This window comes from Panthera pardus, unplaced genomic scaffold, assembly GCF_024362965.1.
Source record: "Panthera pardus isolate Hobbes unplaced genomic scaffold, ASM2436296v1 HiC_scaffold_6, whole genome shotgun sequence".
Classification (NCBI taxonomy): Eukaryota; Metazoa; Chordata; class Mammalia; order Carnivora; family Felidae; genus Panthera; species Panthera pardus.
This window is the reverse complement of record NW_026526991.1, coordinates 98,329,425-98,452,300: the sequence shown is the minus strand read 5'-3', so window position 1 is coordinate 98,452,300 and position 122,876 is coordinate 98,329,425. Positions and strand designations below refer to the sequence as shown.

The 122,876-nt window shown below is 39.4% G+C and overlaps 1 protein-coding gene across 6 annotated transcripts; it reads left to right on the top strand.

The window, feature by feature from the left end:
• Positions 1 to 31,652: 31,652 nt before the first annotated feature.
• On the top strand, positions 31,653 to 102,383 carry RIMKLB (ribosomal modification protein rimK like family member B). Of its 6 annotated transcripts, none has more exons than XM_053894677.1 (10): positions 31,653 to 31,714; positions 48,503 to 48,734; positions 83,216 to 83,446; positions 85,329 to 85,415; positions 86,486 to 86,689; positions 90,702 to 94,575; positions 95,085 to 95,297; positions 97,474 to 97,551; positions 98,000 to 98,163; positions 102,200 to 102,383. In XM_053894677.1, exons 2-6 carry the CDS (start codon positions 48,560 to 48,562, stop codon positions 91,163 to 91,165), a joined length of 1,161 nt encoding a protein of 386 aa, XP_053750652.1. In that variant the 5' UTR covers positions 31,653 to 31,714; positions 48,503 to 48,559; the 3' UTR covers positions 91,166 to 94,575; positions 95,085 to 95,297; positions 97,474 to 97,551; positions 98,000 to 98,163; positions 102,200 to 102,383. The 6 variants fall into 6 exon arrangements, with proteins under 6 accessions (XP_053750652.1, XP_053750651.1, XP_019320115.1 ...); XM_053894676.1 differs by lacking the exon at positions 31,653 to 31,714 and adding an exon at positions 32,197 to 32,543 and having other exon boundaries at positions 48,507 to 48,734; XM_019464570.2 differs by lacking the exon at positions 31,653 to 31,714 and adding an exon at positions 32,197 to 32,543.
• Positions 102,384 to 122,876: the final 20,493 nt, after the last annotated feature.

Here is a 122,876-nt window from a genome sequence, read left to right as displayed (position 1 = left end):
ACCCCAGGGGAAGAACTCCCTGGGCAGCAGTCCACGATCCCATCCAATGCAAGCTGATCGCCTGTGGATGGAGCGAACAGGAAAGTCCTCTATGGAATAGCCTGGCAGGTGCAGAGGCCACTTAATACAGGCAAGCTCATGTTTGAGTCACATAGGAAAATTTTCGTTTTCGAAAAGGGTCTCCAGTCAATGGCAGATGGGGGAAGTACAAAGGAAGAGAAGGGAGGCAGACAAGCGAAACGGCGCACCGGTTCTATTCATCTGTTTATTGGCCTGTAAAGAATACACCCATTAGCTGAAGGCCTCTGGGCAAATGTACAGAAAAGTTATTACTACAGTCCAATCCAACTAAATTAAATCCAGGGCCTAAACGCAAAAAAAGAAGAAAAAAAAAAAAAAAAGCCAAAACGAAATCCCATAAAAGGAAAGCAAGAAGGGAGGAGGGTTATACGAGGTGGGGAGGGAGGAAAGGCAGAGAGCAATGTGTGCGGAGGAATGAAGCAATAAACTAGTAACAGCCCAACTTAAACGATGGACTCAGTGCAGGAGTTAGAAGCTAGGAAACGTGCATCCTCAGACAACTTCCCACTCATTAATAACCCATACTTGCTGTAACACCTCATGCCTCTGCGCTTTGCACTTTCTGTTCCTTCCTTTATGAAATATCCTTTCCCAATCCCAGTCAGTAAATGCTCATGTGTACATCAAAGCCCAGGTTAGACTCTGCCTCTTCCCAGAAACCTTTTCTGGTCTCCTCTTCTTCTGAAAATTTTTTTTTTTTTTTTTTTTTTTTTTTTTTTTTTTTACAGTAAGCTATGCATCCAAACGTGGGGCTTGAACTCATGACCAAGAGATTAAGAGTTGCACGCTCTACAGACTGAGCCAGCCAGGCACCCCCTGCCTCTCAAGAGCTTATCATTCTCTCTACTGAGCTACCTTTGTATTTATTTCCAGTTCCTTGATTGCAGAGGTGAAGTCTTACTCATCCCTGGCAGGTAGAATGATTAGCATGTAAGAAGCAAACTTTGGGGACACCTGGGTGGCTCAGTCCGTTAACCAGACTCTTGATTTTGGCTCAGGTCATGATTTCCCGTGTCGTGGGAGCCAGCTCCATGTTGGGCTCTGTGCTGACAGCTCACAGCCTGCTTGGGGTTCTCTCTCTCTCTCCCCCTTTCTCTCTGCCCCTCCCCCTCAATCACTGAGCTCTCTCTTTCAAAATACATACATACATACATACATACATACATACATACATACATACATAACGTTATTTTAAAAAGTCAAAATTTGGGGCGACTGGGTGGCTCAGTCGGTTGAGTGTCCGACTTCGGCTCAGTTCATGATCTCACAGCTTGTGAGTTCAAGCCCCGCGTCGGGCTCTGTGCTGACAGCTCAGAGCCTGGAGCGTGTTTCAGATTCTGTGTCTTCCTCTCTCTCTGACCCTCCCCCATTCATGCTCTGTCTCTCTCTGTCTCATAAATAAATGTTAAAAAAATTTTTTTTAAATAAATTTAAATAAAATCAAAATTTGGTCATTTGAATTGGATTGAGATGAAGACTTAAAATAGTAAAATTGCTAGTTCTATGTAAAACATTTCAAAAAATGAGTCAAATGCCAATATGTAGAGAGGATAGAATTCTAGAGAAGTAACTAGTTAGAGAATTCACAAGGAGTATAGCAAGTGGAACAAATAGCCAATGTATTGAAGTGATCAGAGGCAAATAGAGCAAACAGAAATAGGCCTATAAATTGGGCAACAGCTACTCTAGAAACAAAGGAATTTTGGCAGGGAGGCTGTAAAATCAGTGTATGGAAAACATGTCGTTTTCCTTCAGTGCCGTTAACTCATAATAAAACGTTTAACTTATATCTGCAATAGCGCGTCTGTCCCATCGCTCTGGTTGATGTAAATTTTCTGATGATACTGGTGGTCTTGCATTGTAGGCCATGCTGTCTTGACCATGCAAATGTGAAATGATGTAGAATGCTTGATCCAGGTTCAGGATTCTGTTAAGTTTCCATCTTCCCATTCTACCCATCGGAAAACAAATAAAACAGGGGTGCCTGGGTGGCTCAGTCAGTTAAGCATCCGAGCCTCGTTTTTGGCTCAAGTCATGATCACACAGTTTGTGTGAGCCCCATGTCGGGATCTGCTCTATGAAGCCTGCTTGGAATTCTCTCTCCCTCTCTCTCTCTGCCCCTTCCCCCTCCCCTCCTCAAAAAATAAATAAACGTTAAAAAATAAAAAAAGTCTGGACTATGCAAATATCGGAAGAAAACAGGAAAGTTCAACGTATGTAATTATTAATAATTGCTAATATAATTATTAAGTTTGGTAGACTTATGATTTATATGTATATATATTCTAGATAATATGTGCTAGGCAGCCTGGCCTGCAGGATGGCCTCCAGTGATGATTCCTCCCTTCTATTCTTTTCCCCCTTGAGTGTGGGTTGGATGGAAGGACCAGTAGCGAATAGAACGCAGCAAAGGCTCAGTAGTACCTTCCAGATGAGATTACAAAGACTCTGGCTTCTAACATTAGTGTTCCCTTTTGATCTCTGGCTTGCTTATTTGCTCTGAACAAAGCCAGCTGCCATGCTGTGAGCTACTCTATAGAAATGCTCTTGTGAAAGAAGGGATATCTCTAGCCAATAGTCAGCAGCCCCAGAACTCTAAGAGCCATATAAATGAACTTGGAAGTAGATCTTCCCTCAATTGGACCTTGAAGATTGCAGCTCCAGCCAACGCCTTGACTACAGCCTTGGGAGATTCTGAGCCAGAGGTACGCAACTAAGCTGTTCTTGTATTCCTAACCAACACCAGCTTTGGGAAAATAAATGTTTGCTGTTTTAAGCTGCTACATAGATCATTGATATGTCCTATACTATAATACATAACCATCTTATCTAACATATGAATATAATATTTAGATATTTCTCCCTGTATATAGTATATAATAATGTATTATAATGTTGATACAATTGTGTGAAAGACTAAATTAGCCATTATTACGCATTCGCCATTTTTTAAATATTTTTTTAACTGTTTATTATTTTTTAAAAAAATTTTTTTAACGTTTATTTATTTTTGAGACAGGGAGAGACAGCATGAACGGGGGAGAGTCAGAGAGAGAGGGAGACGCAGAATCTGAAACAGGCTCCGGGCTCTGAGCTGTCAGCACAGAGCCTGACGCGGGGCTCGAACTCACGGACCGCGAGATCGTGACCTGAGCCGAAGTCGGATGCCCAACCGACTGAGCCACCCAGGCGCCCCTTAACTGTTCATTTTTGAGAAAGAGAGAGATAGAGCCTGAGCAGGGAGGGGCACAGAGAGACAGAGACTGAATCTGAAGCAGGGTCCGGGCTCTGAGCTGTCAGCACAGAGCCCGACGCAGGATTCAAACTCACAAACCCGCAAGATCATCATGACCTGAAGTCAGACACTTAACCAATTGAACCACGCAGGCGCCCCTGCATTAGCCATTATTATACACTAGTTAGTAGTAATGGCTAATGTTTATGGAACATTTACCATATGCTAGGTGCTGTGCTAAAAAGTATGATTATACTTCTTTTGAAATTAACACATTCATAAGAAAGCATAGAGAAAGGAGAGAGACGAAAAGAAACAACAGATAACAGAGGGGACAGAAGAAAAGGAAGAGACGTAGTAAGAAGGAAAACAGGGGAGAAACAGGGTCCAAGAGACAGAACTCATGTGGAAACCACAGAATTATCCTTTAATATTCACTACTAATGATTCATATAATTTAGTACTATAATTTACTTGAAATGTAGGCCATGAAAAAAGAAAGAAACAATTTGAGGCACCTGGCTTAGTCAGTAGAGCATGTGACTCTTGATCTCAGGGTTGTAGATTTGAGCCCCTTGCTGGGTATAGAGATTACTTATGAATAAAATCTTAAGGGGTGCCTGGGTGGCTCAGTCGGCTGTGTCTGACTCTCGATTTTGGCTCAGGTCATGATGTCACGGTTCATGACATCCAGCCCCATATCGTGCTCCATGCTGACAGCACAAAGCCTGTTTGGGATTCCTTCTCTTCTCCCCTCCCCCCCCCCTCAAAATAAGTAAACTTTAAAAAAAATCTTAAAAAATAATTAAGAAAAATAAAATGTATTTATTCATTTAACAAACAGGGAGAACTTTCTATACTCCAGCCATTCTGTTATAGACATTTGAAATATACTAGAAATAAAATGGATAATATTTTGCTATTACACTGCTTACAATTTTGAAGGAAAGCTATGGAAGTTCCTTCTTCGCAGATAGAATTTTTTTAGTGATTTAGGTTCATATATTTCTAGAAACAGAATGATGGATTGGATGGCCGTTAATGTTGGAACTGAATCTACTCACAGGAAAATTGGAATTCGCTTATTGTTCAGCGGGGTCACCCACACCTTAAAAAAAATTTTTTTTTAATGTTTGTTTACTTTTGAGGCAGAGAGACAGAGCATGAGCTGGGGAGAGTCAGAGAGAGAGGGAGACACAGAATCTGAAGCAGGCTCCAGGCTCTGAACTGTCAGCACAGAGCCCGATGCGGGGCTCGAACCCACGAACCTCGAGATCACCACCTGAGCCAAAGTCTGATGCTCAACGGACTGAGCCACCTAGGCACCCCACCCACCCTTTTTCTTAAACTGTAACTTTTAAGTAGGCTCCACACCCAGTGTGGGGCTTGAACCCACAACCCTGAGATCAAGAGTCACAGGCTTGGGGCGCCTGGGTGGCTCAGTCCGTTAGGCATCCGACTTCGGCTCAGGTCATGATCTCGCCATCTGTGGGTTCGAGCCCCGCGTCGGGCTCTGTGCTGACAGCTCAGAGCCTGGAGCCTGTTTCAGATTCTGTGTCTCCCTCTTTCTCTGACCCTCCCCTGTTCACGCTCTCTCTCTGTCTCAAAAATAAATAAATGTTAAAAAAAAAAAATTAAAAAAAAAAAAAAGAGTCACAGGCCTTACAGCCTGAGCCAGCCAGGTGTCCTGCAGCTTTCCTAGACTAAGAGTGAAAGAGGCTCTGTGAACCATCCTGAGGGTGGTTCATTGCTGCTCTTTCAAACACTGCATACTGATCCAGTGAGCATGAACCGTTCATACCTTTCCACTTAAAGATCCTTCTCCCCAGTTCCCTTCAAAGTATGGTTTAATAAACCATGCCAAACTTAGTGATTGAAAGCAACAATTCATTGTTTTCCCTGATTTTATATGGTCATCAGGTGGTAAGTCTGCTTTCCATGGTGTTGGCCAGAAAGATCCAGAATGGCCTCGATCCAACGGCCAGCGGATGCTAGCTGCCCACAGGAGTCTGTGACAGGGTTGTGGGCAACAGTTCTCTTCCTTGTAGTGTTGACGCCTGACTCATCTGGGTTGCAAAAGCGTAGCCATGTGTTGAGAAGGAGAATTCTGAGAAACGAAGAAAAAAGTGGAGCTCTCTTAAGGGTCAGCCTGGGAAATTACTTGCTCTCCCTCTCCCACGTTCTATTGGTGAAAACAAATCTACAGGGTCAGTTCCAATTTTAAGGAAGGGGCAACAGATTCCACCTTTTCATGGGAGGATTGGCAAACAATGTGTAGCCATCTCTGATCTATCACAGTGCCTCTGAGGTTACAGAGAATCTTTTCAACAGCCCAGGTAGGTGCCCAACGGGAAACATTTATATTTTGCTCTTTCCTGGAAAGCTAATTCACTTGTCTTCACAATGCTAAGGAAGGCCACCCACCCCCCCCAAGGTCCTCTTTGATGCTCAGTATTGTAGATGAACTGCATTCTCATTTTCTTGATTTCTGTACCACTAGGCCCTGCTGACCTGTCCTCTCTGTTGAGATATTCTCTTCCCTTGGCATCTATGACACCACGTCTCTTTGTTTTTCTCTGCTCCCTTCAGTGTTCTTTTACATTTCTTTTTCTTCTGTTCTCTGGTAGTTTTCAGGGTTCTTGCCCCGGCCATCCCTCTTACTACACTGAATCCCTCATGAGTCCCATTCGCTCCTGTCTTTATTTTCCATCATTCGGCTGATGTTCCCAGATCCACACCCGAGTCTAATCTACTTGTCTCCTGAGCTCTGCATCTGAATGTGCAACAGCACATCTCTGTTTGGAGGTCCCACAGGCACCCTGAGTCCGTCAGGCTTTAATGGAATCATTTAAGCAGCAAGAGACAAAGCTGAGGAATAGACTGTAGGCTGAGCTTTTAGGAGTGACTACCAAGAGACTCCACTGCTCCTTCTGCCATTCGAAGGCTCCCTCCCAGGTGACCTCCTTCACTCTGACTCCTCCCCACCCACTCTTTGTTTTCAAAATCCTGTTGATCTTACTTTCTTAATCTTTCAGAACTATCCGTTCTGTCCATTATTTCCATCACCACTTCAGTTCAGCCCAGCCCTTACCCTCAGTTGGAGTGTCCCTCCCCACCACCGCCCTTAGTCATAACCCAAAGCGCCAAGAGTAGAATTTCTAGCGCTGGTCAGATTAAGTCACTTTTTGGCGTAAAGACTTTCAAGATTCCTCATCTTCAGTATACGGATAGAAATTCTTAGTATGCATACATGACTATTCATTTTTTAAAATCTCTCATCACCACTGCTCCAATCCACCCATGCTAGTGACTTCCTGCCTTGCTTTCCACCCGTACTGAATTACTTGCACTTCTGAAAAACTACATTCGATTTGCCAACCTCCACCGTAATCCTTACTTTCCCAAGATCTTTATGTTCAGCTGGCTGGTTTCTCCTCATCCTTTATAACTCAGGTTGGGTATTATCTCCTTTGGATTGTTTTCCCGAGTGTCTCCGCTACAATGAGTGGCTCCATGTGGACAGAGGAGTGTTACTGTTGTATGCCCCAAACCAAGCACAGAGACTCAGTTTCTGCGCATCGGAAAGAAGTGTGGAGTGTGAAGGGGAGAGGCTGTATTTCCTAAAACTGGTCACAAGGGGGCAGCAAATAGCTTCTTTAGACTTGCACTTCTGTTGGTTTTTCTGGCATCGCATTTACTATTACAACTGACTGTTGGTGTTCTTCTAGCACAACTCGAGCTATGCCTGATGGGAAGGAAGATTCCTAATGAATCAGAACTGTACTTCATGTATATTCTGGTTGGTTTCTCAACGCCAGGCACTTCACTAAGTACTAGTAATTAAAAAAGATGATTCGTTGGGGGGAGGCAGGGCAGGGCAGTGCCTGAGTGGCTCAGTTAGTGGAGCTTCTGGCTCTTGATTTTGGCTCAGGTTGTGGTCCCAGGGTTGTGTGATCGAGCCCCGCCTTGGGTTCTGTGCTGAGTGTGGAGCCTGCTTGAGATTATCTCTCTGTCCCTCCCTCTGTCCTCTCCTGCTTGCAATCTCTCTCTAAAAATAAAAATAAAATTTTTAAAAAGATGAATCAGGGACACCTGGCCAGCTCAGTCAGTAGAGCATGTGACTCTTGACCTTAGGGTCATGAGTTCAAGTCCCATGTTGGGTGTAGAAATTACATACTAACAACAACAACAACAAAAGATAAATCACAGTTCCTACATTCAAGGAATCAATAATTTAGTGGGAAAGAGAAGTGATCCTGAACTTTCTTTATACCCTGACATATGAAGAAACAAGTGATTTGATCCAAGCGATACTGATTTTCATCAGTAGCAATGTCTGCTTCAGATGCCAGACCGATTAAAGCACTTGACTGGCCCAGTCGGTAGAGCACACAACTCTTTTTTTTTTTAACGTTTATTTATTTTTGAGACAGAGAGAGACAGAGCATGAACAGGGGAGGGGCAGAGAGAGGGAGACACGGAATCTGAAGCAGGCTCCAGGCTCTGAGCTGTCAGCACAGAGCCCGACGCGGGGCTCAAACTCATGGACTGTGAGATCATGACCTGAGCCGAAGTCGGCTGCTTAAACGACTGAGCCACCCAGGCGCCCCATAGAGCACACAACTCTTGATCTCCAGGGTCGTGAGTTCAAGTCCCATTGGACTTAGTGCTTACTTTATTATTTTTTTAAAGATATTATTTTTAAGTAAAGTCTACACCCCGTGTGGGGCTTGAACTTATAGCCCAAAGATCAACAGTCCCATGTTCCACAGACTGAGCCAGCCAGATGCCCCAGGGCCTAGAGATTACTTAAAAAAAAAAAAAAAAAAAAAAAAAAAGTGGAATGGTTAGTTACACTGGGTGCAAATAAGATAGAGTCTCTTAAATGACAGGCATGTTTTTGAAGAGCATGATCCCCATGAACCCAGCTAATTCCAGCCCCAGTAATTCTAGGATGGCCAGAGAAACATGCTCCAACTTGAGCCCACTGCTTTTCTCTTCCTTCTCTTCCTTCCTTCCCTTCCTTTTCCTCCCTTCCTTCCCTGTCTTCCCTCCTTCCCTTGCTTTCCTTCCTTCCTTCCTTCTCTTTCTTTCTCTCTCTCTCTCCCAGATGAGCAGTTTTATGTTCACAACAAAATTGAGTGAAAGGTACAGAGAATTCCTATATTACCGCCCCCCCCGCCGACCCATACACCTACGTCCTCCACCACTACCAAAGTGGTGCATTTGTTACAACTGATGAATCTACATGGACACATCATCACCCAAAGTCCAGAGTTAACCTTAGGGTTCACTCTTACTGTTTTAAATTCTGTGGGTTTTGACAAATGTATCAGGGTATGTATCCACCATTAGAATATCATTCTATTTCACTACCCTATAAATGGTCTATTTTTCTCCTAAAGTAAGCTGTACATCCAACGTGGCTTGAACTTATGACCCTGAGGTCACGCTTTACCAACTGAGCCCCCCCAGGTGTCCCTAAAATACTCTGCCTATTTATCCCACCCTCCCCTTTAAACTCTGTCAACTGACCTTTACTGCCTTATAGTTATGTCATTTTCAGAATATATATGGTTGGAATCATAAAGGATGTAGCCATTTCAGATTGGCTTCTCTCACTTAGTAATATACCTTTAAGGTTCTTTCATGCTTTTTTTGTGATAGCGCTTTTCTTTCTAGTGCTGTGCAATAATCCGTGTTCCAGATGTAAGCAATTTCATGACCTGTTCACCTACTGAGGTCTCTTCCAAGTTTGGGCAATTATGAACGAAGCTGCTCTGAGCATCCGTGTGCAGTGTTTTGTGTGGACGTAAGCTTTTCCTTTGGGTAAATACCAAGGAGCTTAATTAATTGATCAGATGGCATGAGTGTATTTACTTTTTTGTTTTAATGTTTGTTTATTTCTGAGACAGAGACAGAGCATGATCGGGGGAGGGGCAGAGAGAAAGGGAGACACAGAATCCGAAGCAGGCTCCAGGCTCCGAGCTGTCAGCACAGGACCTGACGCGGGGCTCGAACTCACGGACCGCGAGATCATGACATGAGCCAAAGTCGGTGGCGCAACTGACTGAGCCACCCAGGCGCCCCACATGTATTTACTTTTATAAAGAACCAGTAAACTGTCTTCCAGAGTGACTGTACCATTTTGCATTCCCTCCAGCAATGAACAAGAGTTCTTGTTGCTCTAAATCCTTGTAGTGACATCTCATTGTGTTTAATTCACATTTCTGTAATGACACATGGCGTGGAGAGTTTTTCATATTTCTATTTAGCACCTGGTGCCTCCACTGATAGGGTGCATGGTCGGGGTTTTTGCCTATTTTTAAATCAGGTTCTTCATTTTCTTATTGCTGAATTTTAAGAGTTTATATACTTTGGATCACAGTCCTTTATCAGACATGCCTTCAACAAATACTTTCTCCCATCTGTGGCTTGTCTTCTTTGTCTCTTGATATTGTCTTCTGCTGCGCAAAAGATCGGGATTTTAATGAGGTCCAGCTTATAATTTCTTTCATGGATCATGACTTTGATGTTATATCTAAAAAAGTCATCTACGTGCCCATAGTCATCTTTTATCTTCTAAGGGTTTCACAGTTTTGGGTTTTAGGTCTATGATACATTTGAGTTTATTTTTGAGAAGGCTGTGAGCTCATATATATATATATATTTTTTTTTTTTTTAATTTAATGTGGAGGTCCTACTGTTCCACATGATTTGTTGAAAAGAGTGTCTTTGATCCATTGTATTCCCTTTGCTCCTTTGCCAAAGATCAGCTGACCATATCTATGTGGGTCTATTTCTGAGCTCTCCCTTCTGTTCCTTTGATGTATTTGTCTATTCTTTTGCCAGTGCTGCACTGTCTTGATTACTGTAGCTTTATAGTTCGTTTTAAAGTCAAGTGGTGTCGGTCTTCCAACTTTGTGTTTCTCTTTGGATAGTGTATGGGCTGTTTTGGGTCTCTTGTCTCTGCCTATAAACTTTAGACTCAGTTTGTCGATACCCACATAACAACTTGCCGGGAGAGATTGCATTGAGTCTATATACCAAGTTGGAAAGAACTGACATCTTGATAACATTGAGTCTTCCTGCCCACAAACATAGAATATCGCATCCATTTAGTTCTTTGATTTTTTTTTTCAGAGTTTTGTAATTCTTCCCCTTATGTTTTCTCAGATTTATATAGAAGTATTTCATCCCTCTACCCCTCCCCTGCTCACGCTCTGTCTGTCTCTGTCTCAAAAATAAACATTAAAAAAGTTTTTTTTTATATACGTATTTCACCTTTTGGGGTGCTGTGACAGTCTAAGTACTATATGTATTTATTTATTTTATTTATTTTTATTTTTTTATTATATGAAATTTATTGTCAAATTAGTTTCCATACAATGTAATATATGTATTTAGTCTCCCCTCCTCACCTATGGTTCCTAAAACACTTGGAATCGATCAGCGTCTTTTTGTTTTTTATTAAAAAAAAATTTTTTTAACGTTTATTTATTTTTGAGACAGGGAGAGACAGAGCATGAACGGGGGAGGGTCAGAGAGAGGGAGACACAGAATCTGAAACAGGCTCCGGGCTCTGAGCTGTCAGCACAGAGCCCGACGTGGGGCTCGAACTCACGGACCGCAAGATCATGACCTGAGCTGAAGTTGGCTGCTTAACCGACTGAGCCACCCAGGCTCCCCGATCAGCGTCTTTTTGTATGCTCACGAGATGCCTGGTGGTGGGGGGCTGCCAGGATAGCCTCGGATCGGGTGCTGGTTGCCAGGGCAAGTAACCACGCGATCCGAGTGCTGGAACTAAGCAGCTACCCCCATGTAATGAAACCTCCGTACAAAACCTAAGCAAAGCGATTTGAAGAGCTTCTGTGTTAGCAAGCACATTCAAGTGCTGAGCGGGCAGTGTGGCCTGAGGCGACATGGAAGCCATGTGCACCCACCTCATTCATACCTTGCCCTGTGCATCCTACCATTTGGCTGCTCCGGAGCTGTGGCTTTTATAATAAATGGCTAATAGTGAGTAAAACCCTTGCTTGAGTTCTGTGAGCCATTCTAGCCAAGTTATTGAAGGCAACGAGGGACCTGTGATTTACAGCTGTTAGACAAGAGTACGGGAGGCAGGAGTTGCGATTGATGTCTGAGATGGGAGTGGTCTTATGGAACTGAGCCCCTGACTTGTAGGATCTGACGCGACCTCCAGGGAGATCGGGTCAGAATTGAATTGAACTGTAGGGGGCCCAGCTGGTGTATGAGAATTCATGAAGGAGGGAAATCACCCCACCCAGTTGGTATCAGAAGTATTGGGAGGAGAGAAGACACAGAAGCTTTTCTGTTCAGGTGCTAATGTAAATGGTATTCTGGTTTCAATTTCAAATCCCACTTGTTCAGGGTGCCTGGGTGGCACAGTCTGTTAAGCAGGCGATTCTTGATCATGATCTAATGGTTCATGAGTTTGAGCCCTGCGTTGGGATCCATGCTGACAGTGCAGAGCCTGCCTGGGATTCTCTCTGTCTCTCTCCCTCTCTCTGCTCCTCCCCTGCTTGTGCTCTCTCTCTCTCTCTCTCTCAAAATAAATAAACCACAAAAAAATTTTTAATGAATAAATTAAAAACGATTGAATTTTGTATAATTTTTGTATTCTGCAAACTTGCTGTAGTCCCCCGTTAGTTTGAGGAGGGTTGTTTTTTTTTTTTTCCTGGTCATTTCTTTATGATTTTCTACATTGATGACCACATCATCTACAAATGAAGACAGCTTTATTTCTTCCTTCTCAATCTGTTCACCTCATCTTTCCTTTTTTTTTTTTTTTTTAATTGCATTAGCTAGACTTCCAGTATGATGTAGAAAAGCAGGGACGAGATGAAATATCCTTGCCTTGTTCATGATCATAGTGAGAAACTGTCCAGTATATCGCTATTAAGTATGATGTTAGTGATAGATTTCAACAGGTCTGGCTTGCAGCGGGTCAGTGGGATCCCAGTGGGGATGGAGTAGTGTCCCCTCACCCAGGGATGCCAAGGAAGTCACTCATCCAGTGGGATGTCCCATTGCAAATTGCAGTAGATAATTCCTTTCTCAGGCACGATGAGGCTTGGTGTTCTCAGTAGTGTAGCACTTGATCCATGGTAAGAGTCACAACGATGGCCTTTTTTTGGGCACCTTCCATACCTTCACAGCATTGGGTGCCTTGGCAGAGGTCCCCAGTCTGGCATATGGGTCCACAAGACTTACTGATTGATAATCCAAATGTATTAAAGCTTAGGACAGGGATGCCTGACTGGTTCAGTTAGTAGAGCATGCCATTCTTGATCTTGGTATTGTGAGTTCAAACCCCAGGCTGAGTGTCCAGATCACTTGGAAAAAGAAAAAAAAAAAAGAATAGGACAGTACTTTAGTCCTCCCAGTCAAGGTTACAACCTGTTCCAATTTATTTATTTTCTTAAATATCTTTTAATTTTTTATTTAACTGTAGCTGTCATACCATGTTCATTTTTTTAATGTTTAGTTATTTCTGAGAGAGACAGAGAGAGAGCGTGAGCGGGGAGGGGGGGGTGCGGGGGCAGAGCGAGGGGGAGACACAGAATCCGAAGCAGGCTCCAGGCTCGAGCGGTCAGCAGAGAGCCCGATGCGGGGCTCAAACTCACGAACCGCGAGATCATGACCTGACCTGAAGTCGGATGCTCAGCTGACGGAGCCACCCCCGTGCCCCACCTGTTTGCAATTTAATCTGATATTTTCATACTCCATCTTTCATTTGTATGAACCCTGCTGTATGAACCTTGCTGCTTGTAGGTTACAGTATCGATGGAACCTCCATTCAAATGTCATGATCTTTTGCCCCGTCTTAACATGTCATGCCCTTTACAATGTGACTCTCGATCACTGTCCGAGAAGAGTGTCCATACACGGCCCTCCGCTTCTGTAATTCCCCTAATGGGGGCAGCCTGGTGTGTGTATCGACAAGGGGAAGCATGGGTTAGTTCTGATGCAGTGTCCACACAAACTAGGGCATATTTAAAACCCTCAATCAGAGTGAGGGGGCCCATATAATCAATTTGTCAATCCCTCACCATTTGGGAACACCAGTGGGTGGCCTCAGACCTTTGGGTGGTTGCCTTGAGCCGTATATACAACACAGGTGACATGCTGTTACTGCATTAACCAATCAATCAATATACCGTATCTACTAAAGGGTTAGGTGCTAGGGCTCATACCCAAGCCAGGACATCTGTTTCCTTCCTGATGGCCAGAGGTATCAATGCCTTATGAGCCAGGACATGGAAGGCAGCAAAGACTGCCTCAGGCTTGTGCAGGCAAATAAGGATATCCCTCCGCACTTGACCCCACAAAGCCTCACTCATGAATCATTTTACTCCGTGGCTGCTGGGGTTCATTCCTTCCTGAGAGGCTCCACCTGGAAGAGTGATGTGAACACTGCTAGGACCTCTTTCCCTTTAGGGACATATCAAATGTTTGCCCCCTTCCAGAGCTTGGATCGACATCCTAGGGGCACTCTCCCCTTCTGCTGACTCTGCCACAGTATCTGACCCAGACCTTCCAAAAGTCGCAGATACATCATATTCCAAGGGTAGCCCTGCTCGGGAGATGTCTCGAGATGTAATCTGCTTCCCCACTATTTTCGCCTTGTCAATGCAGCTTGCTGCTCTGGGTCCCAATCCCACATAAGCCCTTTCTTTACCAGGTGGCATAAGGGATGGACGTACCAGGTGGGGAGTAAAATCCTCTGACCGACCGCCCATTCCTACAAAGGCTTGCACCTCCTTTACTTTCCGAGGCATGCATCTTATAAAACACAGTTTCTAGGACAACATGCATTCACCTAACTAAATGACACCCAAAACTTTATGGTAGAGCCTGGGCCTTGAATTTTCTGTGGATTCACTGCTCATCTTTGCCCTAGCAGACGGTACAGCAAAGCTTGAGGAATGTCCTCGAGCAGAGGCAAAGTCTTCCCGTGTTAACAGTGTATCCTCAACGTCATGGTCCATTTTGCTAATGTCAGGAAGGAGTACAGGAACAATTTTTGGGCTATCATCCTACAACATATAGTGGGACTCTGCAGGTAGCCTTGGGAAGCATTTAAAAGGTACATTATGGGGGGGTGCCTGGGTGGCTCAGTCGGTTGAGCGCCGACTTCGGCTCAGGTCACGATCTCGCGGTCCGTGAGTTCGAGCCCTGCATCGGGCCCCTGTGCTGACAGCTCAGAGCCCGGAGCCTGTTTCAGATTCTGTGTCTCCCTTTCTCTGACCCTCCTCCGTTCATGCTCTGTCTCAAAAATAAATAAACGTTAAAAAAAAAAAAAAAAGGTACATCATGGGGGCCACTGGGTGTCTCAGTCGGTTAGGTGTCCAACTTTTGGTTTTGGCTTAGGTCGTGATCTTCAGGCTTTGTGGGTTTGAGCCCTGCGTCGGGCTCTGTGCTGGCAGCATGGGATTCTCTGTCTCTCTCCCTGTGTCTGTGCCCTTCCCTCACTCCTGATGTCTCTGTCTCTGTCTAAATAAATAAATAAACTTTTTTTTTTTTTAAGGTGCATTATGGCACTGAATAATGTATGCAGATGTTGAATCACTATATTGTATGCCTGAAATTGATATAACACTATTAACTATACTGGAATTAAAATAAACAAACAAGTAAAAAAAAAAAAAGGTTCATTATGTCCTTCCCAAATGAAGGCAAATTGATATTAGTTATCAGAAACCTGTACTTGTCAAAGTCTCTTCCATGAATCTCCTTGAAGATGAAGCACATTTGCAAGAACACGTTTGCCAAAGCATTGGAGTAAAACCATAACTATCTACAAATCACAAAAGATTTTAAAATGGCATGGTAGAAAAAGAAATGTTTTCGGGGCACCTGGGTGGCTCAGTCGGTTAAGCGTCCGACTTCGGCTCAGGTCATGATCTCACGTTTCATGAATTCAAGCCCCGCATCAGGCTCTGTGCTGACAGCTCAGAGCCTGGAGCCTGCCTCGGATTCTGGGTTCTCCCTCTCTCTGCCCCTCCCCTGCTTGTGCTCTTTCTCTGTCTCTCAAAAAATGAATAAGTGTTAAGAAAAATTGAAAAGAAAAAGAAAAAGAAATGTTTTCAAAAATAATAAATAAAATAGCCATGGTTAAAGATTTGATAAGAGTTAATTATAATGCAATTAACAAGAGAATTTGGTTATTTCTGTGACATGCATTTAAAAATTATGACTTGTTACGGGACCTGGTCTGGATCACCCGGCAGAAGAACCAAGTGCCAGTCGGAGATCTTGGAAGGCAGGAGGTTTATTTCACACTGGTGGGCTCAGAGGATGTCATTCTCCGGAGGTCTGAGTCCCAAGCATAAGCAGAGGGGACAATTTATAGTATGTTACTTCTGCATTCCACATTAACAGTAATTTGGCAGGCGGGACAAGGGGGTGGGAAGAAAAACCCAGAAGAGCGGGGGGAGTCATTGGGCAAGGACTGGAGTTCCCCTACCAGTCCTGTCGGCCTTCTTTTGGGAGATTTTTCCCTATCAACTGATTGGATCGCCTGTGTGGCTCAGTCGGTTAAGTGTCCAGCTCTTGGTGTCAGCTCAGGTCATGATCTCACAGTTTGTGAGTTTGAGTCCCACATCAGGCTCTCTGTTGATAGGTTGGGGCCTGCTTGGGGAGTCTTTCACTCTCTCTGCTCCTCCCCCACTTTCTCTCTCTCTCTAAAATAAAACAAAAAAAAATTTTTTTAATTGTGACTCATAACATGCCAACACATCAGATTTTTAGGAATTTTATATAAAAATACCTTAAAGTTTAGCATAATTTTTTTCCATGCTTCCCATGAAGTATAACATACCCAAAAAACTTACATAGTTGGGGTGCCAAGTTGGTTCAGTTGGTAGAGCCTATGACTCTTTATCTCAGGGTTGTGAATTCAAAGCCCCACATTTGGTGTAGAGATTGCTTAAAATAAAAATTGCACAGTTGTAAAAATCCTAGTTCTTTTAATAGAGAAGACTCCATTTTCTTAGGAAATCAAAGAGCTGCTAAATACAAACACAGAATCTTTGTTTTCTTGGCAGATTACATTAAAGTTTTATGTATTATATAAAGAAGAAGCTTTGTTTAGAGTTTATTAGATCAAAAATCTAAGAAAATGTCCTTTTAGAACGCTTGGCTGGTTCAGTTCGTGGACCATGACACTCTTGATCTCAGGGGCAGGAGTTCAAGCCTGATGTTGGGTGTAGACATTACTTTAAAAAAATCGTGAAAAGTCCTTTTAACAGAGAGGAAATCAAATTCTAATTTTGTACCAGTGTACTTTTAATATCCCTTTTCAAATTTAAAAAAAAAAGTGTTTTTTTTTAAATATGTATTTATTTTTGAGTGAGAGAGAGAGAGACACACACACACACACACACACACACACACACAGAGCGGGGAGCAAGGGAGGGTCAGAGAGGGAGACAGAATCTGTAGCAGACTCCAGGACGCCGGGCTCCAACTCTCCAGCCATGAGATCATGACCTGAGCTGAAGTCATAAGCTTAGCTGACCGAGCCATCCAGATGTCCCAAGCCTTGCGTCTTTCATAAATCCATTTTGGCAAATACCCTCCAGAGTTCAAAAAAAAAAAAAAAAAATCACATAGACACAACATACATCAACACAGATAAATTGTTAATTTTTTAAAATGTTTATTTATTTTTGAGACAGAGACAGAGCGCTAGGGGGGGGAGGGGTAGAGAGACAGAGGGAGACACAGAATAAGAAGCAGGCTCCAGGCTCTGAGCTGTCAGCACCGAGCAGGGGCTTGAACTCATAAATGGTGAGATCGTGACCTGAGCCAAAGTCACACGCTCAACCGAATGAGCCACCCACGCGCCCCTAGACACACCACGAATTTAGTACTCTGCGAAAAGACCATGTGAGGACATAGTAAGAAGGACGGTGGGGCTCAAACCCACACTGTGAGATCATGACCTGAGCCGAAGTCTGACTGAGCCACTCAGGCGCCCCAACGCAGATGGCTTTTACTTCACTCACATGGCTAAAGCTTCTTAATGCTATTTGCTGCGATCTTCCGGAGGCCACAGGCTAGATTTGGGGCCAGGGAACTTATACAGCACTGTATCTCATTTTATTTAATAATTTATTTTTATAGCACTGTATTTTACAAAGCTTCTTCCCCCCTCCTGTTTTGTCTTCAGTCTCTGTGTTTTGGTTATCTCCTGGGTGTTTACATTTCAAAGACATGATAAGATTTACAATTTCAAGAGACAGAGAAAGAATGTAAGTTTGTGCCCTAGGCATTTTCGAATAATTGCTACTTAAATTCTTTTTGTTTTAAGGGTTGACAGCCTGGGGCATTTCATCCCTTCCCCACCCCCACCCCCTCACCGCCACAGCATCTTCTGCAGCTGTCATCACTTTCCCAGGGATTCCACCTCTTAGCATCCCAGCCAGGCCTTGTCAAAGGGCGCTCAGACCTTATTCTGTGCCCTCCTGGCCTTTGTAAATGGCACTAAGGTTACCAAATTATTACTCTGCCCTCCCACCTTGTCAGCCATGCCCGAAGCTAGCAGAGCAGTGGACAGCTTCGTGCCTTTCTCTCACCAGAACCCGTCTTCCAACTCTAACTCGAGCTGCAGTCTCTAGTTGGGTACTGGGGGGGGCAGCTAAACGGCCTCCAGGAGGGGGCCAGTCCATTGCAGGAGACTATATTCCCCCTCTTTGTTGCAGCCTACGAGGCGGTTCCTTAAATAAGCACATCAAACCAGCCATTGTTTTCAGGGTGTCATCGCACTCACATGGCGATCTACAAACATCTAACATAGAAGCCACCTCTCCCAATGACACGGAAGTCAATGGCCGGTGTGGGATTTCCTACCCAGATGCGTCTTTCCCAAGGCGCATTTTTTTCTTTTTTTTGGTCTCCTGGCTGGTGCACCAATTGTTGGTTTAAAAATTGGAGAAGCCGAAGAGGTAGTCCTTTCCAGATCAGTAAGTGGCAGGTTTTATAAGCAAAAGAACGTACTTCTAAGGCTTGTCTGGGGTGGCCTCAGGATGAGTAGATCTGTGCACCCATTTGCCAAATCTTAGATGTTTGTATAGAGGTCTTAACTGGGTTTAGTCACATCTACTGTCCAGATGGTCTTAACACATTTGGATCTCAAGGCTGTGTTCTTGGGGCAGCTTCTGGGAATAAGAGAAGGCAAGCAGAATGCACATTACAAAGACAAGGTGAGGAAGAGGGCCCTCCAACTGTCCAGGTCCAGGTTGCCAGAAGTGAGCTCATTGGGTACCTACACCTGGTAGCTCATTGCTCCTAGGGGTTATCAGGGGCCTCCTTTGGTTTCCTCTTCTAACACTATAACTATTAACAGATAAGGTGAAGCATATTAAAATTTTTAAGAGTTTATTTTGTTTTATTTTTGTGAGGGAGAGGGCACGAGTGAGCAAGGGGCAGAGAGGGTGGGGGGAGAGAGAGAGACAGAGAAGGGGAGCTCAAGCTCACCCAAAGCGAGGCTCAAACTCACGAACCATGAGAACCGTGAGAACCTGAGCCAAAGCCTGATGCTTAACTGACAGAGCCAGCCAGGTGCCCCAAGAGTTTATTTGAACAAAAGTTTTTTGAATTGGGACAGCACCAAACCGGAAGTGGTTAGGAGTACTCTACCCACAGAACCCCTAGGAGGGGCGCACCTGTGTGGCTCAGTCGGTTTAAGCCTCCAACTTCCGCTCAGGTCTGATCTCGTCGCTTGTGAGTTCGAGACCCGCATCGGACTCTGTGCTGCTGGTAGGTCAGAACCTGGAGCCCACGTCAGCTTCTGCGTCTCTTTTCTCTCTGTCTGACCCTCTCACACTCACACTCTCTCTCTCAAAAATAAATAAATACTAAAAAAAAAAAGAAAGAAAGAAACTCTGGGAGAGAATTTTCTAGAGAAAAGGCAAAAAGCAAGGAAATTAATTGCTTAATCACTTAAAGTTTATTTGTTTCGGATTGGCTGTCCTTAGCTTTCAATTTTGTAATCTTAAGACATTTGCAGGCTGATTTTGGTTTGCTTATGGAGAGCCTCAGTCCAATGACTCCCTTGTTTAGTGAATTTGACACATTTTATACAGATTTAGGAAGGGCTCCAGGGAAGAATTGTGAGAAAATGGGTGGTTATCAAACTTTAGCGCATCAAAAGTATTCAGTGCTCGTGAAAGATGCTTGTGTTCCTTCTTTGGGGATTTCAATTTGGTATATACGTGGTGGGGGTAAGAATCTTCACTTAGCAACTCATGGAGGTCTTACTGTGAGCTCAAGTCCCACGTTGGGCTCCACACTGGGTGTGAAGCGTACTTAAATAAGTAAGTAAGCAAGCAAGCAAGTAAATAAATAAATAAATAAACAAATAAATAAATAAATAAATGCAGTCCTTCTTACTTTATCCAAATATTTCTCAGACTCCAGTGTTTTCCAGAATCCTCTGAGGATATGACTGCTAGATAAGACATAGGATGGTCAAATTAATTTGAATTTCAGATAGGTAGCAGATAAATTTTTAGTGCATCTCAAATAAGGCAATATTTGTGACATCTTAAAAAAAATTTTTTAGTGTTTAATTGAGAGAGAGAGAGAGAGAGAGAGAGAGAGTATGAGCGAGGGGAGGGACAGGGAGAAATGGAGACACAGAATCCCAAGAAGGATCTGGGCTCTGAGCTGTCAGCACAGTGCCCACCCTAAGCAGGGCTCCAACTCACGAGCTGTGAGATCATGACCTAAACCAAAGTCAGAAGCCCAACCGACTGAGCCACCCAGGTACCCCTATTTGTGACAAATCTCATCAGTTGTTTTAACTGAAATGCAAATGTCCTTTTTCTCCAACCATCACCGAATATTTTCTTCCTTTTTATTTTTTTATTTCTTTTTAATTTGAGAGAGAGCGCACGAGTGAGGTAGAGGGGAGAGTGATAGGAGGGTGGGGAGAATCTCAAGCAGATTCCATGCTCAGCATGGAGCCCAACACAGGTCTCCATCCCACGACCTTGGGATCGTGACCTGAGCCAAAATCAAGAGTCAGGTGCTCCATGGACTGAGCCACCCACGCATTTCCATCACTGAATACTTTCACATTGGTTGTTTGAATCTTCCTTGAGTCAGATACATGTGATGGCTGTCTCTTTTGTCTTTTTAGGAAATTTCAAAATATATAATCTCATGAGGAGATTCTCTTTATCACTGATTCCCTTTTTAACCTTTCCTAATCTCTCCTACCTCTAGGGTTACCTCTGTTACTTACTGGGTAACAAGAAGCTTGAGAAACTTAGAACTAAACTGCCGTACTTTTTATCTTGTTTCTTTCTTTCTCCTTTTACTTTCCCACCTGCTCCATTTTCTCTCTCCTCCTCTGCTCTCCCGTTTCCTTCTTAAGTCTGTTTCTCTGCTTTTGTCCCAGTTGTCTTTCTTGAAATTTCTACCAGGGCTTTCCCTTTTCCACTTTGTTCCCTCTTTTCTGTTTTACTCGTCCTCTTTTTCTTTCCTTCCTGCCCTCTCCCCAAGGCTTCCATGTCAAAGTTAAGCTCAGTAGGGTTAAAAAAAAAAAAAAAAAAAATTAAGCTTCGTAGAAACAAGTCAGGGCACTAGGAACCAGTCTGCAGTGTTGTTCCAGAAGGAGATTCTGTTCTGCCGGTCCCTTTGCTGGAGCAAGTTCTCAGTCAGGAGAAAGGAGGGCTTCAAGAAACAATTGCTTTGCCTGAGGATCTGATGGGAGGGTGATGGATAGCACTGCAGTTACGACTTGAAGAACTGCAGGAAAAGGAGGGGAACCACTGCCCGGCAGCGTGAGGGGAGGGGGTGGCTGGGAGAAAGAGCCAGTCAGGAAGAGCTTATGAAAGGGGAGGAGAATGTACTGGCTGCGTATGCCGCGTGCAAGAGACCTTTCTGCAGATATTGTGTCTTTGTGAGCTGACTGCAGAGGCCATGTGCATGCCGAATGTATGTGAATGTATGTGTTGCTGATTTCAGATCATGGGTCTGTGTGAACTGCTGACTGCAAGAAACAGGGATGTGTTGTTGAAAGGATTTTGCAGTCAGAGTGCTTGTTTGTGGTTCTGTGGTATGTGTGACTGACTTTTTGCCAAATGCACCGTTCTGATTCCAGCTCTGAAAGTTTAGTGGAAGTCTGGCTTACTAAGCCAAGACACAACAAAGTTAGAAGGAAATTTGGGGGCAATGTGAGATGGACATGAAGAGAGCAGCAAGAGAAAAGAAAAAAGGAGATTTGAAGAAAAGGCAGAATGACAAAGCAGAAGATTGAACAATAGAAATTCCCTCCTTAGAAAAGACAGAACTTTGATAGGAGGGAGGAAAGAAAAGTAACATTCTTCCAGGTATAGGCATTATGTATCCCTAATTCTTCCTGTACCTTGGTGAGATAGTTCCTAGTTTTTCTCTTGTTTCTTTCTAGACACGGTGTATCATGACATGTATGTTACAGGTATATTTTGGCTATACCAGGGGCTATTTTAAAACTTAACAGTTAAGCAAACGGGAGCATTAACAGTTCTTAAAAGAGAAAAAAGAGGGTTTGTTTTGTTCTTGTTGTTAGATAGGAAAGCTATTGGACATAATGGAAGGACATTCAGTCTTGATCAGAGATTAATTGAACAGGATTAGAGAATTACCGTTGTGGTGATTAGAATAATAATGTGAAGTGCATGACACATTCCAAAAGCAGGGGTGTTGAAACACTCTATTGCCTCATTCCAAAGACGGTTATTGTTATTAATACAGTTGTTAACAAAATTTAATAGGGACGTACACCTGGAATGAAATATTTAAGTTAGGCTTAAGAACTTCTAGATCTAGGATAAACACAGATGCATCCTAACTTTGAACTTGGATGTGGACTGGGAGGGAAGTTTCAGTTGGGAGCATCCCAGTTTTGCTTTGTTGCCAAAACACTACATATTTTTGATGATTTCAAACTGCAGCCACTGTAATGTCTTTCTCAGCTCTTTACTCTCGTCATTCTTTAAACCTAAGTAGTTGGAAATTATCATAATTACATTTCCAATGATACTTTTGCTCTGTTCATTAATGTCTTTTGTTTCCTTCAGCCATCTTATCCTCCTTTTCTTCCTACTAGTTGTTTTTTTCAATCTGCCTCTCTCCTTCGTTATTTCCTCCTCTCCATCATGTTTCCCTGGATTTGATTAAAATTCTCCTTCACTTCTTTCCTCACCTGTCTCTCCTTTGTCAAAATAATTATTTTTCAGGCTCGTCTTTCTCCTCATTCCTTTCTCTGGTGTCTTTGTCTCCAGCAGAGGGGGTCTGATGGTGATGGGAGGTAGGGATGAGGCCTGGGAGAAGGCAGGCTGGGAGGGGGAGGAGGAAGTGGTGTTTCAGCTGTTTCTGCCATCAGCCTATGAAAGGCCGATTTAAGCTCGCCTCTGTAAATTCCTCGCCTCCCATCCCACAGCCTTCCCCTTCAAAGAGTCTCTCTACTTTCCCACCTTAAATTCCACCTCCCTTTCTCCCCACCACATTTCTCGGGTGACATCACTTTCTGCCAGCTGTGACTGTGAGGGACACTGACCTACTTTTGCCCTCTCTGTTAGGCACTAAACCCTGGTTTCTCTGCTAAACTCTGGATTTCTGCTAACCACTTTTTGCCCCTGTGTGTCACTTGATCCTTTTTTTAAACCTCAAAACATTTCATGGTCTCCTATGAGGCTGTAGTTTTTAGTATTTAAACTTTGAGAAAAAGCATAATTATGAAAAAGCTTCTATGACTTCAGGAAATTCACTTATGATTTATATGGATGAGTGCTTTGTTAATCGAAACATAATCTCTCCATGGCTGAAGAATAACATGTATTAGTCATTTTTGAAGAATCTTCATAGGTATGCTTGGCTAATGGATTCTTTTGTGCCAAGTTCTTTGTTGTTTTTTTTTAAGAGGGAGATGAGGGGGCAAGTGAGTGAAGGGCAGAGAGAGAGAGAGAATCCTATGAGGGGTTGGAGGAGAGAAAGAGAGAGAAAGAGAGAGAGAGAGAGAGAGTTTCTCTTTTCTAGTGGGGCTCACCCGAAGTGGGACTTGAACTCACAAACTGAGATGATGATATGAGCCAAAGTCTGATGCTACTGAGCCACACAGGTGCCCTGTGACAAATTCTAATATATGTATTTACAAATGTTTTGCATATGACATTGGAGACATAAGCGAAAGTAGCAGGCATTGATCTATAAATAAAACTTTACATACGGTTGTCCCTGCATATCCACAGGGGATACATTCCAAGACTCCCAGTGGATGCCTGAAACCACAGATAATATTGAGGCCTATATATAAATTATGTTTTTTCCTATACATACACACCCATGATAGCATTTAATTTGCAAACTATGCACAGTAAGAGAGAGAAAACTAATAATAAAATATGCCAATTACAACAATATACTGTAATAAAAATTATGTGAATATGGTCTCTCTGGCTCAGTTGGTCGAGCATCCGATTTTGGCTCGGGTCATGATCCTGCAGTTTGTGGGTTCAAGCCCCGCACAGGGCTCTGTGCTGACCGCTCAGAGCCTGGGGTCTGCTTTGGATTCTGTATCTCCCTCTCTCTGTGCCCCTCCCCCACTCATACTGTATTAAGAAGTAGGGAGAAACTGCAGAAAAAACACATTTTTATAGCTTTTGGAGGGGCTAGAGTAAATGATCAGAAACATGTACTTTGATGATGCTTGGATTGAAATTCTGGTTCTGCCACTTGCTAGCTGTGTGAGTTTGGACAAGTTACTCAGCCTCTCTGTGCCTCAGTTTGCTCATTTGTAAAAAAAAAAGATCCTGAGGTCCTTTAGGGTTATTATGAAGATTACACTGTTTCATATACATACAAAGGTTCTGAGAACATTGCATGTTCTAAGCTATTTTAGGTTTATTATGAGACTAGGGACAGATATATAACTATATACGTTTCAAGTATTTTTGTGGTAATTTTCTCTTGCGTACATTTTCATTCACCATTTCTGTACTCAGCAAGTCAGTGTTATAGATCTTCTATCTTAGTCTAAGTCGTCTACTCTGGCTGTCCACAGAAGTTCTGGGACCCGAGCAAGAGGGATCGAAACGTGTGTATTAGAGATTTGTCTGGTGATTCCATTGTGTCACTCAGTATAGATTTCTCCTTTTCCTTTTTTCTTCCGCTTACTTTCTTTTCTAACTTTATTATGCTGTTATGAGAAAACTTAAATTGAAAAGCACTTAGAGAAAAAAGCAAGGAGTTTGGGAATTCAGGTGGAGTTGATGGAAGCAAGGTTAAGTAAAAGCAAAGATGAGTTAAAAAAAAAAATAACTCAGTGATCAATGCAGGTTTGAAAAGCCAGGAGAGCAAAAGTGATTTAAAAAGGAAATGAGGAGCACCCAGGTGGCTCAGTCGGTTAAGTGTCCAATTCTTGATTTTGAGTCAGGTCTTGATCTCACGGTTTGTGGGTTCAAGCCCTGCGTTGGGCTCTGTGCTAATAGAGCTGGGCTCTCCCTGTCTCTCTGCCCCGCCCATGCATGCTTCCGCAAGGGCTTGGTCTCTCTCAAAAGTAAACTCTAAAAATATGAAAGAAAAAGAAGAAAGAGGGGCGCCTGGGTGGCTCAGTCGGTTAAGCGGCCGACTTCGGCTCAGGTAATGATCTCACGGTCCGTGAGTTCGAGCCCCGTGTCGGGCTGTGTGCTGATAGCTCGAAGCCTGTTTCAGATTCTGCGTCTCCCTCTCTCTGACCCTCCCCCGTTCATGCTCTGTCTCTCTCTGTCTCAAAAATAAATAAGCGTTAAAAAAAATTAAAAAAAAAAAAAAGAAAAAGAAGAAAGAAAAAGAAATGAATATGGCAGGTAACAATTGGGACAGAATAGATATAAATAGCACTGCTTCTTTGCACTGAGGATAACTACAAGAACTTAGACTCATGAACAGGGCTCCAGAGTCTAACTTTGTCTTTTTATTAAAGTTTTTAAAAGTGTTATGTATTTGAGAGAGAGTGCAAGAGGGGGAGAGCGGCAGATGGCGAGAGAGTCTTAAGCAGGTTCCATGTTGAGTGCAGAGCCTTACATGGTGCTTGACCCCACGACCCTGACATCATGACCTGAGCTGAAATCAAGAGCCAGACGCTCAGTTAATTAACTGAGCCACCCAGGTGCCCTGGTATAACTTTTTCAATACTAGGTTGTTAGAATGCTTTTAGAATTTTTATTCAATATGTAAATGTTTAATACTAATTCAAGGTGCTGCTGGTGACATAAATTGTGACAGATCCACAGAGCTCTTGTGTGGCATTGGTCTGGTTGAAATGTTTACTAATTCATTCATGTTTCCCTGAACCAAGGGAGGGTGGTTCTTGTTTTATTTTTTCCCTTATTACCTGATGTTTCCTCTATTTTGTAGAAAAGAACACACTGCCTTTCACATTTACTTTTCCCTTTATTCTTACCAGATTGATATGCTTTTAAAAAAAAAAATTCTTGTTTTTGTTAGTTTTAAGTTTATGATTTTTAGGAGAGAGAGTGAGAGCAGGGGAGGGGCAAAGAGTAAGAAGGAGACACAGAATCCGAAGCAGGCTCCAGGCTCTGAGCTGTCAGCACAGAGCCCGACATGGGGCTCGAACCCATAAACCATGAGATAATGACCTACGCTGAAGTTGGACCATTACCGGACTGAGCCACCCAGGTGCCCTCAAAATTTCCTTTTTTTTTTTTAGTTTTAAGTAATCTCTACGTCTAATGCGGGGCTCAAACTCACAGCCCTGAGAGCCAGACAGGCACCACCCACATTAAGATACTTTTTTTTTTTTTTTAATGTTTTTTTATTTATTTTTGAGACAGAGAGAGACAGAGCATGAGCAGGGGAGGGGCAGAGAGAGAGAGGAAGACACAGAATCTGAAACAGGCTCCAGGCTCTGAGCTGTCAGCATAGACCCTGGGGCTCGAACTCACTGACCGTGAGATCATGACCTGAGCCGAAGTCGGATGCTCAACCGACCGAGCCACCCAGGCACCCCACTTTTTTTTTTTTTTAAGTTAGGTATTTATTTTGAGAGCAAGTGTGAGTGGGGGAGGGACAGAGAGCCAGGGGAGAGCGAGAATTTCAAGCAGGCTCTGCACCATGCCGGGCTCGATGCCTGGTTTGAACTCATGAAATGTGAGATCATGACCTGAGCTGAATTTGGATTCTTAACCGACTGAGCCATCCTGGTGCCCTCAGACTGATATACTTTTAAGATATTCCAGTGAACATGGGGTACCTGGGTGGAGTCGGTTGGGTGTCTGACTTCAGCTCAGGTCATGATCTCACAGCTAGTGAGTTTGAGCATTGCCCCGGGCTCTGTGCTGACAGCTCAGAGCCTGGAGCCTGCTTCGGATTCTTTGTCTCCCTCCTTCCCTCTCTCTCTCTACCCTCCTCCGCTTATGCTCTGTCTCTCTCTGTCTCAAAAATAAATAAACATTAAAAAAAAATTTTTTTTAAAGATATTCCAGGGGCGCCTGGGTGGCTCAGTCGGTTGAGCGTCTGACTTCAGCTCAGGTCATGATCTCATGGTCTGTGAGTTCGAGCCCCACGTCGGGCTCTGTGCTGACAGCTCAGAGCCCGGAGCCTGTTTCAGATCTGTGTCTCCCTCTCTCTCTGACCCTCCCTGCTCATGCTCTGTCTCTCTCTGTCTCAAAAATAAATAAACATTAAAAAAAAATTAAAAAAAAAAAAGATATTCCAGTGAACAGAGAATCAGGAGACTCAGAAATTGCCACCAATGATTTCATCTTGTTGCCTCAATTTTCCCTTCTGTCAGAGGGGTCTAGAAATAAATAGTTTCTTAACCTTACAAAGTTGCTGGTAGTTAAAATGAGTTTGTAAATGTTAAGGCTTTAGGGCAGGGCGTCTGGCTGACTCGGTGGGTGGAGCGTGTGACCCTTGATCTCAGGGTTGTGAGGTTGAACCCAACGTTGGATGTGGAGGTTAAAAATGTGGAAGGTTTTATTTTAAAAAAACCGTTTAATGTTTATTTTTTTCTGAGAGAGAGACAGAGACAGAGTGCCAGCGGGGGAGGGCAGAGAGACAGGGAGACACAGAATCCGAAGCAGACTCCAGGCTCTGAGCTGTCAGCACAGAGCCCCTCGCGGGGCTCAAACTCGCAGACAGCGAGATCATGACTTGAGCTGAAGTGGACACCCAACCAACTGAGCCACCCAGGCGCCCTTTTAAATAAAGGATATTTTACAAATGATTTTTCTCTAAGACATTATTCTCAAAGTCTCATGGGTCTAAGAATTATTTGGGATGTGAATTCAAAATGCAGACTCAGGGGTGATTGTCTATGCTTTGAGTTTGGCTCAAAAATACAGATATCCAGGCTGATTCAGAAGGTCAGACGTGAGGGCCAAGGAGTCTGCAATGTGAACACGCATTCCAAGTTATTCCTGAGTGGTAGAGAAAATGAAATATTCCAAACAGCCAGATACAATTAAGGAGGGGGAACCCTCCATTACTTCTCGAAGTCTTATTTTTCTTTACGCCCTTTCCTCCTGATTGAGGCAAGGTACGGTCTTCACTCCTTTTCCCCCACCTCCCATCCTCCTTTGTGTCTGGCATTGACATTTTCTTCGCGTAGTTGAAGAGGCGCTCAGTTTAATGTGTAGAAATGGAGTGGCGGAAAGGGAGGAGGGATGTGGGTGGGGAAAGGCTAGATCAGTATTTAGCTATTCTAACTGTGGAGACTGTTGTTGTCGGGCTGGTTCTAGCCGGCTGGTTCAGGGAGAGGAAGCCGTGGGGACAGCTAGAGCCTGGGCAGCTGCCCCTGCAGTTCTGTATTTGCTAGTGTAGGTTCTGATGTGACACAGACTACCTTTTCTCCACCCACATGAATTTTACAGGAATCACATCAGATATGCCGTGAGGACTACTATTTTAAGTACTGATAACAGTCCTGGATTCATTCCTGTTTACAGTTCTCCTCTTTGCTACTCGGAGGACTTTAATTTCAATCCAATCCCAGCTTGTTTTCTTGTCTCAACCCAGGAAGGAAAGATTTGCGCCAGATGGCGTCTATGCGGTACTTAAAGATTTTTGCTTGATGTGCATTCTAGAAAATATGTAAGTAATGTTTTTCTGGATGGTGGAGATAGACACCAAAGCAACACAAGTTGAATCAGAGACAGGGAATTAGTGGCACCTGGACAACTTTGTTAGGGGAGATTTTGTTTTCATCACCTCCTCACATTTTATGTGCCTTCCCCCTAGTATCTTCATATTGTCTACCAAGAACTTTTATAAGTGTTTCTTGCTGGGTACCTGGGTGGCTCAGTCAGTTGAGCATCCCACTTTGGCTCAGGTCACAACTTTGGTCTGCAAGTTTGAGATTGAGTTCGAGCCCAGCACGGGGCTGTCTGTTGTCAGCTCAGAACCCACTTCTGATCCTCTGTCCCCCTCTCTTTCTGCCCCTCTCCCCGCTCATGCTCTCTTTCTCAAAAATAAAAATATTTAAAAAAAGTGCTTCTTGCTGCAAATCTCGCTATCACATTCTAACCAGCTAATCCATTGATTCATTGAAATGTGTCTAGATAATGTGTACTGTCATATATAGTTAATTCTAATATCTCTGTTGTCTAAACCTTGGTTCAGCTTAGCTGCGTGTTAGAATTCCCCGGAGAGCCTTAAAAAATATTGGTGCCTGGATCCCAGTAACAGTTTGTACTATGACACATAGCTAAACATTGCATAACTTCTCTTTGATATTTGACTATTTTGGTATAGCCTACACACACACACACACACACACACACACACACGTATAAAAACATTTTATTTTTAAATACACTCTACACCCAACATGGGGCTCAAACTAACAACCCTGAGATTCAGAGTCACTTGGTCTACTCACTGAGCCAGCCAGCCAGCTGCCCCAATAACCAATATTTTCTGAGGACTTACTATGTAGTAGATCATATTTGAGTTACCTCAATCTCTATTTTGTGGATGAGATAACTGAGGCTTACAGAGGTTAAGCACCAATCACATGCCACTAGGAAATAAAGCTTAGATTTTAAATCAGATTTACCTGACTCCAGAGATGCTAGGTTGCTTATTATGTCTTCTCAAGGGATTCAACTGACCCCAGAGCATACTGAAGAATATTAATTTAATGGTTAAAAATGAGTGGTGCATGATTAAACCAAGATAAGCTTTAAGTAGTACTTAAAGTACTTTTTTTTAAAGTTTATTTTGAGAGTGAGAGTGGGAGGGGCAGAGAGAGATGGAGAGAGAGAGACAATCCCAAGCAGACTCTACACAGACAGCACTGAACCTGACGTGGGGCTCGAACTCACAAACTGTGAGATCATGACCTGAGCCGAAACCAAGACTCAGATATTTAACTGACCGAGCCACCCAGGTGCTCCAAAATACTTTGTTTTGTAACGTAAACTCTACCCACAACGTAAGGGTCAAGCTTAGGTCCCCAAGATCACATGCTCTATTGACTGAGCCAGCCAGGTGCCCCCAAATACTTTCAAGAATATATTGTTACCCAAAGGAGATGTGAGTCCATACCTGTCTAAATAACAACCATAAAAGCACAAAGATTATGACTGAGTCCAAGAATCTGAACCTTTCTGGACCTTGCTTTCCATTATGGAAATGCTAAAAATAATTTAAATAAAGTGAATTTGATCATTTATGTAAATATTATATACTGACAATTTAAGCCATATCCTTGGCTTTGCATTTAAGAATATACTTCTGTCTTTTGTTTGTTTCTGACTACCTTAAGTGGAAACCAAAACGTTGCATACATTATGAATTTCTTTGGATGTGTCTGGCGTATAATGACAGTGCATGAAATACATAGCATTGTTTTTTTTTTTTTTTTTTTTAAGTGGCCAGTGAATTACTAGTCTAATATTCCCTACCCACAGTTTCAGCAATACATCCTTTTCCTGCGTGCTGCATGGTTACCTTGAATTAGGTTTCTTAACAGGACGGAAGAATAGGATAGGTAGTACTGATAATCAGTGGGGCCAGTCATACAACCTTTTCCCTCTGTCAATCACCCTGTGTATCTTTTGCCAGATTCTCATTGTGTTAGCATCTCTGTGATCAAGGTTCTCTTGATCACAAAATGCTTCTCTTCTTTGTCTTTAGGTTGAATATACTTTGCTTCAGGAGACTGAATATCAGGGTGGAAATAAAGAGCAACATCTTAGTTCTGTAGACTCCCCCCTCCCCTTTTTTTGAAGGTAGTAATAGCACATTTATTCCTGTAAACGTGTCCTTTGTGAGAACTGTTCCCTCCTAGGTTACTCTCAGTGGCAAAACAGCAGCAAACACAATAGCACTTGCTTTGTGCCAGGCGTTAAGTCTTATCAGCTAATTCACTCCTTATACCAACTCAATGAAGTAACTATTTTTGTATATTCTACAAAATACTTTTATAGTTAACTTTTGTAGTCAGGCAGATTAAGATAGAGAAGTTAGGGTACTTCAGAAGATTTAAGTAAGGGGAACTAGAACTCTGAGCAAGTCCAGAAGTTAACCACCCTATGTTTTGCTATATCTCTTAAAGGACTAAGTGAATGAAATCAGCAAAAAAGGCAAACTAAAATGGTTGGGAAAGGATTGCTGAAAAGAATTTGTTGACTTAGGCGACTCAGAATGGAATGTGATTCGTAAGAAGGCAAACTGGTTAGTTAGGACATCATTGTATCCCTCATGTGGGATCTCTAGGGGTAATAAATGACTATGGTTATTTTGGAAATGAATCCGCCAGGTACAGTCGAACGGTGATGTTACCTTTCGTTTCATTCTTTATGATCTAGAAAAATTAACACAGGACTAACGTAGCTGAACATATTCAGATTCATTCTTACAGCAACCTTGGAATATATTCTTAGCTTTTCATAACAAAGGCTTGGGGGGAAGTTATGAAACTAATTTGCCCCAAGGTTTATACTGGTTTCCAAGTAGCAGAGCGGGCTGTACCACACTACCCTGCCTATATGTTTAAGCCTGCATAAAGCCCTGAGCATGTATGATGTACTGTAGTTTACAAATTTGTCTTACAACGTACAGAGGCAACGTCTTCATTCCGTACACGCATAAGGACCTTATAGGTATTGATCTTTGTTCCCAATTTTTGCCTTTGGGAGGGGAGAGACCACGGCTTGCGGGGACACCAGGCGGAGGGCGCCGGAAAGGCTGCGCGGGAGGTGGGCTGGGCTGGGCTGGGCAGGGCAGGAGACAGAGGCGTGGACACGCACAACCACACAGTGCCCCAAGAGGCTTGGTGGGCTGGCGTCAGGGTTCAAAGTGTGCATGAATGGGGCCAGAGGAGGGAATGTGAGGGCAGGGAGGGTGTACAACGGAAGGAATCAATCTCGCGGTTTCGAGGTGGGAACAAACCTTGTCTCCCCCCCCCCCCCCCCCCCACCCCCGGCGTTTCCCTTCCTTAGTAAGGACGGTTTGGGGGCGGGTGGGGAAAGCGCGTCCTCGAAGCGCTCTCGCGCTCTCATTTACCTCTCGGCACTCGCGCTCCATCGCCCCTCTACCACCCGAGAGGCTGACGATGGCTGCGAGTGGGGACGCGGAGCCTGGAGGGCGGGTCTCGACGCAGGTGTTGGATGGATCCGCTAGGCCGGGCTCGGCTGGCTGGCTGGCTGGCCCGGCCCCTCGCCCCGCGGCCACCGCCCCCCGCCCGCCGCGCCGCCGCGCCTGGGGGGCGGGGCCGGGGCGCGCGAGGGTCCTCTGCACGCGGGCGGGCGGCGCGCGGCGCCTCGGTCTGGGGGAGCGCGGGGCGGTCTCCGCCGGCGTCGCGCGCGCTGTGTGTGAGCGGGGTTGCGCGCGCGCGCGCGCACTACAGGCGAGTGAGGGAGCGAGGAGCGGCCGGGTGTGAGAGTGTGTTTGGGGGTGGGGGCGAGTGTGTGTGTGTGTGTGTGGGAGTGTGTGTGGGAGTGTGTGTGGGAGTGCGTGGGAGTGGGGGTGAGGGACAGCCAGACCGACCGCGAGGCTGTGAGAAAGTGGGCGAGTGTGCGAGGGTGCCCGGCCTGGCTGCGGGAGCCGCGGTGGCGGAGGAGAAAGGAGGCGGCTCCCGGCATCCCGACCCCCTCCCCCTCCTCTCCTTCTCGGACTTCCAGCCAGCCTGCCCGGCAGCTCGCGGTTCCCTCGGAGGCCCCAGCCCGGCTCCGCTGGCCGAGAGCGAGGGAGGAGCCGCCGGAGCCAGGTGAGCGGTGCGATCGCTTCCCTCCCCCGGTGTAGTGGCGTGAGGCGGAGGCGCGCCCGCCGCCGCCCCCCCCCCCGCGCCCCTCCCCCAAATGGGCGACTGCGGCCTTAGGGACTCGGCGACGAGCTGGGGCTCGGCCGGGCGGGGCGCGCCGGGGGCCGGGGGGCTTGTGAAGCCCGGGGGGGGGTCGCTCCGCCGCGGGGGGGGGGGGGCGGTGGGGAGCCCCGGCCCGGTCGGCGTGCTGGGAGGGGGCCGAGGTCGCCGGGTGCGTGTGACGGGTGAGAACTGCCGGGGACAGGCGGCGTCCTCGGGCGTGAAGTGTGCTTCCCCCTGTTTGTGAGGGGGGTGTGGTAACCCTGGGAGTGCTCGTTGGAGTAGAACACGCGTTGTGCCAACCTGTCCTCCAGCGTGTGGTGATCGCTCCTGCCCCTGCTTCCGTCAGACACATTCCTGTGGTGTGACCGAGGGAGGAGGATGTGGTGTTCGTCCTACACTTAGTATGGTTTAGATCCCATGGTTTCCTCCTTACGTGTGAAATTTTAGAGAGTGTGACAGTCCTACCTCCTTTGCCTTTGGCAGTGCTCTGAGTAAGAATGGGGTGACAAATAATTGCTTGGCTCGTTCGATTTTTCTTTTTTTTAAGGCATTTGACCATGATGCAAATCTTGCCCCCCTCCCTTTAAAAAAAACCCCAAACTAGTTAGATAATAACTTCACATTTGCCTTACTAATGTGTCCTTATCTCAGATGGCGGATTTGTAATCCCAGTATTTTACCCCACTTGTAGGTGTGAATAGAGAGGGGGCGGTAATTGCATTCTATGAGTGAGGTTATGCTACCCGTGTTGACTGTAACTTCCGATGTGAATTCTTTTAGCATGCTGTTATTTTCCCATTAATTACATAAATTGTTCTCACATCTTTGGGGAGTTGGATTAAATTCTAAATCTGAACGGAAAGTACGTGAGGCAGCCTAATATGGAAGATACTCTTTTTTTGTGGGCTTGGTGTTTGTTGTATGTACCGAAGTTCTTAATTATTAAATGTAACCTTTTAAAATTTAAATGCTATGTAAATTTCGTTAGGTCTTTAACACCATTGGGCCGTTGAAAGGTCATTTTTTTTTTTTCTGTTTCTTACAAAGAATTCACTGTCAGAATACTATAAGATATTCATTTGGAATAAAACACTCTGAAATTCCAGTCATGGAGATTGAACATTTATTTTCTAACTTTTAGAATGACAACCTCTAATTTTCAAAAATGACAGTCATAGTTAAATTTCTCTTCTAATGGTTGCTGTGTGTTATTTGGTCAGTATGTCAAAGGGGAGGAGGCCTATTTTTCTTTGGAGGTGATCTTTTGTTTATTCCTTTCTATCTTGGTTAGTGCAATGACTTTCCTTCTTTCATGTCAAAGATTTGGTTGTTAGTTTGGCAAGATGGCTGTTGATGTTTTCATCTTTCTCTGTCTCCTTTTTTTTTCCTCTTGTTTTCTCTTACCCCCACCAGGTGCCAGAGTCTGCTTGTTGGGGAGGGGGGACACTCTGATTCTGACCACAGGGAGCCAAGAGCATCAAATACATTCATGTAGAATCTTCCACTCATTGAAGGTCCATTTTTCTGTTCCCTCCTTTCCCCCTGCAGGGGGGAAGGAGTTGAATGACTAACCTTTAGACTTTGGGCTACCAGCTAAAATTCCACTTAGTTGCTGGTGGATAGCTTTTAATTTTTTTTTCATTTTCTTAGATTCATTGAGTGGCAACCAGAAATTTCTCTTTTTTTTTCTTTTCCTTCTCATTCAGTTCCTTTTCTCTCTCCACAAGGAAATCACTAGCAACGTTTTATAAATCCTCTACCCCTTCTTAGCTGTATTATGAAGGCATACACTAAAGAGAACATGTTTTTACATAGGACCAATGAATGCCAGCCAGACTTCAGGCATTAGTGTGTTGGGGTACAGGATGAACCATGGCTAAAAAAAACCACCTCCCAATTCTTGTTTTCCTCAGTTTGTATCCACCTGGGATTACTGGGGTAGGTTACTAGATTGATTTCTCAGAACTTCTCCCCTGTCTATGACCTGAAAGAACATAACACTGGAAGGATTTGGGGGAAGGGGAAAGAACAGGGCCAGTTGATCCACAGTTTGAGAAGTAGCTTTTATCATCTTTCTCTGGGGGGCGGGCATAGAGACTTAAACTGCATGAAAGTGGGTGGAGGAACGTAGGAACAACACGACAAGAGTGACAGAAAACCAAGCATAAGTTAGGAAGGGGGAGTTTGTATGTTGCTTACACCGTTTTGGGGGTTACTTAGTGATGTGGATTTGTAGAGAGTTTATGGCAGGTTAGGTTACAAAGAGTAATCTCTGCAAGTGGGATTAAGTCATAGGCATATGGGGAAAGAGCTTTGAAATTATAATCTAATGTTATTTTAATGTCTGGGCATAGATTGTGATAGGAAGAATAAAAATATGTTAATGTTAACTGTACTGGCATACACAGTTGTTTCAAGAGAGGTTGAGTAGGAGAGATTAGGTACAGATATTGGGGAAACTGCCTTTCATTATTTGGGAATCTTCCTTTTTGTCGTATTAGGGGCTGTTAAGAAATAATAACATACTACCCCCCAAAATATCTGTACATGATGTGTTTTAGATTTGTGTGCAATATGTGAATGTGTACATATTAGATTTGCAGAAAAGGACTGACTTTCTGACTTCATGATGTCATGCCATGCTGTTTTTTCAATGTTTTCTTTTCCAGTGTGTTTTTCCTTTCAAAATTGGCTTGGAGGACAAAAGCTACAGAGCTAGCTAGCTCTACTCCCTTAGAGCCTGGTCTGCATGGAACCCATCTGCTTATTTATTTATATTTTTTAACTGCTTTTACTGAAATTACAGGTTTTTTTTCCTTCTGACTTTTATTGTTAGCAAAGGTAATTATTTCAGGATGAGATGTATAATGGTGATGGAAAGTAGCATTAGGCTTGGGTTTTTAGTGTTTTCTTTCCCCCCAAATGTTTGTTTATTTTTGAGAGGGAGATGGTGCATGGGGTGGGGGCAGGATAAGAAGGGGACAGAGGATTTGAAGCAGGCTCTAAGCTAACAGCCGGATGTGGGGCTTGAACTCATGAACTGTGAGATCATGTCCTGAGCCAAAGTCAGACGTTCAACCAACTGAGTAACCCAAGCGCCCCATTGGGTTGTTTATTTATATGTGAAATTGAAAAGATAAATTATGAATTTTTGACAGCTATGTTTAGATCTTATGGGGTATGCATTTGCCTGCTATTAAATATTGAAAATGTTTTTTGATCCTGCCTTATGATTCAATGTAACAGACCCCTTTATTTTATTTTATTTTATTTTTAATTTTTTTTTAACGTTTATTTATTTTTGAGACAGAGAGAGACAGAGCATGAACAGGGGAGGAGCAGAGAGAGAGGGAGACACAGAATCTGAAACAGGCTCCAGGCTCTGAGCTGTCAGCACAGAGCCTGTCACGGGGCTCGAACTCACGGACCGTGAGATCATGACCTGAGCCGAAGTCGGACGCTTAACCGACCGAGCCACCCAGGCGCCCCTAACAGACCCCTTTAAAATAACTCCTTGGGGCGCCTGGGTGGCTCGGTCGGTTAAGTGGCCGACTTCGGCTCAGGTCATGATCTCACGGTCTGTGAGTTCGAGCCCCGCGTCGGGCTCTGTGCTGACAGCTCAGAGCCTGGAGCCTGTTTCAGATTCTGTGTCTCCCTCTTTCTGACCCTCCCTCGTTCATGCTCTGTCTCTCTCGGTCTCAAAAATAAATAAACGTTAAAAAAATTAAAAAAATAAAATAAAATAACTCCTAACCCCTAATGCTTAACATTTAGCTGTCATATATGAGGTTTTATGTTGCTTGCTGGAGATAATAGAGAATAAAATAAGGATTCTGTCTTCATGGAGTTCACAGTCTAATTTCATTGATCCTTGTTTTTTTCATGTGGCAGTCTGTTCTCCCATCAGTGTCCGGAGGAGTCTGCTAGATTATTGTAAAATGTGTATCGATTTATGAATTGATAAAGTAACAAATTTGTGTAAACATCGATATGCCAAATTAATTTTTACTTCCTTTCTTTCAAAAGTGGCAGCATATCACCAAGTTGTGACCAAGAAAAAAAAAATTTACAATTGTGGTATCACTATACTGTACACCTGAAACTAATACAACACCATATGTTAACTGGAATTAAAATGAAAACAAAATTTCAAACCTACCCCTTACTTAAATGTTTTGCTCTGTTCAGCTCCTTTTCATTTCTTTCTCTCTCCCCTCTCCCTCCCTCCCTCCCTCCCCTCCCACCTCCTCCATCCCCCCAACCTTTCCTGTTACTAGCTCTTGACTTCATGTTCTTAGGAATATAGAAATAAGGTCTCCAAATAGAATATGGATTTGCAATATTAGGTCACACTAGTTCTCTCTTACTGCTCCACTTTCCCGTACTTGGCAGCATTTTAGACTTTGATAGTTTATCAGAAAACTACATTTTGGAAATATCTTGCAGGTTTGTCCAAACAGGAACTTTGAAATTTTTCCTGATTCATTGTGGTTTTTAATTGTTAGCTTATTCCTTTGACATGTGAATTAGTTAGCCATGTTTGTAAAACCTTCAACTTAAATATAGTAATATCTTCCCAACTCATTTTTCAAGGTAATGTCCAGAAAGAAAATTTAGAAGCAAGGCCCAACATTTAACATGTTAAACATGATGAACTTTTTTTAAAAATAAAGATCTTATTTATTTATTTTGAGAGAGAGAGCGAGAGAGAGAGATAGTACATGAGCAGAGAGAGAGGGGGAGACAGAGGATCCAAAGCAGGCTTCACGCTGACACCGTTGAGCCTTGATGCAGGGCTCAAACTCATGAACCGTGAGATCATGACCTGAGCCGAAGTCGGACACTCAACCCACTGACCCACCCAGGTGTCCCAATGTTTATTTTTGAGAGAGAGCACAACCAGGAGAGGGAGAGAGAGACAGAGACAGAGAATCTGAAGCAGGCTCCAGGCTCTGAGCTGTTAGCACAGTGCTCAATGCTGGGCTCAAATTCACAAACCATGTGAAATCATGACCTGAGCCAAAGCCAGATGCTTAACTGACTGAGCCATCCAGGTGCCCCTAGATTTTATTTATATTTTCAAAGTAATTTTTGTACCCAGTGTGGGTCTTGAACTCACAACCCCAAAATCAAGAGTCAAATGCTCTACTGACTGAACCAGCCAGGTGCCTCTAAACATGAGCTCTGAGTAAGCCATACTACCCTTTGAGTCTCAGGAAGACTTTGCAAATTTTGTGCCATGTTCCAGAAAGAGATACATTGATTTAACATTCCTGTATTAAGTGAAATCATTAGAAGTTTTATTTGGGTTACTGAGAACTTTATTTGTGAGAAAACTTTATTTAAAGTTTACTCATTTTGAAAGAGAGAGAGTGGGAGTGTGGGAAGGGCAGAAAGAGAGGGAGAGAGAATCCCATGTAGACTCTGTGCTGTCAGCACATAGCCCGATGATCCATCTCGCAAACCCTGAGATCATGACCTAAGCTGAAATCAAGATACAGATGCGTAACTGACGGAGCCATCCAAGCACCCCTTGATACGCTTTTTAAAAAAAGATTTTTTGAGTATTCCCTATACCCAAATGTGGAGCTCAAACCTAGGAACCCAGAGATCAAGAGTCATATGCCCTACCAACTGAGCCAGCCAGGGGTACCATTCAGAGAAAACTTTTTTTTAAAAGTTTAGTTTTGTACACCAGACTATTTTTATATACCAGACTGTTAAATTACCTGTAGCTTTGAATAACAAAGCTTTAAATAGCAAAGTTACAGGTAATTTAAGTAAAGGTAACATAATTTTCTGATCTTTTAGTTGAATATATGTAAATTTGCTTGTTAATTTGCTCATGATGTTTGTTTTTCTTCTCCAGTTTTCTTTTTATTGTGGTAAAATATACAGCATAAAATTTACCTCCTTAATCATTTTTTAGGTACACAGGTTAGTGATATTAATTATATTCATATTCTTATGCAACTATCTACCATATTCATTTCCAGAACTCTATATATTGCAGAACTGAAACTGTATACCCATATAACTAACTCCTCATTCTCCCAACACCCCAGCCTGTGGCAACCACCATTCTACTTTCTGTGGATTGACACATTATATATTTTATATACTGGTGCATAATGTCCTCCAGGTTTATCCATGTAGCAGCATGTATTGGAATTTAACTCCTTTTTAAGGCATTGTATGTACATACTGTATCTTATTTATTCATCTGTCAACCGAAGGCTTGGGTTGCTTCCACCTTTTAGCTGTTGTAACGCTGCTATGAACATGTGTATGAAGATTCTTCTTTGAAGACTCTGTTTTCAGTTCTTTTGGTTATATACCTACAACTAGAATTACTGGATCATACAATATTTCTATTTTTATTTTTTTGAGGAACTGCTATACTATTAAAAAAAATTTTTTTAATGTTTATTTATTTTTGAGAAAATGTGAGGGACAGAGCATGAGCAGAGGAGGGGCAGAGAGAGAGGGAGACACAGAATCTGAAGCGGGCTCCAGGCTCTGAGCTGTCAGCCCAGAGCCCGATGCGGGCTTGAACTGATGAAAGGTGAGATCATGACCTGAGCCGAAGTTGGATGCTTAACCGACTGAGCCACTCAGGTGCGCCTGCCATACTATTTTTAATAGCAGCTGCACCACTTTACATTCCAACCAACAATTTTCAAGGCTTCAGGTTTCTCCACATTCTCCCCAACATTTGTGATTTTTTGTTTTTTGACAGTAGACCTCCAGTGTGTGCGAGTTAATTATATGGTTTTGATTTGTGTTTTCCTAATGATTAGTGATGTTGAGCATCTTTTTTTTGTGATGTTTTATTATCACATCCTTTTAAAAAAGCTCTGTGAGGGCTGGGAGTATGTCTGTTTTGTTTACCATGATATTTTAGAGTGCATAGTAGGCACTGAAATACTAATTTTTAAATTAAATGTATTTAATCGAATACTTAGTGTTTTTAGTATTTAGATTCTTAATTGATCTGAGATTATGACCAGTGTTTGACTTTGAACAGTTTTCTTTTTTTTGAGAGAGGGATATAGAAATACTTCTCCAGGGATGTTGTAAAAATAAATGTAAAAGTGAAATGATGAAATGTAAGATGATGATCTTGTCAGTGTAAAAAGAAACTCCCTCTTATCATCGATACCAATACTTACTGGTATTTTAATGTCAAGGGAATATTTCAATGTCAAGGGAATATTTTCATACAAAAATTTTAATGTCAAGGGAAAATTTTCCTATAAGATTTGACCAAGGTATGATGGACTATACTTGTTAAGGTAAGGTTTTATGGCCTATAATAAAGAATTCCCAGATATCATTTACATAAGCAAAAAAGGTAGTAGGTAGTCCAGGGTCACAGCACTACACAGTTGTCAGGCATTCAAGTTTTAACATGTCTCTGTGTTTTTCCTAGGGTTCACTTTTCACTCCTGTCTTCATAGTCTAGGTGGTTGTTAGAGCTGTAGCCATAACACTTACATTCCAGGAAGGGTGGAGGAAGGGCCAAGGAATAGTATAGTATACCTCTTAAGTATGTGTTCTGAAAATTTCAGTGCAGTACTTTAACTCAGCTCTTATTGAGTAAAATTTACTTATATGATCACATCTAGTTGCAAGAAAGCCTAGAGAATACAGTCTGTTCGTTACATGGCATTGTGCTTAGCTAGATATTGGATATCTTATTACTTAAGGAGTCATTAGAAAATGGATATTGGGAAGGAAGTGGCAGTCTGTGCCATGGAGTGTGTGGAATTTGAATTCACTTGGCTTTACCACTTAACTTCTTGGCTAGAACGTATTCAGCTAACAAATGAAGACAGTAATGCACCAAAGGGATGGTTGTGAGGATTGAATGAGAAGATACAGATAAATCGCCTACCATGGTATAATGTGGGTTTTTAAAAATATTTATCCAAATTCCTTTCATTGTCTTTAGGTATGGTAGAAAAAAGTAGAAAGAAATCAGAAAACCTGAATCTTAGTCCTGGCTCCGTTATTGTGATAAGCTCATGATAACTTAAACGGTCAGGCTGTTTCTTTAAAATGGGAAGATATATGTGTGTATTCCTCACGTAATTACATGCAGATTAGATTAGAAAATATATGTGGAATGTGTTTCATGAGCTGTAAATGGAGAATAGTTTTAACCTTATCTGTGTGCATTATTTTGCCTTTGTCCTGCATATGTTTCTTTGTATGAGGAAAGGGAATTTATAGGCACTTGTCTATATATTTCAAAGTGTTGCCTTTTCTTACCTTCATTGGTTTTTCTGTTTCAGCACTCATTTTTTTTCAGTCTTTTGATAAAGGGATCTTCTTGAGATTGGGTAGGAAAATCATTGCCCTCTCTTTCCCCCCATAATCACATATGTAGCTTAAAAAAAAAAAAGTATCATAGGTAAAAGTGCTATAAAAAGGAGAGAGTGTGAATGAGTGTGTCATGTAACCTTTAGGAACTTATTGGTTTGCTCTATTTTTGAGGTATATCCTTTTCAATATAAGGAGGGGGTTGTGAGGGCTATCACACATTTCTTTTCTGTCATAGCTAAAGACAACTTTGATTAATATCTAGCCTTTTGCTCCTACTTTCAAAGCATTCCGGTCTGCCTTAAAGTTAATGTGGCAAAGAACATGGCATTTTGTATAAACTCAGAACACCTAAACGGTGATCTTATTTTATGTGGCATCTTAGGTAAAGGATGAGATTTTATAGGAACTATCCAGATTTCAGAGGGACATTTTTTTAGAGATTATTTATTGATGAACATTGTTAGTGAGTAATGGGGTAATTGGACTAAGACTATTATTTGGTTATTTCTGAGACTCTTCTGAGGTTTTCAAGTTACCATTCAGTCGTTTTCTGTACCTTAATAAGAGCTACAAAAATCACCTCCTATCCCCAAATAGTATGGGTCTTCCTTTTCACCCTTCCTTTTTTTTTAAAAAGGTTTTATTTATAATTTTTTTATTAACAAGGTTTCTTTTTAATGTTTATTTTTGAGAGAGAGAGAGAGAGAGAGACAGAGTGTGAGGTGGGGGAGGGACAGAGAGAGAGGGAGACACAGAATCCAAAGCAGGCTCCAGGTTCTGAGCCCGATGCAGGACTCGAACTCAAACTAGGAGATCATGACCTGAGCTGAAGTCCGGATGCTCAACACACTGAGCCACCCATGCATACCCTTTTAAAAATTCATCTTATAGCACTGACAGTATAAAAAAAAAATAATTACAACATACTGTGATAATTGCCAGAATATATGTATAAGATAATGTAGATTCATGGAGTTAGGGTGATTTTTATAAGTCAGAAAAATTTAACAGATGTATTAACTAGTGAGCCAGTATTTACTAAGGTAGGCTTAGGATGTATATTCTAAGCAAAAGGAAGCATGAGAGAATACAATGTGTTCAGGAAATTGGTAAATGAGAGAGAAGAGAGGGTAGAAGATTAGTTTGGAGGTGTTTTTAGGTGCAAAATGTTGCATGTACTGGGGATGAATAGGAAATTCAAGTGGTATTTAGAAAATAGAATTACTGTTGTAATTGTATGTTTACGTAGTGAAGAAAAATAGAAAATGATGCCAGAGTTTCTGAATTAAATGCTTAAATTAGGATGAGTATATCTGGCAGTATTCTTCTGAGAAACAGAACCGGTAAGAAATTGTATATATGTGGAGGGAGAGGGATGTACGGAGGGAGGGAAGGAGGAAGGGGGGAACGAGAGAAAGAAGGAAATAGAAATTAATTTTAAGGGATTGGTTAGTGTGATTGTGGCACGTCTGAAATTTGTAGGGCAGACCAATGGGTTAGAAACTCAGTCAGGAACCTCTGTGTTAACGTGTTGATGCAGAGTTCCTTCTCTTGGAAACCCTTTTTTGTTGTTCACACCTTCCACTGATTGGATGGGGTCCACCCATGTCATAGAGGGTAATCTCCTTCACTCAGAGTCGACTGATTATGAACTTTAATCATATTTCCAAAGTACCTACATAGCTACATGTAGACTAGAGTTAGACCAAACAGTTGGGGCACCATTGTCTAGCCAGGCTGACGCATAATATTGAACTATTAAAATGGGAATTCAAGGTGTTTAGGTATGTGAATAAAAACACTTCAGAATTTTACTTGCTCAACTGAGGCAATGTTTGTGGCATTTAGTTAGGGATGCCTACTAAGCAGATTGAAATAGGATCTCAAATACAGTTGAGAACTCCAGGTTGGAAAGATATTTAGTGGGTCAATGATATATTCAGATTTTAATGATAATAGTTGAAGCCTGGCTGAGGATGAAATTTCTAGAGAAAGGAGTGAAGGGTTTAAGAAGGAAGCCCTGGGGATTATGTACAGAGAAAGCATCCCCCCTCCCACAACCCCTCCAGCAACCCTCTGTTTGTTCTCTATGTTTAAGAGTCTCTTTATGTTTTGTCCCCCTCCATGTTTTTATATTATTTTTGCTTCCCTTCTTCTAACCTTTATTCTTTTTCAGTCTTTAGATTCTAAGTTCATATGCTGTGTCTTATCTGGAATAAATGATTTTCCTTGTAGTAAGAGGTGCCTTAAGGTCTTCAAATGGTAGATTGATATTTTTGCTTTTTCCCTAGCAAAATAATTAACATTAGGAAGTGGCTTCACGAGAAAAATGAATGATGCACTTTATTTATGATTCCCATTTAATTAGCCTTGCCTGTACTATTGACAGATGACAGTAAATTTTTTTATTGGTTTGTATATCCAGAAGTTTGCATGGGAAAACTATCTCTAATATAAAACTAAAATTTCACTGTTGAATATCTCTTTATTGAAAAAAAAAACAGCAACTGTTTTTGTAGTTACTCAGTAGCATTTATTCTATATCTGATATTTGTGTATCATTTTCCTTGATACTGTGGGAGAAATAAATTGAGGACAGGAATTAGTTGATCTGAATTTACATTCTAAGAGCAGAAATACTATATTCTTTTGTATATGTGGACATTTACAAATGCTGTGTTAATCTTAACACTGTTGGAGAATAAACTCTTTTTTAAAGTATTTTTTTAAAGAGAGATAGAGAGTGAGCTGGGGAGGGGAGGGAGGGAGACAGAGAGTCCCAAGCAGGCTTCACACTGTCAGTGCAGAGCCCAGTGCTGGACTCTAATTCATGAACTGTGAGATCATGACCTGAGCTGAAACCAAGAGTTGGGACACTTAACTGACTGAGCCACCCAAGTGCCCTTAAACTCTTTTCTAATAGTAAGTAACCAAACTTACTCCTTTAAATGTCAGGGGGAATAAAGGAACCATTTTATTTTACAAGGGACTCTTTTCTGACATTTAAAATAGTGAATGTAATCAGAAAAAAAATTGTTTTTTAAGGACTCAGGACTATCATTTTATTTGTGTACTTTTGGTCTTCTGACCTCTATAGATTTATCATAACGCTTTTGATTTATCAGCAGTTTTGCTTTTCTTTTTCCCCTCATGTTTATGGATGGGAGAAATAGATATGTTGGAAGAGACCCTGGCCTACTGGTCTCCGCCTGGCCCACAGGAATGTTTTGGAGGTCTCCCAGAGCAGGAGGGCCAGTGTGAGGGTTGGGAAGGGGAGAGAATGAATGCAAAGCTTTTGCCTTGGTGGTTGGGGAATCTTTTCCTGATTGTTTCCTGGTTATTGTTAGATGTGAATCTCAGTGGAGCAGCCTGATAAAGGCAAGCGACCCTGGGTACCTGGGGACCACCAGTGGCCCCTTAACCTGTCGAAATAAAAGTGGACCATTCGGTGGAGGAGAGGTTGTGCTCTTTCTCTGTCAGTGAACTAGACTTTGGAGATTACTATGAAATTATACTGGATAAAAAATTGGACAGGTGTCACTTGAAAATACCAGTACCAGTGGAATAGTAAGTGACAAGCTAGAGTTTAAGCTTACTTGCCCTTTTCAAACTGGGAATGTCATGTACTTGGTATACAGAAAGAATATTTTGGAACACAGTGTGTCATACCTCTGTGATTCTTTACATGAAAAGCAAGACATGACATGAGAATCTTTTGAAGCTGATAAAGAAAATATATTCCACATGAACAAAGATACTTTGGTGCAGGGCAAGGTGATGATCCCCAGATCTTGCCATATTAACTGCCTCTAGGTGGGCTTTGAGGAACCACAACCATTGACATTGATGTTGGACCTTTTCAAGATAGTGTCTACCTCTTTCACAGAGTCTTCTGCAGGGTGAGAACATTCTTCTAGTTCCAGATATGGGGGTGCAAGTATTCTCTGTGAAAGGATATAGTCCCAGTTGTGGCAAATGATGAGATCTCTAGGCTTGCTTCCAAATCATGAAGGCAGAGAGGGAACACCATTTTCTTTGTTAGAAACCCAGGATCAAGAGGATTTAGGGTTCATTAAAAAAAAGGAAAAAAATGAAAGGAGATGGGGAGGCTAATCTGAACTTTCATGTGTTGGTTGCATACCAGTGTAGAAACACTCAAAGATTACGCAAGGATATCAGCGCTGCAGCCATGAAGCCAGACATGGAGATGCTCACGTGCATCATCTGTCAGGAGTTGCTGCATAACTATGTGAGATTGCAGGCCTGGAGTGCTTTTATTATCTGATGATACAATCCTTGAAAACACCATATTGTCTTACTATTGGCCTGGGAAGTTTCCACAAGTTGACATATCAATATTGGCAGAACAGTCCTGCTTCCCAGTTGCCAGTGGCTATACCATCTTATCCTGATTTCTGTTGGGGCCACAACTGCTGTACTCATTCAGTACAATTTCATGTGGTGAAATTTAGTCAAATTGGCGAACAGATGATGTTCAAGAACTAAGTGTAAGGGATGGAACCAAGATGGCTTTAGAATAATGGAGGTCATTGACAGGGTGTTTCAAAAACTATCCATTCTTAGGATCATTTTTATAGTGCCTATCTCAAGGAAAACTGGGGATCTCTACATTAGGTACCCTGGTGCAAATTTTTTTTGGTGGAGCTTTTCCTCTGATTGAGACTTCCTAGTGACCACATCTTCCTATTGTGTAAGTTGAATTATTACTACATCTAGCCTAAGGCTTGAAAGGGTATGTTCTTGACCACAGCTGTGGAACAGGTGTACAGGGGGCTAGGAGGTTGTGGGCATCGGGCATCCCCTTTGCTGGTTAGTTGGGTCTTGGCCTGATGCATCACCATAACTGAGAGCTCTTAACCTTGCTTTTCCTCAGCTACAAGTCACAACTATTGTGCTTCTCATTTTATTTTATTCTTTCCCTGCTTTCCTGTGATCGATGCCTTTGAGACCCCATGTTGTGGGGCACATGGGTGAGTGCGGCACAGGTATGGCAGGCCAAGGTTTGGCGTGCTGGCGTGTGTGTGTGGTGGTGCTTCTGGCTCGTGATATTCTAGTCTTATTGTGTGCATTCAGGTGGAGACCCTGGAGAGTGTGTGAATGGTGCATGAGGGGCTACTTTCAGTTGCTGTGACGCTGGAAGCTGTCTATATGTATGGCTTTTGCTTCCTCTAGTTCTTATCCTTGTCTTTTTTTCTGTTAGATTTGCTGTGTCATCTGGGGTGGTATTAGGATTTTTAAAATTTTTAGTAAGCTCCATGCTCAACATGAGGCTTGAACTAAACGACCCTGAGATCAAGAGTTGCATGCTTTACTGACTGAGCTAGCCAGATGCCCCAGTAATTTTATTTTTGAAAAAAGTTTTTTTTTGTTGGGGTGCCTGGGAGGCTCAGTTGGTTGAGCGTCCAACTCTTGATTTCAGCTCAGGTCACCATCCCAGGGTCATGGGATTGAGCTGAGCCCCATGTCACACTCTGTCCTGGGCGTGGAGCCTGCTTCAGATTGTTTTTCTCCTCCTCTGCCTCTCTCCCTTGCATACATTCTGTCTCTAAAATAAAAAAAAAATTAAAATAACGCTTAAAAAGAAAGGCTTTTTGTTGAAATAACCTGTTAATGTTTGTCAGTAAAGCTTGTAACTTTTTGCTTCTTCTCAGGAAAATAATTTTCAGCTTTTGTCTTGCTCATGATGCAAGCTCTTGCCCATGATGCAAACTCTGAGAAGCAGCACTGTATTTGTGGAAGAAAGTCCTTTTTTGTATTACAGTAAACAATCTGTATTTGTTTAAAAAAAATTCTATTTAAAGTAAGCATAAAAACATTGAGTAAGAGCATGCTGTCCTCTGACTGAAATAAATTTGAGCGAATGGACCCCAGCATTTATTTCGGCTATTTAAAGTTTTTTTTCCACAGTCTCAAATTACTCTGATTAAAGTTGTTACATGAATGACTTCAGTGTTGATACTCATCTAATAACATAGGTGTTACTATCTCATTTAAAAAACATTCCTATAAATATGTTAGTGATAAATATGTTAGTGATAAAATATACATACATATGAGAAAACAAGGGAAGAAAATTGAATTAAAAAACTACAGTTACATGAACATATATAAATGGAGTTTATCGTGATGGGAGATACAGGGATATGATATACTAATGATTACAACCTTGTCTGTTTTATATCAAGGTATTTGCATTTTGGGTGGGGTAAATCAGTCAAAAGTAGATGATCAGATAAAAGTACATTTCTAGATTATATATAATACAGGGAATGGCATTGAGTATATAATATTGAAAATGGCACTTTTATTTTTTTTTAAATTTTTTTTTTTAATGTTTATTTATGAGAGAGGGAGAGAGATAGAGCATGAATGAGGGAGGGACAGAGAGGGAGACACAGAATCCAAAGTAGGCTACAGGCTCTGAACTGTCAGCGCAGAGCCCATTGCAGGGCTCGAACTCATGGACCATTAGATCATGACCTGAGCTGAAGTCGGACGCTTAACCAATGGAGCCACCCAGGCGCCCCTAAAAAATGGCAATTTTATTAAGTGACCTGCTGTAATTATTAAACTGCAGTGCTTCCCCAGTGGAAGGGGGAGAAATTTTGTTTTGGGAGGTGGTGAGTTTCTACATTTCTAGTGTTGTAAAAGTTTTTGATTTTTTTTTTTTTTTAATTTTAGATAGAGTGCATGAGTGGGAAGGGGACAGAGAAGGGGAGAGAGAGAGAGAGAGAGGGAGAGAGAGAGAAAGAGAAAGAGAAAAAGACAGACAGAGACAGAGAAAATTCTTGCCCAGCTTGGAGTCTGACATGGGGCTTGATCCCATGACCCTGGGATCATGACCTGAGCCAAAATCAGGAGTTGGATGCCTGACTGGGCCATCCAGGCACTCCTTTTACTATATTTTTTAAAGTAATCTCCATGCCTGATATGGGGCTCAAACTCATAACTTCAAGATCAAGAGTCACACACTAGTGACTGAGCCAGCCAGGTGCCCCAAGTATATTTTCTTTCTTTTCTTTTCTTTTCTTTTCTTTTCTTTTCTTTTCTTTTCTTTTCTTTTCTTTTCTTTTCTTTTCTTTTCTTTTCTTTCTTTCTTTCTTTCTTTCTTTCTTTCTTTCTTTCTTTCTTTCTTTCCTTTCATTCTTTCTTTCTATTTTTCTTTTTAGATTTTTTTTTTTTAACGTTTATTTATTTTTGAGACAGAGAGAGACAGAGCATGAATGGGGGAGGGGCAGAGAGAGAGGGAGACACAGAATGGGAAGCAGGCTCCAGGCTCTGAGCCATCAGCCCAGAGCCCGACGTGGGGCTTGAACTCACGGACCATGAGATCGTGACCTGAGCTGAAGTCGGATGCTTAACCGACTGAGCCACCCAGGCGCCCCTCTTTCTATTTTTTTTAAAACAGGAAGAAATAAAATTTAATTTCATATGTATGGGAGATGCATAAAGACATGAAATTCCTTAGGTAGAATTCTTTATTTACCCTGTGTGTGTATTTGGTCTTTGTCTAGAAAGAATCGTCATTCAGGAGGAAATAATCCAGGAAAAGGAAGAACAAGCAGATCAAGATGTGTAGCTCTGTGGCGGCCAAGTTGTGGTTTTTGACTGATCGTCGAATCAGGGAAGACTATCCCCAAAAAGAGATTTTACGAGCATTAAAGGCCAAATGTTGTGAGGAGGAACTGGACTTCAGGGCTGTGGTGATGGATGAAGTAGTACTGACAATCGAGCAAGGAAACTTGGGTAAGTCTATACTAAATAATTTTATGGATTTTTTTCTTAGAATATGTTGAATCCACATTTTCTAGGAATAATTTGGATGAAGGAATTGTTAATAGCTTTACATTACAATCATCTGATCTTAAAATGTAGCATATTTTATGGAAGAAATGGAAACCCCAGAATTAATTGAACCTCTTATGTTATTTTTATTTTAATGTTTATTTTTGAGAGAGAGACACACATGCATAGAGCGTGAGTGAGGGAGGGGCAGAGAGCGAGGGAAACACAGAATCCGAAGCAGGCTCTAGGCTCTGAGCTGTCAGCACAGAGCCCGACGCAGGGCTCGAACTCATGAACCGTGAGATCATGACTGGAGCCAAAGTCCATGACCTGAGCTGAAGACAGACACAAAACCGACTGAGCCACTCAGGTGACCTGAACCTCTTAAGATATTATTTAGGAAACAGTTGGGAGAGAAATTAAAGAAAATCTACTTGTTTTTCCCCATTATTACTGTCCTCTAATTTTAAAATATGTTGTTTATAAGGTGCTCCTGAGAGAACTTGTACTTCATGGGATAATTCAGTAATGAATTTATTAGTAAATTCATCAAATTCCACATGTGATTCTTATTTTCTTTTTTTCTAAAAACTTCAGAATATTGACTACTTTTTAAAAAATGTTTATTTATTTATTTTGAAAGAGAGAGAGAAGGAGAATGTGAGTAGGGGAGGGGAAGAGAGGAGAGAATCCCAAGCAGGCTCCATGTTGCCACCGCAGAGACCAACGCTAGGCTCAGTGTCTCACAAACCGTGAAATTATGACCTGAGCTGAAATCAAGACTTGGATGCCCAACCGATTGAGCCACCCAGGCATTCCTTTTCTTTCTTTATAAAATATTTTATACATATAGTATATAATATACCGTTTGTTTCTCTTCACTGGATAAAAGTGTCTGAATAATTTGACTCAATTGGTGATAAGTCTAGTATTTATAATTCTGTATTTCATATTTGTTTTAGGGTTACAAGAGGATTATCTTAGAAACAGAATTCTTTAGGACTGACTTAGGAATCTTTACGTCTTTACCCTGGAAAGTTATGACTTGTAGGTCATTTCTGTTAGGGAGCATTATATGGTGGCATATACGTGCCATTTTGGATTAACTTTTAGAAGACTAGACATAATTTAGTGATAGTATTCAGTAAAGATATGAGACAAACACTTAAAACAGATTCTATGTTACTTAACTTGCTTCGAGACTATAATCATAATGAGAACATGTGTTTTCATCAAAAAAATGGAGGGAGATGGTTATTGTGAGAACTAATAATATACAGAATATAAATCTGCTATTAGGGTAATTTCATTTGTAGGCTAGTTAATAGATCCCAGAGTCTTGCCTGATGAATAACATGATACTGTAGATTTAAGTAGGTAAAATCTCTTAGCAAACAGTTGCTCTTTACTCTCTGTCCTTTAACATTTATTCCATTCACTTTACCTTTTTACAGTTATTGTTGCTTTGGAAATAACTTCTTTAGAACTGAACTGTTTCCAGATTGTTTCACTGGAGTGTTTTAGTTACTACCTTTATAAGAAAGATGCACATTATTTTATTTTTGGTCAATTTTTCTTTTTTTTAAATGTATATACATAGGTCCAACACTTATTCAGATTCTGGATTTGGGATAGAGCCTGTTTCATTCTTTCATAAATATAATTTGAGCACTTACTATGTGCTAATTAATTGGTATGGTATGCAAAATGAGACATAGTCCCTATATTCTAAAGGCCAAGATTAATATTAACATCAATCAAGTGATCACACATATTAGTGTAAAATCATTATAACTTTGGTAAATTATAAAAGGAATGGATATCACTTTGCACCCCCCTGCCCTCTAGCTAGCTATGACAGATACATCCTGAACAAATCAGAGCAAATCTTTTCTTTAAAAGTCAGAATCTATCACATGCTTTTATAACTTGCAGGTTTTTCAACAAAATTGCATATACAATTGTTGAAATTGGAGTCAGAAATCCGGATAGAGTATTGTGTTAGGAGCCATGCTCTTGAAGTATGTGTGAGAAGGCCAGTGTACATAGGTCACTAAACACATAAACCGCAGGCTTATGGTGTATGTCTCTGTTTTAAAGGTTGGAAAACCAAAGGCTGCCTTTCCAACAGTTCTCTGAAGTCAGGGTTTCTTATTAGACCAAGCTTCTGTCACATAGACCTATTACTACAAGATGTGGGAAATGCAAATGGACATCTCTGTTCTAATACCTTTCATAAGTTGAAAAATATCTAAGATTGGGGTACCTGGGTGGCTTGGTCCGTTGAGCGTCGGACTTTGGCTCAGGTCATGATCTCACGGTTCATGAGTTCAAGCCCTTCGTCAGGCTCTGGTTTGACAGCTCAGAGCCTGGAGCCTGCATCAGATTCTGTGTCTCCCTCGCTGTCTGCCCCTCCCCTGCTCACACTCTGTCTCTCTTTCTCTCTCTCTATCTCAAAAATAAATAAACATTAAAATTAAAAAAAAAAAATCTAAGATTGAAAACCATTGTTCTTGGTTTTTTCTTGTTTCCTACTGGACACTCTTTGTTCTCAACTGTCACTTCAGGCCAGTAGGACAAGATTGAACTCACTTCTTCCCCACGAAGCTATCTTATTTCAGCTTTTCGGTTTGTATTTTGTCCTTTGCCCTGGTATTACCATTAACATATCTTTTGTTTTAAACATATAGTTTTTAAGTTTATTTACTTATATTTAGAGTAGGTATTTGAATAGAGATGTCCATTGCATTTGCCACATCTTGTAGTAAGAGGTCTGTGAGAAGGGCGTAAGTGAGAACAAGAGAGGAGCAGAGATAGGGGAGAGAATCCCAAGCAGACTCTGCCCTGTCAGTGCAGAGTTTAATGCAGGGCTCTATCCCACAAACCAAGAGTAGGACACTTAACTGACTCAGCCACATGTGTGCTTTTCTGTTTTATTCTTAAGAGCCATTTCTGCCACAAAATTTTCTTGCTTTTTCCTTCTAAATGACAATTGTTCTGCTTTTCAGTATCCTAAGTCAAGCTGTTAATGGCCCCAAGTTTAAACGACTGCAACATTCCTATAGCCTATAGCTCGTTATCTTTCACTACAGTGTTTCCTCTCTATCTTTCTCATTCATTAAACACCAGTTTTATCATCTTTCTAAAAACCTTCAGAAACCCTATTTCCAAGCATTGTTCAATCTATTTTATTTTTAAGGCTTATTTAAAAAAATAATTGGGGAGGGAGGGGCACAGAGAGAGACACACACAGAATCCCAAGCAGGCTCCAGGCTCTGAGCTGTCAGTACAGAGCCTGACGTGGAGCTCGAACCCACGAACCATGAGATCATGACCTGAGCTGAAGTCAGACGCTTAAGCAACTGAACTATCCAGGCGCTCCAGGGCTTTTTATTTTTTATTTGTATTATTTATTTATTTTTAAAATTAATGTATTTATTTTGGGGGTGGGGGGAGGGAGAGAGAGCGCGCGAGAGGGAGCAGGAGGGGCAGAGTGAGGGAGACAGAGGATCCGGAGAGGGCTCCTCACTGACAGCAGAGAGCCCAATGTGGGGCTCAAACTCATGAATGTGAGATCATGACTTGAGCCAGTTTACTAAGCTTACTCTTCCATGTCCACTGTTTATAGCATAAATGTTACCACATGTGCAACAATAAGACCCAGCTTCACAGCCGGTAGGATGCTCTAATGAAAAAGAGACAACATGTGTTGGCAAGAATATAGAGAAATTGGAATTCTCCTGCATTGCTAATGGGAATGTAAAATGGTGCAGTCCCTTTGGAAAACAGTTTGGCAGTTCCTCTAAAGGTTAAACATACAGCTACCATAGGATCCATCCCACTCCTGCATGGAATGACAACGTATGTTTGGAAGAATTCACCAGTGAAAACATCTGGTTCTGAGCTTTTCCTTGTTTGGAGACTTTGGATTACTGATTTAATAGGTCTGTTCAGATTTTTTATTTCTCAATGATTCAATTTTAGTAGGTTGTAGGTTTCTAGGAATTTATTCATTTTTTCTAGGTTATCCAATTTGTTGGTGTGTAATCGTTCATAGTTGTCTCTTATGATTACTTTTATTTCTTTGGTGCCCATTGTAACATTTTCTTTCATTTCTGATTTCTTATTTAAGTCTCTTTCTTTCCCTTTTTAGTCTAGCAGAGGGTTTGTTAATTTATTAATCTTTCCAAAAATCCAAGTTAGTTTTGTTGATTTTTATTTTATTTTTCTCTTTTTTATTTTGGTTATTTGTGTTCTAATTTCTTTTTTTAGTTAATTTTTTCTTGAAAGAGAATGCAAACAGGGGAGAGAGAGAGAGAGAGAGAGAGAGAATCCCAAGCGCTCACAGCGCAAAGCCTGATGTGGGGTTCGATCTCACAACTGTGAGATTATGATCTGAGCTGAAATCAAGTGTCAGATGCTTAGCTGATTGAGCCCCCCAGGCACCCCAGAGATTTTCCTTCTTTCTTAATGTGCATGTTTATACTTGTACACTTCGCTCTTAACACTGCTTTCACCACATCCCCTAAGTTCTGGTATTCTGTGTTTTGCTTTTGTCTTAATATTTTTTTTCTCTTTTTTTCTAAACTTTAATAATTTTTTTTAACTTTATTTATTTATTTATTTATTTTAAGAGAGACAGTGAGCCAGGGAAGGGAAGAGAGAGAGAGAGAGAGAGAGAGAGAGAGAGAGAGAGAGAGAGAATCCCAAGCAGGCTCCGCAGGGTCAGTGCAGAGCTTGACATGGGGATTGAACTCACAAAACAGTGAGATTATGACCTGAGCCAAAATCTAGAGTCAGACGCTTCTTAACCAAATGAATGAGCCACCCAGGCGCCTGTTCTTATGATATTTTCTGATTTCCCTTGTTACCCCCTTTGTTTTATTTATTGTTTGAGTGTGTTATTTAATTCCCAGGTATTTATGAGTTTTTCATTTTCCCTTTGGTATTCATTTCTAGTTTCAGTCCATAGAAACCGGAAAAGATACTTGGTATGATATCGGTATTCTTAAATGTAAGATTTCTTTTGTGGCTTAACATGTGATCTATCCTGGAGAAAATTTCATTTGCCCTTGCAGAACTTGGATTGTGTTGTTGTTTGGGGTGGGGATATGTGTTTTGATATATTTGTTAGGTCTAGTTGATCTGTGGTGTGTTTCAGTTTTGTTTCCTTATGAGATTTTCTTTTTTTCTTTGGGGGGGGGGGGGGATGGTCATTGTTTTTATTTATTTTTTTAATTTACATCCAAGTTAGCATACAGTGCAACAGTGATTTCAGGAGTAGATTCCTCAATGCCCTTTGTCCATTTAGCCCATCCCCCCTCCCACAACCCCTCCAGTAACCCTCTGTTTGTTCTCCATATGTAAGAGTCTGTTATGTTTTGTCCCCCTCCCTGTTTTTATATTATTTTTGCTTCCCTTCCCTTATGTTCATCTGTTTTGTCTCTTAAAGTCCTCATATGAGTGAAGTCATATGATATTTGTCTTTCTCTGACTAATTTCACTTAGCATAATACTCTCTAGTTCCACCCACGTATTTGCAAATGGCAAGATTTCATTCTTTTTGATTGCCGAGTAATAATCCATTGTATATATTTATCACATGTTCTTTATCCATTCATCCATCGATGGACACTTGGGTTCTTTCCATACTTTGGCTGTTGTTGATAGTGCTGCTATAAACATGGGGGTGCATGTGCCCCTTTGAAACGGCACACCTTAGATAAATAGATAGTGTAATTGCGGGGTTGTAGGGTAGTTCTATTTTTAATTTTTTGAGGAAACCCCATACTGTTTTCCAGAGTGCTGCACCAGCTTGCATTCCAACCAACAATGCAAAAGAGATCCTCTTTCTCCACATCCTCGCCAACATCTCTTGTTGCCTGACTTGTTAATGTTAGCCATTTGGACAGGTGTCAGGTGGTATCTCATTGTGGTTTTGATTTGTATTTCCCTGATGATGAGTGATGTTGAGCATTTTTTCATGTGTCTGTTCACCATTTGGAAGTCTTCTTTGGAGAAGTGTCTATTCATGTCTTTTGCCCATTTCTTCACTGGATTATTTGTTTTTTGGGTGTTGCGTTTGATAAGTTCTTTATATATTTTGGATACTAACCCTTTATCTGATATGTCATTTGCCGATATCTTCTCCCATTCCGTTGGTTGCCTTTGACTTTTGCTGATTGTTCCCTTCTCTGTGCAGAAGCTTTTTATCTTGATGAGGTCCCAGTAGTTCATTTTTGCTTTTGTTTCCCTTGCCTCTGGAGGCATGTTGAGTAGGAAGTTGCCATGGCCAAGGTCAAAGAGGTTTTTGCCTGCTTTCTCCTTGAGGATTTTGATGGCTTCCTGTCTTACACTGAGGTCTTTCATCCAATGTGAGTTTATTTTTGTGTATGGTGTAATAAAGTCGTCCAGGTTCATTTTTCTGCATGTTGCTGTTCAGTTTTCCTAGCACCACTTGCTGAAGAGACTGTCTTTATTCCATTGGCTATTCTATCCTGCTTTGTCAAAGAGTAGTTGGCCATATGTTTGTGGGTCCATTTGTGGGTTCTCTATTCTGTTCCATTGATCTGAGTGTCTGTTCTTGTGCCAGTACCATACTGTCTTGATGATTACAGCTCTGTAATACACCTTGAAGTTTGTCCTTATGAGGTTTTTGTCTGTTTGCTTCATACTATAACATACGGTATTTGAATTTTTCATTATTGTGTTAGTATCCATTTCTCTCCTTGGTCTTTTACTATTTGCTTCATGCAAGTGGGTACTCTATTAGGTGTCTGCATATTTACAATTGTTAATAGCTTCCTGGTGAATTGACTTTCATCATTATAATGATGATTATCTCTTGTGACAGGTTTTCTCTTAAAGGGCATTTATCTCATAAGTATGGCCACCTATATTCTCTTTTGGTAACCATTTGCATGGAGTATCTTTTGTCAGTCTTTTACTTTCAGCTTTTGGGTGTCTTTACATCTAAAATGAATCTCTTGTGGGGCGCCTGGGTGGCTCAGTTGGTTAAGCGTCCGACTTCGGCTCAGGTCACGATCTCACGGTCCGTGAGTTCGAGCCCCGCGTCGGGCTCTGGGCTGATGGCTCAGAGCCTGGAGCCTGCTTCCGATTCTGTGTCTCCCTCTCTCTCTGCCCCTCCCCTGTTCATGCTCTGTCTCTCTCTGTCTCAAAAATAAATAAACGTTAAAAAATAAATAAATAAATAAATAAATAAATAAATAAAATGAATCTCTTGTTAGTAGCATATAGTTGGCTCTTATTTTTCTATCCATTCTATCCCTCTGTATCTTTTCATTGTGGGGGTTTCTTTCATTAACCTTTATTTTTTTAAATTTTTTAATGTTTGTTATTTATTTTTGAGAGAGCACAAGTGGGGAAGGGGCAGAGGGAGAGAGGGCAACACAGAATCCAAAGGAGGCTCCAGGCTCTGAACTTTCAGCACAGAGCCCAATGGGGGGCTTGAACCCATGAACTGCACGATCATGACCTGAGCCAAAAGTCGGATGCTTAACTGAATGAGCCACCGAGGCACCCCTCTTCTGTTTACTTTTAATGTGATTACTGAAAGAGTAAGACTTACTGTTTTCTGTATGTCTTGTACCTATTTTGTTTCTCTTTTCCACTCTTATAGACTTCCTTTGTATTTTGTTAATTTGTTATGGTGGTATGCTTTAGTTCCTTATTTAGTTTTATGTATTTTCTATAGGTGTGTATTTTATTCATCGTTACTGTGGAGATTACGTAATATGCTATATAGTTGAATTTATTTTAGATGATAAATTTATTCATATGCAAACTCTGCCCTTACAAATCTTCCCTTATCTTATGTTAACAATGTCACAATTACATCTTATATTTTGTATCCATTGAAATAGTTTTATGGGCATCGTTATTTTTATGCATTAAAATTTTTTTTTTTAATGTTTATTTTTGAGAGAGAGAGAGCAAGAGAGAGAGAGAGAGCAGGTGCACAAGCATGGGAAGGAGCAGAGAGAGAGACAGAGGAAGACACAGAATCCAAAGTAGGCTCCAGGCTCTGAGTTGTCATTGCAAAGCCAGACGTGGGCCTCCAACCCGCAAAAACCGTGAGGTCATGACCTGAGCCGAAGTTGGGATGTTCAACTGACTGAGCCACCCAGGGGCCCCTGCTTTTGACTTTTTTTTTTTAAGTTTATTTTATCCATTTATTTTCAGAAAGGTGGGGGCAGAGAGAGAATCCCATGCAGGCTCTGTACTGCCAGTGCAGAGCCCTACGTGGGGCCAGAACCCACACACTGTGAGATCATGACCTGAGCTGAAATCCACAGTTGGATGCTTAGTTGACTGAGATACCCAGGCACCCCAACTTTTTTTTTTTTTAATACATAAACTCTAGGCCCAACATGAGTCTTGAACTTAACGACCCTGAAATCCAGAGTCGCATGCTGTACCAAGTAAGCCAGCCAGGTGACCCTGTATGCCTTTAATTTTAAATGCTATACCAGCAATAGCACTGATTTATGTACTACCATTGGAATATTTTAGGATTCTGTATTTATATGTTTACCTTTATCCAAGAGCTTTATTTTTTTTTATGCTTTTATGTTGCTTTCTAGTATTGTTTTTCGTATTTAAAAAAATTTTTTTTAAAGATTTCATGTTTAAGTAATCTCTGCACCCAGTGTGGGGCTCGAACTCACAACCCCAGGATCAAGAGTCAGACACTCCATTGATGGGGCCAGTCAGGAGTACCCCTGCCTTCGCTGTTCTTATAAGGCCAGACTATTGGTGATGAACGTCTCAGCTTTTCTTTATCTGGGAAAAATCTTTATGTCTCCTTCATTTTTGAGGGATAGTCTTGCTGGATATGTTATTATTCTTCATTGTCAGTTTTTTTATTTCAGCACTTTTATTTTTAATTTTTTTTTTCTGACGTTTATTTATTTTTGAGATAGAGACAGAGCATGAGTGGGGAAGGGGCAGGGAGAGAGAGGGAGACACAGAATCTGAAGCAGGCTCCAGTCTCTGAGCGGTCAGCACAGAGCCCAATGTGGGGCTCGAACTCACGGACCATTAGATCATGACCTGAGCCGAAGTCGGATGCTTAACCGACTGAGCCACCCTGGGGCACCTCTCATTCTTTTTTTAAAGTTTCCTGTCTCAGTAATTCAGATGTCTTTTTTGAGTTTGCTGATTCTTCTGTTTGAACAGTTCTGCTAGTAAACTACTGTGTGTATTTTCAGTTGAGTTTTTGTGCTCTTTAGCTCTAAAATTTGTTTGATTCTTTTTTAATAGTTTTTCATTGATATTCTCATTACCACACAATGTTACATTAGCAACATTAGATCTTTGTTTATTTAAGGTCATGTCTGGAGATTTATTTGTATCCTTTGAACCATGTTGCCTTGTTTCTCTCTAGCCTTTGTTATTTTTTGTTGGTATTTGAGCATTTGAAAAAACAGCCACCACTCTCAGTTTTTATGGACTACTTTTATATGGAAGACTTCTACCAATCTCTCTTTTACTTTCAAAAAATTTTTTAAAAATTTTATTTATTTTGAGAGACAGCGAGCATATCAGCGGGAGAGGGGCAGAGACAGAGAGGGGGAGAGAGAGAGAGAGAGAGAGAATCCTATGCTCCGCACTGTCAGTGCAGAGCCCGACATGGGACTCTATCTCACAAATTGTGAGATTATGACCTGAACGGAGATCAAGAGTTGGACTCTTAACCCCCTGAGCAGGAGCCTCATCAATCTTTTAATTGGAGAGTTTAATTCATTTACATTGAAAGCAATCACTGTTAAGGAGTGACTTACTTCTGTCATTGCTCTGTTTTGTTTATACCCTATAGCTTTTATTGTCCCTTATTTCCTATACTAGTGTCTTACAGTAATACTTGCTTTTATATTAATGACTTTTTCCTTTAAACGTATTAGTCTCCATTGTCATATAGAAAACAATAAGTACAGTTAGAAACTTTTGTTCCAATAATACTAGCTTTTCTAATTCCTCCTGTATTTGCCTTTATTGACATTTTTATTTTTCTGTATGGTTTTTAGTCACTATGTAGTGTCCTTTCATTTCTTCTTGCAGGACTCCTTTGAATGTTTCTTGCAGGACAGGTCTAGTGGTCATGCACTCCTTCAACTTCTGTTTTTCTGGGAATGTCTTTCTTGATTTCTCCCTCATTTTTAAAGGATGCCTTTGCTGGTTGATAGTTTCTTTTTTCTTCTTTTCTTTTCTTTTCTTTTCTTTTCTTTTCTTTTCTTTGCACCTTGAATATGTCGGCCTCCCATCTTCTTGCCTCCAAAGTTTCTACTGAGAAATCTGCCAATTGAGGATCCTTATTATATGATGATTTGCTTCTCTTGCTTCTTTTAAGATTCTCTTTGTCTTGGATTTTGAAAGTTTGATTATAGTATGTCTCGGCATGAGTCTGAGTTCATCTTACTTGGAGATTGTTGAGCTACTTGGATGTTGATATTCATGTCTGTCATCAGATTCGTGAAGTATTCAGTCATTATTTCTTTAAATATTCTCTCTGTCCCTTTCTTCCCCTCCCTTTCCTCATCCCATGTACTCTGTTTCTCTCCCTCATTTCTGGGACTTCTGTAATATGTATGTCTCCTCAAGTTTAGTGATTCTTTTTTCTGCCTGTTCACATTTACTTTTGAATCCCTCCAATGAATTTTTTATTTCCATTTTTGTACTTTTTATTTTCAGCTTCAGAATTACTCTTTGGCTTCTTTCTGTATTGTTTTTATCTATTGATATTTCTGTTTTGCTCACCATGGTTTTCTGGATTTTCTTCTCATGTTTCTTTAGTTCTTTTAGCATCTTAGAGACAGTTGTTTTAACATCTTAGTCTAATGTCTCTGCTGTTAGATCTTTTTCAAGAACAGTTTCTGTTGATTTATTCCTTTGAACATCTATACGTTCCTGTTTCTTTGTATTCTTTGTGAGTTTTTGCTGAGTACTGCATATTTGAACCCCTAGTAGTGTGGTAACTCTGGAAATCAGATTCTCTTCCTTCCCTAGGATTTGTGTTTTTTGTTTGCTGTTTTCATTTTTGTTTCTTTGATTGTTGTAGGCTGTCTCTTTGCTGAGGATTAGCTGGGGATGTAAATTTAATGTCTTCTCAGGACTTTTCTAAACCATTTCCGAGTCATGCACAGGCACTTTGTAGTTTTCCCATATATGCAGTTGTTTTTTAATGTCCTGGTCTTTAATGTCTGGCTCCTGAAAGGGGAAAAAGGGCAAGACAGACAGAGGAGGGGGGCAGAGAGGATATTTGAGGAAATAAATAAATACCCTGGAAAACACTTAACCTGGATTGGTAGGGGCTTATAACAGTGGATGGGGGTAGTATAACAATAATGGCTACTGACCCCTTTGCCTGAAATTGTATGATCAGAAGCTGCAACCAGCCATCAGAAGAGAGATACTCAATATTCAGAGGACAGGATCCTTTTAGCCAGCCTTGGCTCCTGCAAGGTGTGTCAGCTGCCCCAGGAACAGATGCATAGTATGCCTGAGGGGTGGGGGATGGCTAGTGCTCCTGTGTTAAGAGCTGAAATTGAGCAGAATTCACTGTATTTTACCATTCTTGTCATTTCCCGAAAGTTTCAGTCCTTCAACAAACTAGAGAGTTCTAAAGCAGTTATATCTGATTGTGCCAGTGCAATTATTGTATAATGGCAGGGTGACAGATTCCTGGTGCACCCTACTCCACTACCTTTCCAGAATCCTCTCTTCTGTCATGTTTCATTGATGTTCTCTTTTTCTTTTTGTTCTGATGTTTTGTGTTTTGTATCTTAATGGATATATGCATTGTGAATATGTTCTTTCACTCTGTGGCTTGCCTTTTTGCTCTGTTAATGGAATATTTTGGTGGATGGAAGTTGCCAGTTTTAATTAGGTATAATTTATATTTTTTTTTTTTGGCTAGTGCTTTTGTGTCCTTGTTAAAAAATATTTATGGAGCCAAGAATTCCTTTGAGGGGTGCCTGGGTCGCTCAGTCGGTTGAGCTTGGAGCCCATTTAAAAATCTCTCTCTCTTCCTCTGCCTCTCTCTCAAATAAAAAATAAATAAAAGAATTCCTTTGAGACACATACCGAAATACCTACTTGATAAAATAAGAAATTGTTAAGTGAAATTATGAAGTTGGGGAAAGGGACATATGATATGGTATCTTTTCTAAAGGGAGAGTGATATGTGATTATAACCTTTGCTGGTTTAAAAAATGGATAATGGAGCGGCACCTGGCTGGCTATGTCAGAGGAACGTGTGACTGTTGATCTTCGGGTTGTGAGTTTGAGCCCCATGTTTGGTGTAGAGATAACTTAAGAAACTAAAACTTTTAAAAGTAAGAATAGGGAGCTAATGGAAGGATAAACCATAATTTTTAAAAATATGTTTACCTTTAGGGAAGAGAGAAAAGGTTGAAGAGCAAGCATGAGCTAGACTTCTCTGACTCAAAATAATCTGTGGTTGGGGAAAATGGGGATGTAGAGAATAACAAGGTCAGCCATGTGTTGATAATTATTGAAAGTAGATGAATAGCATATTATTGAAAGTAGATGAATAGTAGATGAATTCATTGTAATGTTCTCACTACTTTCCTTTTTAGAAGTTTCTATAATAAAAAATGTAAACTAGGGGTGCCTGGGTGACTCAGTCTGACTTTAGCTCAGGTCGTGATCTCACTGTTTGTGTTCGAGCCCCCAGTCGGGCTCTGTGCTGACAACTGAGAGCCTGAAACCTGCTTCAGATTCTGTGTCACCTCCTCTCTGTGCCCCTCCCCAGCTTGCTCTCTCTCTCTGAAAAATAAATAAACATTAAAAAATTTTTTAAAAAAATGTAGAATAAATGTAGAGAAAGTTTGACCTGATGAAAATTTGTTATTCCCAAAATCACTTCTTGAGTTAAACTAAAGCTTTTTGTTTTACTCTAGCAAATTCACCAGAAAATACACATTGCTTTGAAAAGGTCACAAAAGGTCATAACACTACACTTGATTTATAATAGGCCTGTCTTACTGTTTAGGTTCTATGCGTGTGTAATACATATTTATGTAATTTGTGTCTTTCATGAAACAGAAGTTTTATGGCATGTACTTGTTAGCATTTTAGAAGGGCCCTGTGATTTTTTTTTTTTATACCTTACCAATGAAGACTTTTGTTTTCTTTAGGGAGAGATGGCAACAACTCAGATTCATATTCTCCAAAACTTATTTCATACCTGAAACAGTTTGTAATCTTCTTTTCACATGTTTTTATGTCTCTGAAAAGCTGTTGTGTCTGGAAATATTTTCTTTTTTTCATTTTATTTTCTTTTTAATTTTTATTTAGTTTTGGGAGGGAGGAAGAGAGAGAGTGTGAGTGGCGGGGGGGCAGAGAAGGGGGGGGGAAGAGAGAGAATCCCAGGCAGGGTCCATGCTGCCAGCACAGAGCCCAATGCAGGGCTGGATCCCACAACCCTGGGATGATGACCTGAGCTGAGATCAAGAGTCAGACACTTAACTGAGCCACCCAGGCACCCCTTTTTTTTCTTCTTAAAAATGGTTTTGTAAGAAGAAATCAGTTTGCTTTTACATATACTGAGTTACTTTGGTATTTTGGTTTTAATTTCTAGATTTACCAATTACCTACTTTTAATATACGCATATACTTTGTCCCCACACTCACCCCATTAATGTTAATAGTGCTATCATGAGGTTGATTCAGTCATTTGAAACAGTTAGTGTTAATGACAGCTCAGCTGGTCTAATTCATTGAGCTAATCCTCACTATTTGGCACTCTGCCCCCCACCCCATGTTGCATTAGTAGATAAACCTATCCCCAAATAACACTTAGTTATTTCATATAATTAAAACATTTTAATTTATTCTGAACATTTTCCTTAAATGTTCCCCTGGAAGTTTCCTCTCAGTTAATTTCAAAGGAAAGAGAAAGAAACATTTTGAGAGCACTACTGTATATAAAGCATAGTGCTAGGCACATGTATCTTTTTTTTTTATTTTATAAAATCATAATAGCTTTATATGTTTCCTAATTATAAAGTGACACAAACAGTACCAGAATATAAAGATTAAAGCAAATGTCAGTTGAAATTTTACCATCCATAGGTTTATCACTGCTAAACACACAAACATAAATGAATTACTACATATTGTCCTTTAACTTTTTTTTCACTTATCAGTGAGTGTCATCTACTTGTCAAGATACTAGGTACTGGAGATACAGAGTTTATAGCAAAATAGACATATTCCAACTGGTCCATGGCTTCTTTAAACTAATTGGGAGACATGAACATTATATAAAAGTCAAAGAAATAGTTACACACTAAGCGGTATAAAGGAAAAGTATATGTAGTGTGATATGAGAGAATACACTAATGGAATCTAATTTATTTTAAGATTTTTTTTTAAAGTAATCTCTATACCCAGTGTGGGGCTGAACCCACAACTCTGAGATCAAGAGTCACACACTGTACCTACTGAGCCATCCTGGTGCCCCTAACTGGAATCCAATTTAGATTGAGTTAGATAAGGCCTCTTTAAGAAAGTGACACTAAAATCTGAAGGATAGATAGGTGTTATCCAGGAATACAGTGAGAGGAAGAGTATATATGCATTGCTGTTAGGTAATATTCCTTTGCCATAAATTCTTGAAGAGGAATCACTGTTCATTGCCAGAGTGTCCTCCAGAAAGGTTTTCCTTTTCCAGTATTCTCTCAGTGCGATTGTTTTCATTTTAATATTAATTAGACAAGGAATGGTGCAGTTTAAGCCACTTTTCTGCTTAATCTTTTAGGAACTTGATCTATGATTCCAAACCCAGCTGGACAGTGAGATTTACAGTCAAAAAATAAGTTGGGGGAGCCTGGGGTGTAACTCAGTCAGTTGGAGCATCTGACTCTTGATTTCGGTTCAGGTCATGATCCCAGGGTCATGGGATTGAGCCCTGTGTTGGGCACTGTGCTGAGTGTGGGGCCTGCTTAAGATACTCTCTGTCTCTTTCTAAGATTAAAAAAAAAAAAAAAAAAAAAAAAAAAAAAAAAAAAAAAGAGGGGCGCCTGGGTGGCTTAGTTGTTTGAGCGTCTTCACTCTTGATTTCAGCTTAGGTCATTAGATCAAGCCCTGCATCGGGCTCTGTGCTGACAGAGCCTCCTTGGGATTTCTCTCTCTCCCTCTCTTTCTGCCCCTCATCCATGTGCTCTCTCTCTGTCAAATAAATAAACTTAAAAAAAAAAAATCAGTTGTTGAGTATTCAACGGAAAAAGCTTTAATGTCTTCAGTCATCAGGAAGAAATTTTTTTTATGAACTCAGGCCTTCTGTCCCCTGCCCCCAACCTTATCAAAATAGTAGGGAGCTTTGGTTATATTTAGTCTGTGTGCTAAACCCAGTGTCGGGCTGGAACTCAGTACCCTGAGATCAAGAGTCACAGGTTCTTCCTACTGAGCCAGCCAGGCACCTTTTCAGTGATATAACTGAAGGAATTTTTATCTTTTCTACAGCACCAAGTACCAGTCTTAGCAGCTGCCTATCCCTTTCCAGAAATAGTTCAGAAAAGTGAAGCAATTGGATTAGTTGCCCCTCTAATGCTTTATTTAAACTCTTGGATTTAGGGATCAAATTGCTCATGGAAATGGCTGCAGTTTTTATATATGATGTTGAGTGTTATAAATTAAGATATGAATATAAATATGTATGTGAATATTCATATGAATAAAAGTTATAGTGATAATTTATAGACAAGTGAGATAAATTAAGAAATGTGATATTCTTGCAAATAAATAAGTAGGTTCTTTTCATTTATTTATTTTTAATTTTTTTTAATGTTTATTTTTGAGAGAGGGAGAGACACAGAGTGTGAGCAGGGAAGGGGCAGAGAGAGAGGGAGACACAGAATCTGAAGCAAGCTCCAGGCTCTGAGCTGTCAACACAGAGCCTGACATGGGGCTTGAGCTCTTGGACCACGAGATCATGACCTGAGCTTAAGTTGGATGCTTAACTGACTGAGCCACCAAGCAACCCTATTTATTTATTTTTTATTTATTCATTTATTTTTAATTATTCTTGGGGGAGTGGGGGAGAGAGAGTGAGCAAGCACATGAGGAGTGGAGGGGCAGAGAGAGAGAGGGAGAGAGAGAATCCTAAGCAGGCTCTGCACTGCCAGTGCAGAAGCCAGGCTTGAACTCTAAAACAGTGAGATCATGACCTGAGTGGAAATCAGGAGTCACCCAGGTACCCCTAAATAAGCAGGTTCTTAATTATAAATACCATTTCAAAGTAATTCCCTTGGTTATGTTATAGGATGAGATAGTGATGAAGTGTTAAAAGACCTTGAGTATCCCTGGTCTCTGTCCCCAAAATATAGTTATTAAAGATAATGAAAACTGCCCTACCAAATACTAATAAATTGCAAGGAGTAAATATAATGTAGATAAAGTTTCTAGTTCAGTTCTTGGCCTGTGGTACATTCTTATTTCTTTGCCTTCAATATCTATTCCTGCACCCCATTTCTTAACTAAACAGCACATTGATTTCCTTTTGAGAAATTCCTTCTTCCGCATTGCGCAGTCTTGTTGGGGCTGTTACTTATGGTTCCCTACCACTGGATAGTCAAGCTGGGCCGTAGGTTGGAAGTCTATCTTTATTTCTCTCGTCCCTTTGAGTAGTTTGACTCAAGGATATAAGGAGAAAGTTTGGAATTTAATAATTTTCGTATGGCATCTTAAAATTTTAGGTTGTTTCTTTGTTCCCAGATTCGAAGAATGGCCATGGTCTTTTTTCCCAAGCCTGTTTTTGTCATCATTCTTTTTAGTTCTGAAGTTCTAAGCAAAATCCTATACCCATCCATCCGTTAATTTTTTTGTTAATAAAGTTGCCTAGAGATATTTTAGTTGCCTACAAATCCAATAACCTTAACCAATACAGAAATTAATTCTGGAGAGCAGATTGTGGATTGATTACTTGGCATAGGTAAGACAGAAGTCCAATTAGATTAGAACTGTTCCAGAGAGGTAATGTAATAACCTATGGTACACAATGTTAAAAATGGTGATTAAGTAATTACTTTTATTTACTTGGAACCATGGTCTTCTTTAGTGTAAAACTCAGAGGAATGGTAGGTGTTGCCAGATAAAACCTGTTTTAGAAAGTGTGAGGGGAGGGGGCGGCTGGGTTGCTCAGTAGGTTAAACCTCCAACTCTTTGATTTAGGTTATGATCTCACTGTCCATGGGTTCAAGCCCCACATTGTGCTCGGTGCTGGCAGCATGGGGCCTGCTTGGGATTCTGTCTCCCATTCTCTCTCTCTCTCTCTCTCTCTCTCTCTCTCTCTCAAAAATAAATAAACGTTAAAAAAAAAAAAGGAAGTGTGAGGAATTTGGAAGTAGGAGGGTAGAATGGCCTTTTGAAGGCAATGGAGGAACTCAAAAGGAATGAATGAGGAGTTCGTTCTCTCTAAGTTCTTTTTTCAAGGCAAATAATAGAATTCAGGGGCTTTCTAGTATTTGGGTATATAGGTTTAACCTAACCATTAGAGTATATTCCTGCTGAAAGGAGTCTTCCAGCTATCATGCTGCTTAGGAAATTAGCACAGCTAGAGATTTGGAGGGAATTCATGTAACACAAAAAAAGAGATCGGGCTTTAGAACTAGCTAGACCTAATTGTCCTGGCTGATCTAGTTATTAAACAAAACCTTTTGCAGTTGGTCAGACTGGTTGTCTGGTTTTATTTACTTGCTATGAAATTAAATGTTTGTAGTTTTCTAACAAGTAGGAATAAAAATGAAAACGTCTATTCAAGGGGAAAAAAGGCCTATTCTATAATGTTGTGCTCAGAATTACTTGAGATGTGTATAAAATTCCCTGTTATGATATCTGACACACAGTAAATATTTAATAAATGATGTTGTTATTGTTGACAGGAAAACAATATTCTGTTTATTCTGTTACTCTGTTTATGCATTATTCTGTTTATGCAAAGTGCTTTTCTGTTATTCTGTTATTGCTGTTTATGCAAAATGCTTTTCAAAAAGTTAATTGCTTATTTATTTTAGTTTGTTAGTACACTCTACACTAAATCTGGGACCTGAACTCATGACACTGAGATGAAGATTTGTATGCTGTGTGGACTGAGCCACGCAGGTGCCCTTTATGCACAGTACTTTTGATAGTTGTGAGATTGGATGATCCTAAGACTATTTTCTGAGAGGTGCCAAGTGACAAGTCACCAAAGAATTTAGAAGAGTAGTGAGTGTAGTTACTAAACTAACTTAGGCAAAGAATGATACTTTAGTCTGAGGTCTTAGAATTCAAATTTTAAAATTATATATATTTTTTTACAGACACTTATATAACAATACTCAAAGTTTATTACAAATATTAGCTCATTTGATTCTGGCAATAATCCCATGTGATTGGTACTGTTACTCTCTGTATTTTACAAATGTGAAAATGGAATCCTTGATTGGTTAAATGTTTTACTCCACATCATAAAGCTATTAAGTGATTGAGCCAAGATTTAGAATCAGGCAGTCTGTCTTCAGAGCTCAGAATATATTTGTATTTCTTTTTCTTACATACAAAGTGGTATACTATAAATACTCTTCTGTCTGCTGCTTCTTTCCTCCATTAGATTCTCCAGGATGCCTTATGCAAATAGTGTCTGCAAATGATGATAGTTTCCTAGTTTCTGTGCCTTTTACTTCCTAGTGTACTGGATTAAGTAGGACCTTCAACGTAATGTTGAATAAAAATGATGATAGTGAGCACACTTGTCTTAGGCTTTATCTTAAAGGGAGTGCTGTGATTTTGTTCCAATAAATAAACCTGATACTTACTAGATTTTTTTTTTTTTTTTTGGGCAAATACTATTTGCCAGGTTAAGGAAATTCCCTTCTCTTCCCTTTTCTAGTGATGAAAGAGGTGTTTTTCTTTATATGTATACATATATATATTTTTTATGTTTATTTATTTTTGAGACCAAGAGAAACAGCATGAGTGGGGGAGGGGCAGCGAGATAGGGAGACACAGAATCTGAAGCCAGCTCCAGGCTCTGAGCTGTCAGCACAGAGCCTGATGTGGGACTCGTACCCACTAGCCACGAGATCATGACCTGAGTTGAAGTCGGACGCTTAACCAACTGAGCCATCCAGGTGCCACAAGGGGTGTTTCTTTTTAAACCACATACTCATCAAGACTTATTTATGGTCAGTTTGGTTTTAACTATTCTAGTGGGTTTGAAATGGTGTCCAGTTGTGGTTTTATATCCCAGGTTACTAATAAGGTTGAACATCTTTTTATATATTCTTTTGGGTATCCTTACTTGTAAAGTGCTTAAGTCTCTTGTCCATTTGCTTTGGGGTTGGTTGTTTGATTATTTTACTTTGGTAAATGCCTCATTTGTGGCTTGCCTTTTAACTTCTTAATGGTATCTTAATAAAAAGAGGAATTTACTTTTAATGTACTGTAACTTGTCTTATTGTTTATGGCTGATTCTTTCTGTGCCCTGCATGAAAAAATCTTTTCCTACTTTGACGTCCTCAAGATAACCTCTTACATTAGCTTTTAGAGAGTTAACGTCAAAGAGTTTTGTCATTCACATCTAGATGTATGTATGTATGTATGTATGTATGTATTTATTATTTTTGAGAGAGAGAGAGAGAGCACGAGAGTGAGCAGGGGAGGGGCAGAGAGAGAAGGGGACAGAAGGTCTGAGGCAGGCTCTGTGCTGACAACCTGATGTGAGGCTTGAACTCTCAAACCGTGCAATCGTGACCTGAGCTGAAGTTGGAGGCTTAACTGACTGAGCCCCTCAGATACCCCCATTCACATCTAGGTTTATAATCCACCTAGAATTGAGATTTGTGTATGGTGATAGGTAATAGTAAAGGTTCATTTTCTTTCCATTTGAGTATTTGGTTGTCCCAGCACCTTTTATTAAGATTGATCTTTCCTTACTGCCTTCCAGTGTTGCCTTTATAATAAATCAAGTATTTGTACATAAGTGGGTTTATTCTGCTCCTTTGCCTAATTGTGATTCTTTTCACCAGCATGACAGTGGCTTAATCACTACAGTGTCATGATATCCAGTAGAGCAAGTCTTCTCTTCTTCTTCAAGAATGTCTAGTTATTCATGTTCTTTTGCATTTATTCATAAATTTTATAATCAGCTTGGCAAGTTCCACAGAAATACCACTTGGCATTTTGATTAGAATTTATATTGAATTTATAGATCAATTTGGGAAGAAATGGCACATTCATACCATTAAACCTTCTGATATGTGAATATTGGCATGTGCTCATTCTCTCTCTCACTGTCTTTAATTTCTCTAATGATATTGTGCAATTTTATCCCCCAAGGTCTCGCACATCTTTTATTAGTATTTTATTCTTATGAATTTTATGTTTATGCTGCTGTTGTAAATGATAACAATTAAATTTTTTAAATTTCTGACTCATTGCTGGTTGAGTTTAATATACTGACAGTCAAATAACTTACTTTTTCAGCAATTTAAGATAGATTATTTTGGATTGCCTATTTCTAAAATTGTATCATCTACAAATAATAACAATTTCATATTTCATTTCCAATCCTTAATATCTCACTTTTCTTGACAACACAGGACAAGACCTTTGGACAATTGTTGGATTAAATAGTTATAGTGGGGGTGCCTGGGTGGCGCAGTCGGTTAAGCGTCCGACTTCAGCCAGGTCACGATCTCGCGGTCCGTGAGTTCGAGCCCCGCGTCAGGCTCTGGGCTGATGGCTCGGAGCCTGGGGCCTGTTTCCGATTCTGTGTCTCCCTCTCTCTCTGCCCCTCCCCCGTTCATGCTCTGTCTCTCTCTGTCCCAAAAATAAAAAAAAAAAAAAAAAAAAAAAGTTGAAAAAAAAAAAAATAAATAGTTATAGTGAACATTCTAGTCTCATTCCTGATCTCAAACTTTCATTAAGCCATTAAGAATGATATTGGCTGTAGGATTTTTAAGATAGCCTTTATCAGATTAAGGACATTTTCTTCTTCAAGTATGCTAAAGATATTTTAAAATCCTGAATGCTTGTTGAATTTTATTAGTGTTTATACATCTATTTAGTGGTTATACTTATTTTTACCCAATAGCAGATTACATGATTAGTTTTTTACAAGTTAACCAACTTAAATTTTAGAATAAACCCAACTTATGATTATTATTATTATAATTGGTGGGTTAATTTGTTAATATTTTGTTGCAGATTTTTACATTTATCTTCTTGAATGAGATTGGCTTGTAACTTTTCCTGTTGTGAATTTGTCATTGTCAGTTTCTGCTAACTTGTGTTAGGCCTCATAAAAAGGGCTGAGGAGTGTTTTTTGGTTGTTACTGTTCCTCACTGTTTTCTGGAAGACAAAAGCATAGTAATATTTTATTTTTTCCTGAAATGATGGAATTCACCTTTGAAAGCTATTTATGCCTAAAGATTTCTTTGTGGAAATGTTTTAGTTAAAGGTTTATTGTTTTTAGTGATTCTATATTTCTTCTTATGGCAGTTTTGGTAAATTGTATTTTTCCAGAAATTTTTGTACATTTTATCTGCCTTTTCAGATGTGTTGTTCACAAAATTTTTTCATTATCTTTTCAGTGTCTATAACATATGGTGAACTCCCTTTTCATTCTCACCTTTGTTTATTTGTATTTCTTTTTTTCCTCTAGATCATTCTCATCAGGGTTTTAACAAATTTATTAGTTTTTTAGGGACAAACTTTTACCTTGGCTTGTCTTGCATTTCTCTTTTAAAAGTTTTTCCTTCTTTGAATTTTTTTTAATGTTTATTTTTGAGAGAGAGAGAGCAAGAGAGACCGAGAGAGCGAGCATGAGCAGGAGAGAGGCAGAGAGAGAGGGAGACACAGAATCTGAAGCAGGTTCCAGGCGCTCAGCTGTCAGCAAGGAGCCCAGTGCGGGGCTCGAATTTACAGACTGTGAGATCATGACCTTAACCGAAGTCAGGCCCTTAACCGACTAAGCCACCCACATGCCCCATTTTTCCTGTACTTTGGGTTTGTGGATATTAATATGATTTAATTTATCTTTGGTGTTTTTGGTTTGGGTTTGCTGGTTTTTGTAAAGCAATTTATTGGGAGAATTTTGTTTTAGGCAGTATAGTCAGACTCAGACCTGGGCTTAAACCCCACTTCTCCTTAAAAACTGTGAGATGTTTGAATTTCAGTAAATAGTAATTGAGCATTTACTATATGCTAGAGAGTGCTACGGGATATAGCTGTAAAGAAGATGCTCAGAATCCCACTCTCATGAAATTTATTTTCTACTTTCTCTAGCTCTCAGTTTCCCAGCTGCAAGAGGGGATGATGAATGACAGTGGTGATTACGAGTTTTTAAGTGCTTATTATGTGCCGGATACTTTTTCAGTAATGTTAACCAAGTTAGTCCTCACCACAGCTCTGTAAAGGAACTATTCTAACTATCCCCGTTTTACAGATAAAGAACCTGAGGCACAGAGAAGTAATTTGCCTGAGGTTACACAGTGGGTAAGTGGCAGAACTAGGTTTGAATCAGATGTGGGGTTTTGTTACATGCATGCTAGAGAAGACCTTGCAGTAGATCTCACTTTCTCTTTTTGCCTTTGCTATCCTCTCACCATTATCCTTTGCTGTTTGGGGTCCAAATGAAACATTTGAGGGAAAAACCTTAATCTCTCACATTCCCTATAGTTTATTGGAACATTCAGTATTCGAAGAGTTTGATAGAGTTCCCCTCCCTTTGTGTTTTTTGTTTTGCTTGTTTGTTTGTTTGTTTGTTTGTTTGTTTTTGGAGTTCCAGTAGGCTTTTATTGAGATAAATCAACAAAAATCACAGTTTATCAAACATTTTTTCGAAACTGTGTAAGCTCATCAGAGACTCTGGGCCGTATAGGTATACATACAACATAACACATCCCAACGAAAACAGTCCAACTGGAACATCTCTTCCATTTGTTACTAATTATTCCATAGCCTTTAATTTATATTTATTTAAAATGATATAAATATGTGAGTATATTTTTATGTTTCATTTTTACTTTAGCTGTATTCAGAAAGTTCTAGTTATCATTAGTTGTGTAAGCTACTGTTGGTTACCAAAACTTGGTAGCACAGATTGATACAAATATATGTCTTTAACCTGGAGCCACTGTTAAAAAAAATTTGCCCCTTTTAGAGTAGACAGAGGGGGCTTGATACTTAAAGAAGCTTTGTGTATATCACAAGCTTTGTTGCCTCTCTCCCTCTCTTCTACAGCAGTCTGTTGCTGGAAGACCCCAGTAAATTTTTTGTGGCTGGCTTCATTAATAGCGACTTCAATTATATATTTCCCCACTTATCTTTTGTATAGGTTTTCTTTACCATTTCAGGAAAGATTGCTATTTTGTGGAAGAGCAAAATATAATAATTAGGTTAGATACAGTATTTTAGTTTTTAATTTTTCAGTCATATTAGGATAACAGTAAGGAAAAAACTTCATAAAAGGAAGGTTTCGTGCTAAAATAGCAAAATTCAAGTATATCTTCTTGTTTTTAATAGTTCTTATGCATCAAATATTAAATAAATCAGATCAGTTTGATTGCAGTTGAGGACAAAAGGGGATAAACAGGTTCCTAAGTTTTATTGCTATTAAAAGTTACCATTTGTGCTATCAACCTACCCTCCTCACCATTGTAAACTCAGAGTAATTGATAGTCACTAAGAATAATTAAGCACTTAGTATATGCCAGTAATTTATTAAGTACTTTATGTGCATTTTCTTCCCTGTAATTCTTCTTAAAACCTCTCAAGTGGGGCTAGGATTTTATCCCAAGGCTCAGAATATCTTAAAGTGGGTACTCAGCAAATGTTTTTGAATGAATAAAAGAAGGAATGGATAAATGGAAGAGTCCCTTAAAGGTATTTTTTGTCTTTTTGTTTATCAATTTCAGGAAATAGTTCTCCTAAGATAATTTTTTAAAAACTATCCGTGGAAGCTCTATAAAGAATGTACTGAAACATTCTTGAATGTTTGCATTTATAAAATTTAAGGAGATGAGTAATTTAAAAAAAAAAAATTTTAATGTTTACTTTTGAGAGCAAGAGGCAGACCGTGAGTAGGGGAGGGGCAAAGAGAGAGGGAGGCACAGAATCTGAAGCAGGCTCTGAGCTCTGAGCTGTCAGCCCAGAGCTGGATGCAGGGTCAGACTTACAAACAGTGATGAGATCATCACCTGAACCAAAATCAGACACTTAACTGACTGAGCCACCCAGGCACCTCAAGTGATGAATTGTTTTAGATAGTGACATCACATTTCTTGCCTCTTGATGTTGATGTGTCTTGCCTCTTTCTGCCAGTTTTTGGGATGCAATTGGTCATCTTGACCTCAGATTCCTTATTTGTTAAAGGTACTTGAAAAAGATCCTAGCGAGTCACTACCTTCAATAAAGATGCTTTTAAAATGGAAAGGGGCTCCTGGGTGGCTCAGTTGGTTAAGGGTCTGACTCTTGATTGGCTTAGGTAATGATCTTGTGGTTCTTAGGATTGAGCCCCAAGTTGGGCTCCATGCTGACAGCACATAGCCTGCTTGGGATTCTCTCTCCCTCTCTCTCTGCCCCTCCCCTGCACTCACTCTCTCTCTCAAAATAAATAAACTTTAAAAATAAATAAAATGGACAGTGATCGTCTGATTGCTTGTTTGCCTTTCAGTTTCCCTTTTTCTTTTCCCCTTTTTAAAACTTTTCCTTAGTTTGTTTGTTTGTTTATTTATTTATTTATTAAGTTTTTTTAATGTTTTTATTTATTTTTGAGACAGAGAGAGACAGAGCATGAGCAGGGGAGGGGCAGAGAGAGAGGGAGACACAGAATCTGAAAGCAGGCTCCAGGCTCTGAGCTGTCAGCACAGAGCCTGATGCGGGGCTCGAACTCACAGACCGTGAGATCATGACCTGAGCTGAAGTCGGACGCTTAACCGACCGAGCCACCCAGGCGCCCCTCCTTAGTTTATTTAAACCAAAAAAACCCCCACCAAACAAACAGTTGACCTAATTTTTTTCTTTTTTTCTTTTTTTTTTTTTTTTTAAATGCATGACTGTAATGCTGCAGTGCGGCAGTACTCAGTGATAATGAAGTGCACTGTTAAGTAGTTTTCCTTTTGCTTCTTTTTGTGCCACTGATGAGGGATCTGGAAAGGAGTTTTATTGGTGCCTCATTCACAAAAGGGCTTACCTTCTTTGAAGAAAAACATTTTGTCTCTACCTGGGATTACTAGGTAGATAAGACTTGGAAACAAATTGGAGGGAAAAAGGACTGCTGAAGGGGTTAACAAAGGATGTTTTGATAGGAAACAACAGATCTCTTTAAGAAGCAACTAACCAGATAGGAAAGGCATCTTATAGATGGCATAAGAATGGATTCTTCCTTTTTTTGAAAGAGGGAGAAAAGGAGAGAGCGAGCTCCCGGTGAGGGGCAGAGGGAAAGGGGGAGAGAGAATCTTAAGGAGCCTCCATGCCCAGTGCAGAGCTCCATCTCACAGCTGTGAGATCATGACCTGAGCTGAAATCAAGAACCACTTAACTGACTGAGCCACCCAGGCAGCTCAAGAATGGATTCTTAATAGTATACTTGTTTTTGGTGTTTGGTTAATAGCTGTTTGAATTCTTACCCACCCTTAATAAAGACTTTTTAGTGTTTTGTATTACTTTTTTTGGGAATTATCTGACATTTGGCACTATTCATATCCATTGCCCAGTGGTTCTCTTCAGAATTTAGGTAATTACTTTTCCTACTTCATTTTGATTAGTTTGGAACCTGGTAGGGATGTGAGGGGGATAGAAACCAGTAATTTAAAAAAAAAAAAAAAAAAAGACATTTCTGCTGTTTTAGATATATGTGAAGACAGATTTGCAATTTGCATTTATGCAAATTTTGTGCCTATTATGGTAGACATTAATTCTGTGTAACCTGATCCCTCTTACTGAAACTTTTATTAGTTATTGCTCTAGAATAGATTAATTGGGAAATAGGTGTATAATAACATGAGTATCTTAAAATGTTCAGAATTATGTGGTCTTTTTTGGTGATACGACTCTGGAGATTTTGCACTGTGGGAAATACAATTTTTTGGTGAAGAATAGTTTTATCGGTTAAGTAATGAATTGGTTTTGTGGACTATTGACCTAAAACAACTAAATTTTGTTACTTGAATTCATCTGGGAGTGTGGAGCTCCGTTCATCTCTTACACTGCCACCTTGCTTTTTTTTTTTTTTTTTTTTTTTTTAGCTAGAACTCATAGAGAAAAAATGTGCTCGATTTCTGGTCGTAGATATGGCTCTGAATACCTTTAGTAAGTTATTCTAGCTTTTATTTAGTCTTTCCTTTTCTCCCCTTTGAAGATGAACTAACAAATTATTTTACTGCAGTAATAACATTTGGAACATAAATGGCAAGGGAAGTGGGACGGTAGTTGAACAGTAAATGGGCTTTCGGTATTGATGAAATGAATGGATGAGAGACCGTTAAAAAAATAAGAGTGAAAAGCTAAGCAGCAAGTCACAGAGATTTTGAAATAGGAATGACTAGCACCAATTTTCTTCAGATGAATTTGATAAGATTTCTTGGTTTCTGCCTGTGTCTCCAAGCTTTGTATTTAAAATTTTCAGTGTATAGTAAGTTGAAAGTACACAATAGAATCATGAACAGCTATATTCTTGCTGCCTAGATGGAGTGTTCACTAGTAACCTTTTCTTTCACTTGTCTTTCTCCTAATATGTATAAATATCATATACATTACATATAGCTTTTTGAGGGAGGTATTAGACTTTCACAACAAGTAGCTGTCTTCATGTCACTGTTAACCCCTAAATACTTCAGTATCTGTAGCCAAAAAATAACGACACTGTCCTATATAATTTAATACCACTAGCACACCTTAGAAATGAATAAGCCTGTAATATTCATCTAGTAAACACTCTAGAATCAGATTTTCACAGTGGATTCTAAAATATCCTTTAGTTATTCTCTTTTAAGTTCATGTATTTTAAGAGAATGAGAGAGTTGGGGGGGGCAGAGAGCGAGGGAGAGAGATCTTTCAGTTACTCTTTTCAAATCAGGTTCTGTAAGGGTTTATGGAAGGGTATTGGATGTAATATCTACCTAGTCTTTCTAACTCTAACAGTGTCCATATTTACTTCTTCAGTGACATCAACTTTTTGAAGTAATCAGAACAGTTATCTTTAATGTCTCATATTCTGGGTTTGTCTAAGAGTTTCCTTGTGTTATCTGCCTTCTGAAGCTTCCTGTGACTTGGCATGATTAGTTACAGGTTATGCATTTTGAATAAAAAATACTGCCTAGGCGAAGGTAGATACTTCATAGTGCATTCAACCAGGAGGCACAAAATGACAGTCTTTGCCACTATTAGTGATGCTAAATTTGATCATTAGGTAAGTAGTGTCTATATGCTCTGTTACAAAAACCTATTTTTACTTTCAGTTTAGAAAATCTAAATTTTCTAAAATCTATATTTTGGTACTGTACAAACCTCTCCCCCCCCCCCCAAAAAAAACCCCCAGCAACCCCCCCCCCAAATATCCCTTCAACCTTTTCTTAACACTTTTAGCATCTTAATGATTCTTGCCTCATTCACTTATTTCATTGGGATTTACAAAGTGTTTATTTTTCAAATTTTGTACTCCTTCTATGTTAATTGACATTCATCTTCAAAGAAAAGCTTTTCCTACTAGTGATAAACTATACTTCCTATTGAAAAGTTGGGATAAATGTAATTTTTCTCATTATTTATTAGTTTTTAGAATAAGGAATTGGGTAGTAGTCCCTTCAGTGATAGCGAATGAGACTTTTTTTTTGCCCATTCTCTATAATTGTTACGAATTCATGAACTTGTTTTGTATTCACTGTGTTATCAATTAATTATTATTTTTAATGGTCAAGTCATCTGAAATTTGGCTAACAGGACCCCTCCTAGACTCTCTCCTGTGTTTTTAGTGACATACCTCCCTTAGTCTTTGAGTGCTTCCTTGATTTCTGGCACAGAGATTGTGTGCGTTTTTAGTAGTGCACAAAAAGTACCTTTACTTGAAACTTTCAGTTAAAGCTCAAAATCCCAGAAATCCTGAAGAATCCTTCTAGAACACTAAAAGATGGAAAAAAATTAATGCTAGTTAGCAAGGAACCTATCAGTTGCCTGTTTCTTGTTTCCTGAGTACAAAAACACTAGTACTTACTCTTTTTTTCTTGCCCCCAAAATACTAGTACTTATTTTTTTATTAAAAATTTTTTTTTATTTTAATGTTTATTTTGAGAGAGAGAGAGAGAGAGAGAGAGAGAGAGAGCGTGAGCAGGGTAGGGGCAGAGAGAAAGGGAGACAAAAAATTTGAAGCAGGCTCCAGGCTCTGAGCTGTCAGCACAGAGCCTGATGTGGGGCTTGAACTCATGAGCGAATTCATGACCTGAACTGAAGTTGGATGCTCAATTGACTGAGCCACCCCTGCACCCCTCCTTTTTTTTTTAATGCTTATGTACTCATTTGAGAGAACACGAGTGGGGAAGGGGCAGAGAGAGAGAGGAGGAGAGAGAGAATCCCAAGCAGGCCTCATGCTGGCCGCACAGAGCCTGACGTGGGACTCTGTCTCACAAACTGTGAGATCATAACCTGAGCCGAAATCAAGAGTCGGATGCTTAACTGACTGAGCCACCCAGGTGCCTCACCTAGTACTTATCCAAATAAGGGTGTAGCCAAACTCTACTTTCAAAATCACAGATTTACATTAGAGCTACATGAGAGATTCTCCAACTAATTATTGGCAAGGAGAGTGTTAATATCCCAAAAGAATCTCTCAACTTGAATAATAATCAGCCCGTAGCACCTTCTCACTCTGATTTAAACCAGCAGCAGACTTTTAATATGTAATACATTTTTAAAATCATTTTAGTTTTCAACGTGTTAAGTGTACTTTTTAATCCTCATGCCCTGTTTTCCCCATTCCCTCCCCTCCTGTCCCCCTTCTGGTAACCATCAGTTTGTTCTCCATAGTTAAGTGTCTGTTTCTTGGTTTGTGTCTTTCTTTTTTTCCTTTGTTCCTTTGTTTTGTTTCTTAAATTTCACATGTGAGTGGGATCATGTGGTATTATCTTTCTCTGATTTATTTCACTTACTGTAATATTCTATGGTTCCGTCCATAGCAAGATTTCATTCTTTATTTTATGACTGAATAATCTGTTGTGCGTATATACCATGTCTTTTCTGTTTCCTCATCAGTTGATGGACACTGGCCGTTTCCACATAGTTTGGCTGTTGTAAATAATGCTGCAGTAAATGTAGGGATGTATGTATCCCTTTGAGTTAGTGTGTTTTGGGCAAGTACTGAGTAGTGCAATTACTGGATCATATGGTAGTTCTTTTTTAATTTTTTGATGAACCTCCATACTGTTTCCACAGTGACTACACCAGTCTGCGTTCCCATCAACAGTGCAGGAGGGTTCCTTTTTCTCCCCATATTCACCAACACTTGTTTCTACATAATGCATTTATCTTGAAAATATAGGAACAAAAATTGTTCCCACACCCCATTGCTATACTGAGGTTAATTTACTTTTGGTTGTTAATGCTTGATCATATATATACTTAATCTGAAATGTGATATCTATAATATTTGTTTTGAAATCTTCATCCCAATACAAAGTATAATTAGATCAACAGTTTCACAAGTTTAGATTTAAGGTAAGTAAAAAAGACAATGTATATATGAGAAAGTAGAGTTGAAAAGAAAGCTGAGTGGTAGTAGCACATCCAACTGGACTACCTGTTTTTACAAGTGTAGTGGAATTGGGAAAATTCTGTACATGTTCATTTGCATGTGTGTACTGAATAACAGGGATCTAAGGCGCAGTCATTTCTTATTTCAGTTTTAAAAACTCTACCTCAAAGATAATAGCATTTGCTAAGAGTGCCCAAAAGATCAGTAACACTAAGGCACAGTTGTGAGAGATGTTGCTTTGGTTTTTTGGGCTTAAATTCATCTGTACCTACTCCTCTTTCTAGCCTTGGTTCATCTCTGCTTGTATAAAATAACAAAGTGTTTGTTTCCATTCAGAAGGTATTGAATTTCTTCCCATCCTCAGTAATACCCATATAGTATGGTATGCAGATCTGACTGCATTTTGGGTGAAAGTACTCCCATACTCCCCATTTCCAGTGGCAACGGATAGGTAGTTTCTACTGGTAATGTGGACTAAGATTGGTACATTTCCATTACTTTCTTTATCACCTTTCTTAAAAGGTACAAAAACTGTCTCCAGTTTAGGGAAGTGAAAAGAAAAGGTAATAATGGTTGAATTTTCTCTTGACAATTGACAGTATCTCTTTCTTGAATAAACTTCTCAAAACTCAGTCTTCTTGTTACTTCTGTTTTATTTAATGAATTTGATCATTCCTGATAATACTGTCCGTTCTTCTCTTTTGCAATACTACTTAAAACTAGATTCTTCTAGTTTTTGGCTGATTTTTTCCTCAGGTTTTTAGTTCCTTTTCTGTCTCTTATTGGGACCCATCAAATCTTGGTCTTAGGTTTCTCCGTTTCTTCCTTTTATTTTTTTAGTCTGTATATCTGTTTCTTTAGCTATTATGTCTTGGGCAGATTCCAATAAACAGACAAATAAGTAGTACGCACATGTGTACACACACTCCATATTCCAAATATGATTTATGTGTATATATAACGTATATGTATAGTTTCAATCCATAGTTCAGCTATTACAGAATAGTTCTGCTTTGATGTCCTCATATTATCACCAGGTTCTTTTCTGTCTAGATCCAGATTCAGCATCTTCTGCCCTAAAATGGCTTTGCTTTTCAACTTCCTCATTCTCCATATCCTAGTCTAAAAACTTTTAACCCCCAATCTGGTCAGTAGGTTTCTTCCAACTAAAAAGAAAAAAAAATGGTGTTTAGATTTGCCTGTAGAGGCAAGTCATTGCAAAACCCTAAGAAATGAGAAAGTGCGGGATTGCAGAAAATTGAGTGCTGATCTCAAGATGTAGCAGCACGGTGAATGATGGTGAGAGTGCCTGAAGCAACTGGCAAATCCTCACATGTGCTGGTGACCACATACCTATGTGCAGCTGTCCCTGGAGGATAATGACTTCCATATCTCTTTCACCTTTAAAATTGTATATAACTGTCTCTTGGTGGTAGATTCTCAAAATGGAATCCTGCTGGTAAGGGAGTATAGGAAATGCTTCTAGATCCTGCCATATAGGAGGGATTAAAAGATAGGGATGGTGTGAAGTGTCAACAGGCAGCACATACCCTCAGTTTCCTTAATCAGAGCAGATGTAAACTCTTTAGCTCAGAATTTGTGGATCCAGCAGTTCCGGTTTTGACTATTTGCGTGAAGAAAACAAAATCACCAGCTCAAAGATATATCTCAGTGCTTCGTTGCAGCGTTATTTATGATAGGACACAGAAATAACCTAATTGTCCATTGATGGATGAATGAATAAAGAAAATGTGATATATATTTACATACATTTGAATATTATTCAGCCATTAAAAAAGAAAATCCTGCTGTTTGTGACATTATGGGTGGATATTATGGCTGTTATGCTAACAGAAATAAGTCAGAAAGACAGATACTGTATGATCTTACTTATATGTAGAATCAAAAAAGTCTGAACTCCTAGCTACAAATCAGAACAGTTTGGTGGGTGCCAGAGATCTGGGGGGATGGTTGTTGGGGAAATGGGAGATGGTGGTCAAAAAGTACTGACTTCCAAGTTATAAAAATAAATCCTGGGGATGTAATGTACATCATCGTGACTATGGCTAACAATACTGTATTGTATATTTGAAATTTGCTAAGAGAGTAGATCTTAACTGTTCTTCTCATCACAAGAAAGAATTTATAAGTGTGAGGTGATGTTAACTAACTTTATTGCAGTGATCATCTCTCAGTATTTTTCATATATTAAATCATTATGTTGTACACCTAAAACTAATAGTGTTATATGCCAGTTATATATCAATAAAAACTTGTGGCTTTGCATGCTTGACACCTTAAATGACCAACCTTATCTTTTACATTCTGTCAATACAAATTGCAGTTGAAGCACATATTGTTTGTACTGCTCTTTTGCTCTGTGACTTCTCCCACTCCCTTATATGTGAAGTGTCATTATTCTTTTCTTGAAACACACACGTTCCTAAGTCTTAGGCCCTAACTCAGCTCTTACCCACTGATCTCTCCTATATTAGAACTTCCGCCATGTTTGAAAGTGTCTCTCCTACTAGAATGGAATCTTCTCAAGAGTAAGGACCTTATTTGCCTTATTTGCCAATCCAAGTCTGCTCTTTATAAAATAATCTGACACATACTAATTGCTTAATATTTATTAAGTGAATGAATGTCTGAGTAAGGTATTGCTCATATGGTGTATCTATAAGATATAATTGTTAAGTTTTTTTTAAAAATCGAATTTTTCTAAAAATTATATAAATATTTTTCTGTACTTAGCAGGGGGGAAATATATACTATTAACACTGAGTACTTAGGACGTTGGATGGGAGCAGAATATATCACATGTTTTTGTCTTTGTCATAAAGAAGCATATACTATTTTTATTTTTAATTTTTTAATGTTTTTGATTTCATTTTTTTATTTAAAAAAATTTTTAATGTTTATTATTGAGAGACAGACATTTGTATGGGAGGGGCAGAGGGAGGGGGAGACACAGCATCCGAAGCAGGCTCCAGGCTCTGAGCTGTCAGCACAGAGTCTGACGCGGGGCTCAAACTCACAAACCATGAGATCATAACCTGAGCCAAAGTCGGACACTAACTGACTGAGTCATCCAGGCACCTCACTGTTTATTTTTGAGAGAGAGAGAGAGAGAGAGAGAGAGAGAGAGAGAGAGAGAGAGAGAAGAAAGAAAGAAAGAAAGAAAGAAAGAAAGAAAGAAAGAAAGAAGAGAAAGAAAAAGAAAGTATGTATGTGCTGGGGCATGGCAGAGAGAGACAGAGACCTAGAATTCAAAGCAGGGTTCAGCCTCTGAGCTGTCAGCACAGAGCCCAGTCCAGGGCTTGAACTCACAAACTGCGAGATCATGACCTGAGCTAAAGTTGGACACTTAACCAACTGAACCACCCAGGCACCCCTGAAGAGCATATGCTAGTTTTAAATGAAAACAGGGTTTTTTTTTCCTGAAGATATTTTTTTTTATATTTAAGTAATCTCTACACCCAATGTGGGGCTCAAACTCACAACCACTAGATAAAGAGTCACACGCTTTTCTGATTGAACCAGCCAGGCACCCCAAAGAAAATAGGTTTTAAGGAACAACTCATATAGATAATTTGTTCCTTTGTTATTTGGGACCTCTTTAGATAGAATGGTATTGGGTAACATCCAAAAAACTTTTATTTATTTTATTTATTTTTTACAGATCTTATATGTAAGCAAATTCCATACCCAATGTAGAGCTTAAACTCACAACCCCAAGATCGAGAGTCGCATACTGTACCAACTGAGCTAGCCAGGTGCCCCAAAACTTTCTTTAAATCTTTAATTATAAATGTCCTCGCTTAAAAAAAAAAATTAAAGAAGATGGAGAATTGCATGGAGCAAAATGTGAAGTTTCCCATTCTACCTTTGTCTTCCTGCACTGCCACCCACTCACACTTAGAGAAAGCTACCTATATCATTTATCAGATCATACATTTTCTATGCATATGTAAATACAAAACTTTTCAGATTTGTTTTTTGTTTTTCTTAAAAATAAATGTAAATAGGTGTTTAATAAAATGCGCCACCTGGGCATAAAAACATATAAGCAAAATCATAAAAGAAGGTAACTTTCTTATTTCCTGCTTTATCTGAAATGAACACATAATGAACATAGTTGGTACAGAATTATTTTTATTTTATTCTAATTCCAGTAATTTATCCTAGTTACAGTTTGATATTAATTTCAGGTATGCAGTGTATTGATTCAACAAATCCATACATCAGATTTGATGTTTTTTAACTCAGCATTATGTATCTGGACATTTTTTTCTACATTTGAACATAGAGATTATGACATTCTTCTTAACTTTTATTAATAAGTAAGTTCTACACCCAATATGGGGCTTGAAGTTACCACCCTGAGATTAAGAGTTGTATGTTCTACTGACTGAGCCAGCCAGGTGCTTCTGTGAATTTCTTTTTTAAAGGCTATGTAGTATTTCATTGTATTGGCACATACCATAATTTATTTAACCACTGCAGAAATTCTTCTCATTAAATTTTCTTTTTTCTTATAAAGGAATATAATTTAAGGAAGAATGTCTCTCTGTTCTGGTGAAAATGGTATATTTAGTTTTGTGAGCCCAGGTCTAGTATATTTTGGTATATTCCCTTTAATGGTTTTGGCTTCATTGGGGTGTATTTCAGGTCTACGGATCAATGGAGAACTAATTACTGCCTACCCCCAGGTGGTGGTAGTGAGAGTACCAACCCCTTGGGTGCAGAGTGATAGTGACATCACTGTTTTGCGCCATCTAGAGAAGATGGGATGCCGGTTGATGAACCGACCTCAAGCCATCCTGAACTGTGTTAATAAGTTCTGGACATTTCAAGAGTTGGCGGGCCATGGTGTTCCTCTGCCAGATACTTTCTCTTATGGTAAGTTCACTAATAAGAATTTATAGTCTAAGTTTTACAACACTGATGGTTTTGAAAGGCATACTAAATTAAGAGGGTTATGTGATACAAGGAAATTTGTGAACATGGAGGAACTTCTTACAGAAGTAATTTTCAGTGTTAACAAACTGGGCAGGAGCATTGTGAATCATGTGTCAAGATTTAGTTCCGTGATATTGGTAGAGTGGATTTAGCTATTTTGGGCTTTCTAGGCTGTAAGTTCACTCTTGTGCTCTCAGTAATGCTGTTGTAGTCAGAGAGCTTTATTAATAATGCTTAAACAAATTACTGTTGTTGTCCTCCAATAAAACTTTATTATTTAAAAAAGGCAGTGGGCCAGATCTCATAGGCTGTAATATTCGATACATCTCTGTTTAATATCTGTTTATCCTTATTAGCATTTTCATGATAATTTTTTTAGAAGTTTTTTCTCTTATTTTTTAAGAAAATGACACTGTAATAGGTATGCTTTAAAACCAGTGCTTCCAAAACCATGGTAAAAGTAAAGGATCTTTTTTTTCTTTAAAGACCAGTATGCTGTGTATCAATACTCTTACAAAATATGATAAAAAAAAGTCTGAGAAATGCCAGATTGTTATAAAAGCTTCCAGTGTTTACTCTTTTTGTATTTACCTGGTTACATATCAGTAGCAGAGAAGTCATAAACAGGCACAGGTTTTTGGACAACACTTTTGAGTAACACTGCCACAAACAATGTTATGTTAATGTATTTCCTGCCTGTCCAGTTCTTTTAGATTAGAAAGGATCAAATTTGCTATAAATCATTGCAGTTTTCCATAAAGACATTTTTTCAAATAAATGTCCAGTAGTGTGCTTAGAGAGTTAATGAAGCTTTAAAAAGAAATCCCTATCCTATTCCTACCGTTAGTATTTTAAAGAAGGGAACTCCCCAAGTCTGTATGACATGTGTTGATACAGTTGCTGTTTTTAGCAATTGCACAAGAAGAGACAATATGAATAGTTTGAGAATTCTGTCAGATGCTTTTGGAATATTATATTATAGCTTATATCATGGGTCTACACTTCTGATTTTAAGAGAATGGAAAGGAGAAAAGTGTTAGCCCAATTCCCAAATACTACCTATGTTCTAATGTTGACAGTTTAAAATTGGGGACTGAATCATCTTAATTTCTCTAGGCTGCAAATGTATGCTACTGCAGTCGCTTAATGAACTTTTTCCTGGTTTAATTTTTTTTACATCACCGGGCTGATACCACAATTCATTTTTGCTCTGATTTTGCTACTGTATCATTTGTTCCTGGGCAGTAAAAACAGAAGAAAACTTAACTCATGGGTACTGTCTGCTGTAGTATACAAAGAACTCTGATTCATAATGGAGATATGAAACATTAATTTGTGTGTTTGAGAGGGATAGAACACATGTAGCATCTTTTCATCCTTGAGTGAGTCTTCTAAACAGACTCATTCTTCTGTTTCTTAATCTTTAGATGGAGATTCTTTAATCTTTAGATTAAAACTGGAATTTAAATACACTAAAGTAGGTCTTGGTGGTTCTGTTATTTGTGTAGTGGAAGAATAAAGGATAAAAATATGAAAAATTGTATAGAACTAGGAAATTTTGTTTTAACTGAAAGATAATTTCCTTAAGTTAGATATTAGAATATTTATAATTTAAGATAACTTTCATCCATTTTAAAAGGTGTTGTTTCAAACTGATGTTTAACTGTATTTTCAACTTTTATTTATTACTTTCTCTAAGAAAAACAAAATGTAGCCATCAGGTTCTTACCTTCTGTCTCCTGTGTTGCTGACTTTAGCATAGATAACACCACAAAACACCTCTGTTACTATTCTTTTTAAATTTCTTTTTTACGCAAACCAGGTGGTCATGAGAATTTTGCTAAAATGATCGATGAAGCAGAAGTACTGGAGTTTCCAATGGTAGTGAAGAATACGCGGGGTCATAGAGGTGTGTATGAGTTGTCACTATGGCACATCATTTTGAAATTACTCTTGAGAATTAATAAGGGTGATTATACAAAATAGATTTTTTCTTAATCTGATCAATGCTCTTATTATTTTCTTTGTATTTCCTCACGGTTATTGACTAGACAATAGCCTTATCAGTTGAAACGTATAGCTCTTTGGGGCGCCTCGCTGGCTCAGTTATGTGATCAACTTTGACTCAGGTCATGATCTCACAGTTTGTGAGTTTGAGCCCCGTATCGGGCTGTGTGCTGACATCTCGGAGTCTGGAGCCTGCTTTGGATTCTGTCTCTCTCCCTCTCTCTCACTGCCCCTTCCCTGTTCTCACTCTGTCTCTGTCTCAAAAATAAACATTAAAAAAATTAAATAGCCACTTCCTTTGACATAAAAATTGACAAATAGAGCAGTGGAATGGACTAGTGAACTTGGAAATAAAACTAGGCATATAGTAACATACTGCTCTTTTACCCTATGCAAATTTTGTATATATTGTGTAATAATATATAAGACATGGTCTTTTAAATTTTTTTTTGTTTATTTATTTTCAGAGAGAGAGACAGAGCAGGGGAGGGGCAGGGAGAGAGAGAATCCCAAGCAGGGCTCTGCACTGTCAGCACAGAGCCCGATGTGGGGCTCAAACCCATGAACTGTGAGATCATGACCTGAGCTGAAACCAAGAGTTGACACTTAACCAACTGAGCCACCCAGATATCCCTATAAAACATGGTTTTTCTCAGAAGGAAATGTTTTGCTAATAAACGAGGCTGGCATTATTGGCTCACATGGAGGAATATAAACCTTGGACCTCTACTTCACAACATCTACTGAAATAAATTCTAGGTTACTGTAGGAATTAAGGGAGTGGTAGGAGATTATTAACTTTATCTTAAATACATTTTTGCATTGTTTCAATAACTACCATAACTGTTACTTTGGTTAAAAATTAATAGATTCTGAAAGAGCAGGTTGGGACCCAAGAAGATGCAGGTAATACATATCAACTGCTCGCAGTTTAATGACTTACATGTGTTTTTTATTCTTTTTCAATCATAGGCAAAGCTGTTTTCTTGGCTCGAGATAAGCACCATTTGGCTGATCTAAGCCATCTTATTCGCCATGAAGCTCCATACCTGTTCCAGAAGTACGTTAAAGAGTCTCATGGACGGGATGTGCGTGTCATTGTTGTGGGAGGCCGTGTGGTTGGCACCATGTTACGTTGTTCAACGGATGGAAGGATGCAAAGTAACTGCTCACTAGGTAAAAACAATGCATGTGTCTTTCTAGTGTATATAATATTATTACAGCTTGTCCAGCGAGTGTTCATATATAATGACAGATCTTTTTACTTAGTAAGTTGAAAAATATTATCTTTCACCTTTCACACATAACTATGATCAGTAGCCGTACCTTGAATATAGTAAGTATACTTTTGAGTTGTTTTTCTAGTAGTAAAATTGGATTTGTCTGAGTCATAAATTTTGAGATCTTACTGCTGAAGTGCCTCAGAGTTTAGTCTGAGCTTTTTCTTCTTTAATGTTTATTTCACTTTCTTATACTTGACTTTCTTAGTCATCCGATCTGGCTCATGGTTTTAAATACCATGTATATGTTGTGATTTTCACATTTATATCTGTAATTTAGGCTTTCTTCCTGAACTCCAGGTACATATAAATAACTGCCTACTCAGTAGTATCTCCATGTAGTTGTCCAACAGACATTTTAATCTTGACCCAAACTGGTCAAATATTTATTATTAAAGTATGATTGACACACTAATTTTAGGTGTACAACCGAGGGATTTAGGTGTACAGCCCAGTGCTTTGTCCCCATATGTTATTATAATGTTATTGACTATATTCCTTTTGCTATACTTTTCATCTTCATGACTTGTTTATTTTGTAACTGGAAGTTGTACCTCTTCATCCCCTTCACCTGTTTTATCCCCCTTCATCCTCTCCCCTCTGGTAACCAGATTGTTTAGAGGCCTTTTTTATATGAACATTCTCTTATATTCAGTTTTAACAGCAATGCCAACTACCATCTCTTCAGTGCTGGTACAGTAGTCAGTGCTTTATGACTGTTAACTTATTTAGATATTGCTAGGTATTGTTAGTATTCCCATTTTACAGATGAGGAGGGCCCAGAACAGTAAGTAACTTGCTCAAGATAACAGATCTAATCATGGTGCCGCCAAGATGCAAATATACTGTTTGTCTCCAGAGCTGTCCTCTTAACCACTCTTGAATATGTTGATTTCCAAAAGTGGAAAATTACATGGAAGCTATGAAGATATCTAGATTTTCAAGTACATGACATGAATTTAATCATTTTTTAAAATTGTTAAGCTCTGTCCCTTCATATTCTTAATATTTTTTTAACTGTAATATGATCTCAGGGGTGCCTAAGTGGTTCAGTTGGTTTAAGTGTCTGACTTGATTTCGGCCCAGGTCATGATCTCAGGGTTCATGAGTTTGAGCCCCACGTTGGACTTTTCTGCTGACAGAGCAGAGCCTACTTGGGATTCTCTCTCTGCCTGCCCCCCACTCGTGTTCACTCACACACTCTGTCTCAAAAAAGTAATTAAAAAACCATTACACAATATCTCAGTTAAGTGAAGTTACATACATATATCTTAGATAATTATGGTTATTCCTGGAAATAGGCTTTCAAGCTATTTTTTTCAAAGACTGTTTTGGTTTTTCCGTAATGAATAGTTTTTGTTGACTGTAAAACATTTTATTGATTGATTTTTGTAAAGATTTTATTTTTTGGAAGGCGCCTGGGTGGCTCAGTCGGTTAAGCGTGCAACTTTGGCTCAGGTCGTAATCTCACAGTTTGAGAGTTCGAGCCCTAAGTTGGACTCTGTGCTGACAGCATGAAGCCTGGAGCCTGCTTGGGATTCTGTGTCTCCCTTTCTCTGCCCCTTACCTGCTCATACTCTATCTCTCAAAAAGTAAATAAACATTTAGATTTTATTTATTTATTTATTTATTTTTTAAGTAATCTCTGCACCCAATGTCAGGCTTGAATTCACAACCCCGAGGACAAGAGTCACATGGTCTGCCAACTGAGCCAGCCAAGCACCCCCCGTTTTTTAAAGTTTCTTGATCATTTTTTTGGTTACCTTAGTGGCTCAGTTCGTTAAATGTCTCTCTCTCTCTTTTTTAAAAATTTATTTATTTTTGAGAGAGATAAGAGTGTGAATGGGGGAGGGGCAAAGAGAGAGAGACGGAACCTGAGGCAGGGTACAGGCTCCATGGTGTCAGCACAGAGCCCCACACAGGGCTCAGACTCAAGAGGCATAAGATCATGACCTGAGCCTAAGTCGGACTCTTAACTGACTGATCTACCCTGGGGCCCCAAGCGTCTAACTCTTGATTTCAGCTCAGGTTATGATCTCATGGTTCATGGGATGGAGCCCCTAGTCGCACACTGCACTAACAGTGTGGAGCCTGCTTGGGATTCCCTCTCTCCCCTTCTCTATGCTCCTCTCCTGCTTGCATGCACTTGCTGTCACTCTCTGTCCCAAAATAAATGAAGAAACTTAAAACAAAACTTCTTGATCATTTTTGATCAAGGTTATATAACATTTTGGTTTTATTTGATGTATTGGGGAATTTTCAGTCTTATCTTCTGGCACTCTATAGGTAAAGTAACATCAGAATAAAGGATAGCTAAACAAAACTCCACTTTGAACCTATCTGGTCCTAGTTCTTTTTGTAGTAGTAGCGCTTTTATCACTTTTCCGATCTCTTCCATAATAATAATTGGCCTGTTTAAGTTTGCTGCTGCTTGAAGCAGTGTTGGTAATTTATCATTTGCTTAGAAATTTTCCACGTGTTTTAGGTTTCAGATTTTTTTGCCAGGTTCTTTAGATGATTGCTTGTGCTTATTTGAATCTCTCCTTTGTCTGCAATTTTGTGTTTGGTATCATTCATAATCTTGTCAAAGTAACATTTGGATTTTTCTGTCCTTTCTATTTTTCTATTCTATTCATTCAACTTTCTGTCTTTACTGAATCTCTCTTCTTAGTTTCTTACTTTATAAGTAATTTCTTCTTGCTAATTCAAAATAAAAGTTTTGGTATGAAGTGATTTTATACATGTTTTCATTTCCCTGTAATTTAGGGGATCGGTGTTGCAATTTCTAAGTCCTTAATAAATCTTTTGGTTACTTAAATCATTAATTTATAATTTCTGTTTTTCTTGGGTTATTGTCAGAGAATGTTGCCTGTAAAAAGTGTTTTTAAATTTGTTAAGGTTTTTTTGTTTGTTTCCTGGGACAAGCACATGATTATTTGTCAGTATTTGATAAAGGAAAAAATGTGTATATCAGTATATACTATATTCAAGAGATATAAGGCTATGAAGTCAAGTTTGTTTTTGCCTTTGTCCCTTATCTCTTTGTCCATTCCTTTAGTTTTCAAAAAATGTTTTCATTTAATACAGCCTATAATTAAATTTTGTCTTTCATTCCAGTCTGACTAGTTTCCACTTTTTCCATGGGAAATTTCAGTTCGTTTTTAATGTTATTGCTCATACAGTTTATTTAATTCCTTCAGTTTGATTTTGTGTTTATTATTTAAATTGCTTCTTCCTCTTTTTTCTTTTCCAACTGGTTTGTAAGGTACCATTAATTCCATTTCCACCCTTGTTCCCAAACTCAATGTGGATGCTCATCCATGGTTTTACATTCCATTAACGGTTAACTTCTCTGTCCCTGTGTTCAAATCAGACATACATTTTCTGCTATTTGGAAGATAACAGTTTTGTCTACTTTGTTTTCTATTCTTCTCTGCCTTCATAAAAATATAAAGTCTGTGGTGTACCTTCACCTCTATCCGTATTATTGCAAGTAAGATCGTTTTCTGTGGAAGCTGAATGCTGTCTTCAGAAAAAAATTGCATATGGCACCTTTGCTTTCACTACTGATTTAAAAGAGCGTGTTGTGAGATTGAGCCCTGAGCGCTGAGTGTGGAGCCTGTTTAAGATTCTCTGTCTCTGGGGTGCCTGGAGGGCTTAGTCGGTTAAGCATCCACCTTCAGTTCAGGTCGTGATCTCAAGTTTCATGAGCTCAAGCCCCATGTTGGGCTCTGTGTTGAGAGCTCAGAGCCTGGAGCTTGCTTCTGATTCTGTGTTTCCCTCTCTGCCTCTCCTCCACACATGCTCTGTCTCTCTCTCAAAAATAAATTAGAAAAAAAACTAAAAACGGTGTTTTTACTCCAAAAATGTATCATTTTGGCAACTTATTTTGTTTCTTTTTTTGCCAGGTGGTGTGGGAATGATGTGCTCCTTGAGTGAACAAGGGAAGCAGCTAGCTATCCAGGTGTCTAATATCCTGGGGATGGATGTGTGTGGCATTGACCTATTGATGAAAGATGACGGCTCCTTCTGTGTCTGCGAGGCCAATGCAAATGTAGGTTTCATCGCCTTTGATAAGGCTTGTAATCTAGATGTAGCTGGTATCATAGCGGACTATGCCGCCTCCCTCCTGCCCTCTGGCCGGCTCACCCGGCGTATGTCCCTGCTCTCCGTGGTGTCCACGGCCAGTGAGACTAGTGAGCCGGAGCTGGGTCCCCCAGCCAGCACTGCTGTCGACAACATGAGCGCAAGTTCCAGCTCTGTTGACAGCGACCCTGAAAGCACGGAGCGAGAGCTACTCACCAAGCTCCCAGGGGGCCTATTCAACATGAACCAGCTGCTAGCCAATGAAATCAAACTCCTGGTGGAGTGACTCCACCGGTAAATAATTAACCAACAAAACCCTTGTAAAACTCACTTTCTTTTTCTTCTTTTTTTCCCCTTTCTTTCTTTCCTTTTTTTTTTTTAAAACCAACTTGCAATGCTGTTCATGGAAGGTACTCAGGAAGATGAGAAAATTGAGTAGGATTAGTTAGGAGAGAAGACAGGGGAGAGAGATAGACCTCTGCTATTAAGATGTTACTGACTTGTTTACGGATAGTGCAGATAGGCAGAAGAGGTGAGCTACAGAAACACATCAGGCTCTTATAGTTAACCTTTTAAATCACTCAAAAATGTGTATGCTCTCAGACCATCAAGAACACACAGTTTTTTTTCATGGTCCCTTGCTTTTGCTTTTGTATAGTTGCTACAAAATTGAGAATAGGATAACTTCACATTGTGTTGCAAAGATTTGTGATGAGCGAGGAAAATAATCAACCTAAATTATAGGAATTTTTTTATACAAGTCTGAAAATTCTGCCTTTACCATATTAACTAGCAACTTTATGTCCGTAGTTTATGAAATCTTGAAGAGCTATTTTGCTGGGATTTATAATTTTTGTGCTTCGGTTTTTCCCTTCATTTGGGTGGGAGGGCAGTATTAATATAACCCAATAAAGGTTTTTTCTAATGACAAAATTGGCATTTTTGCATGATAAAAGGGAAATGAACAGTATTGCAATGTCTGGTACACAAGGTGACATTTACTCCAATGTAGATAAAATTACACTAGTTTAAAATATGTGCATTGACTTGTATTTGTTAGTGTTTTAATCTTTTTTGAAAGATATATGCTCTGTTAATGTTGCAGTTTTTTTTAATACATGCTAGTCTAACATTCCCTGATCTATGCCTGCATCTTTAACAATGGCCAAAGTGAAGAAAGTGCTACCTTTTTTGTTAACAAGACACTGACTTGAAACATGTGCATTTAAAGCCTTTTATTTTTTCCTTTTTTTCTTTTGGTGGTTGGGCATTTAAAGTATAAGGACAAGGAAAAATATTTTTGGGGGGCAAATCAAGGGTCTATAAGTTCTTTAGCATAAAGCTGAAGTGATTTATAATACCAGCATTATATATTTGCATTTTTCACATTTTAGGAGGGAGTATATATGTGTGTGTGTGCACGCATGCATGTGTATGTGTTTTGCTTTTTGTTTCACCAAACAATCAAAAAAGATAGATTCTAGAAAATGGAGCATGATGGGGAAACAGTTTTTACTTTAAAAAACAGATAAGTTGTTTTAATAACTATACTCCACTGGGGTAGAGGTACTCACTAAAGACATAAAGAGAATAGATGCTTCTTAGGCCTTTTTATGTATATGTATGTTGTTTGGTTTTTTCTTTGGTTCTAGACTGTTCAGTGTATGATTTATTCAAGGCTACATGCTTTTCTATGCTTCTGGCTGTGCATTTTCTCCTATTACATGTAGGTTTGAGGGTGGGGTGGACTGGACATTTTTGTTTGGGGACTTACTTAGCAGTATTAAGTCTCTTATAGCCCAACTCTGAAGCCTTCAATACTGTCCATTCTTTATATTCCTTTAATTTCTGAATTTATAAGATCCCCAAAATGGCATATAATACGAGCCTTTGAAACAGGGGTAAATCTATTTGAATAATGGGTTTGGAAGGTGTGTTAAGAAATGGAGATGCTCCAGAGCTCAACGTAATTTTTTTAAACAGCAAGTTCCATCTCACTACAATCCTCTGAAGCTTTTACCCGAGTCCTTTCTTGCCTCTCCAGTGCTTTTTTTCCTTCAGATGGACCTTAAACATAATATCTTGGACACTACTAGAGAGACTTCGAGGCAATAATAAAAGATCAGTATTAACCAGCTCTAACAGAGGTTTGATCATGCTTGTACAGTTTTTCCCCGTTTTAAAAAGGAATGTAATAAAAGTTGTTTTTTTCCATAGAATTAAATAATATTAAAATTGAGTGAAAGGTTGATTGTTGACAAATAGAATAGTACCTCTAATCTGTGCAGTGTCTCATTTCACCTCAGAAAAAGATAATAAGAGGATTTTCTAATTTATTTTAGGATATTCTAATCTCCTATAAAAGAATTTGACTTGCATAGAGTTATTGTGGGCCTTACATACATATATAAGTACCTCTGTCTCATTAACAAAAAGAAATACATGGTACTTCTTTCACTGAATGACCATAGGAGGATGCATAATATTTGGGATAGAGAGATAAATGAGGGAGAAAGAACTGCTTAATTAAGTCATTATTCATATGTTTGTGTAGAGACCATCTGGTTGTCACATAAATTATGACACATTAAATAGTTACATATAACATGTATATAGATTTATGAATTTTATAACATAAATAGAACACCCTCTCTATTTGATGAAAAACTCAGGGTTTATGTTGGGTTGGATAAGGCACTAGGAAAAATGTAGATAGACTTTAAATTTTTTTTTACCAAACTAACCAACTATATCATAAGAATTATCTGAGATTATTTCACCTTTAGTTTTATTCACTACTGATTGATCTTTTGTGCATTCACAGTATATTAAAACATAGCTTTACCAACCTATTTCTGGATCATACACTCACATATTAAAAGGAAAAGGGTAGGAATGGTCATCTTAGACTTTAAAACATGGGTATCTTCTTGAACTCACTCAAAAATTAAGGTAAAGAATATGAACAGATCATTCTGGAAGAACCCAAATGAAACATCCCAGATATTGAAGTGAAAGTTAAATATATTTTCTTATTGTTTAACAACTTTTGTATTATCATTGCTATTATGAGAGGTAAAAATGTATATTTATCAAATATGTATAAGTCTTATCATGCCCAAATCTGAATTATTGTAAAATTGTGTATTGTTAAAATTGTAATTCTTAATTGTATTTTAAAAGTAATTCTGATATTGTTTTTATGTTACCTGTGATGAAAACTGGACTATGCACACACATACACACACATACACAAATATGAACGATTCCATTTAAAATTTTTAATAGTTTTTTTTCTTTTTTTGGTGCCTAATAATTGATTGGTCATTTCTGCTGGCTTTTACTCCACTGAACTTTGAAATCTTTCTGTATATGCTATCAATAAGAAAATATGCTGGAACATTAGAAAAATCCATCAAGAGACTTGCTTTCATCAAGCACTTTATCAGACTTTTGAGAAGGTATCGAAGGCATTGAAAGAAGTAATTGACTTTCAAAATCATCTCTTCTTTTTCTCAAGAAGAAAACGATGGAAAAACAAAATCTCTTCATTCAGTGAATCCCCAGTTTGGGGTCTGGGGAGCTTAGAGACGTTGTGAAATCAAATCTTGTGTTACATTTTTCTCCTGGCTCACTCTTTTTGAGAAGGTTTATGGGCTATATGGCTGGTGAGACACGATCCCCTCCTAAGAAAATGTAGGTGCTCAGACAGGTAACCTCTGCTGCTACTGTTTTTATTTGTTTGTTTGTTTGTTTAATTTCATTTAAAATTTGTTTTTGTTGTATTAGGATATCTTAAAATGTAATATATTGCAGGATTTATAACCAGGTTCACTGCTTTCTTTCTTTTTTTTTCTTAAAAAAAAAAAACAAAACAAAGTTTCATTTAAGATACATTTAGGCGCCTTTGAAGCTTGGATTTTGGAATGTTTCAGTAGTGGACAGAAATCTGCTGTTGGAATCTTCTAGTCTTCCAGGTTTAATTTGAAATGTTTTTAGTTTTGTTTTGGATTTTTGTGTGGTATTTTATTTCCTTTATCAGTGCCCTTTTGCCATGCTGTTTTGGGGTGGCTGCCTAACTCTAGTGAAAATTCTTTCTATATTAACGGAAGTTTGGTGTTTTAAATTCCTTAATGTTTTGCATTTTTAAAAATTGTTTTTAAAGAAATATTCTAACTGCTTGCACTGTTACTGTTCTTTGCCAGCCTTTTCAGGAGCCAAAAAAACAAAAACAAACAAACAAAAAAATACCCAGAGAAAAAACTTTCCTTCTTCCCCCTTCCTGATGATGAGTGAGAAGTATTGAGAACTTTCGGGGTCAGTGCCCTTCTAAACTCCCCTTCCCCCAATAATGCAGCTGTATAATGAATGGTAAATGCAGCGGTTTGGATTCAGGCACAGCCCCAGCCTGCTTGCAGGTAATTTGACTCTCCTTTCTTTCCATCGCAAGGCTAACCTTACTTTCTTTTTAAAAAATTTTCTTTCTTTATGTACTTTAATGGCAACTGTGGGTTTGTAAAAACTCTTGTTAAAAAAAAAAGAAACAAAACGCATATCTAACAGATAATTTGATTAAAGAAGAACTTTTGGGGGTAAAGTTTGAGTTGGTTGGGATGAACTCTGGACTTTGGGGATTTACTTTAGCCATTTAGATAACTCCATTCCTTGCATATATGTCTATAATTAAGTATTTCAGAGTGTGACTTTTTTGGCTTTGTTTTTGTTTTGGGTTTGTTTGTTTCTTCCATTGTGCTACTCTGGCTTAAGCTTTTTCAGGGGTTGGTGTTCCGAATACAGTGAGCTCACAGTATAAAGACATCAATTAGGAGTTGCCAGGTATGGAAAACTAGAGTTTTGAAAAGGTAAAATTAGGTTCTAGGTTATATATATGGTAAAAACTCATCATAGTTTTGAGTTGGTCTTAGTGCTTCTCTTTCTGTGACATCATTATAAAAGTGAAAAGGAATGACGAGACAAAGATAATAGAAAGCATTTCAGTTATTTAAGGAACAGTGTGATCTCAGAACTAATCATTTTAGCATTTCTAAGATGCTAGTTCTAACAAAGAAGATAGATGTGAGCAGCTTGAGGTTATCATAATGGTTTAAACAGTAAAAAATTACAGATTTGCAAAGATCGGAGGGCATTTCTGAAGCACAAATCATTAAGCACATTAACCAAGGCTATAAAACAAACTTAGTGGCAGGAATAGGAGTTATCCATTTTAATAGCCTTCCCATTAGCTTATGTAGTAGCCTCTTCTCTGTCTACCCCAGTCCACCTACCCTTTCCTCCTTTCTCCTGTCTTTCCTAAATTTTTAGTTCTAATATGAGTTATTATCATTGGGGAGGAAAATCCTCTTTCTCCTAGACAGCGGTCAGGAACTTTTCAAGATATACTTCTGCGTAATTTTATTCTGTGGCTTTAGACGTATATCCGACGAGGCTTTAAGTTCACTAGTTAGCTAATAGGAAAATCCTGGCTTGTAATGCATTCTACAGCTGAAGGCATAAAATAAATCATTAACCTGTTTTGTGCTTCAGTTCACCCATAATCAGATAGGACCAGTCTCTCCCCTAAACATCTTAAGAGAAAAGTATTTATCTGTTGAACTGAAATTTACTAACAATGGAATCCCAGCTGCCTCCTGCAGGAATTTGTGATATATACTTAAAAAGGCTTGTACCAGAGAACTTTGTTCTCTTGCTGTAAGAATGGCCAGCATTAGAATGTGTGGACTGTGTGATTGCATGGGACATGGAGAATTTAACAGTCTCCATTCTGTTATCCCCATGAAGATCACTGACTTGTTAAGAATGATCTTGCTTTCAGATTTCACTATATACAAACTTACTAGCTGGGCCTTATATAGCGTATATACCTGGCTGCTGTTGTGGGGTTTGGGAACATGAGGGGTGGGGTGAATTGTTGTTGTTTTAGGTTTCAGTCAGACAGACATCACTGTGCCCCAGTTCCCAGAAGCACAGCAGGCCTCTAGGAGCATCCGTGGGAACGGCGCAGTCCTGACATCACCAACTCTCCTGCTCAGGCTCATCCCATATACAGAGGTCAAAGGGTGGGGTTTGAGATCGGGGGAAGGATTGAGAAAGTAGAAACAATGTTGCTGCAGTGCCACTGTTGACTAGCCTTTGGTGCTTATGTCTGTTTGTTTTATTTTTTATGTTGGCAAAACTGTATTTTGGGGTAAAGGTAGTGGGAGGGTGGAACAAAAACAAGCCATTAATTACTGTTATTACTGTTCATTATTGGATACTGTTCTTTAGTAGCTAATGCAGAATAAAATTTTAACCTAGACCCTCAGTGACAAAAAGAATGGGAATAGAAATGATATTCAGGAATTTAACAAACAGAAAACATTTATGTTGTGTTAGTTTCCAGTTCTACAACTGCTATTACATTTGTCACTCTGTCTCCCTTTTTTGGCCTAATTTTTTTGTGTATGTATACAGTTTGAGGAAATGTGCATTTGTGATTAGTCCTTTTAAAAGGACTTAATGAATTTATTACTCTTTTGCAAAAGATATACCCAGTGCTTATATGGGCATACAAATGCTACCCTATTTTAAATGTAGGTGGCGTATGTGTTCGTGTTTTAATGTATTCAGAGCCATTGGGCAATAAGCAGTCCAGAACATTGAAAACTCATGCAGGTAAAGCACCTAACACCTTTAGTTTCTAGAATTACTTTAAAAAACGCCTTTATTGCTGCATCTTCCACAGTTCTTCTGAAAGTTTCTGAACTTAAAATTTGTAGGAGTTGTAAACTACCTAGTTAAAATTTTAAGTTGCACACTTACTCATAAGATTGTAGAGATAGGTGAAGAAGTTAAGTGTAACAAAAGAAATGGCTCTTGAGATGGCAGCTGCCGAGCATCTAAATCTTTCCACTTAAAAAAAATTCCCAGCTTAGCATGAATATTGATCATACTTGTTTGATTTTCTGTGATTGGGACTTTTGTTGTTTTGACTTTGGTGGGGAGGAATTGGGGGAACAGTGAGGAAGCTTGTGCACATGTGAAAATATTAAATGTTAAAGGAAGTTTTCAGTTTAATCTGAATAGTAAGCAAGAACTTTTTCTATATACCCTTCTGCTGCAGCAGAGAAATAAACTGGTAGGTGGCAGCAGAAGAAGGAATTCTTCAGATTGATGGCTACTGAAAGAATCTCCATAGGATAAGAGATAGAGCATAACATATCAATTGAAGCAAAGGGGGCAAATAATGGAAACAGGACAAAAATTTTTGGATTTTCATTCTGAATGGTAAGTTATTTTCAACTAAGAATGTGTTTTTAGTCTGATAGTGGGATAGTGGTGTTATATGCCATTGTAGTATGTAATCATAAATGGCCCTGTAGGCCTTTGCCTTAGGATAAATTTGGCCTAACTAGGGTCCTATCACTTTTTACTTCGGGGGGAAAAAAAATTAGGGCACCTGGGTGGTTCAGTCGGTTGAGTGTCTGACTCTTGACTTCAGCTCAGGTCACGATCTCACCATTTGTGAGATTGATCACCACGCTGGCCTCCTCACTGACAGCCCAGAGCCTGCTTGAGATTGGTCCTCTCTCCTCTCTCTCTGACCTCCCCTGCTCACATGCTCGCTCATGCACTCTCTCTCTGTCTCTCTCTCTCTCTTGCTCTCTCTCTCAAAAATAAATAAACATTAAAAAAATAGCAATGTGTAAAATTAGGGGTCTCTCCCCAGTATATTGATATATATGACCTTTTCCCCAGCTTTATTGAGGTATAATTGACAAAATTGTGTTTTTAAAGCATACAATGTGATAATTTGATAGGTATATACATTGTAAAATTCTCTCTCATCAAATTATCAACACATCCACTATGTGAACCTTAAAGATGGCAAAAATTACGCGTCTCACAGTGAGTCAGATTTTTAGAAAATCTGTAAGATAAGTGAAATACACATTGTTAGCCATTTTATAGAAAAAAAAGTCTGTCCTCTTTTTAGTGGCACATTGGGGGGATAGCAATAAAAATATGTAATTTGGTGGGGCACCTGGGTGGCTCAGTCGGTTAGGCGTCCAACTTTAGCTCAGGTCATGATCTCAAGGTCCGTGAGTTCGAGCCCCATGTCAGGATCTGTGCTGACAGCTCAGAGCCTAGAGTCTGCTTCAGATTCCCCCCCTCTCTCCCTCCCTCCCTCTCCCCCCTTCCCCTCTCCTGTTCACACTCTGTCTCTAAAAAATAAAAAAAATTAAAAAAAAATGTAATTTGAAAAACTTGGGTAAAAATGATGTTTTCTTCAACTAGCTATCCCCTATCTAGTCCCATTTCCTTGTTACTGTGTCTGCCCATCAGTTCAATTCTGTTCACTTTTCTTTCTGGCCTTACTGTCTCTGCTCTTACTTTCTTCCTTTTCTTTAGTCGTGCTTCTGCCTCCCTGTCTTTGTAACTCTTCCTCGCCTTTGTCTCCCTGTATGCCTCTCCCTTTCTTTCATTCATTCCCTCAGAATTTCACTTTTCCATTGTTGCCATTTTTCATCTCTGCCTGCCTGCTTTTCTGTATGTGTGTCTCCCCCTTTTCATTTGCATTCTCTGTATTGCGTCTGTATCTGCTCTATCTGCTTGGGTAAACAGCTTTATTTTCTTTGCATCAATAACTGCCTTAAGACATGTTAATCAGAGTATCAACAGTGTGATTATTTTAGAAGTTGGTGAGGCTGAATAGAAGAAATTGAGGTTTTAAGTCCCAAGAGTTAAGAATTGAAATTTATAATGAGATGCAGGTCTCTTTACTCAGCTACATGTTTAACTATAATGTCTTTATTGTTGCTGGAAACCAAGCTGTTTTATGAGCACTTGGACAGAAGAAAAGTCCTATGGTTCTTAATTTCATCTAGACTTTTAACTTCAAATTGACCCTGATTTTTTAAAGTTTCTAATGAAATTAGAAAATGAGCAAAGCAGTCATTATTTTGTAGACATTTACCAGAGAAAATAAAAAATTTATTGATGTAATTGGCATGTAACATTATACTAGTGTTACAGGTACAATACAGTGACTCGATATTTATATACATTGGTAAATGATCATCACAGTAAGTCTAGGTAACATGCATCACTGTACATAATTACAGAATTTTTTTCTTGGGATGAGGACTCTTAAGATCTACTCTCAGCAACTTTTAAATATGCAATTTTAGTACTTTATAACTGGAGAGAAAATAAAATTTTAGCCTTTAAGATAAAAGTTAATAGCAGTTGAGCTAAATCTTTTCTAAGATATACATGTGAAGATTTTAGAAGTGTTAATTAACTTTCTTAAAGTAGTGCACAAATACCTGTTTTCAAATTTTATAGACGGTGAAAACAGGATATCCAGAGGAGAGATTATTATTTAAAGAAAAGGAGTCCTAAATAAATGAAAGAATGAATGAATAGATGGATAGATGGAGTCCTGCTTCCTATTAATATATGTAATAACAGATTGAACTCTCAGCATACAAGGGCCTGCCATAGAAGTTTAGAATTTCTAAGCTGGCAAGCTTGGAGGCTATATATTGTAATCTTGAATATGCTAGTAAGGAAACTAAGGTTCAGAGAAGTTATTAAATTTCCCAAGATTATAGAACCGGAACAAGGACCCAAATCTCCTACCTGCTAATAAAGTGCTCATTTTATCATGATCTTTGAAAATCTGTTGTAGTCGCTGAAGAAATGAAATGTTCTGCAGTGAGAGCTGTGATACACCAATGGAAAGTTATCACTGTTTGTGCTTGTGGTTATCTTGTGGGGAGTCCCTTCAAGTGAAGGATATGAAGGCTAGCTGTGGGTGGCTATTTTAAATGGCTTACATGTAAAATTAACGATTACATCATTTACAGGGTTTGGTGATGATGTCCCTTATTAAGATGAGACACAAAGAGGTCTTCAGATTCTTTGCAATTTCTGGTTAAGGGAGAACAGAATGGATTCCTTAGACCTAGTATAACATTAATCTTCTACCTGTCTTCTTGCCTGCCTTGGATTCCTATTCTGGAAAATGAATCCGTCTACAACGAAAACTTTATATTGTTCTGAAATTCCTTATTTTCTAGCAGATTATTAGACTAGCAATGGGGCAAGTGGATGGTTAAACGGGATGATTGTGTATCCATGGATGAATGGTAACATGAAGCTAGAATAACCGATACCATTGACTAAATAAATATATGGCAACTTAAAAAAAATTTTTTTTTAATGTTTTATTTATTTTGGGGAGAGAGAGAAAGAGACAGAACGTGAGTGGGGGAGGGGCAGAGAGAGATGGAGACACAGAATCCGAAGCAGGCTCCAGGCTCTGAGCTGTCAGCATAGAGCCTGATGTAATGCTTGAACTCATGAACTGCTAGATCATGACCTGAGCCACAGTCAGACGCTTAACCGTCTGAGCCACCTAGGCGCCCCAAATATGTGGCATCCTTTTGTTCCTTTTTTTAAAGAAACAGTGTAAAAAGAAGTCACCTTCTATTAAAAAAGATCATTTATTCTAATGCTGAATGATATTATGTATACTTATATGGAACACAAGAATACACCACCTCAATTAATAGGGCTAGAATTTGTATGTCTTTTCAAACAGTTTTTGTCTTCATCTTGAATTCTGGTTCCTATAGAGATGGCCAACTTGAATTTTAATTAGAATCAAAATCTATTGTTCATTGTCTAATTTGTTGAAAATGTAACCTAGGGGCTCTTGGCTGGCTCAGTCAGTAGAGCCTATGACTCTTGATCTCAGGGTCCTGAGTTCAAGCATTATGCTGGGTGTGGAGCCTACTTAAAATAAAAATTTTTATTTAAAAAAATTTTTTTATTTAAAAAAAAAGTAACCTAGGGTAATAGAGTAAGAATATAACATTTAAATTTAATTTTGTTCAGGCATTTTGGTATAATAATTTTGTTTTATTTTGTGTGATCTTGTGCAAAGATTATTCTTGTCTCAAGGTTTTCTTCTTGGTAAAATTTTCCTGGCTACAGTAAACCCCAGTTGTCTATATTATAGGATTGTTAAGGGATAATATTGCTGATACATCTTTATATGTCAGAATAACAGACTATACCTTAGTATATATCTTTTTCAACTGAGATCACAAAGGTAAAGTGTGGTAATCACAAAAAAGCTAGTTGTGCGTTTGTTTTTTGTTTTTTGTTTTTGTTTTTGTTTTTTGTAATCTAGACAATTTTTAATATTTTGTCACATTAGTTAATTTTCAATATTTTCTTTTTCTCATATTAATTATAAAGACTGTTTAAATCTGTGGTTTAAGTGAGCTATATGTGTTTTTTCCCCCTCTAGGTTCTTTTGAAGTAACCAGTGATCCTTTTTGCTTATCACTTCATTCACAGAATGGACGAAGATAGATTTGACTGTATGGTTTTTGAAATGGAGGATAGAAATACACAGAACAAGGAAGCAGTAGCTCTAACCTGTTTGATTCAATGTGTTTTCTAAAATAAAAACACCAGAACTGGGAATGAAATAGTATGGGGTGTGATTTGTTCTTTTGGCAGTCATTTCTGCCCACTCCATCTTGTATGAATTCACTTCAGTCCATATGGCTAGATTTGAAGTCTAGCTCCACATGTGTCATTCTTTTTATTCTTTTCTTCAGTATGCAAGATGAAACTCCTTTGTTTTTGACATACTGATCTTTCTATGATATGTTTTGAAATGATTACTCCCCTCGGTACATAGGCATTAAAATATGTATCATTTTACTTATAAATATGTATTATGTGGATTTACCTCTGCCCCTTTCATCCCTCTTTATCTGTCTATGCTAAATAATTGTTTCTGTGTTTGTTTGTTTTTTAATCTCTGAAGAAATGCAGCCTTTTTTCCGTTTCACTCTGACAAGGCTCTGGCACACACTCATCACAGCATCACTCACTACATTTTAATCTTCTTGTGACTAGAGATCATGTCTGACCTAATATATTTGAACTATATAAGATCTGATACATATATGTGCATATGGAGGCAGCCCTAGTACCTCAGACCAAACATATGGATATTCTTTGTTGTCAGGTGTCGATACAAATTCTAATCCCATTATTTACTGTTTACCTGGACTTTGGACAAGTCAGCCCCTTCAAGCCATAGGGGGGTATTTGTAAAAAAACGGAAACAATTGTACTTTACTAGATTAATGTGTAAGTATAGCTTTGCTACAATACATGTGTAGTGCTTAGCACATAGTTGAATAATAAATACTAATTGTCCTTTAATTATATAAATTTTGGTTTTGGATATCTTATTCAAGAACTGCTGAATCTTTTCATCTCAGAATTAGAGTCCATAAAGTTTTCTTTGTTGATCATTTTCCAGTTTTCCTATTGAAGCTCCTTTCACAAGATTTTGTGGTTGGAACATTGTGCACACATGTAGTATTTTTCCTAATCTGCACTGCTTATTCCTTGTCTCCACACTTCAGTGACTGATTTATATAAGATACCTTTTATCTCATATTTGCTTCAGTTTTTCCCTATCAGCTCATAACAAAAATACTTTTTCTTCTAACTCAGGAGAATGAAACAAGTGAGGAATAGGCATATGATCCTCCCAGAAATGGTTTGAAGTGACTTAACAGACATATTAAAACAAAATGAGAAGATTGAGATAAAGCCAAAATAAAGGGCAAAAATTGGGTGAAACAGGGATTAAAATCATGCAAATGCATACTATGAGGTCCTATACATTTGCTTGGAAGTGGAACAATTGGCAGAAGAGCAGAATACGGTAATTAGAAGATTCATAGTAACCTTAAGATAGAAGCAAATTTATTGCACTGGAGAGGGATTATGTTCTGATCTTTGAGATAGCTCACAATGCAGATCAGTATCGTGACACTAAAATGCAATCCATTAAAGCCAGCACAGTAAGAAGTCCTCTTGATGGTCGGAGCTGATTCAATGATAAAAATTTAAATTTCCTCAAAATGACCTACAACCACCTAGATCATAATCACTTGAATTACTTATTTAGAATATAGATTCTAGGGCCCTAGACCAAAAATCTGCTTTTTGGCAAACTCAAGTGACTTACTCGCACCAATGTTTGAGAACCACTGCCCTAAATCTTGTCAGCACTGGTGCCTTTAAGACAACAGCTCAGGGGGCACCTGGGTGGTTCAGTTGGTTAAGCCTCTGAGTTCAGCTCAGGTCATGGTCTCCCAGTTCGTTGGTTCGAGCCCTGCGTCGGGCTCTGTGCCGACAGCTTGGAGCCTGGAGCCTGCTTCAGATTGTCTCTCTCTCTCTTTCTCTCTCTCTTCCTCTCTCAAAAATAAAACATTAAAAAAACAAAAAACAGATCAGAAACATATCTAAACTCTGTGTTCTGTGAAAGGGCGAAGAGTAAATATTAGGCTTTACCACCTGCATATGGTCTCTGTTGCTTTTTAAAAAATATTTTCTTAACTCTTTAAAAACATGTTAGCTCATAGGTGATACAAAACAGGCTGACACCTACTCTAGAGGAATGGGTGGATTGAATGTACCTTAGGCAGTAAGTAATCAATGAAATACAATTCTCTAAACTGGAGGCTTTGTTAAAGGTAGAGTTATTTGCTGTGGTAGGAAAACTGGTGTATTGAAATTCTGTGTAGTGAACCAAAAATGATGCTTTGGTAGTCAAGGAAGAGTTGATATCACCATGAAAGTTAGCTTAAGTAGAAATATCTGAACAGAAAGATGGGATTTATGTGACCAAAATGTGCTTTAGCACGGAGTCCTTCAAGTATCTTAATACTTGAAGGTTCAGTAAATAAAGTTCAAATGGATGACCTTGATGGGTTGTTTAGTTTAATTTGTTTTTAGTTCCCCTGTACTCAGCTGCTAATTACTCAGGGAAAAAAAGACAAAAACAACCTTTAAAAGTCAGGGCTTCATGAAGCAGGTTTTACAAGGGGCCACAAGAGTATTCAGCTATTGATATTTCATGACATCTAAAATTTGTGTAGTATAAATTTGAGAGACAACACGGATTAGACCGTTGAGATCTGTGTCCCTGAAAGTTGTGTAGAGTCAAGAGATCCAGATGGTTTTGGATGATCTTCCCCACTTTTTTTTTTAACTTCCTGATTATCGTAATTTTAAAAGTTAAAGCATCCATGCTAGTGTCACTTTGCATCCTCCAGCAGGCAGACACCAAGATGGAGTTAGATGTGCTAGGGTGTTTTGAAGAAGATGCTAGTGAAGCGTGCAAGAGAGAGGGAACAGTAGACAGGAAAAGCCTTTAGACTGTGATGTGAGCCCGACGCCTGTGACAGAAGAAAGTGGAGTAGAAAGCGCATCAGGGGGTGCCTACATGGCTCAGTGGGCTAAGTGTCCAACTCTTGATTTTGGCTTAGGTTGTGATCTCACGGTTTGTGGGTTTGAGCCCCACGTCGGGCTCTGCGCTGACAGCGTGGAGACTGCTTGGGATTCTCTCTCTCTCAAAATGAATAAACTTAAAAAAAAAACAAAAAAACCCACACATTCTTCTAAAAAAAGACAATAAAAGCAACAGATTTTCTCTGAGAAAATCTCTGCCAGCCTGATGGAGGAATGTTAGAGCAGATTAGCCATTAGGGTAGTTCTGCATTGAGCCGGAGCAGCCTGAGGAGAAACCATGGCCTCCATATGAATGCTGGGGCGGATCAGAAGGAGTTGCCGCTGGAGGCTGCTTGTAACAAGTTTTTTTCCAGCTTTACTGAGATATAATTGGCCAGTAACATTGTATTAGTTTAAGGTGTATAACAATGATTTGTTACGTACATATACTGTAGAATTATTACAGTAAGTTTGATTAACATCTGTCACCACAGTTATTTTTTTTATGATGAGGTTTTCTTTTTTAATTTTTTAATGTTTACTCGTTTTTGAGAGACAAAGCATGAGTGGGGGAGGGGCAGAGAGAGAAGGAAACACAAACTGAAGCAGGCTCCAGGCTCTGAGCTGTCCGCACAGCCCAACAGGGGCTTAAACCCACAAACCATGAGTTCATGACCTGAGCTGAAGTTGGACTGAGCCACCCAGGCACCCCTATGATGAGGTTTTTAAACATCTACTCTCGGAAATTTACAGCAATGTTAACTGTCAACATGCTGTGCATTACATCCCCCAAACTCCTTTATCTTATAACTGGAGGTTTGTACCTTTTGACTATCTTCACCCATCCTCCCCCTCCCCCACTGCAAACCTCCCTCTGACCAACATCAAATCTCATCTTTTTCCCTGAATTTTTTTGTTCTTTAGATTACACATATAAGTGAGATCATTACAGTATATATCTTTTCCTCTCAGACTTTATTTCGCTTAGCATAATGCTCCCAACATCCATCCATGTTGAGACAGATGGCAAGGTTTCTTTTTTTATGGATGAATAACATTCCATTGCATCTATATACCACATTATTTTTACCCATTCATTCATTGATGGACACTTTGTTTCCATACCATGACTATTGTAAAGCTGCAGTGAACATGGGGTTGCACATGCTGGATCACATTGGCAGTTCTATTTTTAATTTTTTGAGGGCCCTCCATAATGTTTTTCATAGTGGCTGTACCAATTTACATTCCCACCAGCAGGGCGCAAGGTTTTCCTTTTCTCCACATCCTTGCCATCGTTTCTGTCTTTTTGATATTGGCCATTCTAATAGGTGTGAAGTGATAGCTCCTTGTGGTTTTAATTTGCATTTCTCTGATGAATAGTGATGTTGCACTTTTTCATGTGCCTGTTGGCCATTTGTTGTCTTGTGTTTGGAAAAATTTATATTCAGTTCCTCTGTCCATTTTTGAATTGGGTTGTGTTGTTTTTGTCTTTGCTATTGAGTTATATGAGTTCTTCATGTATTTTTTATATTAACTCCTTGTCAGATATATAACTTGCAAATATTTTCTATCGTTCCATAGGCTGCCTCTTCATTTTGTTGTTGGTTTCCTTTACTGTATAGATGCTTTTTAGTTTGATGTAGTCTCTTTGGTTTTGTTGCCTTTACTTTTGGTGTGAAATCAAAAAAAATTATTGCCAAGACCATTGTCAAGGGCCTTACCCTCTGTTTTCTCCTAGGTGTTTTATGGTTTCAACTCTATGTTCAAGTGTCTCATTTTTTTTTTCTTTCATTGATTTTGAGTTAATTCTTGTATAAGGTAAGGGTTCAGTTTCATTCTTTTTGCACATGGTTGTCCAGTTTGCCACCATTTCTTAGAATATCCTTTTCCCATTATATATTGTTGGCTCCATTTTAAATTAATTTACCATATTGACCATATATGTGTGCGTTTTTCTGGGCTCTGTATTCTGTTCCATTGATATATGTGTCTGATTTTATGCCAATATCATACTGTTGTGATTACTATAGCTTAGCAACATACTGTAGTTTGAAATCAGGAAGTGTGATGTCTCCAGCTTTGTTCTTTTTTTTTTTTTTTTTTTAATTTCTTTTTAATGTTTATTTTTGAGAGAGAGAGAAAGACAGAGCCTGAGTGGGGGAGGGACAGAGAGAGGGAGATAGAATCTGAAGCAGGCTCCTGGCTCTGAGCTGTCAGCACAGAGCCTGACGCAGGGCTGGAACTCACAGACCAAGAGGTCATGACCTGAGCTGAAGTCGGATGCCGAACCAACTTAGCCACCCAGGTGCCCCATCCAGCTTTGCATCAGGTTTTCTTGAAGAGATCTGAGTGGCACACTGCTGTGGCAACCACATTCATTCTACCTGTTATGCCAGTACAAATCTTCTCTATATACTTTTCGGAAGCAGCTCCTGTACAGTTTTATGAGTTTGTTACATAAAAGCTCTATTGTGTCTTTTTCGACCAATACACCTATAATACCATAGATCTGGCATATCATATGGTCCAAGTTGCAGGGTTACTTGTATCACAGCCTGAATCTTCTACAGATCCCCTTCCTGATACAGGCCCTATTCAAACCTGTTAGCCTTTTATATCATCCAGTAGATGGACTGGAATAGTGTTTCTAGGTGGAATGTATTGCCTCCAGAATCTGGAGAGATCCACCGGGTATTGTGCTTGCTTCCTTGTAGCAAATGATGCAAATGTAGCAGGCTTTCACTTTGTAGGGGATGTTCATCATGCCCTTTACCCCTGGTCTCCTAAAAACTATAAGAATGGCAGACCCTCAAATCTTTATAGAGTTTATCTCTCACTCTCTGAAACATATCTACACAAGGCCTTCTGTATGGTAAGCTAACTTTTGCTTATCTTGTCCAATCAGCATGTTGTCATTGATGTGCTATTCTATGGAATGTCCATATGACCTATAATTTAGATTATGTCATCAAAGGTACAGTGGTTAACCTACCCTGGAGCAGAACTAAGTGAATATTTTCCATTCCGTGTGGATGCAAACGATTTCTGGTCCTCATCTGATAGAGATAGAAAAAAAAACATTTTTATTTTTTAACGTGTTATTCATTTTCTGAGAGAGAGAGGGAGAGCAGGGGAGGGGCAGAGAGAGAGGGAGACAGAGAATCTGAAGCAGGCTCCATGGCCCACAGCCTGATGTGGGGCTCAAATTTGCCAACCACAAGATCGTGACCTGAGCTGTAGTCAGACGTTTAGCTGACTGAGCCACCCAGGCGCTCCAGGAAAAAGATTTTTGAATTGCCAGATCAGTGGCTGTATATGATGTACCTGAGATCTAATACCTCTGCTGTATGTAGTCACCGGCTAAGAGTAAGCCAGGAAGACAGTGGCCTTGGTGTAAATACTGAGGTGGACCCAACAGAGGAGCAGCTGGAGACTAGCCAGCCAACTACATTTCGCCACAAGTTTTGGGAGAGGCCTGATTGGCAAACCTCTGTGGCTGTCACAGTGCTCATGGTAGACAAATGGGTCTCAAGGAGAGAACAACTGGAAAGAAAGACCCACCAGTACCCCTCCCCCACCTCCTGACCTTACTCCCTAGAGAGAATCACTGTTAACATTTTCTTTCATATCCTTCCAGAATTTCTTTTAAGTTTATTTATTTTGAGAGAGAGAGAGAGAGAGCAGGGATGGGCATAGATAGAGGGAGAGAGAGAATCCCAAGCAGGCTCCTCACTGGCTGCGTGGAGCCCAACGTGGGGCTTGATTTAGTGAACTATGAGATCTTGACCTGAGCTGAAATCAAGAGTTGGACGCTTAACTGACTGAGCCACCCAGGTGCCCCTCCTTCCAGAATTTCGGAATCCATTTATACGCATGTCTTTTTTCTTCTCAAACCCCATGGGCTCATGCTATAAAGAGTGTCCCATAACTTCCCAATGTGTCTTGAATATCTTGCCGTACAAATAGGTATACTGCTACCTCAGTTTATTAAACAGCTACATAAAATTCTACTTACTTCTGTCATAATTTATTTCTGTGGCTTAGTTACATGAAATATTCTAGTCTTTAAGTTTTTCCTTTGTATTTAAATTTATTTCTGTTATACGTAACCAAAGATTTCTAACACAAGAAAAGAGAATGAGGACAAGGAAATAAACTTTATTTGACAGATTTTTTTAGGATAACCAACTGAAAATTACTTGAACAGAAATTGAGCTTTGCTGGAGAGGTAACTCTTGAGGAGAAAAATCTGCATACCCGTACTAAAAAAATTCATACTACTTTGGGAAACTATGAAGAAACTTTACACAATTATATCCAGAGTGAATCCCAAGATTCTGTCCTTGATTAATTATCAAAGGATGAGAAAGAGATGAGTTGATTAAAAAAAAAAAAAAAAAAAAGCTTACTTCCATAATCCAGAAGGTTTATATTGACCTGAGTGGCACTAGATCTAATGGAGGATAGCTGGACCATAATAGGGATGTGGCAGGATTAAAGAATTGCCAAGTCTAATTAACATCAAGGGACTATAAAGTACCAGCAGGAATAGTAACGTCATTTCTACCAGTTCAATAAAATCAATTGAGTATTTAAACAAACGGAATATTTTCAAAATCCATATTTGGCCTCATTGGGGTATATGAAAACATAATGAAAACAAAAAGAAAAGAAAGACTGCCAACCAATTCAATATTTCCAAAAACAGTTTTTATAGTCTTCAATTTTATTTCTGTAGACACTCCATCTCTAAATCTACAGGAAAATCCATTTAATATATGCTTGTTGGTGCAGGTAATAAACATTTTATAAATGCAGTTTATAAGCAGAGGAATTCACATAATTCTAGACCACTTTATGCAAGCCACTTGTGCCAAAGAGCCTGAAGTATTATATACTGGGCTTAGTCTGGGTTGAACAGACTAGACTTTTGATAACATACATTATCTCTAAGGCAGATCTATACCGATTTCCCAGTTCAGGGAGTTTGCAGTGAAGTCAATTAATAAGGCCAATCAAGTCTATTATTTGTCCAATAGTGTCTAATAACCATAGCCTAATCATTTGACAAGTATCATTAAGCATATTGAGTAAAGAAGTTAGAGTCTAAATTTCAGCTGTGCCACATACTAGTTCTGCAATTGTAGGCAAGTTAAACTTTCTTTTTAAAAATATTTTAATGTTTTTTAAATTTATTTTTGAGAGAGAAAGAGCATGAGCCAGGGAGGGGCAGAGACAGACGGAGACAGAATCTGAAGCCGGGCTGGAATTTGTGAACCGTGAGATCATGACCTGAGCTGAAGTTGGATGCTTAACCAACTGAGCCACCCAGGTGCCCCTGCAAGTTAAACTTTCTATGCACCAATTTTTTTATCTGCAAAGGTCATCAGTGATAAGTTTTTTTGTGTGTGTTTTGGGTTTTTTTTTAGGAGTAATCTGGGGCGCCTGGGTGGCTCAGTCAGTTAAGCACCCGATTTCGGCTCAGGTCATGATCTCCTGGTTCATGAGTTTGAGCCCCGCATAGGGTTTTCTACTGTCAGTGCAGAGCTTACTTGGGATCCTCTGTCTCCCTCTTTCTCTGCCCCTCCCCCCCCCCGCCCCCCTCGCCATGCTCTCTCTCTCTCTCTGTCAAAAATAAACATTTAAAAAAATATGTGGGAGTAATCCTAGTAGCATTTGGTACATAATTGATATTAAATAAATGGCTTCCCTAGAGTTTCTTCCCTTTGCACCGAAAAATCATAACGGAAATGTAAGTGGTAATCTGTGTCTTTCACTAGCCAAAGTCTGCTGGGATATGGAGATTTTTCTTGTACTTGTGAACATTTTTCAAGTACTTTGTACTTGTGAACAAATTTGCATAATATGAACAGTGAAACAGCAACCCACAAAATGCAAGAATATTTGTAAAATCCTGAGGTGCCTTGATGGCTCAGTCGGTTAAGTGTCTGACTTTTTGGCTCGGTCATGATCTCACTGTTCGTGGGTTCGAGCCCCGTGTCGGGCTCTGTGCTGACAGCTCAGAGCCTGGAGCCTGCTTCGAATTCTGTGTCTTGCTCTCTCTGTCCCTTCCCTACTCATGGTCTGTCTCTCTCGGTCTGTCTAAAATAAATGTTAAAAAAATTTAAAAAAAAAGAATATTTGTAAATCCTGTATCTGATAAGAGGTCAGTATCTGGAATATATAGAGAACTCCTAACATGCAACAATAGCAAAAGCAAATAGCCAAATTTAAAAACAGGCAAAGGATTTAAATAGATGTTTCTCCAAAGAAGATCTACAAACAGCCAATAAGCACATGAAAAGATGCTCAACATCACTAATCATTAATGCAGCGCAGATCAAAACTGCAAGATAGCATTTGTTAGGATAAGTAATAACCAGTGTTGGCAAGATGGGTCAGCCCCTCCTGATACACACAGAATGAATTTCCCACAACAATAAAAGGAAAGGGCAGTTTTCTTCCTCAAAAGATACAGAAGAGATGACGAAGGAAATGAAAATGACCGAGGACTAAATATAAAGACAATATTGTCCTTTTTGTAGAGAGAGTGCGAGTGGGAAAGGGACAGAGAGAGAATCTTCAGCAGGCTTCAGGCTGAGCGTGAAGCCATGCAGGGCTCGATCCATGACCCTGTATCATAAAGACAATATTGTCTTAATGGAGACAAGTAATATTTGAGAAATTAAGGCACAGATTTAGAGAAATTAAGTAACCTTCTATTGATCACCTAGTAGCAAACTCAAGATATAAAAACACTAGACTTGGGGTGCCTGGGTGGCTCAGTGGGTTGAGCATCTGACTCCTGACTTCGGCTCAGGTCATGATCTCCTAGTTTGTGGGTTCGAGGCCAGTGGGACAGGAGAAACCAGATTTGTAGCAGCAGAGACTCTTTGTTGGCCTTGAAGAAACAAACTGCCATTTGGAGAGGTCCATATGGCAAGGAACAGTCAGTGACCTCTAAGAGTCAAAGCTTTCAGTCCTAAATCACAAGGAATTGAATTCTGCAAACAACTAGTGAACTAGAAAAAAGGAACCCGCGCCTCAGATGAGATTGAGAACTGAGTAGACTTGTGTCCAGATTCCTGACCAATGAAAACTGTAAGGTAATAAAATATGCTCTTTCAAACCACAAAAACTTGTGGTGATTTTTTATACAGCAATGGAAACCTAATGCGAGTATCTTTATAGTAAAAATATTTATATAAAATGTCGAATATATTTAATATTTTATATGTATTATATATTGTATAATATATTTTACACTATAAACATATAGTATATAGACTGGCAGATTTGTGCTGCCTTGTCTGATGGTGGAGTAACCTAGTTTATAGGTTCACAGGCATAGGAGTCTAGTATATTCCATGACTTAGGACAATAACATTATAAAATGGAAAGTGCACGGTATTGAGAGACAGGAAGTAGTATTCTGTGCTGGCTCAGCCCCTAACTGCGTAAGTCACATAAATCACTTAACTTGGAGGAGCTTCAGTTCCCTCATCTGGAACAGGAAGGAATTCGACTGAGTTAATTCTGATTCCCTTCTAGCTCTAACCTTCTGCATTAAATGTGTCAGTCATACCTAGGGTATATACATATATTTCGGATATATAGGTATATACGAAAGGGAGGATAAGTTTTTCAAAGTGGTGACATATGAATATTCAGGAACTAGGGGTGCCTGGGTGGCTCAGTTGGTTAAGTGTCAGACTCTTGATTTTGGTTTGGGTCATGATCTCATGGGACTCTTGATTTCAGTTCAGGTCATAATCTCATGGTGATTTCTATCCCTGCATCGGGCTCACACTGGCAGTTCGGAACTGCTTGGGATTCTTTCTCCTCCCTCTCTCTCTCTGCCCCTCCCCCACGTGTGCATGCACTCTTTCTCAAAATAAACTTAAATATATCTATATGAGAAAGAAGCTATAGGAGCAGAGTCTGAAAGTCCAGAAGAAGAGGGTTTGTAAATGCACCTGGGATGTGAATTGTGAGAAACTGAACTTGCCAATTCATGGCCACTCAGAGGATCACAGGCAAGAAATATCCTGTATCTTTATAATTTTGTGGCCTAAATGAGAACATCAGGGTAACTACTAACGAAGCACATGGTAAGTAAGAATATGTTTTAGAGCCTCTATGGGTGCTGTATATGCTGCTCTGTCTTGTGCAGATGGAGACCTCAGTCCACAAACCGCTGCCAGGTTCAAAATGAGATGGCTGGATGCATAGAATTCCATCCTTCAATGCCAGGAGACTCGGTATTGGCACACCTATCACAGAATAAAAGAATGGAGGAAGAACGGCCAGGTAGTCTTTCCAGCAAGATGTATATTTGAAAGAGGAGATTAGGGGCGCCTGGGTGGCGCAGTCGTTAAGCGTCCGACTTCAGCCAGGTCACGATCTCGCGGTCCGTGAGTTCGAGCCCCGAGTCAGGCTCTGGGCTGATGGCTCGGAGCCTGGAGCCTGTTTCCAATTCTGTGTCTCCCTCTCTCTCTGCCCCTCCCCCGTTCATGCTCTGTCTCTCTCTGTCCCAAAAATAAATAAAAAACGTTGAAAAAAAAAAAAAAAAGAAAGAAAGAGGAGATCAAACATGAAAGAGGGTTGAGTCAAAGACATAATGTTTTTCTTAAAGACAGCTGTAAGTCTCTTCAATTCGAGGGAACAGCACAATATGTAGTTAAATGTACACACGAGGAATTAAAAGGGCCTCCGGAATTCATCTGTGCTTTCTCCTACTTTTTCCTATACTGTGTAACTAATCTCTCCTGGATATCAAAGGAAAAAATTCTTTCTACTTCACCAACTATATTAGGTAGACACAAATAGTTTTAGAAAAAATGATGGCTTCACTTTTTAACTTAAGAATGATGGTATTGAGAGGCACCTGGGTGGCTCGATCGGTTAAGTGTCTGACTTTGGCTCAGGTTATGATCTCTTATTTCGTGGGTTCAAGCCCCGTGTCGGGCTCTGTGCTGACAGCTCAGAGCCTGGAGCCTGCTTCAGATTCTGTGTCTCCCTCTCTCTCTCCCCCTCCCCTGCTCGTGCTCTGTTTCTCTCTGTCTCAAAAATAAATAAAAACATTAAAAAGAATGTTTTTAATGTACCTTTTAGGGTAAATTTTATGTTATCTATATTTTGCCACAATTTTTAAAAATTAAACAAATGTTTGCAACACAATTCTGCCATTAGTTTGTAAGGTGTTAATTTTACCACATGTGTATCAGCATTAAAAATCATGGCAAATTGTGTTTTAAAAAGAATGAGGATATTATATAGCAAGTCTTCAATGAATTCTAGTGGGAATATTAGACATTTTTGCCCTTTTTAGTTATGTTGTTGGGGCCTTTCAAGCTGAGCTTAATATCAGATCCTTTCCCACAGTTTGAGTCGCTTTATTCTCATCTCAGCCAAATCTCTAGGTTAAATTCTGGTGATCGGTAAAACACATTAAATATCTTTTGTTCAACAATAACACTTGGCATCAGATAACCTTTGTTACAGGCAAGACTCACTCTGATATTATGTGACATTTTTGGTAATTGGATTTCTGTCTTGTCTTCTATGGCTGAATGCCTATTTTTGTAAACTTCCTAATATCCTAAATGCTCTATGATTGGGCTCAGACTTTCATTTAGCAAATATTTAAAGGGTCTACTGTGTACAGTGCACTACTTTAGCTGCTTAGGTTAAAATCGGGAAGAACAAAAAAAGTCTTTTTAGTACAGTATGGGAAACAGTAAATCATAAATGTAATTAAGCTACAAATGGAAATGTTCCTGGAATGCTTGAAGGACAGCAATGAGTATGGATGGACAGAGAGGGCAGTAGTGGGTCAGAGAGGTAATGAAGAGCCAGGTTAAACAGGGCCTTAGGAGAACTATAGAGGCATGGTTTTAATTTGAGAGAAATTAAAGGCATTGCACTTTTTTAGAAAAGTAATATGATCTTCCCTCTCTCTCTGCCCCTCCCCTGCTCACGCTCTGTCTCTCTCTCTCTCTTTCAAAAATAAATAAACATTTAAAAAATTAAACAAAAGAAAAAAGGGGCACTTGGATGGCTCCGTTGGTTAAGCGTCTGACTTCAGCTCAGGTTATGATCTCAACGGTTGGTGAGTTCCAGCCCCAACTTGGGCTCTGTGCTGACAGCTCGGATCCTGGAGCCTGCTTGGGATTCTGTGTCTCCATCTCTCTCTCTCTCTCCGCCCCTCTCCTGCTCGTGCTCTGTCTCTCTCTCAAAAATAAATAAACATTAAAAAAATTTAAAAAAAAAGAAAAGTAATATGATCTCACTTATATTTAAAAAAAATTTTTTTAACGTTTATTTGTTTTTGAGACAGAGAGAGACAGAGCATGAATGGGGGAGGGTCAGAGAGAGAGGGAGACACAGAATCTGAAACAGGCTCCAGGCTCTGAGCTGTCAGCACAGAGCCCGACGCGGGGTTTGAACTCACAGACCATGAGATCGTGACCTGAGCCGAAGTCGGCCGCTTAACCGACTGAGCCACCCAGGTGCCCCTCTCACTTATATTTTAAAAGACTCAAAAAAAAAAAAAAGACTTATTTTAGCTACACTGTTGATAATAGATTCAGGAGAGTCACAAGTAGAAACAGGGAAACTACAGCCATAATACAGGCAAGAGGACTTCTGTTTTTGGTCAAGATGGAGTAAGAGTGACTAAATTTACCTAGCTATCTGAAATAACTAAAAAACCAGGAAATAATATATAAAATGAGTACTGGACATCAGGGAGAAGAGAATGATTCCTTAGAGAGGGAAAACACCTAAGGTGAGCCCTGTGATTGCCCCCAGCATACTATCCGGGGGGGTTTCTACGTCACAGTGCAGGGGAAGGCAATCTAACAGTGGCCGAGCGGTCCTACCGAGTTTAAGAAATGGAGCTGGGAATTAGAGAACCAACGCAGCTAGAATTTGGGCAGAGTGCCAGAGAGGAAAGAGCTGCACACAGAGTACAGAGGCTGCAGAGGGTCACTCTGAGGGTCTGGATGAGTTCTGAGCAGCACGTGCATATGAAGAAACTCCCCAAGGACGCGAAAAGAACCACCTGAAATCATGAGTGGGAACCGTTCCTGGGGCTCCCAAGAGGTTTGGAATCGTTTGTATTCCCCCTAGCCAGAGTGGAAAAACTAAGTAGATCATGGGACAAAAAGTAGAGAACTCAGAAGGGTGTTGCTTCAGGACTTGGGGGGGAAAAATTGCCCTAGACTGAAGGCTGCTCCATCACACCTAACAAGCTTAAAAGAAAGCCTCGATCGCCGCTGGGGCAAACAATAGATTAGCCAAGGTCTTAAAAGGGAAAAAAGGTGAGGAATGTGAGGACCAGATGGGTTTTGAAAACTCCAACCTATTCCTGGGATCTAGGAGGCCACATGCAGGAGTAGGGCTGTGCACATGCTCAGAAGAGACCTGAGAAGATCCTAGGCTGTGACTTCTGACTGGCGTTGAAACTATACACAAGCAGGAAATGATGGCTGAGATAAAGTTGTAAACTGCCTGGGGAAATAGAGAAGATGTGCTCCAATATGCACAAAGAATCCCTCAGCAAAGACTGAGAGATTTCCCAGTTTTAGGCCTTAAAGGAAATTTCTCTCCAATTATTAGCTGACCCCTGAGCTAATGGAGGGGCTTCAGTGTCTCTACACAAAAAACAATACAGAATTTGCAGAATCGGTCTGGAAGCGTCACTGAACAAACAACAACTACAACAAATAGCAACGACAACAAACCCTGGGAAGGGGAGAGACTCTGATTTCCAGAGTTGCTTAATTATATTATTTGAAATGCCCCATTCCCAACAAAAAATTAGGACGTATGCAAAGAAATAAGAAAGTGTGGTCCATACATAGTGGGGAAAGAAAGCATTCAATAGAAAGTGTACCTGAGGAAGAGCAAATGATTTACTAGAAAAAGACTTTAAATCAGTTATTTAAAATATGTTCAAAGAGGGGCACCTGGGTGGCTCAGTCAGTTGGGCGTCCAACTTTGGCTCAGGTCATGATCTCCCAGTCTGTGGGTTCGAGCCCCGCATCTGGCTCCATGCTGACAGCTCAGAGCTTGAAGGTGCTTTGAATTCTGTGTCTCCCTCTCTCTCTGCCCCTCCCTTGCTCGCGCTCTGTCTCTCTGTCTCTCTCTCTCTCAAAAATAAACATTAAAAAATTAAAAAAATAAAATAAAATAACTAAGAGAACACTATATCTAAGGAACTAAAATAATGTTTGAGAAAAATGTCTCATCAAATAGGGAATATCAATAAAGATAAAAAATATTAACAAGATCCAGATAAAATTTCTGAAGTTGAAATATACAATATCCGAAATGAAATAAGCACTAAAGGAATTTTGAGCAGGAATAATAAAGAAGCAGCAAACTTGAAGATAGTTCAATTGAAATTATACAATATAAAATGGGGGGAGGTATGGAGCCATATATATATATATGTATATATATATAGAGAGAGAGAGAGAGAGAGAGAGAGAGAGAGAACAGTTTTTGTAAACAATTAAAATTAAATTTGTATTCATCCAAGTTAGATTGCTATCAATTAAGATGTTACCAATTAAAAAAAGATGTTAATAATAAACCACAGAGCAACCACTAAAAAAATAATTAAAATATATAAATAGAAATAAATTAAAATGATACCCTTGGAAAATCTATTTAACAGAAGAGAATGCAATAATGGAAGAATTGAAGAATGAAAAGACATAGTAAGTGGCAAAATGGCAGATATAAATCCTCCTTTACCCTTATTACATTAAATGTAAGTAGATTAAATTCTCAAATGGCAGAAATTGGCATATGGCTATGTAAAAGGGGGGAAAATATGATCCAATTTTATGTTGTCATTTTAGATTCAAAGGAAAAATAGGTTCACCATAAAAGGATGGTAAAAGATATGGCATGGAATACTAACCAAATGAAAACTAGAGTACTATACTAATATCAGACAGTATGGTTTTAAGACAAAAATTGTTATGGGAGACAAAAAAGGACATAATGACAAAGGTTAGTCTATCAAGAAGAAATAACAATTAAACATGTACCTAATAACAAAAGCCCAAAAGTCATGAAGAAAAAAAAAAAAAAGAACAAAACTAAAGGGAGAAAAAATACACCATTTTCATAATGGATAGAACCAAGCAGAAGACCAGTGAGTAAATAGGAGACTTGAAGAACAGTGTAAACCAATTACACCTAATAGACATCTATGGAATACTTCAATACCCAACAACAGCAAAAGACATATTTTTGTCTAGCATGTACAAAACATTTTCCAGAATAGAACATATGCTATGCCATAAAACAAGCCTCAATAAGTTTAAAAAGAATTGAAATTATAAAACTTATGTTCTTTAGCCACAATGGAAGAACTTAGAAACCAGTAACAGAAAGACATTAGGGAAATTCACAGGTATTTGGAAATAAAACAATATCTAAGTAATCAATGGGCCAAAGAAGAAATCACAAGGAAATAAGAAAATAATTTGGGATGGATGAAAATAAAGACACAATATACAGAAACTTATGGGATACAATTAAAGCAAGGGTTATACTGTAAACCACCTACATTAAAAAAAGAAGAAAGAACTCAAATCATTTACCTGAACTTGTACCTTAGGAAGGAAGAAAAGAAGAACCACGTAAACCCAAAGCGAGCAGAAGGAAGGAAAGAATAAATATTAAGAGTAGAAATGAATGAAATTGGGAATACAAAAACAATCCAGAAAATTCAAAACAAAACGAAACAATGTTGGTACTTTGAAATGATCAACAGAATGGAGAGACCATTAGCTAAACTGACCAAGGCTGGTTGGGGTGGTGGTGGTGGGAAGACTCAAATTACTGAAACTATGAATGAAATAAGGGACCTTACTGTGGACTCTACTGAGCTAAAAAAAAGATTATAAAAGAATACCATGAACAATTGTATGTCAACAAACTAGATAATCTGCAAGAAACAAATTTCTGAAAAACCACAAGCTACAAAAACTGACTCAAGATAATATACTGAAATAGATACGTGAAAAATAAAGACGTCAAGTTACTAATAAAAATTTCTGACACAGAAAATCCCTGTCGAGGTGGCTTTGCCGATAAACCCTACCAAATGTTTAAAGAATGAATACCAATTCTTCATGAACTCTTCCCCCCCCCCCAAAAAAAAGAACAGTAGGGAACACTACTCCACTCAGTCTGTGAAGCCCATATCACGATGATGCCAAAACTTGACAGAAACATCACAAGGAAAAATACAGATTAATATCTCTTCTGAATATAGAGGAAAAAAGTCCTCAAAAAATACTAGCAAACTGAACAGTTGTATATAAAAAAGGATCATATGCCACCGCCAAGTGAGATTTATCTGAGGAATGCAAAGTTAGTTTAACATCCAGAAACAAACGCAGTAATGTAATACACCACATCAGTAGAATAAAGGGCAAAACCACACAAATATCTCAGTGGTTGCAGAAAAAGTATTTGACAAAATTCTATACCCTTATGTGATAAATAAATTAGGAATAGAAGGAAACACCTTTGATTGGATAAAGGACATCTCTAAAGGCTGACTCAACATTGAGAAATCAATTAGTAGGGGCACCTGGGTGACTCAGTTAAGTGCAGACTCTTGATTTCTGCTCAGGTCATAATCTCACAGTCGTGAGATTGAGCCCTGTGTGGGAGGAGACTGTTCAGGATTCTCTCCCCCTCTCTCTGCCCCTCCCACGCTCCCATTTGTGTGTTCTTTCTCTCTCTCCTCTCTCTCTCTCTCTCTCTCTCAAAATAAATAAGTAAACATTTAAAAAAATCAATTAGTATAGTTATGCCTGGCTGGCTCAGTCAGTAGAGCATGTGACTCTTGTTCCCAGAGTTGTGAGTTCAAGCCCCACGTTGGGTATACAGCCTACTTTAAAAAAAATCAATTGGGGCGCCTGGGTGGTTCAGTCCGTTAAGGGTCTGACTCTTGATTTTGACTCAGGTCATGATCTCACAGTTCATGGGTTCGGGTCCCATATGGAACTGTCATCACAGAGCCTGCTTGGGATTCTCTCTCTCTATCTGCCCGTCCTCCTCTCACGCTCTCTCTCTCACTCTCTCACTTTCTCTCAAAATAAATGAATAAACTTAAAAGAAAAACCAATTAGCGTAATCCATCACATCCATCATATCAAAATATGATATCGACAGAAGTAGACAAGCAGGGGAGGGGCAGAGAGAGAGAGGGAGACACAGAATCTGAAACAGACTCCAGGCTCCGAGCTGTCAGCACAGGGCTGGAACTTGGGAACGGCAAAATCATGACCTAGGCTGAAGTCGGACGCTTCACGGACTGAGCCACCCAGGCACCCCTGTGGGAGGATTTTTAAATGTAAATGTGATTTCTTTAATGGATATAGGACTAGTGAAATGATTTTTTTCTTGAGAGAGCTTTGTAGTTTTTTGTAGTCAAAACATTTCTCCATTTAGCTGAGTTGTCAAATGTGTTGTCATAAAGTTGTTTATAATATCTCCTCATTATCTTTTTGATGTCACTAGGATGTTCTTAGTGTTTTGTACTTGCCTTATTTGTTAACTTGGCCTAATCTTAAATCTCCCCAGCTGGCAGGGAAGCTAGCATACTTAACCAAAGTCTCTACCTAGAAAGTTTTCTCTAAAGACATTTAAAAATTCTTAAGTTTCCTTCAATTACTCCTTAGGAGACTCCATGCATTTGAAAGACTGGCCCATCATTGAGGATATGAGAGAGGCAGGAGATATATGAAAAGACTGAATAAAATCAGTGAAGTGAGGGGTGCCTGGCTGGTTCAGTCAAGGGAGCCACTCTTTATCATGACTTCAGCTCAGATCATGATCTCGCGGTTTGTGAGTTCGAGCCCCGCGTTGGGCTCTGTGCTAACACTCAGAGCCTGGAGCTTGCTTCAGATTCTGTCTCCCTCTCCCTGCTCCTCCCCTGCTTGCACCTCTTTCTCTCTCTCTCTCTCTCTCTTTCAAAAATAAACATTAAAAAAAGTAAAAAATAAAAATTTTAAAAAGTCAGTGAAATGAAAAGAATCTGAATAAGTCACTCAAGGGTCATTCTTCTTCTATCAGTTAAGTTCATGTTTGAACAACCTGGGCAAATGACATTTTAGCTTAGTTTCTTAAAACTTGTTTCACAAAGATTCTGTTACCTCCCTTTAGCCTTCTAGCCCAAAGATAATCTATCTGAAAGGATGCTTCCTAATGTCTGTGCTCATGTGACTGTCCATTTCTGCTCATGCCTTGTTAAAATAATTGCTTTGATCTAGTCTAACGCCCTTCGTCCCTTGGATGGGACCCTTGTACTCTGATTCCACCTACTAGTTGGTGCCTGGAATAACAATGGATTTTTCCATCAGTCCTCTTTTACGGCTGTGAATATGGAATTTGTTATTGATGGAAATCGGCATCTCCTTTAGGAACTTGGTGACACTGTTTGGATTTTAAACATCTTAATCTTAATCTTTAATCTTACTCCTTCAAATTCCCATACAATATGTCCAAAGACCTTAATAAAGCCAGACAGGATAGCAAGGCACTTTTAGAAGAATGCTCTTGGAATTTTTATAGAATCCTATGATGGCTAGTTGTTAGACAAATTTCTGAAGATCAGTCTCTACTGTTAACTTTTCAGTTATTGGAGAAATAGAATAAATTCCACATAAGTTCCATGCAAATGTCTAATTGATATGTGACAATAGCTTAATGATAAATTTATAATTAGATCTTTTTTTCCTTAGCGATTGCCCTAAGGATTACCAATAATAACTTAATTTATAATAATCTAGTTTACATTAATGCCACCTTAATTTCAAGAGTATATAAAACTTCTGTTCTTATGTAGCTTTGTCCCTTACCATGCTGCTGTTGTCAGAAATTGCAGGTTTATACATATATGCCCAACAACTTGCATTTGTAATTATTGCATCATGCAGTTGTCTTTTATTTTTTTTTAATTAAAAAAAAAAAATTAACGTTTATTTATTTTTGGGAGCGAGCTGGGGAGGAGCAGAAAGAGGGAGACAGAGGATCTGAAGCAGGTTCCGAAAAGTGAGCGCAGAGCCGGACGTGGGGCTTGAATTTACAAGCCGTGAAGTCATGACCGAGCTGAAACCAAGAGGCGACCATTCAATTGGCTGAGCCACCCAGGTGCCCAAATTTAAAAAAAAAAAATAAATAAATAAAAATTTAAGTTTATTTATTTATTTTGAGAGAGACAGAGTACAAGCAGTGAAGGGGCAGAGATAAAGGGACAGTCCCAAGCAGGCTCCTCGAGATCAGAGCAGTTCCCAACACAAGGCTTGAATTTACAAAACTGTGAGATCATGACCTGAGCTGAAATCAAGAGCCAGAAGTTTAACAGACTGGGCCACCCAGGTGCCCCCTGCAGTTGTCTTTTAAATCAGATAGGAAAAAAAAAAAGCATGAGAAACAAGTAGTACATTTATACTCTATTTTTATATTATCTATGTAGTTACCTTTATTGGTGCTCTTTATTTTATTTATGAGGATTCAAACGGTGCCTGACAGCCTCAGTAGATAGAGCATGAGGTTCTTGATCTTCAGGTTGAGTGTTCAAGCCTGTTGTTGGGTATAGAACTTACTTAAAAAAAATACATGAG

What these genes read in the sequence shown, in the direction of transcription:
- RIMKLB (XM_053894677.1), top strand. Translation starts at nt 48,560, where the DNA reads ATGTGTAGCTCTGTGGCGGCCAAGTTGTGGTTTTTGACTGATCGTCGA. An exon ending in GAATACGCGGGGTCATAGAG is followed by an intron (nt 85,416 to 86,485) that starts GTGTGTATGAGT and finishes TTTCAATCATAG; the next exon opens with GCAAAGCTGTTTTCTTGGCT. An exon ending in GCAAAGTAACTGCTCACTAG is followed by an intron (nt 86,690 to 90,701) that starts GTAAAAACAATG and finishes TTTTTTTGCCAG; the next exon opens with GTGGTGTGGGAATGATGTGC.